Source organism: Microtus oregoni, unplaced genomic scaffold (genome assembly GCF_018167655.1).
Source record: "Microtus oregoni isolate MIOR12 unplaced genomic scaffold, Mior012 000059F_ref0000304, whole genome shotgun sequence".
NCBI classification, from domain to species: Eukaryota; Metazoa; Chordata; class Mammalia; order Rodentia; family Cricetidae; genus Microtus; species Microtus oregoni.
In genome coordinates this window covers 11,529,630-11,673,808 of record NW_024543835.1, presented here as the reverse complement: position 1 = coordinate 11,673,808, position 144,179 = coordinate 11,529,630, and the positions used below count along the sequence as shown (strand labels likewise).

At 41.8% G+C, this 144,179-nt stretch overlaps 1 protein-coding gene and 1 pseudogene across 1 annotated transcript; one reads left to right on the top strand and one right to left on the bottom strand.

Annotated features, from left to right (window-relative positions):
- Positions 1 to 7,985: 7,985 nt before the first annotated feature.
- On the bottom strand, positions 7,986 to 9,220 carry LOC121439021 (annotated as a pseudogene).
- Positions 9,221 to 67,964: 58,744 nt separating this feature from the next.
- On the top strand, positions 67,965 to 135,680 carry LOC121439034 (pyruvate dehydrogenase (acetyl-transferring) kinase isozyme 3, mitochondrial-like). The gene is made up of 11 exons (XM_041639526.1): positions 67,965 to 68,066; positions 100,442 to 100,583; positions 106,013 to 106,084; positions 112,194 to 112,378; positions 113,834 to 113,923; positions 124,370 to 124,447; positions 127,077 to 127,153; positions 128,519 to 128,620; positions 129,149 to 129,259; positions 133,334 to 133,447; positions 135,537 to 135,680. Exons 1-11 carry the CDS (start codon positions 67,985 to 67,987, stop codon positions 135,678 to 135,680), a joined length of 1,197 nt encoding a protein of 398 aa, XP_041495460.1. The 5' UTR covers positions 67,965 to 67,984.
- The last annotated feature ends 8,499 nt before the right edge of the window (positions 135,681 to 144,179 follow it).

Below are 144,179 nucleotides of genomic sequence, written 5' to 3'. Positions count from 1 at the left end.
TAACTATTATGATTTGCTTATTTAAAGGGCTATTACCAGTAATTGGCTGGAGAGTGGTTGCCAGATCAGGTGAGGTAAGAGGAAACATCTGAGGGTCACTTTGCCCCTTTCCCAGGGACTGAGTCAAAACATCAGTAACTGAGTCAACACCTAAGCGTTATCTTGCCCCTATTCAATAACTGAGTTCTATTTGGGGAAGATTCACAAGGACTCAGGGAGATGAAAAGTTCCCAACATTTCAGTACGTGCATGTGTAGTTGTTAGATCTTTGGTTCCCAGAGAGTGGGGGAGCAGTACTGCTGAGACTGAGAGGGCTCAGAATTGTCTTAAAGTTTTACAAGAGGAGAGGGAGCAGATGGAGGTGAAAAGAGAGGGGTGTGCAAGCACTTGTCTGTATGTGATGTGTGTGTGTGTGTGTGTGTGTGTGTGTGGCTTCTTTTATTAGCTGATATAGAGGTCAAGCTATTTCCTCAAAAACAAGAGCCTGTAGAATCCAGTACTTCCTAAAACCCCCTGATATTGAAGTATTTTTGGCAAAGAGAAGGAAGAGTTAGGTAACATACTGTCTTCATTTAATTTCCCCCTTCCTTTAGATAGGGCCCCTCCTAAGGATTTGACTGGTTGTTGGAACAATTGGACTTTCTTTTCTGATAACTTGTGGTCTCTATCAGGTGAGAATTGACAAGTGTTTTAGTTTTTTCTTGGATTTGTTTCCCCCTATGAGTGCACAAAAGATGAGGTCATTTACATATTGGAGAACTTTGCCTTGAGGGCTAGAGAAGGGAGCAGGTCCCTAGGTAGGGCCTGGCCAAACAGATGAAGAGTGTACCTGAATCCCTTGGGTAGGACTATCCAGGTGAATTGGGTAACCTGGGAGGCTAGGCCTTCAAAACCAAACAGATATTTGGACTCGGGGTGTAAAAGAATACAGGAAAAAAGACATCATTTAGGCGTGATAGTGGCACTTATGTCCTGGGGAATGACCCACAGCTACTAATTGGACTTATGCTTACCCAGCGAGGGTTAGTCTTGCCTAGTATTGGAAACTTAGCCAACTACTCATGACTGATGAGGCCATGGAATGTAGAGAACATGCTGTTACCACTTTCCTAACCCATAATTCCTTGCTACTGTCTAAATACTGGTCTTTGTATCCAGAGATAAGCTCCCCCCTCCTCAAAGAAGCAAAAAACCAATTGTTGGAACATGATCCAAGTTCTTGTGACAAAACTCCAAGAAAACAAAACAAGAATTTATGACCTCGATTTCTTTAAAAATATGAAGTTATTCTTGGACTGTGCTTTTGTGCCTCTCCCAGGTGTAAAGGGTAGGAGTGAGTTTACTTCAGATTATTCATTACAGCTGATTTATTGCCATTTGTTTATGCATCTCTATGGAATAAACAAGCCATGTGGTTTTGCTTCTTTAAACAAGTGTGATTATCCCAATGGTCCAAGGTGTATTCTTGCTCACACATAGGCAGAAGGTACGTAGGCAGGAAGTATGCTTGCCTTCAATCCGATGAAGGCAAAAAGTATGTAGCCTTGTGGGTTTTGTCTTTATAAGCTTCTGACTAATGTAATTTGGTGCCATATTCTGAGCATGGGTCTTGGGTATAGACCTGACCAATATCCCTAGTCCTGGCCAGGAGTTAATAAAACTTCTTTCAAATTTGGCTCCAAAATTGTAGGGTGTTCTTCTTCTTGCCTTGTGGGATTGAAATATTTGGGAGGCCCCAGAGATCAGACCACCCACCCAAATTCCAAAGTGTGACCTTCACTTCAGGACTCTGGGACTGAGGGGACACCTCAGGAGGTGCACACCTTGGAGGTGTTCTTGTGTTTCAGGTGTGCTTTCGGTTTCCCACATTATCAGAGGGAGCTGCCTTACTGAGAAAAGCAGCAAGCATCTGTGGAGGCCTCCACTGGTAGGTCATAGTAATTTTCTGTGACATCTGGTTCTGTCCAGACCCTGACCTGGGATGAAGAGGGTTCTGACAAGACTTAGTACTCTCCCATCCAAGGCAAAGAGCAAGGCATTACACTGCTCCCCTGTGGTTCTTGGTCTAGTTTTGTGTCTTACTTGCTTCATATATGTATGTGAAATTACCTGGCACAAGTGAGAAGGAACCACAAAACACACAACAAACCCACTTAGGAGTTTACTAGAGGGGGCCTGTATAGGCCTGGGGAATCCGTGTGCAGAGAGAAAGAAAGATGGCGTGTCCAGCTTTTTAAAAGCTGCCTAGAGCATTCTAGGGGGTTGATGTGGCTATGTCATATGCAGATGACAGGGCTCACGCATGAGCAAAAGGGCTTAACTGAGTCATAGTGGATGTAACCACGCACGCGTGCACATAGGTTGTGCTGGGGGGGGGGTCCTTTAACATTCAGGCACTTCTGCCTGAGGGCTTGTCTGCACATACATGGCTCTAGAACCTGGAAGTGCAGCCTTGTTTGTGGCTGAATAATTACAGAATGTCTTGTCTTTAGTTTAATTTTTACTGTTTGTGTTCTTTTTATTGGTTTTATTTTTGCTGTCTCTGCCACCGCCAGCAATTGCCACTGCTGCCACTGCTTGCCATCGTTGCTTTGATAGCCAGGGCTCAGAATTTCTTATCTCTGAGATTTCTGGTCATTGTATTCAGTTTAGCAGGGATTCAAATGTCTTTTGGATGAGGATAATATTAAAATTGTTTTATATTGTTCTACTATATTGAAAAGTTGGTTCTGGATTTGGGTTATTGTTCTTCATTCTCTAGAGCCAAACTGGCTTATTTAAAAGTTTCCTCTCTGTCCCATGCTAGGTGACCTACCCAATTTTGTGGCAGGGAAGAGAGAGCAAAGCAAAACAGCAAGAAAAAATTAGACTATTCATTTCATTTAACTGCCTAAAAATTTTGCTAAGTTAGAAATCTTATAAATCAAACTTGGTAAGTCTATTATGTAAACTTTCTATGCCTAAAGACTTGTAAGTTTATTGAGTTCAGATAGAAATCTGTATAACCTGCATCAAAACAGTTAACTTAAAACTTGTAACACGGGTTTGATTGTTAAAAAATCTATGCATAGGTAATCTTAAAGGAACCATTCATGCTACATGTTGGCATCTTAGGATATAAGCAACATGTGGCTTGCCACCATCTTAGCTGATGGCCCCCATTGGGACAGAGGCAAACATGTGGCTGGCAGCCATATTTACTAAGATTAGAGAGGAAAAAATGTCATGAATTTCCACCATAATCTTGATTAGAGGTTGTTATGGTTTTGGCCCCTGGTCCCTTTAAGAGACAAGCCATGCCCACTCCCTCCCCCATCCACTGAGGCAGGCTGATCTTCAGCTTCCAGCCTGAGCTCGCTCTCTTTTCCATCTTCCTCTCGGAGAGGCAACTTCACTTCTGCCTCTCTCCCCACTTCTCTGCTTCCTGCCTTCTCTGTCTTTTTCTCCTTTTCTCTTTCTCCTTCTTCCTCTCTCTCTCTCTCTCTCTCTCTCTCTCTCTCTCTCTCCCTCCCTTCCTTCTCCCTTCCCCCTTCATAACCCCCTGAATAAATATTCAACCTCACTCTGCATGTCATGTCTATCCATGTCTCTGTCTTCTGCCCGCCTGCCATGTGTCTCCCTGCCTGGGACCAGCCACTGCTCGGGAACCAGCAGCCATCTCTGCCTGGGACTGGCTGCTCCCAGAGCCTGCTGCCTCCTGCCACATGGCCCACCACCACCACTTGGGCCACCGCTCTGGGACCAGCAGCCTGCTGTTGGGAACTTGCAGCCGCTTGGCTCTCGCTGCAGCTGCCAGCACCTTGGGACCCATGTGGCTCTGCGTGGCTCCTCCAGCATGCCTGGGACACTCCATATTAAAAAAAAACAGCAGAGGTGACTACATGGTATAAGCTAATTAAGGAAACAACACCAGGTCTCCAAGATACTTTGGGTTAGGAGGGATTTTTGTATAACTCTTGTCCTGAAAGCAAAGTCCTAAAAGCAAGGTTTATGAAAGATAGGGTTTAAAAACAATGTTTGTTTTATAAGGTATTAAAGCTGCACCTTCATGAGTTTATATACGAGGATATACCTCATGCTGGCAGCCAAACTTGGTAATGTAATAGTCACCCAGGTAGTATTAGTTTTAGAGGCATGGGGTGGGGGGTGGTCACGGAGAACAGTTGAAACTTAGCATTGTGTGGCAGGGCTGGAGTTCCTGAAGAAAGCTCAGGAGAGGGATCCCAGCAGATTTTTAGATGTCAGTGCCAAAAATAGCCTCCAGAAACAACAGACACAAGGAAATGGGTGCTTTCGAGGGCTGAGTTGGAGAGGTGAGATAGGCCCTTTTGGGGAGGCTGGAGAATATGATGCATGAATCCTGGATACTGAACATCAGATTGTTCGCACTGTTCCCGTTGGTTTTGCCTTGTGTAGATTATCTTTCCTCCTTGCTTCTTCCCTCTTAAAGTAAAAATATGTACTCAGTTTCTGTTCTGACATTGCAGGAGCCCACAACTGGGAGAGTTTGAAACCTCTTAAAGAGAAAAATGTTGGAGTTTTTAAAAACTTTAATTTAAGCAGCATATTTTTTAAGGAACAACTTAAAATCTTTAAATTTATAAGGCTATGAAACATTTAAGCTTATAAAATGTTTTATGATGCCTTTATTAATATGTCATCATAGAAAATAAATAAAAGCTTAAAGATTTAGGGCCACAGCTATGAGCACCAAACACTAAACACTAGAAGCTGAGGTATTCCTATCTTTTGTTTGTTTTTTGGGTTTTTTGAGACAGGATTTCTCTGTGTAGATTTGGAGCCTGTCCTGGAACTCACTCTGTAGACCAGGATGGCCTCGAACTCACAGAGATCCACCTGCCTCTGCCTCCCAAGTGCTGGGATTAAAGGTGTGCGCCGTCACTGCCCGGCCAATTCGAGCTGGAGGTGACCCTAAGGTCTCCAAAGAAGAGAAGTGGGTCACAGACCTGAATTGTGGTGTTGCTAACCACTGGACAACACCTGCTGCCAGGGCCTGCATAAATCATGGACACTGTTGGGTTGACTACCCTATTCTGCCTCCTCAAAATGAGGTCAGTTTTCCCAGGTCCCCCATCCACAGGAAAATATCTATCTCTTTGACCTTCGAGGTCTGGCAGCCAAAGGCCTCTGCTGTCCTGTGCAGCACCTGAAGATATAATGTTGTCCTACATGATAGCCAAAAACCTACGACCTCTGCCCCTCAGAGAAGCCATCAAGACCATAGGAGCCTATAAGTCATTGCCCAGGTGGCTGATAAGCCTCTGTCATTTTAATCAATACAGAGGCCATTTGGTCTCTACTTTCTGCTCTGATTTATTCTTCTCAGATCTCTGATGGTGTTGATGGCTAACTGTGGCTTTGTCAGATTGGCAGCAGCAGGCACCTAACTCCTTCCCCAAAGCTGCAGCTACCTTGTTATTTCATTTCATATGTAAAAATCAGGTCTCACTTTTTCTAGAGCTTCTAGGTCTGCTGTTGAGAAAGGCGGACTGGTTTTCCTCCCTAACAGGCTTCATATTAAAGGATAACGGGCTTCAGATGGAACTTTCTGCTATTGCTTTCTTTGAAAGAACTTGCTTTGCAATGACTGCTCTCAGTAATCATCCACTTGTGTCTAGTGATAAATAATTGGATTTTAAACGTTTAGAGTATATATAAATTGTAAAGGCCTAAAAAGGTTTAAGATATATAAATGCGAGTTGCAATCATCTGAGGATGGGAACGCTTAAGAAAATGACTTAGGGTGTGTAAATACAAGTTATAAAGGTGTACGAAAATGATGGAGAATGAAAAGTGCTTCGGATGGCTTTCCCCCTAAGCTATTGTTATACTAAGATTTCAAAACTTTCGAGTTGGAACATTGATCAATGGGTTCTGATAAGCTGGTAAAGCACTGTTGTCAGTCACAAGCTCACAATTTTAAATTCCTTTGGTTGACATCTGAGTATATGCTTCAAGGTGCTTTTTATTGAGCTAAAAACAGTTTTTGCCTAATCCATATATCCAGCCTTCTGGACAGAGGAAAGAATGTTCATACTTTAAACCCAAAGTCTTATCTTTTGCTATGACTCAAAGGTGTGGGTCTACTCCAGGCTTTTTCTACAGTGTGGATTTTAGGACAGATTACGGGGGTAATGTTAAATTTCAACAACTTTTATCTCTTTTGGTAAACTTAAAAATTCATGTAAGCTTCAGGGAGTCAAGGGAGTTGTAAGACTTGAATCCACCTCTCACAGGTCAAAAGGACTCCAGATAAGGACTCTGTCGATCAAAAGTCTTAAGTTTCCCCACCTGCCTATTCCTGAGGGCAGAATCTCTCTCTCATCTCTGGTCTTGGGAATCCTCCCCTCTCCCAGCTACCATGACAATAGGACTGGAAGTTCCAAATGTAAGATTTTCCTTTCAGTTCCTAAACTGTAACTTTTGTCCCTATTCTAGATCTGTTCTGGCAGCTTCCTTTCAGCTGGTAGATGGCATCCAGAAATCAGTAGCAGCTTACAAACTGCTCCAAATGTGATCTAGGTTGTTCCAGTTCCGGGCAGTCCTACAAATCCAGACAGCCCTAGCCTTGCTGAAAGCTGATTGGAACCAGATCTGTCAACAGGTAGATTCATTAGCTGAAATAGTTCTATAATATGACAGGGCACTCTACCTACTCAGTGTAAAAGAGGAGGTTATTGTGTGGCTTTAAGAGAAGACTGTAATTAGAGATAATTCAGCCATACTCATAAAAAGGCGGTGGCGGAGGGGTGGAGGTGGGGAATTGAGATGAAATAAATGACCGATTCCCAATCTCATTTTTGGTCTCTTCCTAGATAGTGACTCTGATGCTAACTACTGTTGGCTCTTACAATGTTAATACCTTAACTAAATACATAAATTTCTGTCTGGGTGCCATTCATTAGATTGATTCATTAGATCCCAGTGTAAACAGGTACCCACCACAGAGTCAAGGATTTGATTCAGGATATAGCTCAAAGGGGGAACGGCTAACATTATGTTTTAACTTTAAATTACCGTGCTTAAGAGATCTATAAAAGAAAAATACTAACCTGTGTTGGACTCTAGCGTCCAAACACCAAGGAGGAGTCGCCCCCAGAGACCACCTCACACACCACAGCTGATGCAAAAGCATGAGGATTTTATTAATTCTGTCATGACAGGGTTCCTCAGCATTCGGAAAGCCGAAAGACCTCGAATAGCTGGCACAGTCTACTTTTAAAAGAGAAGGCCACAGAAACAAGGGGGGTTCCTTGACTATTATGATTGGCTTATTCGAAAGGGCTACTACCAATAATTGGCTGGAGAGCTGTTGCCAGATCAGATGAGGTAAGAGGTCATTTTGACCCCGTTTCCTAGGGGACCAAATCAAAACATACATGTATGGGTAATGGTAATTGTTCAAGAACTGAGTACGTGCATGTGTAGGTGTTAGGTCCTTGGTTCCCAGGGGAGGAGGAGAAGCACTATGGCACAGAGGCTGAGAGGATTCAGAATTGTCATAAATGGCTTCAGGATTGTCTTAAAGTCTTACACCTGTAAGTTCCACTTTCCCAGGCACAGATGATTTCCTGAAATGCTGGGGGCTGTTGTTCATGTAAGATAAGAAGCTACATGTTTTTGCCTCTGTAAACAAGCTTGGTTGCCCCAGTGCCACGGGATGGGTGCTTAATCACATGTAGGTAGGAGGTATGAAGGCAGGAAGTACGTCAGGATGCATGTTTGCCTTTGATTGGACACTGGTGGGAAGTAAGTAGCCTTGTGGGTTTTGTCTTTTATAAGCTTCTGACTAGTGTAATTTAGGGCTGTATTCTGAGCATGGGTCTTGGGTATGGACCTGGCCAGTGTCCATAGTCATGGCCAGTATTTAATAAAGCTTGTTTCAGATTTGGCTCAACAATTGTAGTAGTTGCAGTAGTGGTCTTCATTTTTTTTCCAGTGACCTCTCAACTTTTATTGATCCCTCAGTCCCCAGGGGTAGCCTCCTTCTCAGCCTCAGTGCCCCTGGACACCACTTTGCCATCACGACCTTGGGTGGTTGTCCTCTGGACGGTTTGCATGGAGTTACTGGAGTCCATCTGGAGCATCACTGAGACTGAAGTGTGCCCCATCTTCCAGCAAGCAGCGGTAGGTGGCCATCTCAGACTCAAACTTGGCCTTGATGTTCAGCAGGACTTCACATTCCTGGGTCTGGTGCTGCCCCTCTGCCCGGGTTTGTGCCAGCTCTGACTCCAGGTACAGAAGGACCCCACTGAGCTGCTCCATCTGTGTGTCATATCCGGCCTCCACGTCCCTAAGGCTGTTCTCCAAGCTGATCTTCTGATTTTTCATGGCATCTAGGTCAATCTCCAAGGCCTGGAGGGTGTGCCTCAGGTCCGTGAGTGTGGTCTGAGCATCTCTGATTTTGGCAGACTGGGTAGTGACCACCGTGGTGCTCTCTTCAATCTGCTGGGACCAGTACTTGTCTAGTTCCTCACGGTTCTTCTGAGCCAGCTACTTATTCTGGGCCTGGATATCAGCCATGATCTTGCTGAGGTCCTGAGAACTGGCAATCTGGGCTTCTAGTCCTTTTACTCCCTCCTCACGGTTCTTCTTCATGAACCTTCTTTAGTTCCTCCTAGAGGGCTTCGATTTCTGTCTCCAGCTGCAGCCTCGTGATGTTGGTGTCATCCACCACCTTTGAGTCCATGGATGTCGCGCTCCACAGACTGGCGCATATCCAGTTCTGTCTCGTACTTGACTCTGAAGTCATTGGCAGCAATATGGGCATTGTCTATCTGCAGGACGATGCAGGCATTGTCCACAGAATTGGCAAAGATCTGAGCCCTCAGGTCCTTGATGGTCTTGAGATAGTAGCCCCAGTCTCTGACACCCTGGGACCCCTTCTTCTCCAGATATTCCCGATTTTGCTCTCCAGTCTCCTGTTCTTGGTCTCCGTGCTCTGCACCCTGTCCAGGCGGTCGTCCAGGTCTTGCAAGGTCTCCTCAGTCTGGATGCCACCTTTTCCAACCAGGCCTGCAGAGCCCATGAAGCCACCCTAGATGCTTGAGGAAATCCGGGAACCAGAGCCCCCCCAGCACCTGCATAGACGCTGGCTGCACTGCTGGCAGGCCGGACCTGCTGGCTGGGCGTCCGCACAGATTCCAGGGACTGGTAGGTAGTTGGTGGAAAACGTGGTGGAGCGGGTGGTGAAGCTCATGTTGTCTGGAGAGGAGAGCAAATCGAGGGACCGGGACAGGAGTTCCGAGGGTTAGGTTCCGGGTTAGAGGGGTTAGAGGGAAGGTGGCAGCCCTTGAGCTGTTATATCGCTGAGGGAAGCGTGGGACTAACAGTTGACTATGAGACTTTAGTCTGCCTCCCAGGTCCCAGCACCTAAGAGTAGTAAACAACCAATAAGGCAAAAAAGAAAAAGCCCAAACAACACAAAATGAGACAAAAATCCCATTGAGGTCCTTTTGTGTTGGTCATCTACGGCTGGGCATGGGGTCTGCCCTTAAGTGTATGTAGCTAATATAGCCAATGAGACTCCATTTGACAAAACTATTTTTTTTCCTTTGCAAATGGGTGAAAATTGCTGGTAGCTTCTTGGTTAGGAGTGGTAAACTGTGTCCATCCCCCTCTCTCAGCACCGGGACCTCATCTGGCTTGAACCTGCACGGGCCTTGTGTGTGCTGCCACATTTTCCATGGTTTCATCAGTTCCGTTGTGCCTGGAAGACACTGTTTCCTTGGTGTTTTAAAGGAGAGCATCACTGTGGGGGAAATAAAGGAGTTTTTTAGGTGGATTTTAGAAGGGAAGATTTGTTATTTTTTTTCCTTAAGGGTGGAATATTCCGGCAGGAGAAGTCACCCAGGTAGATCTGAAAATTAGCATCTCTGTCAAGTCTCAGGTGTTGATTGTGCTCTGATGCTGTTACTGGATGAGAGATCCCCAATCTCCAGGCTGGGTGCCAGTCACAGGGGAGCCCCTCCAGGGCAAGTGGTCTGTTCCTGAGTGAACCCCGAGTTATTCTAGGAGTCTGTTCACATGCTTGCATTTTCTGTGCAGCATTATCAGCTGTCTTCTCCTTAGCACAGTGGTAGAAAAGGGGAAGCGGGGAGGGGTGCTAATAATGTCTTGCTGGAGACCCATTGCTTGCTAAGTCAGCAGCTTTGTGAAGCTAAATATATATCAGTGAGTATTTTAGGAAATTGAGAAAATGGGAAGTTTTCAAAGGTGATGGTCTAGACACAATGTTATTAAGATTTATTTTAAAAATCTGCTGGCTGTGTGTTATGCTGCAACTTTTCTTTGAAAAAAAAAAAAGAACCACAAACTATTATTCCAAAATCTAACAGTTCTCAGAAACAAGAGGGTCTAGAACCATTCTGCCTCCTAGAACATTATTTGTTTTTTTTTTTTTTAAAAAATGCCATGTTTGTTTTTCTTTGCTATTCCTGGGAAGGAAGGGCTAATTTCAAAATACCTTCCTCTAGTTAAAAGTGGTGTTGTTAGGTCTGAAGAGATGGCTCATCAGTTAAGAGCACTGTTTGCTCTTCCAGAGGACCCAGGTTCCGTTCCCAGAACCCATGTGCAACTCTGGCATCCACAGGTACCAGGCATGCATGCAGGCAAAACACCCATACACTTCAAGTAAAAGCCAATGAGTCTTTTTAAAATGATGCTTTCAAAGGTGAATGTGGTCATGGCGCACACTTGTAAACCCAGCACTGAGAAGGCTGAGGCAGGAGAAACTTGGATCTGAGCAACATTTCGAGTTCCAGGCCAGCCTAGAATATATAATGAGACATTGTCTAAAAATAAAATAAAAAGAAAGAAAAGAAAAATCCCACATGATCACAAAACGATGCTATTAGATATTCACTTAATATGCAGTTGTAAAATAATACCTTCTTTATTATATCAACGATGAGCTCAGAGGCACCAAGAACTAGTTCCTTTTCTGTCCTCAAAGAAGAGGGAATTATGGCACCTCTATCTGAGCACAGCTGGAAATTATAGGATTGTCTAAAACCGTTATTAAGTCTTCTAGAGAACTAGCAATATTCTTCTAGTTGCCATATGTTTTTTGTTTTGTTTTTGAAGCAAAGCAAAGCCATAAATATAGTCATAAGAAATGAATCTCGGCCTTCTGTTTAAATTCTCACAATGACTTTAATATGGTAGCCAGCCATCGAGGTGACGAGGGGACTGAGTACAGAAGGAGGGAAGGTCTGCATGGCAATCGATAGCATGCATGGCCCCCAGATACCATGCCCAGTACCTAGGACCACACTCTAAGCTCAGCATCATCTTGGATGAAGTTAGCTTCTTGGGCACTGCCTCCCATTTTCTGCTACAACTTGTCTGTGGAGGATGGAGTCAGTGGTTGAGAAGTAAGTATAACCACGTGAATGCCACATGAGTGTCTTTTTAGATAAGTCCTCTGTTCTCGGACTACATCTCCAATCAAATTTGTCTTTTTACTCATTGTTTATATTGCTTTTCTCAGCCATTATTCCTCTTAAAACTGTCTTCAAAAGAGACCAATCAGTCTCGTACCTTTATCTGGCCAAAGAGAGCTCAGATCTGTTTCCTTTGGTTATGAGCCTCCTTTCTTCTGAGACAGGGATGAAAGGGACCACTGTGGGAAACGGGGAAGGAAGCTGCCATCCAGGAGTCAGCTTGAAGCCTCTCATTACCTGTAACACAATTATAACATTTCCTTAAGGTCTCTCTCCCTTCACAGATATAAACCTACAATATTCTAGTCTTCTCTCCCACACACTGTAAGAGACATGTTCTAAACCCCTTGTGCAATCATAATGGTTCCCGGTTTGCCCTTACTAGAGTATAATCCCATTTAAGACAACTCTTGAAATGTCCTGTATGTATAATCACACGGACCCAAAGCAGAGAGAAAAGACAGAAAGTTCTTTAACAACACTGACATATAACTTGAGAGGTACCAAAATGGTACATGGAGCTCGTGCTAAGACGCTTAACTGCACTCTCCACTGAGAAGCACATGCTCATGTTTAACTATGCTGTAATCTTTCTCGAAGCGTCTTAACTACCATGCTGAAGTCCTAATTTTGAAATGGGTTGGGAAGATGGCTCAGTCAGTAAAATGCTTCCCATGAGTGCATGAAGAGCTGAGTTTAGTCCCTCAGCACTCACATGGAAAAAAACCCCAGGCATGAAGCTAGCCCAGTCTACCTCAATCAACAAGCTCCAGGCTCAGCGACAGACTCTATCTCAAATATTAAAGCAGAAAGCGACTGAAGAAACACCTAACATCAGTTTGTGGCCTCTGTGTGCACATGTGCATGCAGGTGCGCACACACACACACACAGACACCTGTCGGGGTGTTTTGTTTTTTATTTTTGGTTTTTCGAGATAGGGTTTCTCTGTGGCTTTGGAGCCTGTCCTGGAACTAGCTCTTGTAGACCAGACTGGCCTTGAACTCACAGAGATCCACCTGCCTCTGCCTCCCAAGTGCTGAGATTAAAGGGGTGTGCCACCACCACCCGGCACCACACGAATGTCTTTAAATACAGCAAACACTTCTTTGAGAAACCCACACCCACGCACTCAGCTGCGCTCTAGTCTTTCTCCCAAATCATGTCTATTTTAATGAATTCCAGCTCTCTTTTACACTTACTTGTCCAAAATGTTTTTTCTGTCCCAAAGCCACGGATCCAGTCTCACCTGAGCAGAAGTTCCTAGAAAATTAAGGGGACTCCTCAGGCTGCTGAGAGCAGCGGTATGGAGCTGTGCCTCTGTCCTTGTAGCTGATGACAAACCCTCCATTCTCCCTTTCTCCTTGCCCTCCCTTCCTTTCTCCTGCTCTTTGTCCTCCTTGTATGACTTCTCGTCTCACTGTATAGATTATATTCGCCTCAGCCTCCCAGTGATACTTGATCTTCTGCTTCCTTGGCGCTGCGATTGCAGGTGGGCACCACATGCTAACCAGAGAACTTTTCAATCGAACCTCCCAAGAGACAGGTCAGTGTCACTCATTCTGTCTAACTATGGTAGCCAGATTTAGCAAATAGCAATATAAGTTGCTCACAACATGTGAATTTCAGACAATTTTTCTCAGCACATATTAAGTATATAAAATAACAGTGTTTATTATGACATTGTCGTACATGTATGCAGCATTCTCTGATGCAAGCAGTATAACTCTGACCTACGTGTGGCTCTCAAATTTAAATTACTTAAGATTGTGTGAGATTTTAAACGCATTCCTTCAATTCTGATAGACATACTATTATGTGCTTCTTGTGGCCAGTGGTTCACATATCAGGTGGCACAGTTTGATGATGCTGCTTATCAAATATTTTCATCATTACAGAATGTTCCATCAGGCAGTGCTCCTTAGAACATACTAGGAAAGTGTTCCTGGAGCCAGAGACCCAGGTACACAGTCAAAACGATCAGGCTTTTAAGAAGCCATCCCTTCACCCTTCACAAAAAATATGAGACCCCAAAGCCTACAAGTGTGGTGGTGCCCATGTGTAATCGTGGTATTTCAGTGGTGGAGATGGGAGGACTAAAGTTTAATACCAGCCTGCGCTACATAGCAAGACACTGGACATGTAGCTCAGTAGTATAGCACTTGCTTAACAAATCCCCGGTGCTTAACTAGTACCCAAGATAGATAGATAGATAGATAGATAGATAGATAGATAGATAGATAGATGGAGGCATGGCTGGAGGGATGGGTGGATGGATAGATAAAATAAATGATTCATGGGATCCCTGAAGACCACAAGAGAAATCCAGTCCTGTACCAACTCATGAGGCAAATTGATCAGTATCATGCAGAACTATCTGTTCAATTCATCAGCGTTTCTCTTGAGAGACATTCTTCTGGTTTGCACGTAGCTTTGTCCATAATGGACAGTTTCTAAGGGAACACAGGGTTTTACCCTCACAATAACCCTGGGTCTTAGCAAGTCCATGAAAAAAAAACAAGAATGTGAAATTTATTCCAAAAAGAATAATCTACGCTATGGTGCAGGTTCTGGCATTCAAGTGTGCATCAGAATTCGCTGAGGGTCTGTGGGTTCTTCACTGTGTCTGACAAGATTTTTCTTTTGCTTTCATATTGGATGAATGTCTTAGGTTCTAGCTGGGTGTGGTAGGGTGTGCTCGCAATTTCAATACACAGTAGACAGAGAAGCTAGGATTCAGAGTTCAACTCGAGCTACATAACAAAACCCAGAGAGAGAGAGAGAGAGAGAGAGAGAGAGAGAGAGAGAGAGAGAGAGGAGGGAGGAGAGAATTTTAAGTTCTAACATTTTTTTTCTCCATCTTTGAAGACATTGCTTCAAAAGTTTAACACTTGGTGCTGGAAAAAAAATCGGAATCCATTAGATTCTGGGTAGTCTGGGAATGCCACAGATTTTCATGAGCCTCAGCAGGGTTTCTTAAAATGAAAATTGTTCCACCACAGTTCCAAAGTTTCTGATTCCTCAGGCCTGAGCTGAGTTTCATCCTGTTTCTAGAATACTCAAGTCAATAATGCGGGTCTGGAGAAGCACCCTGGGAAATCTCTACCCCATACCTGCCTCCGCCTAATGATGTTATGAAAATGAAGCTTTTGTTCCTGACAGGTGAACCCCTCCTTCTGTTAGAGCCACTTTGATGAGCGGCATCTGGTCCCCGTTTAGATCATTATCACTTTTTCTTCTGCACACAGCTTTCGCCCATCTGCTGGCTTGCTAATACACTGACGTGAAAATAGCCAAAGCCAAGTCCAAGGTGACCTTCCCCCTGCTCTGCAGCTGATGGTGCTGTACCCACACTGTGGCCTGGCCAAGCTTGCTGGGTAAATCATTTTAATTCCTTGTTCATACATAAACAGCATTAGCAAAAGAGAAGGGAAATAAGAAGTTGCTACAGGTCACCGAGCTAGGAACCAGTCTGTGAGTTCAGAATGTTCAACTCCAGTTTGGGTATGAAGAGTATTCAGGAGTTCGTTAAGATGTGAAATTCATGATTTTGATAAAATAATCGTGGAACATCATTTAATTCCAACTGTTGTGATGGTTAAAACGAACTGTCAATTTGACAGACTCTCCTCAGAGCTAAACCTCTGGCCATGCCCTTGAGGAAGTTCCTAGATTGGGTTACTTGATGTGGGAAGATGTACCCTAGATGTGGGCAACACCACTCCCTGGGCTGCAGTCCTGGTCGGTTGGGAGAAGGAACTTTTATGTCTTTCCATTTGCTGACTGTGGATGGACCGCGGCCAGCTGCCTGACACTCCTGCAGCCCTAGCTTCCACACCATCATGATGACAGTGCCCTCAAAGTGAGCCCAGATCAATTGTCCCTTAAGTCACTTCTGTCAAATGTTTTGTCACAGCAATGAGAAAAATAACCACTACAACCATAAATGCCTCCAGATGTTGATGAGGTCTTTGAGGTCCATTCCCTCTGCCACTGGCTGCTAGCTCACTGGGCCATTGTGCCTGTGGTTGTGGTCTTGACCCCCTTATAGCTTTCAATTATTTTTATTCAGTTGTTAGATTTATTCTCAAATGGAAAACTTGGGAAAGAGAGATGGCATCAGTGAGACTGACTTAAAAATAGAATGAGTTACTGACTTGTCCCTCAAAATGGTTCAGATGACTACAAACCTAGAGTTTTGGATTTTGACCTCAGACTTATAAGTACCTCTTAGTACATCACGAGAGCTCTGGTTCTTCAAAACACATGTTAAAAGGGGAAATTTTTTTTATTCAATTTGGCTTTTTCCTTTATTGGAAATAAAATCATCCAAGTCCACAGTGTGTTATTTCTGGAGAGCATCTGCAAATAGCAGCCAGAAAGTGCTCATGTCTCCTTTTTTAGAAACAAAACATGAAAATTATAATAATAAAGTAATTGATTTTTTTTAAAGAGAGAAATTTAAGAATTCCAAATATCAGGTCATGGAAGCAGTTTGGAGGGCTCCAACACATAGTTAAATTTCAATCTACATATTAATACACATTTGGTCCCCAAACACAAAATTAAAATGTCATTTTGAATTTGTAGATAAGCCATACTCTTTTGTGCATACTTAATTTGAAACAAATTAAGCAGCATGCATCACTTGTTAAATGGAAGAAAGTCAAACCTTGTCCTTATATATTATGAATATTATTAAAGAATAGATTAAAATGAAAATTATAACATGATCTTTAATAACATACTTACCTAAATTCATTTTTTAAAACAAAGTTTCTTGATGTGATATACCACACTAAAATAGTACACTGACTTATTTCTATGGGAGTTGGTGAGATGACAGAGTTCCATAAATGACCTTCAGAAGAGTGGAGACCAGAAAGGAGTGGGGGAGGGAGGAGGGGGCGTGATTGCAGTAGAGAGGGAGGGTAGGTTGTGTTAGTCAAGGTTTTGTGCTGTACCATTTCTGCTATGGGTAACAGAAATCCACATCAATGGAGTTTAAGGAAATGGGGATTTATTGACTCAGGAAATTGGCAAGACCAGAGACAAAACTTATTCTGGGGACTATATCAAATGACACCATAAAGCCTCTCTGTCACAGGTCTGTCTTTTGGCACTTTTTCTCTTAACATGTTGGCCTTTTTCTCACCTGGATATTCTTCCACATGGTGAGGAGAGGGCAGTTCACGGCATTCTGGCTTAGTTGATCTAGGAGAAAAGATAATGAAAACAAAACAAGCAGGACAGAACAAAAGAAAATTCCAGGGACAGACCCTATTTGTCTCTACTTTGCTTTAGAACTCCAGTGTCTGGGAGAATGGCGTGATGAAGAACTCCTGTTAGCAAAAGAAGGCGGGTTGAGGTCTCACAGTGATGCTGTTGAGTACATATATCTTCAAAGACTCCAGGAACCTCTCATGCTCAGTGAAAGACAGTTTGAGCCTCTTGGCTGGCTAGTCTCTATTTGCCTTTCAGGCTCCAGTCTGGGAAGTGGGTAATTCTGGCTGGGTACAGCCAGAGGGGACACTAGCAGGAGCTCTGAGTCAGGAACAGAGGAAACTTGAGGTCATTGTTCTTCTAGCCCCTTCATTCCAAGCTGGTGGGACAGTCGCTGTTTCCCACAAGAGCACAGCTGCAGGCGGGCAGCCCTGGTTGATGTGGGAGTATCATATATCAATCTGTTGATTTCATTGGTTAAGTAATAAACAAATTGCTTGGCCTCATAGCTTAAAACATAGGTGGGAGGAGTAAACAGAACAGAACGCTGGGAGGAAGAGGAAGTGAGCTCAGAGACACCATGCTCCCCGCTCCCGGGCAGTCACACACGATGAAGCTCCGACCCAGGATGGACATAGGCTAGAATCTCCCTGGTAAGCCACCTCGTGGGCTACACAGATTATAAGAAATGGGCTAGTCCAGGTGCGAGAGTTAGCCGAGAAGAGGCTAGATAGAAATGGGCCAAGCAGTGTTTAAATGAATACAGTTTGTGTGTTGTTATTTCGGGCATAAGCTAGCAGGCGGCCGGGGTGCTGGGGACGCAGCCCCGCCACTCATATTACTACACCTGGTCCAGAGCTACAGTGCCCACCAGTTTGGGTGACTGCATCCTCTACTTACCCTTCAGGCCTTGGTATGTGGATGACTTCCATGTTGCTCCCGCTGGGGTGTTTCTCCATTTCTCAGGGATTTCCATGAGTTCTGTTACTGTTTTGTGTGGTTTCTTTTTTGTTTGTTTGGTTTTTGGTGGTAATAGTGGTAGTGGTATATGGAGAGAGAGAGAGAGAGAGAGAGAGAGAGAGAGAGAGAGAGAGAGAGGAGTTCAAGGTCATGCTCAATAACACAGTGAATTTGAGGTAAGTATGGACTGACTCTGTGTGTGTGTGTGTGTGTGTGTGTGTGTGTGGTACAGGCATATATATATGTATGTATGGAGAGCCTATAAGTGCATTCTGCATGTCTTTCTCAAATGTCATTCACCTTATTCACCTTTTGACACACGGTCTCATTGAACCTGAAACACTGATTAGCTAGACTGGCTCAGCAGCAAGCCCCCAGGATGTATTCCTGCAACGTCTCCAGTGCTGAGGTTCCAGACATGTGCTATTGCACCTGACTTTTACAAGACTGCTGGGAATCTACGAGCATATCCTCACGCCTGCACAGTAAGCTCTTACCCTCTGAGCCATCTCTCCAGCACCAACCTCAAACCCTTGATCCTCCTGCCTCCACCTCCAAGTGCCAGGATTACAGGCATGCACATTCATGTTCATATTTGTGTATTGTTTCTTTACTGACTTCTCCCAAGTTCCTCTTTTAGTCTGCCATCTGTTTCCTGCAGAGTCTTCCCCGGGACACTTCCTCATTCTGTTCCCCACTGCCATTATGGTCCTCTTGGATTCCTGCTCTCATAGCCAACTACCTTAACTGTTTTTAAGTGTACAGTCTACACTATAAAGTATAGTCTATGGTTATGAGACACCTTCGTGACTTATTTCCAGGGTTCTTAGAACGTTTTCATTGTGCAAAACTGAAGCGTTTAACCCAACTTAGAACTTCCCATTTCTTTCTTTCTCACCTCTGGCAGCCACCTTTCTACTTTCGTCTCTGTGAATCTGAGCACCCAATGTTGCAACAGGGCCCCAGATCTTAGTAGACCCTGAGACAACTGACTCCATGAAGGAAGTGCCATTCAGGCTGTAAAACTCTGCACACAGACAGCACCACCTGCCAAAACTAAAACAAAGACCTAATCCACCAAAGCCTCTGGGAAAGTCTGTAAATGTACTAACCTTGCGTTTTGGCTTCTGTAGTTTCTCTTCTGGCTGACTGTTCTTGTCAACTGAAGAATGTCAACCCAGGACATGGTTTTTGTGCTTAAAAGCTCACCCTGAGAAAGGTCCAGAGCTACACTGAGATCCTGAGCTCCCAGTGTAATTGCCAGCCAGTTAATAGAGACTTCCTATTGGCTTTTTTGTTTTGTTTTGTTTTAATTTTTTATTGAGAAAAAGAAAAATAAGTTTTCGCCTCCCCCAGCCTCCCATTTCCCTCTCCCTCCTCCCACCCTTCTCCCCCTCCCCCCACTCCTCTTCCCCTCCCTCTCCAGTCCAAAGAGTAGTCAGGGTTCCCTGCCCTGTGGAAAGTCCAAGGTCCTCCCCCCTCCGTCCATGTCTAGGAACGTGAACATCCAAACTGGCTAGGCTCCCACAAAGCCAGAACATGAAGTAGGATCAAAACCCCGTGCCTAGACCAGCCTGGTCTACAGAGCTAGTTCCAGGACAAGCTCCAAAGCCACAAAGAAACCCTGTCTCGAAAAAACCAAAAAAAAAAAAAAACCCGTGCCATTATCCTTGGCTTCTCAGTCAGCCCTCATTGTCTGCCATGTTCAGAGAGTCCAGTTTTATCCCATGCTTTTTCAGTCACAGTCCAGCTGGCCTTGGTGAGCTCCCAATAGATCAGCCCCACTGTCTCGGTGGGTGGGTGCACCCCTTGTGGTCCTGACTTCCTTGCTCATGTTCTCCCTCCTTCTGCTCCTCATTGGGACCTTGGGAGCTCAGTCCGGTGCTCCAGTGTGGGTCTCTGTCTCTATCTCCATCCATCACCAGATGAAGGTTCTATGGTGATATGCAAGATATTCATCAGTATTGCTATAGGACAGGGTCATTTCAGGTTCCCTATTCAGCTGCCCAAGGAACTAACTGGGGACCTCGCCTTGGCTCTTGCCAACCCTAAGGTGGCTCCCTTAACTAAGATTTGTGCTTTCCTGCTCCCCTATCCAACCTTCCTTTATCCCAATCATCCCGTTTCCCCAAGTTCCCCCCATCATAAAAGAAACATTACTAAAACTCAAGGCAGCCATCAAACCGCACACACTAATAGTAGGAGACTTCCTATTGGCTTTAACCCATGTCCGAGAGCAGTCTTCTCTGTTGGATTCCTCATGACAGTAGAAGTGGAATCGTGTAGCATTTGTCTTTAGAAGCTGGCTTATTTCACTTAGCATAGTTCATCAACGCAGCAGCACACGCCAGCCAGGCTGTTTAGGATTCTTTTTCATACACACACTTTCAAGACCAGGCTGTGTCCTGCTCCAGCTTACTCCATGTTTCATGAAACAATGGGTCTTCAGGCTGTGAACTGCCCTATTCTACAAGCAGCTTTTGATTTCATTTTGAGGGAGAGAAGGATGATTGTGACCCTTAAATGGATCCATAAGCAGCACCATCTGTCCCGTTGTCCCTATCCAGTCCAGACTGACAAATGACTTATTCCTGGGACTAGAAAGAGAGCCAACCTATACCTTTCTTAGGGATAAGTGAAACTGTGGGAGCATGTGGGCATATTAGATCATAGCCTAAAAGCTAGGCCTAAGAACTTATCAGACACATCAGGAAGGAAAAGAGGTATGACTCTCTTGCCTGGACCCTGAAGTGATGGACACAAAACACTGCTGTGTTGTGAGCCCAAACCAACCTATTATCTGACACATGTTGTGTGTGTCAAGAAGGAGGACTTCCTGGCTTGCCCCCACCCACACACCTACTTTGATGGAGCCTACTGGACTGCCTGCCTGTTGGTCTGTTTTCCAGTCTGGACCTGGACCTGACCTATTGATTCCTGCTTCTGACAGTTTGTTTGTTTGTTCCTCCTTGAAGCTGAGTTCTGTAGCTTCATGTTCAAACCTGACTAGAGCAGCTCCCTCCCAGCATTGATTTGATTTGTTATCTATACAGACTCTTTCTCAGCAGGCTTCTGAGGTCTCTTCAACTCTATTTCAGCCTCTTTACCTTGTATTCATTCTGTAACACACACACGCACACACGCACGCACGTATGCATGCATGCACTCAAATACACACACAGATTTACTATGTGTGGTGTGCTGTGTGATATAAGAAATAACATTAGAGCCGGGCGATGGTGACGCACGCCTTTAATCCCAGCACTCGGGAGGCAGAGGCAGGCGGATCTCTGTGAGTTTGAGACCAGCCTGGTCTACAAGAGCTAGTTCCAGGACAGGCTCCAAAGCTACAGAGAAACCTTGTCTCGGAAAAACCAAAAAAAAAAAAAAATAACATTACTACTGGGTGATGGTGGTACACACGTTTAATCCTAACACTTGGGAGGTAGAGGCAGGCAGATCTCCATGAGTTTGGGGCCAGTCTGGTCTACAGAGCAAGTTACAGGACAGCTAGAACCACACAAAAGAAACTCTGTCTCAAAAAATAAACAAACAAACATAAAAGGAAAAAAAGAACATTTGTAATTAAGATTGGAATAAAAAACTTGCATTCACCTAAGCTAAACTACCAAAGTAGGCAGGCTTTGTGACAAGTTGATGTCATTGAAGCCACTAAACCATGTGACTTTATTCTCCTTCAGTAAATTTTGACGTTGTGGAAAGAGATAGCATGCTTGTGTGTGTTTCAGGGATAGTATGCTCACAGAACATACTGCGTGCTGTTTGTTCTCAGTTGTGTCTTGGAGGATGTCTGTGCTGGTCTTGGCTATGTGAACAAGGCTGTAGAGAAACAAGGTCTGTTTCCAGCTCCTTATTCTCTCTCTCTCTCTCTCTCTCTCTCTCTCTTTCTCCCTTCCCATCTCTTTCTCCCTCCCTCCTTTTCTCCAAAGTGAGATTGCTGATAACTTCATTTTAATTTCCAAGGAAAACCCCATACTATCTTTTATAATGGAGTTCTTTGCTTGTTTGTTTGTTTTTTAAGACAGGGTTTCTCTTTAGCTTTGGTGCCTGTCCTGGAACTTGTTCTGTAGACCAGGCTGGCCTCGAACTCCCAGAGATCTGCCTGCCTCTGCCTCCCGAGTGCTGGGATTAAAGGTGCAGACTACCACCACTCAGGCTTTTGCATTTCTTTTTTCTTTATTATTTGAGACAGGGTCAGCCTAGGCTGACTTCCGACTTCTGAATGAATAGGCGTGTGTCACCATATCTGGTCCCGTTCTCATTTCAACCAGCAATATATAAGGGTTTCAATTTCTTCACATTTTTGTCCATATGGTTGTTTTCTATTTTATTATTTCCTTTGTGTTAGCTACCTTACTAAATGTGAGGGTGTGTGTGTTGGAAAGTTGTATGTCAACTTGACATAACCTTAAACCATCGGAGAGGAGGAAACCTCAATTCAGAAAATGTCTCCATAATACTGGACTACAGGTAAGTCAATAGGCTATTTCCTTAATTAGTGATTAATGGAGGAGGGCCCAGCCTATTCTGGGTGATGACATCTATGGGATGGGTGGTCCTGGGTTCTGTAAGAAAGCAGGCTGAGTAAGCCATAGTGAGCAAGTCAGTGAGCATCACTCTTGGTTTTTGTATCAGCTCCTGACTCCAGGTTCCTGCCCTGTTTGACCTCCTTTGATGATGAACGGTGATATGGAAGTGTAAGCCTAATAAACCCTTTTCTCATGGCATTTCATCACAACAATGAAAACCCTAAGACAGTATATATGTATGTATGTATGCATGCATGCATGCACGTATTATAGTTTTACTATGTAGCCCAGGCTAGGAACTGAGAAATCTGCCTGCCTCTGCCTCCCAAGTGCTGGGACTAAGCCTAAGTGCCATTATGGTTTTTATTTTATTTTTGGAAAATGTCTATTTAAGTCCTTCGCCTATTTTTTTATTAGCTTGCTTGATTTTTTTAATGGTTGAACGCTCTATTTTGATTTTAACTAGTAAGAGCAATAACAAGAGAGAAAACCTGCATCATTTACTTTTGCCGCAAAATCGAGCGTAATTCCCATGTCCTTTAAGAACTGGGAATTCCAAGAGAGCATGTGTGCTAGCAAATGAGGGAGTGTCCTTCACGTTCTAGAACAGTGATTATTAACCTCTGGGTCACAACCCCTCTAAGGCCCACCTAGGACCATCAGAAAACACAAATATATCCATTGTGATTCTTAACAGTAGCAAAATTACAGTTAGGAAGTAGCAATGAAACTAATTTTATGGTTGGGGCTCACCACAACATGAGGAACTGTATTAAAGTATTGAAACATTAGGAAGGTTAAGAATTAATGGCCTAGAAAATTTTCAAAAATAAGCTGGAAAACCAGCAGAACTCCAACACCCTCTGGGACTACTGGGGTGGGGAAAAGGATTGCCTTCAAGTTCATCTTCCATCTGTATCCCAAGTCACAGATTAGCATCCTTGTATAGGAAGGAGGACAAGAATGAGACCCCTGTGTAGGAGAGAGGATATGCTTGTGACATTAGTGGTAATTGGTAGAAGTCCATGGAAACCGGAAAGTGATAGCTTCATTTAGTCTTTAAGAGAAAACTCGGCTGTGACTGGCCTCTGAAAGATCTCTAAGAGGACTTCGCATGATGGAAGTCTTCTATTCTGTTGTCTGTACTATCTGTTAGCCATGTGCAGCTACTGTGTGTGTAAATATGGTCTATGTGGCTGAAGGACTGTATTTTTTAGGTTAACTTAAATATGAAATAGCCACATGTTGTTGGTAGCTAGAAGACTGGAAAACACAAGTATGCAAAGCATGTATTGATTTGGGTCTGGAGACTAGAAGATTTATGTAGGTTTAAGTTTTACTACTATTCATGAATTTTGCTACCCATGTGTCTTAGTTTGGGTTTTATTGCTGTGAAGAGACACCATAACCATGACAACTCTTATAAAGGCAAAAACTTTAATTGGGGCTTGCTTACAGTCCAGAGGTTTAGTCCATTATCACGGGGAGGGGGGCATGGTGGCATGGAGGCAGATGTGCTAGATGGTGCTAGAGAAGGACCCGAGAGTTCTACATCCAGATTGGCAGGCAGCAGGAAGAGAAGGCCACACTGGGCCTGGCTTGAACATCTGAGACATCAAGGTCCACCCCCTCAGGGACACACCTCCTCCAACAAAGCCACACCTACTCCAACAATGCCATATCTCCTAATAGTGCCACTCCTTATGGACCCATAGAGACCCATACTGACTATACAGTATCTAAAAATTTACACACTCTATGGCCATGGCACGAGATGGTGACAAACAAGAAGGAATAGGAGGATGTCAGGACCTGTACCTAGAGGAGATGACTGAAGACAGAACAACAAGGCCAGCAGGAGAAACTGATAAATAGGCATCTAAGTACGTAAAGGACACATCTTGCCCCCGGAAAAGCTATAAATAGTGTAGAGTTGTGTCTGCTGTCAAAGGCCTTACTGTCTTTGGGGTGAGACACAATAACCATCTAAAATGCATGGTATACAAGACAGGCCACAATGTCAAAGTTAGGCCAAGTAAGTAAATGCCCTGTGGCTCCCGGAAGGGAGTGATCCATGTCAGCCTCAACTATAAGAACCAAATCACCTGTCTTAATGGCCAATTCTGCCATACACGAGTTATGAGCTTGAACAAGTCACTTACTCTCCGCTTCCTCATCCCAAAATGACACAACAAAAGTGCCAATGCCAAGCTGGGCGATGCTTCAGAGAAGTGACAAACATTTAAAACACAAACATAACTTGTCAAGCATGGTGGCACATGGCACATGCCTTTAATCCCAGCATGTAAGAGGCAGAGCCAGGGGGAGGGATCTCTGTGAGTTCAAGGCCAGCCTGGTCTCCAGAGTGAGTTCCAGGACAGCCAGGGCCACACAGAGAAATCCTGTCTCAAAAGGAAACAAAAAGAGAAAAGAAAAAGCGTCAATGCCACAGAGTTGTAAAGATTAAATGACACACACACACACATGCGCAGTACCTAGATACTAAATGCTAAATATCAGAGCTAACTAAATATTAGTTGTTGTGGAAAGGAAGGAGGAAAATGATCGAGTATGGAAAGCGGGAGCTCTGCTGCACTCCTTAAACACGACGTGTGCTCCTCCTCCTCTCTGGACCGAATCAGAGCCTATGGAGAGGGTGGGGCAAGCCCTGAGCCACCGACTCTTGTTCTTTGTGAAAAATTTGATACTCAGTTGTTATTTACAGTGTAATTAACTACTTTCAAGTCAGCAAAAGTCAAGAAAAATGAAGCGAACTAATTTTTAGATGAATTTTCGCAGAAGCAGGCCCTGAGAGGAGGGCCATTGTGCAAATGATTTTTAAGGATGTGTTCCCAGAAGAAGTGGGGGAAGGAATGGAGCTGCAGAACAGAGAGGGGAGGAAACCAGGCAAACTCCCTTCCTCAGCTTGATCCTGCAAGGAGGGCTTTGTTTGTTTATGAGACTGGATCATAAGCAACTCGGGGTGACCTAGAACTCACTATGTAGTCCAGGCTGGCCTTGAACTCTTGATCGTACTGCTTACAGCTCCCAAGTGGTGGGAGCTCGCTCTTGAGGGTCAGTCCCATTCCAGACAAGGAAGTTGTTCCTTCAGATGCTCGTACCTGTCTCTCACGGGCTAAATTCCATTCCTAGCTGCAGGCATTCATGCCCTCTGTACAGCTAAAGAAATCAGTGTCAGAGGTTGGAGAAGACGGCGAATTCCCCAAACTAAAGGAAGGCAATATAGAAACAGAAAAAGGGAACCATTGGATGAGACACGCAGCACTGAATTTTGTGAGTTAGACTGAATGTATCTGGGCATGTAACTAACCGGCTCAATTGCTACTGCTGCTTGCTGACTGTCCAAACTCTGAACAGTGCATCACAAAGTCAGACTAAGTAAGATCCCCGGAGAAACTGTTTAAAATATCTATTCCTCATGTCCAGCATGCCTGGGGCTTGACCCCCAGCATTGAAATTTGTAAAATAAATTAAAAATTTGCCCCCCTTGGCTTCATTTCCGGAGCTTCAGGACCAGTTGGCAAGTCCGAATTGATCTTATTGTCAACACACATCCCAGGTAACTTGGAATGTGGTGACCCTCGAACCATAGCCTGAGAACCAATGCTTAGGGAGCTTGTGGAAGCTGGCAGGGAGGTGGTGGAAATGAGGAGTCAGGGTACTTTGGAGGTAGGGCCCTACAAAAGCTTTGTGCAGTCAGGAGTCTATTCCTGAGTCAATGTAAAAAAATGGAAAGGTGTCATGCTTGCCCCCCAACTCCTGGAAAGGCACAAAGTGAGCTAGCTGGTCAGTTTGGGGTAGAGTACAGAATGACAGCTTCCCTGGAGTGGTCGCTGTGTGACCATCTTCCAGGAAAGAACGTGCAAGGAACAGAACCTAGCGTTATAATCACAAGAGTATTTTACACCGAGCCTCCTTCCCCATCTCCCCATGGCCCTGAGTGCAAGCAGATTATTAGTGGTCATGCACGCAGCAAGCATGGATGCAGGGGAGTCAGGATCAGGCCAGATGTCAACCATACCGAGCGCTTCTGGCATCTGTGAACAGTGCTGCTGGCATCTGTGAACAGTGCTGCTGGCATCTGTGAACAGTGCCGCTGGCATCTGTGAGTGACTTAGCACATGGGGCAGCAGGGGCTCAGTCCTGATGAGCTCCTTTGGGAGGATGCAGAGCCCATGCCTCCAAGTCATTCCCCTAGTGGATATTTTGGCATCCAATCACTTTCACTAGCGGCCCAAGGCTACTTTCCTACCCTGGGTCCACAGTAAGTCCTAGGCAGAGCTGTGGTTGTCTGCAAATAGCTGTCAGCGTGGGGGGGGGGGTGAAGTGTGGCTAGGGCATCAGCAATGCTTGCCAGGTGAGTGGAGTTGTTCATTTGGCAAACAAAGACGGTGCTGACTGAGGGGCTGTGTTAGGCTGCAGCTCTGCTCAGGCCTTCAGCTGATGCCTTCAGTCTCCACGTTCAGTCTGGTTCATTTTGTGAACAGTCATGGCCAAGGAATTGTGCAAGGTCCAGTGTATGAAGTCCCAGAAGACACGTGGTGCCGCTGGCCCAGGAATTAGTATACACAAGGTTAAGAGCCAGGCAAGACTTTCCACCCAGTCTTACCTCAGACGTTTCTGTTCACTCTATTGGACTTGGCCTGAGCCCAAGAGAAAAATCCTGAGCCGCCGTCAGACCTCCTGGGGTGCCCCTTGCATCTGCTTTACGAATTTCTTCCTAGCCTCATCTCTGGCTTTAATCATTTGCCTCCTCTCTTTTGTTTATCTCTCATCACCTCGCAGTGTTGTTAAAGCCCAGAGGCGAGCTGATAGACCAGTCATAATTATCGTCCAGGAGGTGACAGGCATGGGTGGGGAGAAATAGGAGGACAACGATAGGCATTATTGGACAAGGCTAAGAAAAGAATCCCCAGGAATGTGTGCGGAGTTTAGTAAAGATTTCAAAAATGCACCAGCAATACAGGCAAGAGCCACGGAATTCAAAAAATAGATATAAGCGAAAGAAAATGGTGGCTTTGAGAGGAAGCTGGGAAGAGAGGGAAGGGTGGGGCTAAGACACCACAAAGCCAGCAGCTCTTCAATAGCTCTGTTTCTTAAAAGGCAGAAACCCAGGGTCAGTAAAGGCTAGACACAAGCGTGCTCCACACGATCAGAAGGGAAGCTGCAAGGCTAGAAAAGGCTTGGGCTTAAGGCAAATTCAATTTAGCCACGAGAAGTCATTTGTGTTACCTTTGAATCAGAAATGCAAAAGGCATAGGTGTGCTTGAAGATGAAGGACGGGGTGGAGGTGAGACCTATACAGTTCCAATTGTGCTTGCTCCCTTTTCTTATTGTTGGCTGTTGCGCTTTAAACTGGAAAAGTTGAGTCTGAGTTAAACGAGAGAGAGGCAGACAAGTGTCTGTGTGTTTTGAACAAGTTCAAGTGAGGCAATCTGTAGGTGGAAGGGGCTGCCATTGGGGAAAGTGCATTCGGTTTTGTGTGTCAGGTTTTCAAAGAAGCATTGTCTCAAAGGGTGGGAGGGGAACCTGGGAACAAAGGTTCTAAACACTACGACAAAAGAAAGCTGTTGGAGCCAGATAAGCTTGGGCCTCAGGAGGTTTGGAAGGGGGGCCTTGAGCTAGTGTGGAAGATTAAACAAGGAAGACCCGGGGAAGAAGATAAGTCATGCTGTGCTGGGGAAAGCATAGACATTCTGCAGAAGCCCAGTCCAGTTCAGTCGGAACTTCTGTATGCTTAGAAACAGACTGATGAACTTCAGTGTGGTTGGTACCTTCACTAAAGAAAAGGCCAGACTCAGAGGAACCGAATCTGCCAAGGCTACTGGAGACAGAGTTCTTATACAGGGTATGAAGATCTTGAACAGGATCTTAGCCTAACTAAGATTCTCTCCATAGAAAATACGTGTATTGGTATGTAAATTGTGCTAGTACACTATTTTAAATAGTACACCATTTTAAAATATTTTTATTTCTCTCTCTCTCTCTCTCTCTCTCTCTCTCTCTCTCTGTGTGTGTGTGTGTGTGTGTGTGTGTGTGCATGCTCACACACAGATTCTAAGTCCTTTCCATAGAAGTTACACTTGGTAGTCTTTTGTAAATCTTTTCATGGCTTGATACAGAAGAAAATGAATAAAGGGAAAAAGGCCTGGATATGTTACTTCATAAAACCAGCCAAATGTTCAAGCCGACCTTAAAGACTGGTTTCCCAATGTGTGGTTTCTGCCCTGTAGACTCATCCTAACATTTTAATGTCTTGACACCTATGTGTTTGACACACACCACACACCATTCCAATGCCGAGTCCCAAAGGTTCAGCTTTGTAAATCATGAAGGGACTTGACCCCTAGTTACTTGCTTTTCGTGGTTTCTTTAAATCTGCAACAAGGCCAAGCTATGCTGCAATACACAAAACGACCACAAGGTAACACCCTTGGGAAAGCCTTGCTTCTGCGACTTGGTTTCGGGGCTCTGACGTCTATTCTAAACATAGCCTTGTAAACTGCTTGAGGAAGAGAGAAGAGGCTCTATTATGGGGGAGGAGAAACAGCAGTGACAATACAGCCCTGGCTCTTTCCTGTGCTTTGGTACACAGAGTCAAGCCTTGATTGCTTTCTTCCACTTCTTAATTATCGGCTTTTGGAGGCAGACGCATAGCTCTGCATAATACGTCAGCACATTTTTTATACACGCACATCCATTTTCTGCCTTTGCTGATGCTCCGTGTGATTTAGAAGCTGCTCCTGATTTGGAGGAGGAGCCTGTCCTTTTGGGCTATGAGCGTGCACACTCATTCCTGCATTGCTTCTGTCCCCTGCCTCACTTCCAGTAAGCGTCCTGGGTTAGCAGGGAGAGACTGCAAACCGCCTTTCTAGAAAGGGAAGAGTTTGGCTGGCCCAGTGCTTGCTGCTGCGAAACTCAGGCCAACTGGAAAGGAGATCAAAGGGAAAGGCAGGGCAGCAGAGTAGCTAGGCTGAAAATGGGCTTAGCCACGGAAGTGGACACGTCTGGTCAGTCTTCTCTCTTGCTTCCTCCGCTTTTCGTTTTCTTAAAAATACAATTTAGAAATGGCATTTCATGTGACAGGAAGCCCCACGTTGCCACTTTTCATTTTTGTTTACTTGGCTATCACTTGGTATATGCTTCCCGGAGAGAGAGAGGAACGCGTGTCAATCAGGGTACTGTTGTGTGTGTTGAAAAAGAATCCTCCACTGGCTTGTGGGTTTTGGCAGGCAGTTACCAAAATTAATAAACTGAGAGCAGATGCCACGTTTTCATGGGGCGCAACTCTGGCCAGCCCTCTTCGTTTTGGTACCTGTGAGTGGAAAATCACTGCCTTAATGAGCCATGCACCCCGTGGTAAAAATGTTTGAAGTTACTGAACGGATGAAAGCAGCCAAAAAAAAAAAAAACTCCGCTGGACGATTCTTGTCTCCTTATATTTATTCCAACTGTCATTTGTGAGCAGAGGGCATTGAAACAGAGTCACAAACTGCTGAACTGCAGCCAGCCAGGCCCATAGCTGCTCAGAGCGTCTGGCGTGGTCTGGCTTAGTGCTGTTGCCTCCTGACGACGCCCAAATAGGAGCGACGGTTTCTCTCCTCTGGGAAAGTCCCCTGCAGAGAGAAAGACGTACCACAGAGAACAGAGGCCCAGTGTCGTGCCTGGAATTACGGTTGAGTATTAAGAACACAATAAAAATCCAAGTCTAGCCTGCCGGGGCTGCTCATGGCTGCGGGGCTGCTCATGGCTGCAGTAATCCAAAATGTGTTCAAATGTTTCTTGAGCAAAGTCAAATTATCTTTTGTCCTGGAAATGTAAGTAACTGGCTGGATGTTGTTGTTGTTGGTGGTGGTGGTGGCGGTGGTGGTGGTGGTGGTGGTGTGTGTGTGTGTGTGTGTGTTTTAATAGACTTTTCTTTGTAAATTTTCTAAAATAAGCATTTTTTGTTTTTTTTTTGCCCTCATTATAAAAGCAAGTGTGAGTCTGAAGAGGAAAATGTATACTTTTTTGGCAACAGTCATAACAATGTTAACAAAGCAAACATTTCCGTAGTGGTAATCATGGTGCAGATACTCCCATTCTTTACAATGCTATTTAATTATGTTTATCTTTCCTTTGATATTTAGACAGTTTAAAAATATGATGCCCCAACTGGGCGGTGGTGGCACACACCTTTAATCCCAGCACTCAGGAGACAGAGGCAGAGGCAGGCAGATCTCTGTGAGTTCGAGGCCAGCCTGGTCTACAGAGGGAGTTCTAGGACAGTCAAGGCTGTAACACAGAGAAACCCTGTCTCAAAAAAACAAAAATAAAAATGTCCCCTTTGTTTATTTTGGTGCTATTGCCTTTATTCTTGGTGTTACAGCTAAATAATTAACACATTCAATGTCACGATATCTGTCTACTGTCTAGGAGTTTTACAGACTGGGGCCTTTTTGAGTTCCTTTTGCTGTAGTTGCATGTATTTTGTTCTTAACAGTATCTGAGGAGTTTTTGGCATTATTTTAGTCCCCAATTCATCATCAATGCTTCGACTGCAGTAACTAGAGATGAGGGACAGGGGAACCCCCTGAAGGAGACACATGCAAGGAGGAGAAGCCTTTCAACCAAATCACTCTCAGGCTTCACGGAGGCGCTAAGAGACCTTCTCATGGGCGTTGTGAGGGCGAAATGAAGGAAGATGTAGACCATGCTGAGCACAGACTGGAGCATTGGAAGGTCTCAGTGCCCGATGGCTCTTGTTTCATGCAGAGAGCTAACAGCTCCAAGCAGCTAAGAAGGAACAGCCTCTTGGCTGGTCCTAAATGTTGAGCTCGTTTTTAATGACATAAAATAATCTTCCAGCTTTCTTCCTTTCCATGGAGACACCTATCTTCCAAACACCATTTATTGATGAGAATATTCTTTGCCAGTTGAGTTTGTCTTAGCATTTTTTTTGAAAGTCATTAGATTCTGTATGCATGAGTTTATTCCTAGGCTCTCGATTTTACTTGTCCATATGTCTGTCTGTATGCTAGCACCATTGTTTGGATTGTAGCTGTGTAATGTTTTGAAACCACGAAGTGGGGGAAATCATATATATTTGTTATTTTTCAAATTTGTTTTGGCTACCTAAGGTTCCTTCAGATTTCATACAAATTTGATGATATTTTTCTATTTCTTCAAAAAAATGCCACTGGGGTTTGAACTGAGCGGCACTGACATTTTACCAGCATTGAATGTTTTAATACATAAACAGAAGAATAATATGTCTTTCCATTTATTTATATCTTTCTGAATTTCTTTCTTCAGTGCCTTGTATTTTCTATGTAAAAGTCTTTCATCTTTTTGATTGGGTTGATGCCTTAGTATTTTTTCATAATTCCATTACAAATAGAATTGTTCTCTTTGTTTCCTTTTCAGGTACTTTATTGTTAGTGTATATGAACACAACAAAACTTGAGTATTTACTTTTTATCCTACAAACTTGCTGAATTAATATTTATGATTAGGATTTTTTTTGGTGTGCTGCTCTTAGAGTTGGGAGGCACAGCTTCAATGAAGAGCAAAGCCATGTTGACTGGAATTTGGAGTCTCTTAGGAATACTTGGAAAAGTAGGCCAAAACTTGACTAAGAGGGAATTTGTATAAGTTTCAGGAACCCTGAAATTCATGGTATAATCTCTTTTTCCCTTAAATTAAAAAAGGAAGTGTTGATGTATAAGAGCTTCCATTTTCTATTGTGTAATAGAAGGAAGCAGGCAACCTTGTCAGTCAATTTTGTTGTGATACTCATGCATGAGACATTTTTTGCTTTCAGTGACATTTCTATTCCTTTAAACTTCTAGGAAGATTTCTGGTAACCATACATAGTCCTCCCCGTGCTGCTAGGAGATATGATCTACCACGTCAGGATTTCTGCCTGCAGTGGGCAGACCGTACATGGTGTTCCAGTCTCACAATTACTAAGTTCACAGTAAGAGAGGATGACACAGGACAAGAGCGGGAACAACCTTAAGGTTCCTCTCACAGATCAACGCCAGACATCTAATGAACTACGGAAACACGTAGAAGAAACGGCTGGAAATGTCTTTGCAAAATAGCATTGCAAACTAGGAATCTATTTCAGCCCATTTCTTGCCCCTGTATTCTTTTTTAAATATATTTTTATTTTTCCATTCAAAAATTTCCACTTCCTTCCCTCCTCCCATTCCCCTCCCGCTTCCCCACTCCCCCTCCTTCCTTCCCATCCCTCCTTAAGAGAGGGCAGGGTAGCCTGCCCTGTGGGAAGTCCAAGGCCCTCCCCCTCCATCCAGGTCTAGGAAGCTTTGCATCCAAATAGACTAGGGTCCACAAAAGCCAGTACTTGCAGTAGAAACAAGTCCCAGTGCCTTTATCAATGGCTTCTCAGTCAGCCCCCATTGTCAGCCACATTCAGAGAGACAGAGACCCACATCAGAGCACTGGACTGAGCTCCCAAGGTCCAGTTGAAGAGCAGAAGAAGGGAGAATATGAGCAAGGAAGTTAGGACCGCGAGGGCTTGGTCCACCCACCGAGACAGTGTGCCTGATCTAATGGGAGCTCAGCAAATCCAGCTGGACTGGGACTGAACGAGCATGGGGTCAAACCGGCCCCTGTATTCTTTAGCTTGGAGATAGCTGGCATTTCTGGAAGTAAGTGTACGTGTGAAAGAACCAATGGCATTCTTATTTTTTCTTATTTTTAGTTAAACTTTGAAAAAATATTCTGAGATTGATTCTCACTCAGTCTTTGGGGAATTGTGGCAACATTATTGGATTACTTTAAAATGTATCCTCTTCTGAATCCATTAGAGTTTCTTAAGATGTTTGAATGCAAAATATGTCCCCACGGGCCCCTGTGTTCGAAAAGGTGGTCCGCAGTTGACAGCTGTTTGGGGATAATGTAGAACCCTTAGGAGATGGAGCCTTGCTGGTGGAAGTCGGTCTGTGGCAATAGAGACATCCATGCCCAATACAGAGTTCCTGTCTTGGGCAATCCTTGCTCCCCTGCTCCTGGGGCTCTGCCTATAACTGTGATGGAGAAGCATCACAGTTTGAAGCTCTCCTTGCCTGGTCCTGCTTTTCACATGCCATGCCCACATTTCTGTTGACAGACGTCAGAGCTCCATGGTGGTCCGAGGTTCTCTCTTCATGGTTCAGCTTCTTCTCCTTTTTAATTTTTCCTTTGTTTTACAGTCACAGAATTTCACAACCACAGAGATCTGAGAGGTTTTAGTAGTAGTAGTAGTAGTAGTAGTAGTAGTAGTAGTAGTAATTTTGACTTCCTTTGGGTTTTAGAACACATAATGAAAGCCACAGACCCCACCCTTGACAGGCTACATTCTAGACAAACCAAGCTGTCATTGTGGGGAAGAAGAGTCAAGAGCTCATAGGATGGGATGACTGAGGCGATGGCTCAGTGTGGAGGAGTGTTGGAAAGAAGGGATGCTCCAGTGGACCAAGGCAAGTAGAAGAAGAAAGGTATTGTTGGATGGCATGAATAGCATTGCTGAGCTTTCTTTGCTAATTTGTTGCTGGAAGGATGAAGTTTACCTTGTTTCCCGGTACCTTCACCCGACACTCACTCACTTGGGAACCCGGGACAAACTGCAAGGCCTCCATGGCACCAGCTGGCCTTGTTTCTAAAATCCCCAGGGAAATGGGTATGAGTCTCATAGCAAATGTACAGATGGCCCTCTGTGTCTGCAGGGTCTGCATATGGAAAATATATTTTTTTAAATGCACCTTCAGTGAACATGTACAGCCCCCCTTTTCTTGTCCTTTTGTGTAGTAATAAGAGCGGTGGGGCTGCTTCCCCAGCACCCCGGCTGCCTGGCTAGCTTATGCCCGAAATAACAACACACAAACTGTATTCATTTAATCACTGCTTGGCCCATTTCTATCTAGCCTCTTCTAGGCTAATTCTCACATATTAATTTAGCCCATTTCTAATCATCTGTGTAGCGCCCCTAGGTGCGCTTACCGGGAAGATTCTAGCCTATGTCCATCCTGGGTTGGAGCTTCATCGCGTGCGTCTGCCTGGGAGCTGGGAGCATGGCATCTCTCTGAGGCGTCTGCTCCCGAGAGGAGAGCTGTGGAGTCTGAGCTCACTTACTCTTCCTCCCAGCGTTCTGTTCTGTTTACTCCTCCCACCTATCTTCTAACCAATGAGGGCCAAGCAGTTTCTTTTTATTTAACCAATGACCTTCCTCCATCACTTATGCCCTGTAATACAGCACATTATTTCCGTAGCATTTCTAATTCTTTTATTTTAAATGATCTAAAGATGATTTCAAATATGCAAGAGGGTTAAACAGCTTCAGTGGAAATTCTATGCCGCCTAATTCCGTCCAATTATTCTAACGCCACTTATTTCTGTGCATATATGTCCTTGCAGCTCAGAGAACAGCTTGTGGGAATCAGCTCTCTTCTTCCACTAAGTGGGTCTTGGGATTGAATGCAGGTCTCCTTACCTGCTGAGTTTTTTTTCCATTTTATATAAGGTACTTGAGAAGCCTCAGATGTTGGTACCCCAGCAGGTGCTGGGTTCAATCCCCTGCAGGTACTGAAGGACAGCTGTATTCAGTGTCCCTTTAAGGGCTTCTTATGAACTAACTAGGTCAAGCAGATACCATTATTAACTCCTTCTTTTTAAAAATTATTTTTTTATAAGCCAATCCCAGTTCTCCCCCGACACCCCGATCCGTATTAGCTCTGTTTTGTAGGGGAGGAAACTGGGCCTAAGAACTTCAGTTCCATGCCCAAGGGGGATACAAATCATGCCTCCCATCTGAGCGGAACCCCGGCCAACTCGGCAGCACTTGCTCTGAAGGCCCGCCTTGACAGAACATTCCAGTGTGAATACGCTGTATTAATCCGCGATCCAACCTTGACACTTCAGGGGGAATTGAGTGCCCATGTGCTCTGGCGAGACCTATAATTGCCCACTGGACTGCATTCTGTCGCTTTGAGTCCAGTGTGGTGTAATGACACTTGTCCCTGTTTAATAGAGTGGGAGAATGAAGGGGGTGATGACTGCTAAGGGTTTGGAATCTGTCTAATAAAAAGCTTTGTCTCACAGACTCCCACGCGGGAAAAGAAGGACTTTTAATAGGAGTGAGAAACCGAGGAGCCCTCAGGAGCAAGAAGCACTTTGTTTTTCGATGGTGATCTCTTCAACTAAGAGCTATCATTTTGTTTAATGATTTCCAACCTGAATAAGCAGTACCACAAGTGAGCCTCAAAATCAGTTAGTCAACCAAAAGGCAAACATTTTGTAACCAGGAGATAGGGGAGCTTTATAACCTCTAAACAGTGTAATCTTCGAGCATCCCCTGCCATCTTCCCTGCCGGCAGCACAAACAGGTGGGTTTTAATCACTGTACCTGCCATAGCTGGAAGAGCCAGCTGATAGGAAGATTAGACCCAGTTTGTTCCTGGGGGAGCAGGTGACCTTAGAACCATGCCATGTGCTTATTTTATTTGTATGTTTTCAAACCGACTGCAAGGGATTAAGAATGCAAACACTGTAAAGATGGCAGTCAATACTCCTCCTGATTAAAATGATAGGCTAAGGCCACTGGAGTATATAAACACTGCCCTTGGAAGAGAAGTCCAGGGAGGGGGCCTGTTCGCAGCAGCGCCATGCTTTCGGTCTATAACTCCAGTGCCACCCTCCTTGGGATACTTGTTGCTTCCGCTATTTTGATACTTTTCCTTATACATTTCTCCATAATTTTTCATGATTATTAACTTAACTTGGGCTTCTCCTAGCATGCACTTACCTCTGGAGCCATCTTGGCAGCCTGATTTTGACTTTTGATTTTAGAAATCCATGTTGTAGGAGTCTGCGCAGTCTACAGAGAAAGTTCAAAACCTTCGTCAAGGCTGTACTTCTTGGCAAGAAGCCTTTAGTGTGAAATTTGTAAAGCTTGTCTTCTCCAAACCATAGATCAGTAACGAACTGGGATTTAGAATCAGGAAGAGCCCAGTTCAAATTCTACTCCAACTCCATTTATTATTCTTGTGATTTCAGTCGCTTATGACAGCCTCAATCGTGTGTCACTCAGACCTCTTGCTTGAGAGTGCTCCTGTGAGCTCGTTTGGTTGAGGTCACATCCTGAGATGCTCTCTTCCTGACCCCATTTCCTTCCTTGTCTTCTTCACGGGGGTGATTGGCATTCCACATAGATGGCAGCACTATCTATAGGCTTTCCCTGCATTCCCCTGCCCTCGTTAAAGACTCTGAGCCCTCCAAGGACCTTTCCGCTGAATATCCTTCCAGTCTTTGCTTCACTGGGGGGCGGGGGTGTCTGATGAATTAGCACAGCCAGCCTCTTAAATTCTGTGTGACCCAGGATCCTCACCTGTAAAATGAGGCTATGGTAATCTGTCTCTTGATTGCAGTAAAAAAAAATGATGCAAATAACTTCAGAAAAAAATGTCTGGCCCCTGTCACACATAAGCTATCATTAATTTCCATCTTTTGCTTCCACATTGCCTATTCTTGCCCCTTCCCACTAACACTGTCTCTCTTGAAATATTCTGTATCTGCTCTCTTCAAGTCCCAAGGCATTAATTAATTAGTGAGACTCCCCCATCTTGCCTATTAGCCAGTGTTAATATACTAATGCCAGCAGAGTTTTGACGTAGGTCCTCTGAGAAATAATCCATAAGGCATTCAGACAGTGGAAGAAATTAAGTAAATCAGGAAATGGTGCTGCCTTTTGGCGCCCACACCATTTTTTAGTTATCCTAGGAGGCCCACAGTGGCAACCTGCTGAATGACATGCCCTATACTGCTTTTCTTTCCTGTTTCACCTCTTCCCTTCTCTTCTGGTGTAGGAGGTCCTTCTGTCTTTGTGTTGCTTTCGTTGGTTAATAAAGAAACTGCCTTGGCCTAGTTGATAGGGCAGAACTTAGATAGGCAGGGAAGACCGAACTGAATGCTGGGAAGAAGAAAGGCAGAGTGGGAGAGAGACACCATGGAGCCACCAGAGACAGATATGTTGAATCTTTCCTAGTAAGCCACTGCCACATGGAGATATGTAGATTAATAGAAATGGGTTAAATCAAAATGTGAGCGTTAGCCAATAAGAGACTAGAGCAAATGGGCCAAGCAGTGTTTTAATTAATACAGTTTCCATGTGGTTATTTCGGGACTAATATAGCCGGGTGGCCAGGACAAACAATCAGCCTCTCCCTACAACACTCTTCTAGTACTTGCTCACCCAGCTCTCAGACTACTTCTACTCGAGTCTACTGACTAAGCTTGACAGGCCACCCTGCTGAAGGCAGTCCATATTCTTCCCCTATCTAACCCTTTGATCCCCATTCCTGATATATGTCCCCATTTCATTTTCATCCATATTTTGTTCATACTTCCTTTCACAGGGGTCATTTTCAGGCTACTCCATTCCTAAATGGTCTTACCCATCACCGAATCCTTTCAGCATGTCTAACCTTTGGACAACCAACTAGATAAATTGAATTGCATCAAACTTAAAAACTTAGGGCTAGGGCTATAGCTCAGTAGAAAGAGCACTTGCCTAGTCTGCACATACTCAGAGTTCAATTTATAGTACTATATACAATTTTTTTAAAAAAAATCCTCCTTCAAGCCAGATGGTGGTGGCACACACCTTTAATCCCAGCACTCGGGAGGCAGAGGCAGGTGGATCTCTGTGAGTTTGAGGCCAGCTGGTCTACAGAGCAGTATCAGGCCAGGCTCCAAAGCTACAGAGAAACCCTGTCTCAAACAACCAAAAAAAAATCCTTCTTCAAAGAACCTTATCAAGAATATGAAGGATAAGTCACAGTTAGGAGAACATATTTACAAGTCATAGAAAAGATTTATGTCTAGCATATACAAAGAATTTTATAACAATAATAAAAAGATGAATAACCCAACTAAAAGAGATGGTGGATCTGTATAGGTATTTCTAAAAAATACAGAAATGGCCAATAAAGACATGAAAATATACTCATATCAGTAGTTACCAGGAAAATGCGAACCAAAACATGAGGACTTAAAGACAGATTGTATTGTGTATTGAATTTGCCAAGATTTTAAGTATTCTTACCACACATACAGTAAGTTTGTGATGGATATGTTGATTTCATTGGCTACTAATTTCACTATGTATGCACATGTTATAACATTATTGTAGACCTGATGTCGTGACACATACCTTTAATCCTAGTACTCAGGAGGCAGAGGCAGGTCTGGTTTACATAATGTGTTCCAGACCAGCCTAGGCTACATAGTGAGACCCTGTCTCAAAAGAGGGGGAGGCAGAGAGATGGCTTAGTAGTTAAGAGTACTTACTTCTTTGCTTCTCTTAGGTCAGGTTTCTACTGCTGTTATGAAACACCATGACCAAAATCAAGGTGGAGAGAAAAGGGTTTATTTGTCTTACATTTTCATATCACAGTTCATCATTTAAGGAAGTCAGGACAGGAACTCAAACAGGACAGGAATCTGAAGGCAGGAGCTGATGCAGAGGCCATGGAGGGGTACTGTTTAACTGGCTTGCTTCCCATGGCTTGCTGAGCCTGCTTTCTTATAGAGCCCAGGACCACCTGCCCATGGATGGCCCCACCTACAATGGGCTGGACTTTTCCCAATTGTTCATTAATTAAGAAAGTGCATTGCAGTGGATCTTATGGAGGCATTTTCTCAATTGAGGTTCCCTCCACTCTGATGACTCTAGCTTGTGTCAAGTCGACATAAAACTAGCCAATACCATGTTCCTGCAAAAGACTCAAGTTCAATTCCCAGCACCCACATCATGTGATTCATAACCACCTGTAATTCCAGCTCCAGGGAATCTTACACTTCTGGTCTCTGTGGCCACCTGCACTTCTGTGCACATGTCCCAGTCCAATTAAAAACAATAAAAAAAATTTGAAAAGAAATACCATATGAATCAAAGAACTGTTCAAATTAAATTGTGTCACAACCACTTCAAAAGCAACATATTGTTGTATACCTTAAATATAGGCAATAAATAAGATCATGCATAGAAAAGAGAAATATATTTCAAAATAAAAACCACAGTGAGGCATTTTACACCAATTAGAATAACAATAATAAAATACAAAGAGTAGCACGTACTGCTGAGGGTGGGGAGAAAGTGGAACTCAAGGAGAGTGGATGTAAAAATAGTACAGCTGCTTGGGGAAACAGCCTGACCATTCATCAAAAAGTCAAACATAGTATTACATGATCCAGCTATTCTGCTCTTAGGTATATACCAAAGATGCACCAAAACAGGCATCTGTACAAAAATTCATGTGTGGGGCTGGAGAGGTGGCTCAGAGGTTAAGAGCATTGCCTGCTCTTCCAAAGGTCCTGAGTTTAATTCCCAGCAACCACATGGTGGCTCACAACCATCTGTAATGGGGTCTGGTGCCCTCTTCTGGCCTGTAGGCATACACACAGACAGAATATTGTATACATAATAAATAAATAAATAAAATTTAAAACAAAAAAAACAAAATTCATGTGTGAATGTTGATACTAGCATTTTTCATAAGGGCCTCAAAGTGGGGACAACCCAAATGTCCATTAACATTTGCATGGATAAGCAAAATATTCTGCATGCACACAAGCAGGTATTACTTGATGTTAATACACATTATGGTGTAGGTGGCTTTGAAAACTTTATGCTAGGGGAAAGACTCTAGACACATAAAACAATATTGTATTTATAAGAACTATCTAGATGACATAGCCATTGTTCTCATGAACTCCCTGCAGCTGTGATTACCGGTTACCTGCATAAGACCTGCACAACTTTGGACCTATCAAGTTTCTGTCCTGGAAGGCGCAGTTGGGGGGGATGATCCTGAGGCCACATCCATCCCTGTGGAACAACTGCCAAAGGTTGGTAGGAGAGAGTGTGTTTTCTTTCTTTTTTAAAAAATTTGATTCATGAGCTCATATGTATGGGTGTTTTGTCTGCATGAATGTCCATATACCATGTTCACGAAGTCCTCTTAGAGGTCAGAAGAGGGGGTCAGATATCCTGGAACTGGAGTTATAGACAGTTATGAGCCATCATGTGGGTGATGGTGTTAGAACTTGGGTCCGTTAGAATAATATTCAGTGCTCTTAACCACTGAGTCATCTCTCTAGCCCCACAACTTACTTTAAAAAACAAATATGTAATTATACCATTTCCCCTTCCCCCTCTTACCTCCCACTGCTCCCACATCCTTCCCACTTCCTTTCAATTTCATGACCTCTTTTTAAAAACTTATTGATTATATATATTCATATATGCATATATGCATGAATATATAAATATAATGTAGTAAGGAGCTGCTTATTCGTCCCAGCCACCTAGACTTGAAATAATCACACAGAAACTGTATTAATCAAATCATTGCTTGGCCCCTTAGCTCTAGCTTCTTATTGGCTAACACTTATATATTAATTCAACCCATCTCCATTAATCTGTGTATCACCATGTGGCAGTGGCTTACTGGGTAAAGTTCTAGTGTCTGTCTCCAGCAGGGCTTCATGGCTTCTCTCTAACTCCCCCTTCTTTCTCCCAGCATTCAGCTTAGTTTTCCCTACCCACCTCTATTCCCTGCACAGGCCCAAGACAATATCTTTATTAACCAATGGTATTCACAGCATACAGAGGGGAATCCCACAGCAATACAACGTGCTGAGTCCATTTAGCATTGTGTGTTTTCAGGGATGACATCTTGCTGCTGGTTAACCAATTAGGCAGTCTCACAGAAGACTTCTGGCTCTTATAATCTTTTTGTCTCCTCTTCTGCAATGTTCCTTGAGCTGTGGGTGTAGGAGCTGTGTTGTAGATGTATCAATTGGGGCATGGGTATCTTGTGTTCCAAGCAATAGTCCCTCACTCATACTCATGTGAGAAGCTGTAATTCAATTAGTGGAGCACAAAGATGTCAAAGTAGGAGGGTAACATCTTGGAAAGGATTTCGGTAGGGGAGGAAATGGAATAAGAGAACCACAATGAGAGTAAATAAGATTACAATAGGTAGCCAGACAGTGGTGGTGCATGCCTTTAATCCCAGCACTCGGGAGGAAGAGGCAGGTGGATCTCTGTGAGTTTGAGGCCAGCCTGGTCCATAGTGGGAGTTCCAGGACAGCCAGGGCTACACAGAGAAACCCTGTCTTGAAAAAAAAGAGTATAATAGGTTATGTGCATGTACGAAATTGTCAGAGAATTTTCTTAAAGGAATGTCCAGATTAGACAGAGACAGAAAGTAAATTAGTGGTCACCAGGGGCTGGAATGTTGGGAGAACGAGGTGACTAATAATGAACACAGAGATTGTCTTTGCAGTGATGAAAATGTTCTAAAACTTGATTGTGGTGATGGTGGCTCAACTCTACGATGACACTAAAAAAAGAACAAGTTGTGTACTTTAAGGAGGGAAATGGTGTGGCTTATGATATATCTCAGCAAAACTATTTTTACTATTTTTGGCTATTAGCCATGGGCAAACAAGTATTAGCAAATACTTGAGGTCTGATTTGCCACTCTGTTTATTTTCCACCTAAAATGATTAGTATATTTATTTAAAAAAACAATGTATTTGGGGATATGCAATACACAGCTATATTATTTTAAAGTTTGAAACCGAATTGTGAGCAACCTTCCACCTCATAGCACAGGCTTCAACAACATAAAAAGTTTAAAGATATTTTGCATTGCATTGTGTGTCTGAACCTGTATTTATTTAACTGAGCCGTCTTCATTTGGATGGCCTAACATGGACCTATTATCAATCTCGTTGTTAAATAGGCCAGTGGGTGAATTTCTTGTTTTTAACAGCAACTGCATTCTGTGGCCCTCTTACAGTGGTCAATTGTAGTAATCAATCTTGGGGGCCCACCACCCAGCTCCCAAATAAATACACAGAGACTTATTCTTCCTTATGATTGCCTGGTCTTAGCTTGGTTTGTTTCTAGTCAACTTTTCTTAAATTATAACGTCTACCTTTTGCCTCTGGGCTTTCACCTTTCTCTATTCTATGTACCTTTCTTTCCTTCTTACTCCATGGCTGACTGGGTGACTGGGTGGCTGGCCCCTAGCATTCTCCTCTCCTCCTTTTCTTGCTCCTCCCTCTTTCCTTTTTCTCCTTCTATTTATTTTGTCTGCCTGCCAGCCCCGCCTATCCCTCTCCTACCTTGCTACTGGCCGTTCAGCTCTTTATTAGACCAATCAGGTGTTTTAGACAGACAAAGTAACACAGACAGCTTCATGAAGTTAAACACATGAAACATAAAAGAATACAACACATCTTTGCATCATTAAACAAATATTTCACAGCACAAACAAATGTAACTCTTCTTAAGCTAATATTCTACAACAGTCAATGTGAAGTCTCTCTGTTAAAAACTTTACTAAAGGGACTAGAGAGATGGTTCAGTGGTTAATAGTAGTGACTGCTCTCTCAAAGATTTCTTTTTTTCTAAAAATAAATTCTTTACATGTATTACATCCTGACCATACTTACCCTCTTTCAGAGATTCTATTCCCAGCATCCATAGAGCAGTTTACTGTCATCTGTAACCAGTTCCAGAAGAGCCACCACCCTCTTCTGGTCTCCATGAGCACTACATGCACATGGATCACAGACATAAATGCAAACACACACACACACACACACACACACACACAAAATAAAAGGAAAAAAATCTTTTAATTAAAACACGTGGGAAACTGCATCCTTCCTAAATGTGTAGGTGGCCACACCTCATAAAATAGCCAGACCATGTAACCTGCAGCCAGCTCCAGGAGCAGCAGCCCTAGCAGTTCAGGCGCTCCCTGCTTACCAGGATTTTTTTTTCTCTTTCATTTGATCAGTCGACAGTGCATTCAGCTAGTGAACCTACCATTTGCCATCTTCGGAGCATTTAATGCTACCTGAGATCTCTCTGCTCCCTGTGCCTGGACTCTCCCGCTTTCCGTGCTCTGATACGTGGTAATCTGACCCTTCACCTGAGTCTCAAGCCTATGTCACACGCAGTTGCCATGACTGAGAGACAGTGTAAAGGCAGGATTGGGTTGGGCTGGTTGAGGGGTAGCTTCAGGCGTGTGGTGGTCTTCCTGGCCCTACACATCTGACAGCGGTTGGCATGGAGGGCCTACCTATGCAGTTACAAACAAGGGCCAGGTGTTCTAAACTGGTCATTCTAAGTTTAGTGGCATGTTGAAATCCAGAGGTCCCTGAAAATGTAGGGATGCCCGGGATCCAACTCTAGAAATTTTAATTTAGTTGCCCTTGGATATGACAATGGGCATGGAGATTTTTTTTAAGTACCTAAGTGATTCCATATTAAACTCCTCCTTGTTTTTTGTGAGGATGTTGCTCAGTGTCAACATTAGCTGAATGTTAGATGCCATGTCTCAGTGCCTCCATAATGTCTGTATGACCCATGCATTTATTTTGTTTTCCTTCAAAGGCTTGCATAGCACTGTTGTGACCACATCCCAGTTCTTCCACAGACTGAGATGACAATCTCTAAGATGACTGTGGACATAGTGAGTCACTTGGCTTACTAAGAATTAAGGTAGTTTAGAACAATAGTGAGTCATGAAAGTCACTTATTAAGTTTTTTTTTGAGGTGCTTTCCTAACTCTCCTGCAGATAGCATGCCTTGATCAAATGTAGTTGGTGTATAAGGATGGTTTCAGATGCATCAGTTACACGAGAGATATGCAGAGCCACCATGTCTGACCTGTCTGAATTGGTCCCTCAACACAAGCCTGGAAGGGTGTCCAGGATGTGAGGCTAACACCTGAAAGAGAAAATAGTCAGTTACTATACCTGTGCAGCAGTTAGCTTGCATAAGCAGAGCCTCTTTGGGCATCGAGACACGGGAAATATGTGCTAGATAGAGTAATACACAGTGAAAACAGAGACGTGAGGCATTACTTCCTGATTACCAGGAAATTAGCACGGACCCCCCAATGTTGTTCTCCTACATGTTCTCATAGGAATTCTGATGCAAGAATGGAGTTTCCAGAAACCCCATTTTCCCCAAGGCAGGCCAGTGGATCCTGGCCAGCGGGTCTGCTCCTGCAGAGTTCAGAGCTGATGATACATTTTCCCATGTGCTATCAAAGCAGTGGTGAGTTCTGTCTTATATTTATATAACCAACAGAAAGAACCTAGTTTAGAGAAAACAGGCAAAGAAGGGAGCCGAGAGTAGCAATTTCTTAGCCTGCTCTGTAATTTAGTATATTATTCTCTGTGGAAGGAGAAAATCATCCATCCACGTATTAACAGACAGGAGAGGATGAGAGAAGGAAAAAAATCAGTTTGGGCCCTGGTCCCAGAATTCTCAATGTGTTAGGTAGGAAGAAAAGCCTTTGATTTTTTTTTTCATTTTAGCATCATACAAAGTTATTGGTTATTTATGGAAACAGCAGATGCACAATTAAAATATAAATCAACAGGTGGATAGACGGATGAAAGGATAGAGCGACAAGCAGTGTGGTAACAAGGTGAGGAGAAAGGAGAGATCGCAGTTGGGAAAGCGTATTGGGCTGCTTTCAGTTGGCATAACAAAATACCTGACACTGGATAATTTATAAAGCAAAGAAGTTGCTATGGCTCCCACTTTTAGAGGTCTAAGACCTTTGAGTGTGCTCTAAGACTCCCCCAGGCTGTATCATAGCATAGTGGATAGTATCATGGTGGGAACACATGTGAAGGAGGGATCACAGGAAGCCAGAGAGTGATCCAGGCTTTCCTTCTTTTCATTTAAAATAAAACTAACTTTCCCCAGACTAACTTACTCCATACGACTAGCGTTAGCTCCTTCTAGGAGCAGCACCCCGATGATCTAATCACTTCCAGCAGCCCTTATCTCTAGAGCTTCCCCCGCTTCAACGCTACCCCCTTCAGGAACACGCTTCCCGAGCATGAATGTTTGGGTGTTGCCAGGAAACTAAGCAGCCCCACATTGAGTGAGATATGGTAACAGGAAAGTTGGAGTTCCCTCTTTTGGATCTCAGTCTCATAAATAAAAGAATGTAAAAGCTGACTCCGAAGGAAGGCCAAGGGCATTTTTCTTAGTTTAGTAGAAGAACAACAGGCCAGGCAAGCTGTAGATCTTGGAAGAGAGGAAGCCAACCCCCTTTGGTTTTTTGTTTTGTTTTATTTTGTTTTGTTTTTTGGTGTTTCAAGACAGGGTTTCTCTGTAGCTTTGGAGCCTGTCCTGGTACTAGCTCTTATAGACCAGGCTGGGCTCAAACTCACAGAGATCTGCCTGCCTCTGCCTCCCGAGTGCTGGGATTAAAGGCGCGCGCCACCACTGCCCAAGCCCCTCTGTGAGCAGCCCCACGGTCAAAAGGAGGGGCAGCTTCAGAGGAAAAGTGAGGAAAATAAGAGTATGTCCACGGGGTGGTGGCGCACGTCTTTAATCCCAGCACTCAGGAGGCAGAGGCAGGCGGACCTCTGTGAGTTCGAGACCAGCCTGGTCTACAAGAGCTAGTTCCAGGACAGGCTCCAAAGCTTCACAGAGAAACCCTGTCTCAAACAAAGAAAACACAAGAAATGAATATGTCTCTGCATCTGTTTCCATCAATTTGCTGGGTGAAGCCTTTCTGATGACAGCTGGGCTGGGCATTGATTAATGTGTACAGCAGAATGTCCTTAGGAATCATTTCATTGACTTTTTTTGGAAGTCACATTTGGGTCTATCCTAGGTCTCTAGGCCCTGCTCCTCAGGGGTGAGCTCCCGCTCATGGTATGGGTCCCAAGCTGGACCAGTTACTGCTTAGTTACTCTCACAATTCCTGCACCTTCTTTGCCCCAGCACATCTTGTAAGCAGGAAAAATTGTAGATCAAAGGGTTTGTGGCTGGGTTGGTGTCCCAATTAGGTGGAGCTTGGAGAATCCTTTGGGAAAGGGGGAGAAAGGATTGTAAGAACCAGTGGGCAAGGGCACCACAAGAAAACCCACCGAATCAACTAACCTGGGCTCAGGGAGCTCACAGAGACTGGACTGACAACCAGGGACCCTGGATGGGACTGACCTGGGCCCTGTGCATATGTGTGACATTTGTGTGGCTTGGTGCTCCTGTGGGACACTTAACAGTCTCTAATTCTGTTGCCTGCTTTTGGGGCCCTACTCCTCATTTGAGGTGGGACCCTATTCCTCATATGAGGTAGCCCCGCCTTAATATGACGGGAGGTGCCTAGTCTATCTACAACTTGATATAGGATGGTTTGTCAATATCCAAGGAAGGCTGCCCTTTTCTGAAGACAAACAGAGGAGTGGGTGGTGGGAGGAAAAGAGGAGGTTGGAGGTGGTACTGGGAGGAGAGGAAGGAGGGGAAACTTTGGGCAGGATGTAAAAAACAACAACAAAAAAAAAAACCCAAGAAATGAATAGAAAGTAAAGTAAATGTTCTACTCCTTTTAGGAAGCAGGTAGGTGCTTCAGGGCTACACAACGGGGAGCTCCAGAAGTGCCTGCACCGAGGGTGGGGCTTCTGGGGGAGATGTATAGTACCTCACTAAAGACATAATTATTCCTCCCATCTCCTTAGCATGGCAGCCTTCCTGAGGTACTCTAGTGGCCAGACAACTGACAGTCTCAGAAGGATTAACACTTAAGGGAAAAGACAACAATTTGTCATGTTTTAATCTTTGGAGCCAATCGAAATGTCATGTATATCTCTACACAGTCAGAGGTGGATTCCACATTAGGGAGTGAGTTATCAGATACAGTTTGTAGTAGGAGGAGAGCCTGCTTGTTTGTCCCAGATGCCCAGAACCAAAATAGCCACACAGAAACTGTATTAATTAAATCTCTGCTTGACCCATTAGTTCTAGCTTCTTATTGGCTAAATCTTATATCTTAATTTAGCCCATTTCTATTAATCTGTATATCACCACATGGGCTTACCAGGAAAGTTTCAGCAGGTCTGTCTCTGGCGGCTCCATGGCGGCTGTACTGTTGGGGCATCCATCTTCAACCTACAGGCCCTTATATCCAGCAGACTTTTTCCATGAAGCAGGAAATTTCAAAGACAGTTCAGTCACTTTCTTCTGTGTCCTACAGAATGTCTCGCAGACTCTTTTATTAAGCAGGAACCCTGAAGGATCATCTCGCCTTTAGACAAGTTCAACAGTCATTTCTCTGTGGATTCTCTATGTCCAGTTCATCTAACAAACTCCATAAGGAGCCTCTTCGATGCTTGAAGAAGCCTCTTGAAGTAGATTGGTACTGCCAGGAGCAGATGTGTCTCACTGTCATGAAAAGTCCTAACTTCTTAAAACATTTTAAATGCCATATTCTGAAGGTCTCTGAAAGATTTGAAGAATATCTAACTAACTGAAATATATCTCTATATAATCTAAAAAATCTAACTAACATGACTACAATGTTGACTATTATAGATAACAATATATTAACCTATATTTCTTAATTATACATTATATTTTCAAATGAGCTAGACAATCACAATATCCTAATCAAGAGCAGAAATATATATACACAGTATAACAAAATTGACCTTAAACTTGTATCAACAAACCAAGATCCATACCAATGCAAATCTCTATAGCATATTCCCTTTAAATGTAAAAGAGCATTTATAAACAATATTTGGGAATATGGGCATAGTTCTGTCCATCCTACTTCCTGCTGTTAGGGGGTGCTGTTAATCAGGTCTTTCATGATGTATCCTGTGTGCTAGGTTCATCTTAGTCATAAGTTGGGTGAAGTATTTTCTTTATGGGGGTGTTCACAGCCACCTTTCAGGGGGTCTTGTTCCATGAAACCATATTGGTCTAGAAGCAATCCACAGGTTCTCATTTCTGTGAAAACAAAAATGAACCATTTTTCCAAAGCACCATATCCTTAGACCCAAGGTACGTTTACAATATACATGCTGGTTTAGCTTAGCAACCCATATAATAAAATGTCTCTCTGTACTTAGCTCCTTCACAGTTAAAAAATTCAAAGAAAACACAATAATATACTTAGTCCAGACTCTTTGTGAATTTTCCATATTTACGTGTCTTATTTTTCTTTACTTCTTTTAATCTATGACTATCTGTTTCTTTAAATACTTTACCCCTGTTTTAAGCATTAACTTTATTTTATGGCTCTCTATACTCTTTTTCTTCTTTCTTACAAGCCTTGAAAAGGAATTCTAGACAAAAAAATATAGAATTTAACACAGCTTCTTGTTGCTTGCTGGCAGCTTGCTGCAGCTCCTTTGAGAGAGATTTTCCTAATTCAGACCTTTTCCTTCAGCAGTGCTATCCAGAGGGATAGTCACCTACAGATTTCTAACTGGCACCCTGATATAAATGGCTATTCAGTACCTATTCCTACCCCTTTACTTGTGCTTTGATGTATTTAGTAGAGTCCAGAAATAGAAAAACTATATTTCCCAGACTCCCTTGCAGCTGTGTAATTTACATTCCACCAATTAAATATGGTCATGTGAGACAAATTCAGAACCTGTTTATTGAAGTGGGCAAAGAGTCATGGTAAGAAGCTTCCATGTGTAGGTACAGGTTGCAACAGGTCCTGAGTAATTCCAAAGCCAGTGGTTACAGCAGTTTCTTCCCTGCCCCCAGATTACATCTGCAGGCAGTAATGCTGGAACCAGATGATGATAGGTCACCTTCCTGATTTGCTTACACAACTCCTACCTGAGGGAGGAGAAGATTTACTATTAGGAGTTGGCATATGTGTGGTGTGGGCTATATGCTAGGCCCAGATGGGCTGGCTTTTTCTCAACAGCTCTACCCAGCACAGGGGTCATCCTCACTTTCCCTGAGGCTTTTCACCTCGTCTATAGCTCTCTATTAGTTAGCTGAATTCCTGAGCTGAATTGCAGACTAGGATTCTGTTTTACCTTCTTCTCAGAAGGTACCTGGGCTTTCCATGCAATCCCTGTAGCTCCTCTGTACTTCTGCAGATCTGACCATCCTTCTGCCTTTAAGCTTTATTTTTAGTTATGTGCACGTATGTAGGAGGGCAGGGGGCTGGGATGTGCATGTAAGTGCAATTTGTCTGCAGAAGGCAGAAGTGTGGGATCCCCCAAGGACCTGGGATTACAGGTGATTGTGAGCAGCGTGATGAGGGTGCTGAGAATTGAGCCCAGGTCCTCTGGAAGTGCAGTATATGTGCTTACCGCGGATTTATTTATCTGGAGAATTTACTTCCCCAGATGTCTCTGTATATAGCTGTGACCTGCACACAGACACTAGAAATCCATCTTATGTCTACTTGCCAGCCTAGGTGCCATGGCACTGGGATCTATGTGTATGTTCCTGGGGGGTGGGGTATCTATGAAATCCTCTATAAGGCCAAGCATGGTGGTATATGCCTGGAGAAGTTGAGACAGGAAGATCACGAAGCTGAGGCTAACCTGGACTGTCCAGTGCCCAGTGACAATTTTCACAAAATCGCTATTTTGTCTTTGTTTTTACAAGAAGGACGAGTCCTCATTAAGAATTCCCAGGAAAGACCTACTTCGTGATGGGACAGAGGCGAGAGGTTGGAAAGCAGCCAGTGTCAAAGTCTGGCACCCAGATGGGTGCGCCTTCCAACTGCCTCCAAGCCACCGAGGGCACAGATGTGTGTAGAGCTGCTGGCCCAAGCTCTCCCAGCTCAGCATGAGACAGCCGTCTGACTTCTTATTATCAGCCCGCACAGAAAGGCAAAGATGGCCGCAGCCAAGCATTTGCATGCTGTGAACTGTGCGAAACGAACTCTGCAATTGTCTCTTGGACTTTGAAAGCTGCTTAGGAAAGAATACCTCATCTCAAAAGAGGATGTGGGGTGAGAAGAGGAGGGGGACAAAAGGAGGAGACAAAGTCCTGTGGGAACACAAACCACGAGTCTCCCTTCCAGAGTGACTAACAGCAGTTTGTCTTTTGACCCTTGCCCTAGAAACATGTTGAACAAGTCTAAAACTGGACCAGGTTGTTTGTAGAAATATCCTCAGGGCTCAGGTCCTCCTGCTACTGTAATGACAGCCCAGCCTATGTTTTCTTTTTTCCTGATCACCACCCCCAATGAACAGATACCATTAAAACAAGAGGCAGTGATACAGACCAGAATCCCAGCATTCAGGAGGTGAAGGCAGGAGGAAAAAAGTTCGAGATGAAATTCTGTTATATAGTGAGTTCAGGTTCAACGTTAGTTTAAAGCCATGTAAGATTCCACCTCAACAAATACACAGACGTGCAGACAACAGCTAACATGTCAAGTCAGAAGCAGCTTCTTGGGCACGGCAGGCCTCACCCTGCTACTGACCGTACATAACCTGCAGGGGAGAGGTTAAGAGGAGTGTGTGTCTCCAACAACACAGGCCTAGCCTCTGTGCGTACTGAGGCAAGAACAGTGAATACACACCTAAGAAGAGACGGGAGGTAAAAAGGCAGCTTTGGGTTTAGTTTGCTTTTTTGAGACACGGTGTCACTTTGAAGTCCAGAAAGGAAGGAAGAAAAAAGTAGGGCATCAAAAGAAACTCAAGCCTGCACCCTCAAACTAAAACCTTTAGTACCATGTTGGTGCAGCCTAGGTCATGCTTCAACAGTGAATGAACCACATTTTTTGGCCTTAAGGTACTGTAGATGCTACAAATCAGGCCTCATATGACACCCTTCTTATGTAGGTCTCTAACTTGTCACCTGAAGCTTCCCGGCAGGAGTGACTGCACTTGACCACAGTGATAGTTTGCAAGACAACATACCCCTAAGTGGCTTCTTTCTCTTCTCTTCCTTGTCTCACTTTCTTACTGCCTGCCAATATTTCCAAAAATCTCCCAAATAAACTACTCAACCTCAGATGTTTGTATCACCTCCTACTTCCAGGAGAACTCGAGCTGAGACATCCTCCAATATTTATCCATTTTAGTAAAACCTCTTCTCTTCCCTAGTCTGCAGCTCTTGGGGCACATGCTACTAAGGATATAGCCCAGCACAAAAGTTGTATAAACGTATTTAAGCATTGTAAGATTTTTTTGTAGCTCGATTGTATGGTTCATAAGCATAAACTTTGTAGACATCAACATTACATCATGTTAGCAAAAACATCGGACATGCCCACTAGACCTTTCCATATACCCAAGGCATTCGATACAAAGTGTATTTAAGTTTTGAGAATCATTTTGGATCTTAAGGACCTTTCCCAAATCTTTGAATTTATCATATTAGATATTTTCTCTGGTACTGGCATCATACCCGGGTCATGGCAAGCATCTTCATCACTTTTCTGTCGCTAAGATAGAACAGCATGACCAAGGCAACTTATAGGAGGGAGTGTTTAATTTGGGCTTGCAGTTCCAGAGGCCTAAGGTCTATCATGGTCTGGAAGCATGACAGCAGGTGACTACTGCAGGTGGTCAGAGCAGGCAGCGGAGAGCTCACACACTGAACTGCGAGCACAGAGCAGAGAAAAGGAGGTGTAGATGGCATGAGGCTTTTGACCTCAAAGCCTGCCCCCTTCCTCGAGCAAATCTGTGCCCCTCCCCCCAGACAGGGCTACCAACTGAGAACCAAGTGCTCAAATGCCCAAGAGTGTGGAGATGTTTCTCATCACCCCCCCCCCCAACACCCAGCAGGCTTTTGTTTGGTAAATGTATTTTCTGACAAGTTAAGTATCAGTAGGGAGGTAGTTTAAACATATTAGGAGAGATTCTAATTTGGACTCTGGTGATCTTTTATGATACGTGCCTACAGATCAGGGTGGCCTCAGATCTGTGATCTCACTGTCCCATCCTCCTGAGTACTGGAATTACAGGAGTACACCATGACCAGCTGTAATTTTCTTCCTTCCTTCTTCTCTCTAGCTCCTCCTGTCCCTCTTCCCTCATTTCCCCCCTGTGTTTTCTTTTGAGACAGTATCTTGCTCTGTAACCTGGCAGGCCTGGTATGTAGTATGTAGCCCAGGCTGTCCTCAAACAAGTGATGGGATTATAGGTATGTGCTTGGCTGTACTTTGCTTTCTTAAATTGTACTATACTCATATTGCTATTTATTGTTAAACTTCATATTTAAATGAGACGTCACCTGTAACCCTCCACTTTAAATATTATTCTACTACTGTCATTTTAGCTTGTATTACCAAAGGCCTGATACAGAACTATTGCACTGAAGTGCAATATTGATAGTTATACAGCCTACAAAACCTTGTTAATATTTGAAGTTTATGGCTGGGCAGTGGTGGCACACGCCTTTAATCCCAGCACTCGGGAGGCAGAAGCAGGTGAATTTAAGTGAGTTCTAGGCCAGCCTTGTCTACAGAGTGAGTTCCAGGACAGTCTCCAAAGTTACACAGAGAAACCCTCTCTCAAAATAAATAAATAAATAAATAAATAAAGTTTATGATATAAGGAAGGAATGCAGTTATGTACACTTTAAAGAAATGAAATATCAGAGTTCATTCCAGTATAAATCAATGTATAAACAAGTAATTTTATTTTATTTTCTAATGTATAAAGGTTTATATTTTCACTGTCAGCTATAGTCACTCCTGTTAGACATCATTATCTTTTTGCTTTTGAGGCAAAGTCTCAGTATATAGTCGAGACTTGAAATCTGCCTGCTTCAGCCTGCTGAGTGTTGGGATTACAGGTATATACCACTATGCCCAACTAGATATCATGGTCTTTTAAAAATATTTTAGATTTACTTATTTTATTATATGTATGACTGTTTTGCCTGCATGTTTATTCATGGAAGAGAGAGATATACTGTATGTGTATATATATTACATACATAATTGATTAGCTTCCGTATTGATGCTTGCCCTGTGCAGTGTGAGGAGCTAAGGATGCAACGTTACAGCAATAGGAGAAAGGTAGTTCAGTCATAGAGCAATTGCCTAGCATGTGCAAGCTCCAGGTCCCTTAACCATAACTCACATTACAACAAAAAAGTTCCCGATCATTAAACATGTTTGAACAATATAACTAAATAGAGTAGGTGCAAATTTGAAACAAATCTATAGTGACAGCATCTATCCCTGTGTGACACCTTCTTTCATTAAATTACTTTTCTTGATGAAACAGGCAGGGTTTTGTTCTCTCCTTTTTTTAATCTAAACTCTTAATGCTCAAAATATTAAGAATTCTATCATGAAAAAATGTTACATAATTTTGTTTATTGTCCACATGATTTTACTGAATTGGATAGTGGGGAATTCCTTCTTTGTGTGACAATAGCATCAAAGATTCTCTTAAATGTAAAGAATGGTTTTGGAGGGCTGGAGAGATGGCTCAGAGGTTAAGAGCATTGCCTGCTCTTCCAAAGGTCCTGAGTTTGATTCCCAGCAACAACATGGTGGCTCACAACCATCTGGAAAGAGGTCTGGCGCCCTCTTCTGGCCTTCAGGCATATAGGCAGAATATTGTATACATAATAAATAAATAAATTTTTTTTAAAAAAGAATGGTTTTGGAAAGATGGCTCAATGGTTAAGCGCACTGTTGCTCTGGCAGAGGATCCAGGTTCAAGGCCTAGCACTCACGTGGCAGCTCTTTTGGCCTCTGCAGGCATCAGGCAGTCACATGGTGCACAGATGTGCATGCAGGCAAAACACCCATAGGTAGAAAATGAAAAGCTTAAAATGCAAACGGATGTTAGTCACAAATAGGAAATTTTTATCAATGATATGTTTTAAGATTTTACAAAAATTATCTGTACTACAGTGTTGGAATGATAGCTCACAGTACTTCTAGAGGACTGGAGTTCTGTTCCCAGCATGCATCAGGAAGGCTTAATAACTTCCCATAATTCCTGCTCCAAATAGATCTGAACCCTCTGACCTCTGCCACTTCTCATTCATGTGGACATGCCTCCCCCACCTACACATAGTTAAAAATAAAATAAATCTTTAAAAAAATTGCTGTAGCCAGGCAGTGGTGGCACACACCTTTAATCCCAGCAGAAGCGCGTGGAAGCAGGCAGATTTCTGAGTTCGAGGCCATCCTGTTCTAGAGTGAGTTCCAAGAGAGCCAGAGCTACACAGAGAGACCCTGTCTCAAAAAAACAAAAACAAGGCAAAAATCCTTTCAATTTTTGCTTTCATTGCTGGGTTACATAGGGCCATTTTCATGCAAGTAATTTATCTTGAGCACCTCCCCTCCCATGCCCTGCTATCTTCCCCCTTTTTTCCTTTTCCTCCTCCGTTATTCTTTTGTTCCCCCACGCGTTTGCACTTCTACATTCACGTCGTCTGCACACGACTTTATGTATCCCCAAATGAGAGACAAGGACTTACTATGTAGCCCAGGCTGGCTTCTATCTCCCAAATGCTGGACTTACAGACCTGGTCACCCCATCCGTCTGCAATCTCTTTTCTAACTTTAAATCATAGATTCAAAATGAGAGGCGATACCAATCACGGTTGAGAGAATTTTAGAAATTTATGAAGGCATTAAAAAGAATGGAAAGATTTTGGCATTTAAAGTGTGAGGTCTCGAACTGGACCTCGCCCTGTGTTCTGAATGACCTCTAACTATCCTACTAAACCTTCATACAGGTGACAAGAAGCACCAGTATCCTACCAACACAGGCAGCATATAAATTGAAGGATACTTGGACTTCCTGGGTTAGGGTTTTGCAAGAGTTGCTCAGCATGTCAAGAAATCTCAGTAACACGGGCAGTAGTGTTTTTGTTACCAGGTTTGCCACCGCGGGCCGCCTACATCAGTCTGCATCTTTAGCCGTGACTTACAACATCTGAATACTTCATTATGTTTTCTGGGGTTGCCGTGCCAGCAGGTTTGCACTGTGAAAGGCATGTGATTTTATTAGACATTTCTTTTATTTCTGCTTTCAGCTAAGCATTTTACCATTTATTGCAACTATGTGCAGAGGTATATGGTATCATCTGTACATTTCATTTCAGCCTAGTGGAGGAGGCTACTAACTGCATTGTAAGGAGATTGTCGGCTCTGAGATCGCTGTTCTAAATCACTAACCCTTAGCATATGATAATACCTTTCCCTGTCCCAAAGCACTTAGCCTGTCTGCCTACTATGTGTCACGAGAATGATCAGCATGTTCACGTGGCTTCAACACTAAAACAATTGCTCAGCCCTGCCTTAGTCTCGACCATCTGTGGTCTACAATAACAATTTCCTCCATTTTCTTGATAACAATGCTGACAGCTTGGTTGTTTGTTCTCTGGAATATTTTATGCCCTCTTAGAAAAGAACATAATCCAAAAGGCCAGTGAATCAAATCTCGAAGGGAACTTCACAATGAAGTGCATCCATGTTGCCTTGAGTTTAGAATTTTCCCTGGAGGAACATTACCAAGCACAGCTACTTAGTCTTATGCTATACAGCACACTGGCGACAAACACCTCAGTAGGAAAATAAGCAGTTAGCGAGAGGCACACAGGAACAAGAAATAAATATATAGTTTGGGCTGGATTCAAACATAAACCTGCAGATCATGTCATTGTCAACACAGTCAAAAAGCAAAAAAATGTGTCATCAGTGAGAAAGCCTGTAATAAACGTGCAGCAAGGCTGACCTTTGGCAGGACTGCAGAGTAGCTGGTGTTTGTTCCCAACTCTTCCATCCTTCCCTGGTGGCCTTTTACCCACAGCTGTAAGCCAGAGGCCCTCAGTCAACACGGAATTAGCAAGCAGTTTCAAGATGAGAGGCAGAGATAGGAGAATGGCCTAGAAGCTTGCAGGGCAGCAAGCCTATACTACACAGCTTCAGAAATGAGAGCCTCCCTCCCAAACAAGCAGGAGATAAACGACTCCTGAAAAGTTTCCACACAAACATCATAGACAGACAGACAGACGGACACACACACACACACACACACACACACGCACGCACACTACATAAAACAAAAACTCCAACATGAGTTCTTGTTTGTGGAAACAAAGTTCTAAACCACTTGCCTTTCTCATTAATCAAAGCAAAAATCCCCAAGATTCATGAGAGGCCACGGAGGGCTCTGGCAGTCACCCCTCATCACACGATTACTGACTATTCTGGAAGCCCTCCAGTTAACTCTGAGTTGCTATAAGGCATGATCAGTTCAGAACAATGAAAAGTCTGAGGTTATTTTTTTAAATAACAAATTTAACTGAAAGTATATAATCAGGATTAAGTAATTAGCAAGATGGTTCTAGATTAGCCTTGATAATATCTATTTTAAGAGTTTATTTCAAAATCAGAAGAAGAATGCCAGCTGTGGTAGAGCAGGCCTATAATCTTAGTCTCCATAAGGGTGAGGCAGGATGATTGCTGAGCGTTTGCGGTGAGTGTGGGCTGCATAGGGAATCACAGGCCTCCCTAGGCTACATAGCAAGGTCCCACCACAAAAAAAGAATCAGAATGGTTACATTTAAAGGCAAATGACCTTTAAACATTTTCCTTTTAGAACAGATTTAAAACATGGAGAAATTGTACCAATTATTTATCTCTGTGTTATTTGTGGCAAAATTCCTGACAAGCGCAACCCAAGGCAAGAAAGCTTTCTTTTGATTGGCAGAGCAAGGGACACGGTCTACTATGGCAGGAACAGGAGGCGCCTGGGACGTTGTCTGTGCAGTGCCCACAGGGGCTAGAAGGGGGGCAGAATCCCTGGGAGTGGAATTACAGGGCCTCTGTGGGTGCTGGGGATCAAGCCTGGCTTCCATGGAAGAGCTCTTAACCACCAAATCAACTTTCTAGCCCCTTGTTTTATTATTATTATTATTGTAATTCAATCATGTGGTCCTTGAGCCTAAAGTTTCTTTTTACAACAGCGTTTGACAAACTTGTCTTTCATGGAGGGTTTCAAATGAACTTTAGTTAGCTCAGGCCAAATAGTCATGGAACCTTAAAACAGTGAAGAATAATTTTTTTTCTGTGCAAACATGTTCATTGTTTCTGGTTAGAGAGTAACATGTATAATTGTTACTGGCTGAATAGGCTGACTCCTTTTAAAAATTTTTTATTTATAAGTTTTTCTTCAGCTTGTATACCAACCACAGTTCCCCTTCCTTCCCCTCCTCCCGCTAGGCAGACCCTTGATTAATACTGTCTCTGATCCACCTAGGCTGACAGAAAATCCCTTGTGCATGCAGCGGTGTAGGCTTCTACTTCATTATGTACGAAGTATGAAGGCAGACCAGCTGATCTCCTTCCAAGGTCTAAGATGCCAAAAGTAGATTATAATTATAGGTGCGCCCCTCACTCTGTATTAGAGGACTCAAAATAACATTCCTAGAGTTTTCCTTGAGTGTAAAGTTTTTACTTTAATAATCAGAGCTGGGAAGGGTGTAGAAAGTGTTTCAGTTTTTTGTTTTCCCCTTATGAATTTTCTGTGGGTAAATATTCACCAGGTAGATGAAGCCCAGAATACCCGTCAATTGACAGCCTCCTGGGGGAGAGCAAAGGTTAAAGAATTGAGAGTTGGTTACTGAAGGCAGCGCATATGCAGTGAAGGCCACATTTGTCTCTGTCTCCACAGGTATCTAGGTTGTGTCTGTTGGGAACAAGAGTCATTCCCAGTTACTCTATTCAGTGCTATCAGAAGCAGTAGCTGTCAGGGCCACTCATAATGGCGATTGTAACATAAAATGAGCGCCTTCCCAGGGCTGACTCTCCCCATTCATGCTAATTTAGGTGGATGCTCATTGTGGCCCATAGGTAGCACTTTGGGGATCACAGTGCTTTAATAGTCAGGTGCATGAAATGAAGTTTTTTCAAGTGCAAATTATTCTCACAGTGAACTCCCTTTGGCTAAAGAGGTAGGAGCGCTTTCTGGACATTGCCCAACAAATTATAAATGCATCCTCTAAAATGGTTCAACTACAGTTTCTAGATAAAAACTCTCCAGCCTAAGACACTCTGTGACCACTCCCCTAGCAGCTCCTCCAGAGAGTGGCAGCTCTGACAGGAGACTTGGGGCTCCACAGGTGCACAGGGAGGCCACTTCAGCTGTGACTTTTCTGTCGCAGTGCATTTTCTGTCGCTATGACCAGATCCCCAAGGCTAGGTAAATGAGGAAGAATGGAAGTCTCCTCCGCCTACGGTTCTGGAGGCTGGGAAGTCCAAGAAAATGGTGTTGGCATCTGTTCCGCATCTGGCATGCTGTCCAAAGACTATGGAAGGTGGAAGAACAAGTGGGCATGTATACCTGCAGAAGAAGCAAAACATGGAGGAGAGCCTTGGTCCATAAGAACTCACGCTCCAGGTCATTAATCTAGCTCTTCCAAGATGAGAACTCACTCCCGTAAGAATCAAGCCAGCCAGAGGGCCAAGCAGCAGATAGGGACTCACAAGCCGCCTGGAGTTGTTTGTCCTGGGTGGTTAGGAAGAAGCTAAGGGCCAGCATTGGCGCCTTGTGGCACCTGGCATTCAGGCGCCATTATAGTGAGCAAATGTATGAAGGGCTACGGGAGGAAGAATGAGAGGCAGAGCAGATCATGTTCTGTGCAGAGAGGCAAATCTGTTGTTGCTTGTCTTTTACTCTTAATACTCCTCGCTCTTTAGGTCTTTTGGGGGGCCTGCCACCCAACTCCCAAATAAATCACACACTGAGGGTCTGTGTTGATGTCCAAGAGTGCCTGTTGCCACTGAGGATTGGGTGGGTGCTCAGGGTGTGTGCCCCCACCTGGGGACATTTTGGTGTCCAAGGGCCTCCCTGTAGCCAGAGTGATATCTGTAGTAATTAGGGGCGGCGGGGCTGCGTCCCTGGCACCCCAGCCGCCTGGCTAGCTTATGCTCCGAAAGAACAACACACAAGCTGTATTCATTTAAACACTGCTTGGCCCTTTAACTCTAGCCCTTACTGGCTAATTCTCACATCCCAATCAACCCATCTCTAATAATCTGTGAGCACCGGTCTTACTGGGAAAGGTTCAGCATGTCTAACCTGGCGGCTTGCTTCATCGCGTGCATCTGCCCAGGAGAGCGGAGCATGGCATCTCTCTGAGGCGTCTGCTCCCGAGAGGAGAGCTGTGGAGTCTGAGTTCACTTCCTCTTCCTCCCAGCGTTCTGTTCTGTTTACTCCTCCCACCTATCTTCTAACCAATAAAATGGGCCAAGGCAGTTCCTTTATTAGCCAATGACCTTCCTCCATCAGATATCCATCAGCGTGGCCTTTGCTGCTAACTGGAGCCAAGGTGCCATCTGGACCCAGGCTGCTGCTAAGGACCATGCCTAGGTCTGTGGTCCTACTGCAGTTGGGGTTTGTGTTGATGTCCATGGCCAATGTTGCCACCAAAGGTCACATGGATGCCCTAGTTCTGGGCTGCCACCTGTGGCCACGTTGGTGACCAAGGGATGTTCCATGGCGAGGGCCATGCCAATCTGAGTGGACTGTAATGCCACCTGTGGCCAGAGTGTCGCCTAGGCCCAAGCTACTGCTAGTTACCATGTCCGGGTCTGTGGTCCTACCACAGTCAGGGTCTATGTCAATGTCAGTGACTCCTGTTACCCCTGAAGGCCATGTAGATGCCAGGGATATGGGCCAACACTGGAGACCATATTGGTGCCCTAGGGTCATCCTGCCACTGAGGTCATACAGATTGGGGTGGACAGCACTGCCACCCAGGGCCATGGTGGTGTCTGGGTTCAGGCTAGGGCCCATGTTTTGGTCCTTGGTCCTACTACAGCCAGGGGCTGGACTGATATCCACGGCTTCTGGTACCACTGAAGGCCAAGCAGATGCGCAAGATCTGTTATGCCACCTGGGGCCATGCTGACCTGAGAGGCCTGCACAGTCACCCCGGGCCATGGTGGCATCTGGGCCTGGTCTCTTGCCAAGAGCCACGTCTGGGTTCATAGTCCTACTACAGCTGACATCTTTGACCTAAGTTCGCACCAAAGGCCATAAAGATGCCTTACTTCCAGTTGCCACCTGTGACCATGTTGGGGTCTGAGGGACATGTAGCTGCCAGGGACATGCCTAGCCCAGGCTGCTGCTGAGGGCCATGCCTGGCTCTAGAGCCCCACCACAGCTAGGGTACATAAGATGTCCATGGCTCAGGTTGTTCATATTAACCACAGGGGCCCCTGTGAACCATTGTTGAACCATGAGTTGAAGTATAGGGGCCTTGCTGAGTTGGCCTGGAACTCACTAGCCTGTAGAAAGTCACCCCCTCTTCACCAGAGAGCTAACCCCATTCCTTGTCAGCCATGATATAACGGACTCCTATGACCCTAGCGTGAGAAAGTTAGCCCCTTCCCTAATAGGAGAGTTGGCCCTCCCATACTTGGGAAAGACAGCCCCACCCCTCACCCTGGGTGTGGGAAAGCTGACTCTGCCCTTCATCTGAGAGGAGTGGTCCTAAGTGGCCCCAACTGACCAACTCAGCAGCCACTCAGGACTTTGAGCTGGCACACCTCAACATCCATGACCTGCTGGAGTGTGTGAAGGGACTGGTCCTGCAGAGCCATGGCCACATATGACTCGAGGCGACAGTGAAAAGTTGGGGGAGTTTCCTGGGGGTCCAGAGTTGGTGGTGTACTGGAGGCCAGAAGCCCTGAATATGACCAACAACACATTACACAACAAACATTCATGAAGAAAGCCACTTGGACAAAAGGTCCAGATGTCAGCATGGCCCCGGGTGACTGTGCAGGCCTCTCAGGTCAGCATGGCCCCAGCTGCAAGATGTCCCTCAGATAATAACATAGCCCCAGGTGGCATACCAGATCTTGCACATCTGCTTGGCCTTCAGTGGTACCAGAAGCCGTGGATATCAGCCCAGCCCCTGGGTGTAGTGTTGAAGCCAACAGCATGAGTTTTGAAGCCAACAGGACACAGCAAATCTATAGTACTCCCTTGGCAAGAGGGCAGGAGTCTGGAAGGATGTTCTAAATATAACTGAAGGCTGTATTTATGTGGCCACTGTGGAATACACACACACACACACACACACACACACACACACACACACACACAATATTCCACAGCTTCAAAACTCATGCTGAAATGTGGTCCCCAGTGTAATAAGTGCTGAGAGGTGGTAGGTTGATATATACATACATATGTATATGTGGATCTGTATGGAAGGACTAATGGAAACAATGTACAAGAGAGCCTGAGATACAGTTATAAATCAGTACCACCAAGCATATGAAGTGGCACATGGTAGCCAAATTCAGAATTTATTCCAAAAAAACTGAAAAGAATTTATCCTCTGCAGTATGGGGGATGTCATAGACTGAATAATGTCCCTTCTCCATCTTACTCTATTTTGTGTTGTTGTAATAAAATATGTGGGGCTGGGTTAGGGTTTCTGTTGCTGTGAAGAGACACCATGACCACAGCAAGTCTTTTAAAGGAAAGCACTTAATTGGGGGGTATAGTCCATTACCATCATGGCAGGGAGCGTGGCAGCATGTGAGCAGACTGTCGTGGACTATCAGTTAAAGATGAATGCATTTGTTTGTGCTGTGGAACATTTGTTCAATGATGCAAAGATGTATTGCATTCTTTTATGTTGCATTTGTTTAACTCTGTGAAGCTATGATACTAATTGGTCTAATAAAGAGCTGAACGGCCAATAGCTAGGCAGGAGGAAGGGCAGGCAGGGCTGGTGGGCAGAGAGGATAAATAGAAGAATGAGAAGAGAGGGAGGAGTGCGAAAAGAAGGAGAGGAGGACTCCAGGGGCCGGCCAGCCAGCCAGCCACACAGCAAGTCATGAAGTAAGAAGTAAAGAAGATTATATAGAGTAGAGAAAGATAAAAGCCCAGAGGCAAAAGATAAATGGGATAATTAGTTAAGAAAAGCTGGCTAGAAACAAGCCAAGCTAAGGCCAGGCATTGATAAAAAAAGAATAAGCCTCTGTATATTTATTTGGGAGCTGGGTGGTGGGCCACCAAAGACCAAAGAGCCAAAAGAGTAAAATAAACACCAGCTACAGAAGACATGGTGCTAGAGAAGAAGCTGAGAGTTCTGTATCTGGATAGGCAGGCAGCAGGGAAAGAACTGGCTTGAGCACACGTGAGACCCCAAAGTCTGCCCCCACAGTGACACACTTCCTCCAACAAGACCACACCTCCTAATAGTACCTCCCTATGGACCAAGTAGTCAAACACATGAGTCTATGGGGGTCATACCTGTTCAAACCACCACAGCTGGATATGTAAAAAGAATGGAAATTTATTCCATATAGTTCCTGGAGACTGAAAAGTCCAAGATTAAAGCCCTGGCATCTGGTTCCCAGTGGAAGTCTTTACATCACTGAGACAAGGCTGAAACATCATCACAGAGACAGCTACTCACATTGTGGCATTTAGGCAGCAGAGAGCCTGAATGAGGTACCTGAGATGAGATCTAGTCCCTAAGACACTCCCCCAGTGGGCTCACCTCCTGGTTTCCATGCTCTCCCAGCAATGCCATCAAGTTAAGAATTCATCTATCAATTGATCCACTGACGAAGGCAGAGTCTATGATGGTGCCAATGATTTGGGTTTATTAACCTAGGAACCATGTCTTCAACATCTGAGTCTTTGGGGAGACAGTTCTTGTGCAAGCTACAAGGAACAGTGTAGTGATGTGGAAGAAGAGCAGAAGAAAGGACATCCACTTCCCCTTTTATGATGACATCATTAGTCCATTTATAAGACTGGAGGAAAGAATCCCCAGGAGCCCATACTTTGCAGTATCATTGTACTGAAGATTAAGTTTCCAACCCAGGATCTGGGGTGTAGAGTGTGGGGGGACATTCAGACCATAGCAGTTCTCCCAGATATCCATCTTTTAATGCCACAAACCTGTAAATGTATTCTCTTAAGGTCCTAGAAGCCGGGTGGTGGTGGCACATGCCTTTAATCCCAGCACTTGGGAGGCAGAAGCTGGTTGGTCTCCATGAGTTCGAGGCCAGCCTGGTCTACAGAGTTTAGAACAGCCAGGGCTATTATACAGAGAAACCCTGTCTCAAACCCCCGCTCTCCCAAAAGATAATAAGAGACCTTGCAGATATTATTAAGTTGATGTTCTTGAGATGGGAAGATTTTTCCTGGTTTACATGAATGGATTGAAATCCCCTAAAAGAGGGAGACAGGATAGTAAGGATGAGGGGACAGGTGACAGTGGAGGTAGCTGCTGGAGGGATGCAGGTTTGGAAGTCGAGAAGCCTGCAGTTTTGGGGTTCTGCTGCCTTCTTTAGCAACATTTGATGGAGGAACTTTTATACATTTATAATAGATAGAAGCCGGGCGATGGTGGCACACGCCTTTAATCCCAGCACTCGGGAGGCAGAGGCAGGTGGATCTCTGTGAGTTCGAGACCAGCCTGGTCTACAGAGCTAGTTCCAGGACAGGCTCAAAAGCCACAGAGAAACCCTGTCTCGAAAAACCAAAAAAAAAAAATAGATAGAAGTAAATCAGGTAAACCAGACTTTATTTTGAGACAAGATTTCTCTGTGTAACAGCCCTAGTTGTCCTGTAACTCACTCTGTAGAGCAGACTGGCCTCAAACTCACAGCGATCCGCCTACTTCTGTGCCGCCATCACCCAGATCAGCCTGCTTATTGAAACTGCAAACCATGTACCAAGTTTCTGGCCGAAATTGTGTAGAATAAGTTAAACATAACTGCATTCTATTATTATCTGAGACTATTTCTTATGCATATTATATAGAAATAAAGTTTTTAAAGTAGAAACAAAACCAAACAAAAAGAAGACCGCAGTCACGATGGTGAGCTCTCCCTGTGCTGGTTTAGTTTCTGACTTGACACGAGCTAGAACCATCTGAGAGGAGACAATCTAAGCTGAGAAAAATGCCTCCATCAAATTGGCCTACAGGCAAGCCTGTGAGACACTTTCTAGATTGAGTAGTGATGCAGAAGGGCCTAGCCCACTGTGGGTGATACTATCCTTGGGCACGTGGTCCTGGGGTCTATAAGAAAGCAGGCTGGGCAAGCCAAAGGGAACAGGTCAGTAAGCAGCACTCCTCCATGGCTTCTGCGTCAGCTCCTGCCTTTAGGTTCCTGCCCTGTTTGAGGTCCTGTCCTGACTTCCCTCAGTGATGGGGGGGGGGGGTGACCTGAGAATTGTAAGATGAAATCAACCCTTCCCTTCCCAGGTTGCTTTTGGTCGTGGTGTTTATCACAGCAGTAGAAACCCTAACCAGTCAGTCCCTGTTGGGGTCCAGCCTCAACTAAACTCACACATTCCAGGGTAGGGACATGAGGATTAGAATTTTTAAGCCAAAGGACCAGAGATATGAGAGAAATAATAGGCAAAAACACAGAACACCATCGGGAGGGAAATTCAGTGACTACTGAACTGCCCACGTTCGTTTTCCACATGCTTATTATACTTCACTCCCAAAGGGAAGTGGGGAAGCAACAGACTTCACTGACATGGTATAAGGAATAGAGTTGAATTCTCCGACCTTTGGTCCAGGTGGAGCACATCCACCTGTATACTCAAAATACTAATTAACCAGACCCTAGGTCAGGATCACTTGTTTGGTCCAGGTGGAGCACATCCACCTGTATACTCAAAATACTAATTAACCAGACCCTAGGTCAGGATCACTTGTTTGGTCCAGGTGGAGCACATCCACCTGTATACTCAAAATACTAATTAACCAGACCCTAGGTCAGGATCACTTGTTTGATCCAGGTGGAGCAGATCCACCTGTATACTCAAAATACTAATTAACCAGACCCTAGGTCGGGATCACTTGTTTGTAGCCATGCCTGCTGTCAACAACTGAGAGCAAGAACAAGCTCAAACTCTCTGACCCTTAGTCAAGGTGGAACAGACTCACATCTGTGAGGCCCACAAGACCCCAGAGCTTCTAGAATGAATACCATCCTTTCTATTCCTTGATCTATTTTTAAGGTTTATTTTGCTTTTACTTAATGGCAGTTTTGTGCACTATAGGTATGGTATGATGTCTTGATATACGTATGCATCATGAAATGATCAAATCAGACATTTGACATTTTTTTCTAGTTAAAACATTCAAAATCTTCTCTTTTAGCTATTTTGACCTGCTCCATTTCTGACCGGGGCTAGTTTACAACCTCTTTAGAAAAGCTGGCGGTCTCCCACTCCCAGGATCAACGGAATGCGCTGCAGCCTAGAACTTCTGGACTCAAGTGATCCTCTTGCCTCAGCCTCCCAAGTAGCTGGGATTGCAGGCATGTACCACTATACCTGTCCCCTTTAATTCGTTTGAAATGTAAAATGCATTATTTTTTAGCCATACGCGCTGTGCCATGCAGTAGAACAGCAGAATATAGCCGCACTATGTAACTGACCCTTTGTACCAATTGACCATTTGCCCTTCGCTTGCTCATGGACTTTGATTTTAGGTTTCCTGACTTCTGAACCACGAGACAATAAATGTCTTGCTTTAAGCCACAATGTTTGTGGCAATGTCGTTGTCGGAAACGAATACATGAAGAGTAAAGTGACTCCAACCCGACAGGCATGGCTTGGTGAACCCTGGTGGATAATGACTGGTTGACGTGCGCGAAGAGGCAGCCACCTTAAAGACATTCCTACTGGAAGCAATCCTAGGCATGGAGACCCAGTGGTGAGCAAACGGGCATGGGCTCTTCCAATATGGAACTTACAGGCAGAGAGGAAGACTGACGTTAACTCCAAATTATCTTCCCTTGAAGGGCTCGATGTGCCAGCGAGGAGGAATGTATAGTGCTATGGAAGGAACTAGAAGGCGATTCCAAGGGTGAGTGGGGATTCTAAGGATGAGTATAGATTAGCTACTTTGTGGTTGAAGGTGGAAAGAATATATTGGACAGAATGAGGATCATGGTCAAAGGTTGCAGGTGGGAAAAGATATTGCATTTTAAGGTATCAATGTGAATCTAGTATTGTTAGAGCGGAGAAAATAAGAGCCAGAGTTGTACAAAGGAGGGAGTGGAACACAGTGGCTAGACCAAGCAAGGTCTTGTGGGCCCCAAAGGAGAGTGACATGATGAGATGCAGAAACTTTTACAAAAATCACTCAGGCCGCAATGGATGAAAGAATAGGTTAGATGCAAGAGAGCATGTAGGGGGAGCCAAGTATAATTGGAGTAACCAGATGAGAAGTAATTGTAGCCATGAGCAGGCTAATGACCGTAGGGATGAAGTGAAGCGAGAACTCAAGAGATGGAGAGGACAGAGCATTGGCACGTAGGGCTTAAGGGAATCACTGAGACACTGGCATGGAAGTGGAAGTGTAGGAATCAGCACTGAAGTGGCCAAATGAAGCCAGAGGGGGAGCGGGGCTTGTCTAATAGACAGAATCAAGAAAGGGGCCACAGATCGAGCTCCAAGGCACTTCTAGAAGCAGCAGAAGAGCAGCAACCATTCAGAGACCCAACTGTGACCAGAAGACAGTAGGAGAAAAAAAAGGTGGACCTGAACTAAGCGAAGAGGAAGGCTTTTCATATGGGAGGGCTGCTGATGAGATCAGACGTCATAGGGCTCAAAAGAATCTCTTGGCCATACAGTCAGTGGCAGCTTAGCAGACATCTGCCGCCATACTGGATAATAGGGGCTGTGAGGGTTCATTTGCACTGTCAAGGTAACCAAGTTTGGAATCACCTAGGAGATACAATTTGGGGCGTATCTGTGAGGACATTTCCAGAGAGGTTGAATTGAGACCAGCTCTTAAACCGGGTGGCACTATCCCACAGCCTAGAGTCCAAGACTAAATAAAAAGGAAAAGTAAAGGAGAAAGCAGTTGGGTGCTAGTATTCATTTATTTTTGCTTCTTGACTGTGGGAGCAATGGGATCAGCTGCGCTAAATTCCTGCCATATTGGGTTGATTACATGCCCTCACACCTATGCTGTTCAACCTTCCTCATGTTGTGACCCTTTAGTACAGTCCCTCGTGTTGTGGTGACCTCAACCATAAAGTTATTTTTGTTGCTACTTTGTAACTGTATATGTGATAGTTATGAATTGTAATGTAAATATCTGTGTTTTCCAATGGTCTTAGTTGACCACTGTGAAAAGGTCTTTTGACCCCCAGGTTGAGAACTGCTGCCTCAGACTGTGAGTCAAAATAAACCTTTCTTCCTTTATGTTGATTTTGTCAGGGATTGTCACAGCAGTGGGAAAAGTAAATACAACAGGAGCACATCTGGCAGACACTAGCGACGATGGTGTCTTCAGGAAAAGCAGCACAGCTGGGGAAGTGCGCGCATGTGCACTAACCCCTTTAAGAACATGTACACACACACACACACACACACACACACACACACACACACTCACTCACTCCATTTGGGCTACTCTAACGGGATACTATTGACTGCATGACTTACAAACAACAGAAATTCACTTCTCATAGTTCTGGCGGTAACAAGGCCAAGATCAAGGTGCCAAGCAGATGTGGTGTTTTAGGAGGTCCTGCTTTTTCACAGACAGAATCTTCTTGCAGGGACTACTCATAGTGAAAGGAAAATCGCAGCTGTCTGGAGTCTCTTTTACATGAGTACTAATCCCAGTCACGAGATTCCAGACTCTCTGCAGTGCACTGCAGGTAGATATGTCAGCATATGTCCTGAGGGCAGCATGCTAACATTCAGACCACAGCAGAGCATCTCTTACAGATGCTCTGGCCTTTCCAGACCATCCCACCGCGGATTTTTCTGAGCTCTCTACTCCTTGCTTGCTACCATGTCCACCAGGTCCTGAATATTCTAACTTGAATTGTGAATTCACTTGGTCTTTTGCCGGCTTCTTCTCATCCTCTTGGTATTGGTGGAGAGACTTTGGATCTCCAGGGAGTCTGAGTTAAGAAAAAGTTCACTGCCATTCCTCTACCCTGAGAACACAGCAGCCATTCGCTGGAGACATGGCCACACCCGGACAGATAAAGGACAATAGGATGATAGTTCGGCAGGCACGTTCCCAGAGAAGTGTAATAAAGGTAACAGGTAAGTCTTCTGCCTGGGAGAGGCCAGGAAGGCTGCCAGAAAAAGCACTGGGTTAAAGTTCAAGGGAAATAGACAACGTTGATTTTATTTTTCTACTGAAATTCAGCTTGTACTTGGTCCAAAAGGAATTTCTTCCCTATGCTTATGAAATACACACGGGAGTGAAACTTCTATGCTGGAGGTGGCATGACGTCAGAATGGGAGCAGGTTCAGCTTGGGATGTGCTGCCAAACCAAACTTACCTGAGAAAGAAGTGACTTTCCTCACTGGAACCAGTGACAGCGGAAGTGCTCAGAAGAAAAAACAAACAAAAACAAGAAAAATACAGTGAGCAAATGAAGCCTTTCTGAGGGAAAGCGAGAAAGGGTCTGTATGACAGGCTGTGCAAGGAGAAACAGACTCCAAGCCTGACTTGTATCCTACGACTGCTTTCTGGCCTGGTGGTGGTGGCACACGCCTTTAATCCCAGCACTTGGGAGGCAGAGGCAGGCAGATCTCTGTGAGTTCGAGACCAACCTGGTCTACAAGAGGTAGTTCAAGGATAGGCTTCAAAAGCTACAGAGAAACCCTGTCACAAAAAAAAGACTGCTTTCTGTTGGGGAATAAGAGCTGGAATAATTGCGGAGCAATTTCAGAGCTCTAAACTCGGCTTTGAATAGCATCTTCAGTACAGACATTGCTTTTATTTGTACATTTTGCCGCAGACCCCTAACCCTTTCCTTACTATTTTTTTCTCCTTTGCCTTTGGAAATTAGTCCCTCAAATAAAATAAAATGATTCTTATTCCCTGGGACGTTACTTGTCCTAACTCTTCCATTAGGATCTGCTGACTAAGTTAGTGAGCGCCTAAGGCACAATAGCCTCAGGTGACAATGCTGGCATTGGTAAATAATTTATTAGAGCAGCCAATGTTCCTCTAATCGACCCACAGTCTCCTTTTCCAGGGTTAGCTCAAGTCCACCCTCCTTACTTTACAGGTGAGGAAAGATGAAGCAACTGTCCCACACTCAGCCAGTGTGGAAGATCTGATAGGGACACTTCAAGGTCAGATGTTTGCCTGCACTATGACAGCTGTTTGGATGTGAAACAGCAGCAGTGACCCCCCTCAAACAACTGAAGTATGATTGACAGCTGGAGAGGACTCTCTTCAGTTCTCACACTAAACCCACAAGAACAGCTTCATGACTCCACTCTCCCATTTGCAGATCAGGAAGTCGAGGCTCCAAGAAGTTAGACAACTCATCTATTACCATAGCGTCAGAAAATGATAGAACTTCCTAATCTTGCAGGAGGACCACGTAGGGCTATGTGTATCTAGGGTTGGTCCTACTCCCTAGCTGGGACAGGTGATAGTTTACTGGTGGCCTATGGCATGGCTGAAGGTCCATCCAGCCAAAATTATCAATCTGACTGCGCTGACATTGCTAGCAAAGGACAAAGCTGTTATCAAAGCAAGTTCCAGGAGAGCCAAGGCTACACAAAGAAACCCTGTCTCAAAAAACCAAAACCAGAACCAAAACCAAAACCAGAATCAAAAACAAAAACTATCTTTGTCTCCTTCTCTTCCTATGCCTCCTCCTCTTTCTTGTTTTTTAAAGATTGGTTTAATAGCCCAGGCTAGCCTTAAACTTGTTATATATCTAAGGTTGGCCATGAACTCTTGGTCTGCCTACCTTCACCTCCCAAGTGCAGGGATTATAGGGTCATCCCTGCTCCTAGCTCAGGAATCTTTCTTGAGTGGGGGAGAGTCCAGATTTCAACGGCAAGCACTATAAAACCATCAGTGCATTAGAGCAAAGGAAAGTAGTGTTTGTCACTTGCCACTGGCATCATCTCCCATCCTTACATAAGACTTCAGATCAATCACGGCAGAGAGAAAAGCCTTGGCAACTGAATGAGACCTTGACCCCGATGGAAATCTTAACAACTTGGAAATTCATCTAGGTCAAGTTCGATTTCTTTCTTTCTTTCTTTCTTTCTTTCTTTCTTTCTCTTTTGAGACAGAATTTCTCTGTGTAGCCCTGGCTGTCCTGGAACTCACTCTGTAGACCAGGCTGGCCTCGAACTCAGATGCTGTGGGATATTTTGATCATACTCTGGCACTCCTGAGGCTGTCAATAAAGTTTACTTTCAACCAGAGGATAGAGCTACTACTAGTTGACCAGAATCAGTCATAGAGGTTTTAGAGGACCCAGGACATATAGAGAGACACAGGAAGTAGTAGGGAGGGGTTTGAAAGATTTGTGGTATTTGGATCAAAGAAGGAGAGAGAGGGGGGAGGTCACTGCTTGATCTTTTGCCGTTTCTCTGAGCTGCCAGGTTTTAACCCCATATCCGACTCCTGAGTTTTTATTAATAATATAATAATCTATATAATCATTACACTCAGAGATCTGCCTGCCTGTGCCTCCCAAGTGCTGGGATCAAAGATGTGCCTCCCCCACATCCTGCCCCAGTGTCAAGTTCAGTTTCAATATTTGTCGGGATAGGAGGGGAGGTAGCACCTTATCAAACAAATTGGATGTATAAAGATATCATTAGCCTTGCTAGTGTAAGAAATGCCAAGTTTTCCAAGTAGCAGTGACAGAAGCACCTATTTGCTCATAAGAAAACAGGCTCAAAAAGGTAAGGACGTGAGTCATTGGCATTTTGCTTTGTATCTTTCCTATACTTTATTCTATGCAAAGCTTATGTGTTTTCTTTATAGATGAGTTCAAGTGAAAATTAGTGCATAATTTTATATCTTGCTTTTCCTTTCTTAAAGCAGATGAATTTTTAATGTTCCTATGTGGATTTTCATACAATGAATTTTTAAGATATTTAAAAAATTATGTGTATATGTGTATGTGAATATAAGTCTGTACACACTAGTGTGGTGTCTGTGGAGGCCAGAAGAGGGTGTAGAATCCCCTAGAGTTGGCCTTACAGATGCTTGTGAGCCACCTAACATGGATGCTAAGAACCAAACTCCAGTTCTCTATAAGATCAGTATGTAATCTTAACTGTGACACCACCTCTCCAGCCCTTACAACAAATCCTTAGTAGCAAGAAAACTAGCCATTGAATGTATGTGTCATAATTTATTTAATTAATCTCTTTAAAAATTATTTGTTTATTTTTATTTTATGTGCACGAGTGTTTTGCCTTTATGTATGTAAGAGTACTACCACTTGTGTGCAGTACTTGCAGAGGCCAGAATAGGGTGGAGGATCCCCTGAAAATGGAGTTACAGGTTGTTGTGAGCCCTTATATGAAGGCTGGGAGTTAAACCAGGGTCCACTACAAGAGCAAGCAGTGAGCAGCTTGACCACTGAGCAATCTCTTCGGCCCCCTCCCTTATTGTTTTTCTTTTCGTGGATATTACATGATATGATTTTGTTTTATACCTTGGGCACAAGAAGCATTATAATACTTTATTTTAAAAAACTCTTAAATTCTCATGTGCAGAGCTAGCAAGATATCTAATGTTGTTGAATATTAGTTTAAAATGTGTTGCAATCATTTATTGCATTTGTTTAATTCTGTAAAGGTATGCTACTTTGCCTGCCTAAAACACCTCATTGGTCTAAGAAAGAGCTGAATTGCCAACAGCTAGAAAGGAGAGGGATAGGTGGGGCTGCCAGGCAGAGAGAATAGGAGAAGGAGAGGGAGGAGCAAGAAAAGGAGAAGAGGAGGTCACCAGGGACCATCCATGGAGTAAGAAGGAAAGAAAAATATATACAATAAAGAAGAGAAAAAAAACCCAGAGACAAAACATAGTTAAAGACAGATAGGATAATTTAAGTTAGAAAAACTGGCTAGAAGCCGGGCGGTGGTGGTGCACGCCTTTAATCCCAGCACTCGGGAGGCAGAGGCAGGCGGATCTCTGTGAGTTCGAGACCAGCCTGGTCTAGGAGAGCTAGTTCCAGGACAGGCTCCAAAGCCACAGAGAAACCCTTTCTCGAAAAACAAACAAACAAACAAACAAAAAAGAAAAACTGGCTAGAAACAAACCAAGATAAGGCTGAGCTTTCATAAGTAAGACTAAATCTTCATGTGTTTATTTTGGAGCTGGGTTGTGGGCTCTCAAAGAAGAAAAAAGAAAACCTATATTTTGGTGATCCAACGTTAAACCCTAATTTCCACATAGGGTCTGAGAAAGCTGAGAAAAAAAAAACAGATACAGCTTCTTTAAGAGTCTCAGCCTCACAGTAAGCCCTTGAGCAACCAGTATGTTAAATAGAAAAAAAAGAGCCAACCAAAAATGCCTGTTGCAGTGCCATCATAGGGGAGGGGGGATTTAAAATGCAGTTCCTGGTCAAATGCATCTCTGGCTGCCTCTCAAAGAGGTGGGTGGAACCAGCCACTAAAACTGCAGTGGAGGTCCTAGCCATCCCACTTAGCAGTTCTTTGCTCATGCAGACAAAAAAAAGACTAGAGATATACACTAAAGATAGACCCAGAAAGAAAAACCTCTAAGCTACAGTGTGTTTAACAATGTGCAAAGGCTTAAGAAAAAAATGGGTATAGACAGTCATAGAAAGAAATAGTTTAAAATAATAAAGTCTTTAAAGAGAGAAATAAAGTAATATTTAAAAAAGAATAAGAATAAGTCAGGCCGGGCAGTGGTGGCGCACTTAGGAGGCAGAGGCGGGCGGATCTCTGTGAGTTCAAGGCCAGCCTGGTCTACAAAGGGAGTTCCAGGACGGGCTCCAAAGCTACAGAGAAACCCTGTCTCGAAAAACAAAACAAAACAAAACAAAAAAACCAGTAAGTCACATAGAGATGGGAAATACACAAGGAATCTGGATCCTGTATGCCATTGTGGTTTTTTTTTAAATTTTTTGAATGCTGATAAGCAAAAGACAGTTGCTGGGAAACATGGGATTGAAAGAGTGACTGCTGAAATAAACCAGTTTAGATATTTTAAGAATGTTTTAACTTTAAAATGGAAGTAAAAGAATCTACTTGTCAAATGGAAATTAAAAATGCTTTAGGGGAAGAGTTTATGCTTTTGTTTCCACAGGAAACAAGAGGCTATGGGTTATTTCAGAATTAATATGGATCTGGTTTGATCAGGGGCAACCTCCTGAATCTTGACAGGTGATGTATATCAAGAAAGGTATTCCTAGGACTTGGCCATTATCTCAATTTTCTCACGGACCCCTAAAGGTGCCTTCACCATGGATTATTTTCTCTGAATTTGAAATGGACTGAATATTGTAAATGTTATTCTTACTTGATAACTTTTTGTTGTATATAGTTTTACTATATTAAATTAAAAACCTTTCATTTTTATTTAGACAAGAATGGGAAAATATTGTGGAATACTAGTTGAAGATGTGTTCTATTTGTTTATGCTGTGGAACATTTGTTTAATGATGCAAAGATGTGTTACATTCTTTCATGTTGCATTTGCTTAACTCTGTGAAGCTATGTTACTTTGCTGGCCTAAAATACCCGATTGGTCTAATAAAGAGCTGAACTGCCAATAGCTAGGTAGGAGATGGATATGTGGGGCTGCTGGGCAGAGAGAATAAATAGGAGAAGAAGAGGAGGAGTGAGAAAAGGAGAAGGAGAGGAGAATGTCAGGGGCTAGCCATGGAGGAAAGAAAGACATATAAAGTAAAGAAAGGGAAAACTGGGCAGTGGTGGTACAGGCCTTTAATTCCAGCACTTGGGAGACAGAGGCAGGCAGATCTCTGTGAGTTTGAGGCCAGCCTGGTTTATAAGAGCTAGTTCTAGGACAGGCTCCAAAGCTACAGAGAAACCCTACCTTGAAAAAAAGAAAGAAAGGTAGAAAGGTAAAAAGTCCAGAGGCAAAATGTAGTTACAAATAGACATAATTTAAGGATAATTTAAGTTAGAAAAGCTAGCTAGAAAGCCAAACTAAGGCCAGGCATTCATAAGTAAGAATAATTCTCCATGTATTTATTTGGGAGCTGGGTGGTGAGACCACAAAGAGTTAAAAAAAAAACCCTACAACCTAATATTAACCATTAGTGAAAGATTTCTAACATCTTGAGACTTCTTGGCATGAAGGCCAGTACAGTTTTGAAGTAATATAAATCTACTCAAGATTGTCTAAATCCTAAGGATATGTACTGGCCTATAGAGCCTGAAGTTTAGAGAAGGCATAGGGGTTGCTTTGATAATAGCTTAATACCACCATTGAGGACCTATTTTCTTCCTGTTTCTGCTCTACATTCTGCAATGCCAGCTTCCTCCTACTCTCAAGATGTTGCAAACTGTTACTACTTTCTTCTTTGTTCGCACTCACCGATAAGAAGAAGGTAGAGAGAAGGAAAACTGTTGGAGGTTAAGAGGACTGTTTCAGAAGCTTCAAGGCCCTACAAAATGTTTCCTCCTTTCCCATCGGCTTAACTTTTATCAGGTGTTGTGACAGGTCAAGAGAGTACAGCGTTTCCTCCGCCACTTCTGTTCTTGCTAAAGGCACATTAGGTTTGACTAGAATTTAATCCCCTTGATTGGGAAGCCCTGTGAAAAATTATCCAACCTGAGGTCAAGATGCCCCAGTTAACTTAGTTTAGCTTCTGTTAAATCACTTGTTTGTGCAGAAACCCCCCTCCCTCCACCTGTTTATCTTAGCTTCTGCTAATCTGCTTGCTTGCACAAAACCTCCCCTGCAACTGCCAAGCAAGATACTAGGAGTTTTTTTGCCTTTATGTAGCCCTTACTCTAGCTGGGTGTGGTGGCAAGCCTTATTTCCCAGTAGTCAAGAGGCAAAGGCAGGTGGATTTCTGAGTTAAAGGACAACTTGGTCTACACCTTGAGTCCCAAGACAGCCAGGGCTGTACAGAGAAACCTGGTCTTAAAAAATAAACAAACAAAACAAAACAAGATAAAATAAAAACACAATTGTTAAGATTCTGTCTATGTGTTCATTTCTTATGGGCACCTCATAACAGCATCTTGTCTTGAACCAAGAACTAAAGCAACGAATCAGAATTAAGCTCATTAGTTTTCAGGTTAGCCCATATTTCTCATTATTGCAACTAACATGGTCTATTTTTTATCCAAAGCATAAATACAGTTCATGGAGATGTGAACAAGAGCGAGAGTAGTTACCAATGAAAGTGATGATGAGTTTTATAGAGATTATTAAAATGTGTCTGCAGCTACTAACAGAGGTCAGAAGAGGACATCTGGTCTTCTAGAGCTGGAGTTACAGGTGGGACATATGATGTGGGTACTGGGAACAGAACCTGGGTCCTTGGGAAGATCAAAAAGTACAAGGTCTCCAGGTCCAGTTTTGTGCATTTTTATTTGATTGATGTGGGATTCCCCTCTGTATGCTGTGAATACAATTGGTTAATAAAGAAACTGTCTTGGGCCTGTGCAGAGCAGAATAGATGTAGGCAGGGAGTACTAACCTGAATACTGGGAGAAGAAAGGCAGAGTCAGAAAAGCCATGTAGCCCTGCTAGAGACAGACGCTGGAACTTTACCCAGTAAGCCACAACCTCATGGCGATACACAGATTAATAGAGATGGGTTAATTTAAGATATGAGTTAGCCAGAAATATGCTTAAACTATTGGCCAAACATTTTTGCAAATAATATGGTTTCTGAGTGATTATTTTGGGGCTGAGCAGCTGGGGACAAACAAGGGGCCTCTAACAACATTTGATGAATATTTTTGTGACTTTAAATAATGCTAGGTACTTATGCAGAACACTAGTATGAAAGGGAGCATTAATAATGGTATAGCACATTGTTGGGAAGGTTAGAATGGGAAGTATTATTTATTAGGAAACCATGTAGTGGGGGGAGGGATGGACTTCTCAGATAGGGAAGGCTTCCCTTCCTGTTTAAGTGATTAACTGCAATCTGAGGCATTTGATAGGAGAGACGTAGATTTAGGGTGGAGAGTGGCTCACACATCAGAATCCTGGAGGATTGCACATGGGTTCATTCTTTTTGCATCACAAATCGTCACCAGCTTAGCAGCTGGAAACAAGCATTTATGGCCACAAACTCTGGAAATTTGGGTTTTAAGTGTCCCAGGGTATCTCCCTTGGCTAAGGGTTTCAACACAGAGTCAGAGATTGTATTAGGGTATGAATCAAGGCCTCAGGCCAGAGCTATGCTGTCTCCAGGCTATTCAGTGGGAGCATCTGCTTCCAAACTGTGAGGAAGAGGAGAAAGAAGGGGAGTGAGAGTAGGAAAAATGAGAGAAAGAGGAGAGAAGGGAAGGAGGAGGGGAGGGAAGGGGAGGGGAGGGAAGGGGGAGAGGAGAAAAAAAGAGGGAAAGGAAATGGATGCTAGGCATGCTGGTACATTTATTATAACTCATGAACCAATATATATAATTATTAAAAACATTTGGTCCAGAGTCCAGGACCTTAGTTTTTAAACAACCTCCTCCTCCTCCTCCTCCTCCTCCTCCTCCTCCTCCTCCTCCTCCTCCTCCTCTTCTTCTTCTTCTTACCCCAGAATTCCATTCAGGAGAGTCCATTGCATTTAGTTGTCATAATCTCTTTGGGTTCCTCTCTGCCATGCCACCTTCTCCAATTTTCCTTGCTTTTAATGACATTGATAGTTTTGAGGCTGATGGTCAGGTATTTTGTGGGACCCAGTAGTTTTCTGACCTAATTGCTGAGTGCAATCTCATTATGTCTATCCCTAATCTATTTGTTAAAAGCTACTGCCAAACCTAGCCACCCACATTCGGGGTGAGGGGAAGATTAAGCTGTACCTATTGAAGATAGGAATCTAGAAGAATTTGTGGTTAAGTCCCTGGGCCTCACCTCCCAGGTGTTCCTTTCACTGGGACTGTGATGGAGTCCAAGGATTTGCATTTCTAACTAGCTTCCAGGTGCTGCTGCTGTGAACAGGCTTGGCATTTCACAGAGAGGCCTGTGTAACACCTTACAGTGCTCAACAAGCTGGGAAATCCTTGTGATGGTTGGAGCTCAAGAAATCTAATGATAATTACCACCGGAATCAAACTGGCTTGAGTTTCTAGATGAACTGTTATCATGTACTAAAGAGGGCCCAAAGTGTCTTATAGTTGCATTAGATAAGATTTATTTTATTTAATCGTCACAAATGTAAGGGAGAGAAGTTGTCCATCTCCACCCAGCATTAAAATAACAGCCACAGAAAGGCTAGGAGCCTAGTCTTAGGTCACACAGCATGCTAATGATGGGATCAAGTTTAGGGTTGAGTCAGTCGTGTGAGCCATGGACCAGCCCAGGTTTCCATTATCCAGGCCTCTTTCACATGTTCTCAACTTTTAGGACCGTGACACTCTTTAGAGAAGTATTAAATTAGGCACCTTGATTTTGAGTAATTAAAACATGAGAATAAATCTTTTTAAAGTAGCAGTTAGTACGACAGAAGAGGAAATTATGAAAAAGCTGATGGGTGAGTTCAGAAAGATGCCACATAGGTGGAAAACCTCTCTCCCCACCAACACCCAGTTATGGTGATCTTAACTGCTACCACTAAAACTCCATCTGCAGGCAGCACCCATGAAAGTGAGTGGACAAGCACCCGCCCTGCCTTCTTTTTGTCTGCCCATGCGCTCTAACCGCAGCCAGTGCTCTGCCCTGTTGGTAAACTGCCCTTTAGGAAGGCTGGCACTAAGTCCCCTTAGGCTTTCCTTTGAATGGAGAAGACAGCGTAATTCTTCTATTATCAATCATAGTTCTACTTGGAAACGCGGAAATACGGGAAGACCACAGGAGGTTTCTGCATGCATGTGCTATTTTTCTTTAAATTCAGGTAGAGTTGCAACAACAACTTTATAAAGCAAAGAAGTGGGTACATAAGGATCCAAATGAAGGCATAAAAGCTTTACCCTAATAATCGGGTAAAGAAGAATGGTTTTACCTTTCTTTGTAGTTGATGTTTGCACATTATCAGAAATTAAGTCAGTGTATGGCGGTATTGGCTAAAGCAAGCAGTATTTCATCTAGCCACATTTGGAAATACCGATTTTATATATCGAGCCATGTATTCAAGTTCACTCTCATGCAAAGCAAATTCAGCACAGTGTAAACATAGATGGATACCTGCTCTCAAATAGTGGTGAAACTGAGTCAGGGTTCTATGGTGGTGAGGTGTGGTGAGATAATGGTCACTGGCTCGAATTTGAGCCTTTCCAGTGGATGTGTATGTGAGGGCGTGAGGAGGGCAATGAAATATCTATGATGAATCCCATCCAACTGTTTTGGAACGCGGGGATCCAGGACGCATGGCTAGCAAGTGTTAATGACCTTTATTTCTAATGGACCCCTCCAATGTGGTAGCAGTGAGAGGTAGCAGTGAAATACAGTAAGTGATCTAAGGATCTTGGGCAGTGATTGGCTCAGGTGGTAACTGGAGGTTACCTAGCCTAGGGCCGGTGATGTAACAATCCTTTTTTAGTAACAAACGGCCCAAAGGTATTCACCAGAGTGAAGGCAGGCAGACAGGAAGCCGAGCTCCTGAGGTGAGGTTAACTGAATTCTGTCCAGTGGCCGGGGTTAGGGGGAGAGGTGGGAAAGCCAGTAGCTTTTATGGAATTCTGTGCTAAGGTACTAGTATTGTTGGAGGGGATGAAACAAACCACATAGTTAAGGGGCAAAGAATTTGAAAAAGCATAGGACTGCGAGGAACAATTTGAAGCAGTCAGCTGATCTGAGGAGGGCCTTCCGGAAGAGGGGCCCGGGGTTGGAAAGGTTTAGGGCAGCGCTAAAGATCGTGTTTCAGGAAGTGGGCTCCCGGCGTCCTCCACGTCTCCAAGCACCTTTTGGTCTTGGAAGACCTGATCTGGGGAGGGACCGGCCACAGCCAGGCTCCTGGGTACCAGGGTGAGAGCCACGAGCTAGGGCGGGAGGTTTGGGTGTGTTACCGGGGCTTTAAGAAAGCTTTGGAGGCGGCGGCAGCCAATCAGCAGTGCGCGCGTGCCGCCGCGTGCCCCTCGCTCCCCTCACATCCCACGCGCGCCGCGTATGTGCGGCGGCAGACCCCCGCCCAGAGGCGGGGTTTACGAACTCGCGGGCAGCAGGCCACGGCCTCCTTCCCTGCCCTTGGTGCTTGTTTAGGTGCTGCTGCAGCCACAGCGCTGGTGGTGCCAAGACCGAGCCCCAGGTGGAGGTAAAGCCCCGCTGGCGCTGCCTCCGCTTGCGGTTCGGCGTCGGCGGCCCCTGCGGCTGTCCGGGACGTCTTGGCGGATGTGCGCAGTGCCCGAGTGAGGATGAGGCTCTTCTACCAGCTGCTCAAGCAGCCGGTGCCCCAGCAGATCGAACGCTACTCCCGCTTCTCTCCGTCACCGCTCTCAATCAAACAGTTCCTGGACTTCGGTGAGTGCGACGCTGTAGGGCCACTCCCCAGGGCCCCAAGGGAGTGCGGGAGCGGCCATCCCCCCCCCCCCCCCCCCCCGCTTGCTGCAGGGGCTCTTTAGCCTCAAGGCAAAGACCGTGGGAACCGCCTGGGCGGGATGCTGGGGGATACAAGCCTGGGGCTCTCCTGGGGCTGAGGTTTCGGGTTTCAGGAGGTGGAGAGGCAGGGCCTGACACCCCCACGCTCAGCTACGTCCAGGGACCTTCATTCCAGTCGGAACTCCCAACCCTTACTTCAGATCTACTTGACTCAGACCGCTCTGTCCTTAAAACTTGAGAAAGATCTCTTAAACGTTTTTATTTTTAGAGTTTTTAATGGTTGTGTAAGACGTGTTTAGAAACACCTTGAGGTTGAGTAAATCCTGCAGTGGCATTTTGTTCCTTTTCTACTGTTAAGGTAGCCTGTAGTGAGTGGCCTGACCTGAACGTCTTCATTATGATACCGTAAACAGTCACAATCGTGGGCTGCAGATGCCTTAGATGTTGGGCAAGAGTTGACTTGTGGGCTCCTGGCTACAGAGCAGGGCTTCTAGGATTGCTCCAGCCTGAGTGTGAGCAAGTACCTTTCCTTGGTGTCCCTTGCACTCTGTTGGCAGCTGAGTTAGTACTTGGTTTACATGGATTGGGGTGGGAAGGGAGAGGACCCCAATAAAGCCTGTGGCCTAATTTAGCTGGGAATAGATTCTATCATCTTCCATTAACTGATCAATCGTTCCCCCAGAGGATGTCATTCCAACTCCAGCAGGCGGAATGCGGTTGTGAAACACCTGAAAACAAAACAAAAATGGAATTCAGCATTGCCGAAGGAAAATCAAGATGACGGGCTCTCCAAGCCTAGAACGGTTTAATTCTTTTGATTTAAAAATGACATGTGATGGTGTCAGTTGGGTATAAAAAGTGCAAAATTGATAGAACCTTCTGGGAAGACCAGATATGCAAAATGTGATGTTGTCTGTACTTGGGGGGGGGGTATACAGGATGGAAAGAGGGTGTATAGGTTAAAGGTTTAAGCTGATGCCAAACTGTTTAGAAATCAAGCTGCCAAAGACAAATGATAAAAATCTAAGACAAGTGAGCAACTGGCCTTTTCATCTTGAGTTTCATTATCAAAAGCTTTTTCAGTAGTTGGACCCTATTATCTCTCCCTCCAACCCTCCCTCCCTCCCTCTCTCGCTCGCCACTTGTAAAATTTATTTTAAACATTTTATTTATGTATGTTTTTGTGGTTGTTTGGGCACACGTGTCATGGTGCCTGGTGCCTCTATAGAGGTCAGAGGACACCTTGTGGGAGTTCTTTCCTTCTATCATGTGGGTCCCAGAGATCAAACTCTGGTGGCCAGGCTTGGCACCAAATGCCTTTACTCACTGCGCTTTCTTGCCCCACCCTACTTGCAGAGTTTTAGAGGTTTGAGGCGGATCCTGATCACACAGCTTATAATGAAAACCTTGCTATAGCTATAAGTAGGCATGTTTTTCTAACTTATTATGAACATAGAAAACTTTTGTTAAATAAAGTGAGACAAATTGATTCTGAGTAAAAAGAACAAAGGGAATCATGGTCACTCCCACATTCAGAGTTTGTGATCATTCTAGTAGTGTACTTGAAATTTTTGTTAATTTACATCTCTGGCAGCAAGTATCTCCGGTGTTAATAGGCATCTTGGCAAGGACGTTATTTGAGTAGGAAAGTTGCAGGAGGGAATAGATAGTGTGGTGGTGGATAATTTATGGGGCAAGTATCTAGAAACAAATGCTCGCTATTTTGAAAGTGTTGAGATCAGTGGTTTGGGGCAGGGCCTCATGTTCTGAATTTTTGGTGTTAGTAGTGTAGGGGTGGAATATAGGGGACTGGTATTTTTAGGAGCCCCCAGGGTCATTCTAAAGTATCATCAGGGTTAAAAAACCATTAACTAGATGTACTTCTGGCTCATCTGCTGTTCCTCTTACATCTATGTGGAGTATTTGTTTAAGCCTTTAAAATAAGAATTTCTTGAATTATATCTTTACTAGATTTGGTCTGCAAGAATAACAAGTATTCTAAGTGATCATTTCCAAGTGCAAGATTAAGAAAAAAAATCAATGTAATTATATGTTCTTTTTTGGCTCAAAGTGACAGTTCCATGGTTTTAACTTCAAAAGATGCCAAAGAAACTGGGCAGAAAAGGTCTTTTTTCTAGTTCTGTTGACTAGTTTTGCAATTTTTGCATAAGTTTCACTTAATTCGCATCTTGCTTTTTAAACTTAACACAAAAGAACTTTCTTTATATGTACCTGTAAGCTTCCTTTTCATTTCTATGACTTTTGAGAGTTCGTACGGGTGTAGTGTAGTTAGACAGCCCATAATTGATGGCTTGTGGGATGTTTCTAGTCTTTGCTAAGACAAGTACTACAGTGAATTATTGTGTACATTGTAATTTCACGCATGGCTAGTATAGATAGAATACAAATTCCTAAAGGTGACCTTACTGCATCAGGAAGGATGCCCATTTGTAGTTTTGATAATTCTGAACAAATTCCTTTCCATAGGAGTTGTCTGTTTATCCTGGAAGTTTCCAGGACAGAGTACCTGTTTTCCTGTACTTTTGATAGGTGAAAAGTCATGTTTACACAGAAATGGTTTTTCTTCAAGTAATGTTGACTTTTCATTGTGGACGATTGTAACATATGGAAGGGCTAGTAGACTGTGCTATCTGAATATGTCTGCATGTGCAGGCTGTTAGGGTTTCTTATCAAAGTTTGGTTTATTTCAGAAAGACAATTTTTACTTTTTACCCAGTACTCTAATTTTTTTCTTTTGAGTTAACTTTTCTCTAGAGATTTGGTATATTCCTGTGAAACCTTCTATGGAAATCTGTGGCATTGGTCTGTATAGGTATTCTGTGTCATATGGAATCTCTTTGGATAGATTTTTCTAGAAAATAATTTGGCCAGTTTGGATAGATGAGATAAGCACAACTCCCTTCATTCCCTTTCCATTTAAAAGCCCATTTTTAATTTTGTGCTTTTAAAAAATTTCAGTTTGTATTTTGACAAGTTTACAAGTGTATATAATATTCTTATTACTTTCTCCCATCACTGTCAACTCCCATCCCACAGTCCCTTTCCTAGGTTCATGACTTTTGGGTTGGTTTTATGATCCATTTAATTGAACCAGAGCTGTCTGTGTGACCGTTGGGTTGGAACTTGGTAGGGCCGTGTTTATTTATTGAGGTAGGTTCTGACATCCCTGAATAGACCAGTCCTCAAATTCAGATTTGCCTACCTTTGCCTCCTGAGTGCTATGATTAAAGATATGTGCCACCATGCCTAGCTATATTTAGGAGCAGTCTTACTTTCTAGTCCAGGCTAATCCTGAACTCAGAGTCCCTCTCGATGGTCTTCTGAGTGCTGGGATTACAGTTGCGCACCACTATATGCAGCTTGATAGTAGTTTCTTGATGGTTTCCCTTTCTTTCTTGGTTTACATCTTTATTCACCATCCTTCTCCCAACCTCTAGTTTAGGTAGAATTTCATTTTACTAGAACTCACCTTGTAGAACAAACTGGCCTTGAACTCTTAGTGATTCCTCTGTTGGTTTCAACGTTTTGAGTGCTGGAGTTACAGGCAGGAGGCACCAGACCTGACTTTCACCCTCTTCTTTTTTTTTTTTTTTTTTTTTTTAATTTTCGAGACAGGGTTTCTCCATAGCTTTTGGTTCCTGTCCTGGAACTAGCTCTTGTAGACCAGGCTGGCCTCGAACTCACAGAGATCCACCTGCCTCTGCCTCACGAGTGCTGGGATTAAAGGCATGCCACCACCGCCCGGCCCCACCCTCTTCTTGATTCAGTTAGCAGGTAGTTTATTTGGTCAAGTTTATTTCTTAGTTTTATGGCTTTGATCTTTCAGTTCATGTGACATTCTTAGATCAATTTTGTTCTTTTTTTCTTTTTAAAAACAAGCAGAATACAATTTTCTTTTTGGTCATTGCCTTTTATTTAAGGTCTTTTCAATTGTTTTAAATTTTATCTTAATTTTATATATATGTATATAGGTGCTTGGCCTGCATACATGCTTGTTCACCCCTTGCTTACCTGGTGCATGTAGAGACCAGAAGAGGAAGCCAGATCACCTGGACAGACCGTTACAGACTGTTGTGAGTCGCTGTGTAGGTACTGGGAATTGACCCCAGGTTCTCTGGAAGAGCAGTCAGTGCTCTTAACTCTGAGCTATCTTTATTTCAGTTCCTGAGGCTTAAGAGTGGTTGATCAGTGCTTTAGCTGGTGATAAGTGTATTTGACTCTTACCCCAGTCTTTTCTGTATCCTGGAAGATGTTTATTCTTTTATGAGTCAAGGTTAGCTTGAAAGAGTTGAAACTTCCATTGTAGGTTTATTATATATATTATCTTCAGTTATATTGAATGATTGCAGAATGTTCTCTAGGTTCTTTGACTTATTGATGTTTGTTGTTGTATGTGTCATTTTGTGTGAGAATTCCTTGAACAGCAGAAAGAAGGCTATTCTCTCTTCTCAGGTTACATAATTATATATACCATATTATTATTTAGGCTTTTTATACCTTGTTAAATTTTCACTTGATTTATTGTTGACCAAGTGAGAAAAGTTAGTCTTATTTTTTGTTTTGTTTTTGTTTAGTTGTTGTTGTTGTTGTTTTTCGAGACAGGGTTTCTCTGTAGCTTTGGAGCCTGTCCTGGCACTAGCTCTGTAGACCAGGCTGGCCTCGAACTCACAGAGATCCGCCTGCCTCTGCCTCCCAAGTGCTGGGATTAAAGGCATGCACCACCACCGCCTAGCGAAAAGTTGGTCTTCTAGTTTGATTCTATTTTTCCATATATCTCTTAGTTTCTGTCATATGGTTGTTAATATGATCCTTGATGCTTGTTAACTGTCATGTCCTCGTGGTGAGTTGTAGCTTTTAGTTTCATGCTTTTTGGTCTGGATTCAGCCTTATTTGATGTTGAGATCTTCTTGTTGTCATTATTATTTTCAGTTTTTTTGAATTACTTTGCTTTAAATATTTTTCTAAATGTAAAGTTGGTTTTACTTTGTAACAATTGTTTTTATTTATATAGCAGTTTTAGCCTGAATGTATATATTGGTAGAAATCAGTGTATTGGTCATACATAATGGTCAGCATCTGCAAATTTTCCCTTTTGTTTTTAATGCCTTAATTTTTCCCTGTCACATAATTTATTTCTTTATTTTACCTTATTTTTATTAAAATTTAAGTTTGAATTTTTATTTCATTTGTTATAATTATTTTATTTCCATAACTTTTAAAGATTATTTTATGTAAGTATTTTGCTTGCATGCACTCTGCTTGATGCCCTCAGAGGTCAGATGAGGGTGTCAGATCCTTTGAAACTGGAGTTAAGGATGGTTGTAAGTCTCTTTGTGAGTGCTAGAAATAGAACTCAGGTCCTTTGCAAGAGCAACACGTATTCTTAACTGCTAAGTCATCCAGCCCCCACTTCATTTCTTTAGACTAAATCTCCCTTTGTTCAGTTATGATCACTGCTTCTAGCCACATGGCCTTCTTGAGCAGTTGACATGTGGCTAGAGTGGCTGAGAAACTTAATTTAGTCGAAATTTAAAACAAACTTGATTGAATTCACTTTAAAATTCCGATGTGTGTGGGTGTTCAGATGCACGTGTGTATATGGTGTGGAGGCCCAAGGACCATCTTGGCTCTCCTTCCTTGGGAATTACCTACTTTGTTTTTGAGACCTGCAGCTCACCAGGTTCACAGTAAGTTCAGCCAGTGATCTTACTGTCTCTGACCCTGCAGCAAGAGAATTGTAAGTCTAAGCCACCATGCTTGACTTTGTTGTTATTGTTGTTTTGTTTTTCAAGACAGGGCTTTTCTGTGTAACCCTGGGTGTCCTTGAGCTTTCTCTGTAGACCAGGCTGGCCTCAAACTCACAGGGCCTGCTTCTACCTCCCAAGTGCTGGGATTAAAGGCATGCACCACCAACCGCCCAGTTGCCTGACATTTTTAGGTGTCTTCCTGGGGACGGAACTCAGGTTCTCATATTTGTGAGGCAAGTTTTTTACTGACTGACTTATCTCTTCAGCCCTCAGTTAATTTCATGTTTAGAATAATTTGGAAAGAAGAATTTACCTTAACAAGTATAAACTCTATGGAATCTAATTATAGGCCAGTTCTTTGTGAAATATAGCCTCTAAATTGTGATGTACTGTACATGTATGATACATAACAGAGAGCAGGTAATTAATATAAAACCACTAAGATATTTCTTAACTTTATTGATGCGCTGAGGATTAAATCTATATTCTACATCTTCCATATTGATTATGTATTAAAATATTTTACATGTGTCAGGATAAACAAAATATTAAAAATACAATATATTTTATGTTAATATAGCTGCTAAGAAATTTCAAATTGTATGTGTAGTTCATATTCTGTTGGACAGTGTGTGGTTTCAAATAGTATGTTAATTTCTTAGTGGGAACACTATAATACCACATTTTATATACAAAATAAACTTCTATTCGTTTTACTTTTTAATATAGATTTCTTGCAGGAGGGGGAGTCCTGAGACAGGGTTTCTCTGTGTCACAGGTCTGGCTGTCCTGGAACTTACTTTATAGACCAGGCTGGGCTTGAATGCACAAAGATTCCCCTGCCTCTGCCTCCCAAATGCTGGGATTAAAGGCGTGCGCCACCACACCTGGCTTAATATAGCTCTTACGTGTTTTGTTCTGTTTTCCTTTTTCTTTTTGTAAAGTCTCTGTATTTTGAACTAATGAATTGTTTGAATGGCCCTTAATATTATGGTGGTTCTTATACCATTTGTACAACCCTTTATTTCTGTCCCTTAAGATTGTTTGAGTCAATAATTCTCTTTATGATTTTGCCTTATGATTTTTTTTTGTCTTCTGATTAAGAAAAGGCCAACTTGGACTATTATGCAGTAATTAGAGAAACATTCTTGTGACTGTGGAGTGAGTCGGTAGGTAACAGTTTACACCTTCATTGGTTTTCATTTTTAGCCTCACTGTTTCTGGTCCTCTCGTTAGCAACTTTTGTCTCCTCCCTGCACACTTCCTTCCCATTTGTTTATTTTTCAGTTACGTTTACACAGTCTCACTTGTAATGAAGATATTCCTGTTCTTTGCTCTCGATTTTGTCTTAACTCCTCCCTTTCCAGTGTGTGGATGCCTGCCCCTTTGTAGCTTCTCGGCTTCCTCAGCTCAGGTTTCTCTGCACAGCAAGCGCTGGAACTCCTTAAATGACATGGGGTCATTACATCACTTGCCTATAGCCTCTCCACATAACAATACAGCGTCTCCTAAGTTAAACCACCAGAAAGCAAACTATTGGACAAACCTCCTCTAGCTTTTCACAGACCTACATGCTTTGCTATCTACCCTAAACACCAGCTCTGTGAATCCTATAGGCTAGAGCCAGTTCCATTGTTCTTGCTATTCTTGAGGTTTAAGAGCCCAGCTGCCTTTGGCTTTGCTTTTGAAAGTATTTTAAGACTCTGTTACCCACAGAGATGTTGACTTCGATGCCAAATGCCTGCTCTCTGTAAAGTCTCAGGTTTTTAAGTCATCTTGCTCTTCAAAGCTTGGTTACCAGTGCACAGAACAACAATTTCATTCCTGGAAAATTGAAAGGGTGTATTCAAAGATTGTGCTAGGAAAGGGGGAAGCCATCTCATCCTTCTTTCTCAATGTGTTTATTTTGCTTCTTTACATGTGCCCTACAGATCTTTCCTGTAAGTGTAAAAGGTCTGATGCTGTGAGGGACTGCCAAGAATTAGACCAACCTGTTTAGAGACAGAAACCGACTATTTAGAATTAAAAGAGAAGGGAGCAACTTAGGGTCTGGATATTGTACTTAGCTTGTTGTACCTTGGTCATTGTTTAAAAAACTGGCCTTAGCCAAGCAGTAGTGGTGCACACCTTTAATCCCAGCACTCAGGAGGCAGAGGCCAGTGGATCTCTGTGAGATCGAGGCCAGCCTGGTCTATAATCGAGTTCCAGAACAGCCACCAAAGCTACACAGAAAAACCCTGTCTCCAAAAACAAACAAACAAACATCGAACAACAAAAAAAAAGTTAATCTTTAGGCCTTTATGATCTGATAGGGCTGGATTTCCATGGAACCTCATTTATTAGACTGTGGGACATCTTTTTTTTTTAATTTTTTATTGAGAAAAAGAAAAAAAAAGTTTCCGCCTCCCCCAGCCTCCCATTTCCCTCCCCCTCCTCCCACCCTTCTCCCCCTCCTCCCACTCCTCTCCCCCCTCCCTCTCCAGTCTAAAGAGCAGTCAGGGTTTCCTGCCCTGTGGAAAGTGCAAGGATCTCGCCCCTCCGTCCATGTCTAGGAAGGTGAACATCCAAACTGGCTAGGCTCCCACCAAGCCAGAACATTAAGTAGGAACAAAACCCAGGGCCATTGTCCTTGGCTTCTCAGCAGCCCTCATTGTTCGCCATGTTCAGAGAGTCCGGTTTTATCCCATGCTTTTTCAGTGACTGTGGGACATCTTAAAGCATCTAAATTTGAAGTTCTGACTTTGTTCCTTTTACAGCACTTGAGTATCTTTCATGTACTTGATTAGCCTTTTATTATTATCACAGAAGGTAGAAAATTTCATATGTCTCCTGCCATGTTGATCTTCCTCTTCCCACTGCCCTGCTGCTGCTAGCCCACCCCCTCTCCCTGTCTGCTTTCATGTCACATGTGTTGTTGCCCATATTTTCTCTCCTTCTAGTTTCGTGACTTACACACACCCCTAGCATCTGCATACAGAGAAAACATTACTTTTTGTTTAATATAATTTCTAGTTCTGTCTCATTTCCTACAAATATCATGATCTCATTTTTCTTTATGGCTGATTAAAATTCATTTGAGTATGTGTACATTTATCCATTCATTTATTGATAGCTGTTTTCATTCTTTTTGCCGTTGTTAGCAATGCAGCAGTATATGTGTGTGTGCAGGGATCTCTGTGGACTTGAGGTTCTTTGACTACCCAGGAGTGGACTAGCTAGGTTGTGTGTTTATTCACTTTTTGAGGCACGTTCGTACTGATTATCATACTGGTTGCTCTCCTTTGAACTCCCACTAGCAGTGAGTTAGGGTTCTTTGAAGAGGACATAGCTTCACTTACTGACCTTGTTGATGTCTGGGTGGTTTCCTTCTATTAAGCTTTTAGGAAATTGATCAGACTGTTGGCAAGATTTAGGAAAACTTACCTTTGTTGCTGGATGCAAGTACAAAATATAACCACTTTCCATTTTTTTTATATTGCATTAAATTATTTTGCTTTGGTGATAATTCTGTCTCAAGAGTTGGGTAAATTTTTTTTGGAATATATTTGTCTAGGAATGTCTCTGATCAGAACCTGTTTTTTCTCATTGTTTTTTATTAGTAGATGTTTAAGAGTATCTTTAAATTCACAGCAAAATTCTGGAAATGCAGAAAGTCAAGAGTTCTTTTGTACCTCCCAAACACACAGCCTCTGCTGCTTTCAAAGTTCTGTACCAGTGTGGGACCTAAAGGAGCTGCCAATAGCAGCTAATAAAACAATAAATAACAACTAATAAACAATCATCATCACCAAAAGCCAGTTGTTTACACTAGAAATTGTTCTTTGTGTTTATTCTGAGTTTTGACACCTCCCGTTTTTCTAAATAAAGCTTTACTGGAGCATAGATATGCTCATTCGTTAAATTCTGTAACTTTGATTTCCTCCACAACAGCAGAGTTGAGTTGTTGCCAGAGAATGTGTATTATGGTTTACAAAGCTGAAAGTGCATATTGTCTGGTCCTTTAAAACAAGTTTGACAGCCCCTGGTCTAAGGCAATTCAGTTCTTTCTTTAAAGAGTAAGCAGTGTTGCTCTTAAGGTGCATTTAAGTGATAAAGCTGTTTGTCCTGAATCCCGCTAACACTCAGCCTTCCTTATCTGGAATGTGTTTTTGGGTGGCCCAGACTTTTCCAGATAATCTAGTAGTTTACTTATGGAGTGTCTTGTTTCTGAATAGGATTTCCATATGAATGGCTTTGAAAGATTTTATAGGTTTAATTTACAAAACTGTCAGTAAAATTTAAGTATACTTGTTTCCCTACAGGGTTGCCAAAATGAGTTTTTTTTTTAAATTTTAATTGTAATGCCTAACATAGGAACTACAAGGTTTTTCTTTCTTTCTTTTTTTTTGCCTGATTGCTGTATTACCTGCATTTTTGTTCTGCCTAAAGTATGTGGTAACTTTAATCTGGGTTTTCAATTATTTGCATGAATTCCTTGTTTTTGTGTTGGTAGTCAGTGAAGAATGTGTTGACTAGCACAGCAGCAAATTATGCAAAGAGACTATGGGTGGCTCACCTGGTATTCACAAGTTTTCCGTCTTTGACATGTAAATTGGCATTGAAATTAGCATTGAAATATCCTTTTTATATTATATGCTTTTAGGGCTAATTTCTCTTGGTATTTCTTTTCCTGGCAGAACTAAGTTTGGTCATGGCTCATTTTAGGTTAGGTATCCTGCTTATCTCTTGTTTTTCCAAGACAGGTTTTCTCTGTGTAACAGCCCTGGCTGTCCTGGAACTCACTCTATAGACCAGGCTGGCTTCAAACTCATAGAAATTTTCCTGCCCCTGCCTTCTGAGTGCTGGAATTAAAGGTGGGTGTGCCACCACGCCAGGCTTTAATATGTCTTATTGAAAACCCTGGTCCTGATCATTGGTTCATCTTCTAAGGTTGTACCTTGTGCCGTAATGAATGACATAAAATTGTATTAGACATAAAATTACGTTATGTAGGTGGATATTGATATATGCTCTCTCTAATTGAACACTTTGGATTCTAATCTAGTGGTTCTCTATTTCTGGCAGCAATGATTTTATTTTCATTCTTAGGCTTGATCTGGGATTCTGTCCTAACATTTGCTTTACACCTGTAATGTTTTGTTTGTTATTCCTGCTCAGAGGTCAGTATACAATAGTCTCACTGTTGGGAATAAATGACCAACTCTTCTACATTTTCCCACACCATCAAGTTTGATACTGTCTCGTCTGGTGCTAGTCAGAAAACAGTAAGGCCTTTTGAAATTTGTGGCACACTCCAATGTTATATTTTGGTAGATCTGAGCATGTGCGAGCTTCTGTGTGAGTGTAGGAATTACAGGGGTGTGCCACCATACCCCCGGCTTCTATCTAGTAACAGAATGTTTCCTTAAGTTTGGTAGCAGTTATTTCTTGATAACCCGACTGATTTTATACTGACTGTGTTACTTTTTTCCTGATTCTGCCACTTCAATAGAAAGTGAAGTGGTCATTGTTGTGTTTCCGTCCCTGTACTTGTCACACAGTGCTCTGAAGGAGTAACCCCTTCCGGAGAATGCTGCTTGCCACACGCTGAATCCCTTCTCTAGAAATTGTACTTCCCTGACGCTACCCATCTTTGGCTAGTGCTGTTTACACATTGTAGCTAGATGTCTCTGGCTGATGTACTCAATTGTCTTTCTGTTTTAAGTCTGAGCTTGGCTTCACTGAAACTATTCCAGGAGGAAATTAGACTTTATATGGCCGCTGGAAAAGATTGACTAGATGCCACTGCCACTAGAATTTATAGAGAATGGGTACCCAAACTTGGTGTAAAATGTGGTACCTTTTGATTCTCAGCACAGCTGTACCCATTTTACAAATCAGGAAACTGCAGTTCTGAGCAGGCGAGACTATCATGTGCAGTGGGGCAGAGCTGGTTTCTGTTCCTAGTCCTCCTCCCATTTCTTTCTAGCTTAGAATGGTGCTGCTGGACTGGGCATGTGTGAAAGTGGAGGCAAACCTCAACAAATGCATCGTCATCACTTGTCACAGATTAAGAACATCAGCCGGACTCATTTTCAAGTACGGCTAGTTTTCTTAACGGATTTGTTGAGCTTGTATCCTCTATATTCGGAATCATCTGAAAGAGAAGGAGAAAAGAGAGGCATGCAGACTGAAGGTTTCTGTGATTAGTTTCCTACGAGGCTGGACAAAAAGCTCAAACATGAACATAAAGACTAAAGTGTATAGGGTAGTTAGGATAAGTTTTAATGCTTAATGGCCACCATTTGATCCTGAGGAATTCTTTGATTTGCTTTTCCTCGTTTAGTTGTATGTGATTAGATGCTACTCTATGGTTCATGGTTATCAGTCACAGCTGCTCAGAAGAACCAACTTGGGAGTGCCTGTAAACTACAAGCCTAAGCCACCTAACGCAGTCTCTGAGAATAGTGTCTAGGTGCTCATACATGGGTGATTACATTGTGCTTCAGGAGGTAAAAAAACCACAGTGTCACATCCAGTAAGTTTTTGCTCAAGCCCAGGATTTTAAAAATTAACTCTAGGGACAGAACCCATGGAATGCTGAAGATTACCACTTAAGTCACTGTAGAGTATTGTCAGCATAGTTGATTATTCGTGGTTTGGAATAAAACAGGAATTGGAAAGCATTAGAAAATTGCTAGGGATAGTCACGTCCTTTGAGATGTTCATATATAAATGAGAAGTTATCTAGGAATGTGTGAGGTAGTCATCAAATTGCCTTTTATTTAAAGTCATCAGGAATGTTCTGGATGGAGAGACACAGAAGAGCACATACGGGAGCAGATGCTTTCAGCATTCACACCTTCCTTCTTTGACTGTTTACTTTCTTTCCGGGTTTGTCTCAGAATTTCCATTACTAGGCAAGCTGAGCGTGTGCTATAATTGGAAACTGTAAGGAAACAAACTTAAATCTTCCCCTTTTAGAGTCAGTGGAAACTTGAGCTGAACTACCATTTATAGCAGCGCTTCTCAACCTAACGACGGCTGTAACCCTCCAATACAGCTCCTCATGCTCTGGTGACCCCAACCATACAATTATTTTCAATGCTACTTCATAACTGTAATTTTACTACTGTTAATGAATCGTAATGTAAATATCTGTGTTTTCTGATGGTCTTAGATGACCCCAGTGAAAGGGTTGAGTGACTCCAAAGGAGTTGTGACCCACAGGTTGAGAAACACTGACCTATTATAGCCTCTCCTGTGTTATACATGAGACAGTAGAAGCTCTGGGTAATGAAGGGATTGTCCCCATCTTCAACCAGTGATTGACATAGCATCTTGGCCACCTCTTTCAAAGAAAACCAGTATTTTTTTTTCTGGGAGGCTAAGTGAAATTATATTTCTGTACATGTCAGACACCATAGTGGATAGGTTTAGCTGTGATTTCACCATCATATGAAGTAGATACTCTCATTCCTGTATGAAGCCTAGATGGTTTATATCTCTTACCTAGGCAAACTTAGGGGCAAATCCATGGATAAAATGGCGCTAGATTGAACTTTTTTATGCCGGGCAGTAGTGGTGCACACACAGAGGCAAGCGGATCTACAGAGTGAGTTCCAGGACAACCAAGGCTACAGAGAAACCTTGACTTGAAAAAAACCTGACAAAACAACAACAAACCTGGTTCAGTTGAACATAAATGTGCCCTTTCTCCCAGGGTAATTATAGCAAACATTGTCTATAGATATTTAGTTTTCTCTGAATTTATTCTCATAAATAATCAGAAAATGGAATAATTTTAAAAGTTTTTTGTTTTATCATTTCAGGACTGTCAGTTTAGTACCTACTCCATTTTCTTATATTGAAATAGTTATTCTGATCCCAAAGACTATTACTTGCTAATTTGTTGGGTTTTCTATGGAAATAGGAACAGTATGTAGATTTACACCCAGGCCTTAATTTTTGGTATCTGTCAGCAGTGTAGACTTGGGAGAACTGCTTAATCCTATCACATTTAATGCCCTTTTCTACAAAATAGAAATGATAGCATATAACCATTAGATTGCTTTATTGACGATCTCGATTGTGCCACACTAGGCATGACATATGGTAGGTACTCGGCAGGCATTGCTTATGGCTCTATCATAAATTGGCGGCACAGCATTGTCTACATGAAGCTAGTTTCTAGCTAAGAATAAGAGGTACATAGGAAGCTCTTGACCTTGAATGTTATTTTGTTTCAAGTTTGTGAACTGACAGTCTCTGCTATACCAACTGATCATTTCCCAAGGAATAGGTAGCACGTTCACGTTATTTGTGCTATCAATTATGACTTTGAACTTCCTTTATTCACTATGGTCATTCACTAAATATTTTTCCTCAGTGAAATTCAGAAATGGGTATCATGTAGCCTTTACCTAACTATTCCTGCTTCCATGACAACAATACTCACCAATTTGCTGTTAGGACTATAGATCTATAATCTTCCAGAATTAGATTTCTGTGTGTGTGTAGTGACATTGGCTACCTAATGATTGTTACATGACTCTAGCACAGTGGTTCTCAACCTGTGGGTCACTATGCCTTAGGGGAGGGTTTGAATGACCCTTTCACAGGGGTCACCTACGACCATCAAAAAGCAGATATTTACATGATGATTTATAGCAGTAACAAAATTACAGGTATGAAGTAGCAACAAAAATAATTTTATGGTTGGGGTTATCACCACATGAGGAACTGTATTAAAGGTCACAGTGTTAGGGAGGTTGAGAACCACTAGAGTCTAAGTGATCCCAGCTCTGGTAAGTTCTGTATACATCTGTATTTCTTCCTACTCTGATCTGATGCACCATGTTGCCTTATTTCTACTGTGTTATTCGGAAGTGGGGTTACTAGGTCATGTGATAGTTCTGTGTTTGTGCATGTGTGTCCATGGATGTGGAGGCCAGAAAGCCAGAAGACACCCTTTGATGCCCCTGCCTCCCTATTGCTTAGATTGAAAGTATGTGTTACTATGTTTGATTTAAAGTCTTATAAATACAGCTAGAGAAAAATCAAAGAGCTACTCTAAATTATGTCCTGTTAAAATTTATTCAATTTAACATGATTAATGGAAAATATACATCCCAAACGCCAACATTACTTGCCAGTGTTATTAAAAAGCAACATGTACATGAGCAGGACCATTTTGTTGGATTTCATTCCTCGCTAGTGCTTTTTCCTTTCATTGTTCTCCTTTTCCACCTACTCCCTCCCACTGCTAGTTTCCAATCAGCCACACCAAGTGTTATGGCTGAAAGTTGGGGATGAAGATAACCATCAATAATCCACACAGGAAACTATTAGAGGGTTGTATTCACAACAAGACAGATCATGGAAGATGTCCTTAACTGTCTTTCATTATAAAACATTACTAGGCCACTTCATTAACAGACACAATAATTATTTTTCTTTTCTTTCCTTCCTTTCTTTTTCTTTTTTTCTTTTTGGTTTTCCAAGACAGGGTTCTCTGTAGCTTTGGAGCATGTGCTGGAACTAGCTCTTGTAGACCAGGCTGGCCTCAAACTCACAGAGATCCGCCTGCCTCTGCCTCCCAAGTGCTGGGATTAAAGGTGTGCGCCACCGCTGCCGGGCAATGGTTATTTTTCTGTCTCCTATAAATCAATTGAAAAGAGGGTTCAAGGTAACAACTATTATGGAAAAATCTAGTGTGTGAACTCTTGCTCTCAGGTGACTAGACAAATACTTCTGGTTGCCTCTTGATTTCTCCACGAGGAGGAATCCCCAAATTAAATTGAAAGTCATTGTAATTTCTCTGCCTAGTCTTCACATGTCTTGGTAAATATAAAGCTGTGTAGAACCAGGCAAACTGTAGGGCTCTGGACATGAATAGTTATCTCCAACTTTCAGTGAAAGAACAGAGTATAAAAAGCAAAGGGACAGGGAAAAACTGAGCGGGAGAGTGCATGCGGAAGCCTAGATTTAAATCCCCAGCACTGAAAGCAGACAGAAACAAGAGAGTCAGGATCCTGAAGCCAGGGAGGAAAACAAGCCCTGTGAATGTGAGCTAGTGCCTCACGTGTATTTGAGGAGTCAGAATTTTCCTCCTCACTGTTTCCTCTTTGTTGTCTTCTAAATAGATGTTAGGAAAAAGTTTAACTGGTAATATCAAACAAGAGGAAGCATATAGATAAAAGTAGAATAAAGTAGAAAATAAGAATTAAGGAATGTAGAGAAGTCAAGTAAGTGGGAGAGGGAGGGATGAGTCAAATAATTGGAAAGAATAGCTGGAAAAGATATGTAAAAACAACACTTTTGAGAAGACTTATTGAAAACTAAGGGTTGGGGGCTGGAGAGATGGCTCAGTGGTTAAGAGCATCGCCTGCTCTTCCAAAGGTCCTGAGTTCAATTCCCAGCTACCACATGGTGGCTCACAATCATCTGTAAAGAGGTCTGGTGCCCTCTTCTGGCCTTCAGGCATACAGACAGAATATTGTATACATAATAAATAAATAAATAAATAGATATTTAAAAAACAATTTAAAAACTAAGGGTTTTGATACATTCATTATAAAAATGGTTGCTAGAACCCTTGATTTAAGCTAAGTATTCAACATCTAGGATAAGATACCTTTAACGTATATGAGGAAAGCCACAGAAAAGTTGTAAAAATCAGACATTTATTTTTAGGTTCACTAATTAGTGAACTAATGAAAAAGACTTATGCTCCTATTTAAGCTGATGTATAATTAAGGTAGCTAAGTACAAAGAATTTGTTCTTGAAGCTAAATTAGAATGTAGGAGGGAAAACTTAGAATTTTTAAGCTATTCTGCATTAAAAATATAAACCTCTCAGAGCATGATTACATCTTCCAAAGCGTCATTGAGAAGCTATAATGGGCAAGGTGCTGTGCTAAGTGCTATGGGGGATGTCAAGACAAGTCTCTCTACGGGTTTGTAACAGTCTGATAGCCCAGTTCCACCAGAGTCAAACACTTGCTGAAACTGATTCTCTTAGATCGTGCCTAAAGGCTAAGTCTTCTAGATAGTACAGATTTGACAGGTAAACCATTTAGGACTTTTAATTTAAACTCGTAAATGGTAGGAATACTGAGCACATCCTTATGATTTTGAATGTGATGTGGAGTCGTCTGATGGCCTGAGGCTCACAGAAGCCTAGAATACAGTCATGCTCTGAGAACTGATAGTACAAATAACAGACAATTTAACCTTGCTGGCCATGGCTTTAAAATGTTCTGCTTGATCATCACCAGGTATTACTGTTTGCTATTTAATGAAGCCTACTTCTAAGATTAAGAGTATATCTATGCTCAGTGTTGAACACTAGTCTCCACTAAACCTCTGCGAAGGAGGTGCCATGATTTTATGGATGGTTAAAATGAGATATAGAAGGGTGAAAAAGTCTGTGAGTGCTTAAAGATTCAGACCGAAATCTGGCTGCAGCACCAGATCTTACTGCTGTCCTGTCGAGTCATATACTTTTATCTGAATCATGAGGTTCAAAACTTCTGAAAGTAGATTTAAGTTTTGGCACCCAGCTTATTTGACAGAATATGGTTTGGGCTGACTTGAAACAATAGACTTTATTTTACTTAATGTAAATGTTCATGTATTTCACTGTAGCTGTATTGTATCTGTATAGTATTTGATGTCTATTGCTTAAGTATAGCATATGCTCTTTTGAAAAATGGGGAGAACTTTTGATTCTGGAACCATCTAGTCCCATGGGTTTCAGAGGAGAGGCATGGACCTATTGGTTAGCTCTTGATTATTATAGCCATTTCTTCATCCTAACCCCGTACTTCTGATCTCTTGCTTCTAACCAGCTATAGACTGGGAAGTTTATGCTTGTAAACTTTTATTAGCTACCCCTGCCCAAACCCTTAGGTTTTTGAAGTTTTTAGTTCATACTCATAATCCCAGTTCCAGTTTATCGGGGGTCTTTTGCTTCTTCTCCATTCCAGAACTTTTTTTTCCCTGCTAAGAAATTCTTAGTAATCTTCGCTAAAGATGGTGTGGTGGTTTGAATAAGAAGGGCTCTTGTTGGAGGTGGTGTGTCACTGGGGGCAGGCTTTGAAGTTTGAAAAGCCCATGCTATTCCAGTGGCTCTCTCATTCTGCTGTGGGTTTATGGATCAAGATGTGAGCTCTCAGCTATTGCCCCAGAGCACATCTGCCTGCCCGCCTGCTGCCATACTCACTGCCCTGATGTTATTCAAGAGTCTTCTTTGTAGTGGTTTTATAGTAGAGGGGGAAGATTGGGCTCAGCTCTCGGCACCATGGACAAGTGGAGAGTTCTAGCTCAGGAACAATGTATGGAAGTATGTGTGGGCAAAGGGTCAGTGGGCAGAAAATCACTAAGAGTGATCTGTAGCACAATTAATAAAAACCCAGAGACAGAAATTGGGGTTCAACCTGAAAGTGAGAAAAGCAAAACAGCCAGCCAACACTCTACCTCGCTCAGAAATGGCGATCTTGCCCCCAGGAATGAGACTGTGTGAGACCTGCCTCCTCCTGTTTTATATTCTCTAGTGCTGGGATTAAAGGCATGCACCACTACCGTCCGGTTTCTTTGGCAAACTAACATGGCTACTGGGATTAAAGGTGTGTGTCCCTACTGACTGCCTGGTCTGTAAGGCTGATCAGAACAGCTGTTTTATTCTCTGAGCTTCAGGCAAGCTTTATTTGTTAAAATCCAAATGAAATTTCACTACAGGGATCAGTGTTTGGGGAGATTCTTACTAGGTCAACTAGACTCATGTTTAGAACTGTCTGGAATATTTAGATACCTAAAATGGGGGTAAGGAATCTAGTCATTACCAAGGAAGGCCAGATATCAAGGTCAGAGGATTTTTGCTAAAATGGCATAGCAAGGTTCTTACTTCAACTGTTCTAAGCAGGTCAGCATAAAGTGTAGAGTCTGGGCTGTTGAGAGATAGGTTTCAGAAGAAGCTTGATTGAAAGCTGGTCTTTGTCAGCCCACAGTGACATTTTCTGTATACTTTAACAAGTGCTTTTCTCAATGTATTTTTCACCAGAATCTAGAGTTAATTTCTTTTGGGCTGTAAAGATCCAGATTTATATTTTAACTTAGATAATAGCTCCAATGAGATTAACTATGGCAATATCAGCATTTTAGTGCATTTAAAATTAAAATTATATGGATCAATAGGAATAATATATATTTGAAGCAAAACTACCAGATTCACCTCTAGAAAATAGTTGTTTGGATGCTCATTTCTGGAGTATTTTACCCCTTCCCCTCTTATTTGGGGGTGGTATTTAGGACTAACATATGCATCAGAGTGCTAAGGGGAAAGTGAAAGAATTGCCCATTAAAGATTTACCTACCAAGGACCTTCAATATTGGCACTTTAGAAGGAAGGAAATAATGATTTAAGACCAATCTTCATTCTAACCTGTTTAAATATGGAAATGGGATTCAGATTGGTGAGGAAGGAAAGATCCACAGATGACTCTCAAGAGTTGGGTACGTTTGTTTCCAGCTTTATTTTGTAGAAAGAAAAGGGAGAAACTAGAAAGTGAGGGAAAGGATTAGAGAATACTGTGTGGCCGGGCAGTGGTGATTCACACCTTTAATTTCAGCACTTGGGAGGCAGAGGCAGATGGGCCTCTTAGTTCGAGGCCAGTGTGGTCTACAGAGCATATTCCACGACAGCCAGCACTGTTACACAGAGAAGCCCTGTTTCAAAAAACCACAAAAAAAGAAAATATTGTGTGTGGAGCCCCTCGGGTGCTGCCTTTTTATATAGGGGATTAGCCTGGTTCATTCCAAAACAGCTTCCACAGAGTGCGGAGCATCGAGGAGGCCCAGCAGTGCCAGGGAGATGGGATAGACTCGTAAGTATACAGAGCGGAGGACCAGGGTTATGTGTTATTATATGTTGCCTTTACAAAGTCTGAGCCCTGCTTTACAGATTCGGACAGCTGAAGTTCAGCAGCATGGTAAAGCTTAGCAAATGTTTCACAACCACAAGATGGCTGACTTGGGGCCAGAGGGTATTTGTGTTCCCCCAAACTCATATCCTTTATTTCACACCTATCCCCCAGCCAGAAGTTTGTAACAGCTTTAGGGGACTTCTCTGGCCACAAGCAGTAGGGAAAAGACAGGTTTCCTCTTTTAGGTGGCCAGACGCCTTTTCTTTCACCCTACCCTGTTTATGTGAATGCACAACCAGCTTCTGAAGATTCCCTGACCATGTCTTTCCTGTTATTTTTTAATTTTTATCTGATATATAATAATCTGTGCATATTGATCATATTAATGGAATAGCATATAATGTTCAGTGTGCATATTGTTAACATCAGCTTAGACGTATTTGTCTCCTTAAACATCTGGTCTTTTCTCCTGACCAGCTTTCAAAATCCTTCTAGTTTTTTTAAATATGTGGTGCATAATTGTTAGCCATATTGTGCGGCATTAAACCAGAACTTATTTCTTCTAACTTGAGCTTAGTAGCTATTGATGGAATCCCACTCCATCCCTACTATCTCCAACCTCTAGGAGCCCTCGTTCTACTCTCAATTTCTGCTATTCTACATGGGAGGAGTCACATGTTACTCAACTGCCATGCCTGCCTTGGCTCACTGACCTTCCGTATGATGTGTTTTGCCTTCTTGAACTTGTCATAGTGGATCATTACCCTGGGAGTACATTGTAAACTATTTCTTTGGGACATAATAGTCCTGTGGCTTAGAGCCCTTTACTTGGAATCACAGAGTGTCTGCTTCCAGGGTGGCAGAGGAGTGTTTCCTAAAGAAACATTGGAAGAAAAATTTTCCCAAACGGTTGGCACACATTAGGAACCTTTACAGAATGAATGGAGCGGAGCATGTTGCCGCCCAGCAAACCACTATGAGCAGGAGTGGATTTACATGTTGTACTATTTCTATACTTGGCAATTGCCCCACAGTGTTTATTTGAAAACAAACTCAAATTATATCCCAGGTCACTTTTATATTATGACTGGTAACACTAGGTACATATTTGTGTTAAGAAAAGATCGCTTTCCAAGTTGCCTCTTGGAATAAATGTTCTTTTTCTCTTCTAATTAAGTGGTTTCCTTAAACTTGCTATTTCAGAGAAGAAAATTTTAGCCTGACATTGTTATGTTACTTAATTTTCTTTTCCTGACCAGTAATAATTCTGCTAACATGAGAACATCTTATGTCTCTGGATGTTAATTTTATGGAATTGTTTTCATCTCTTAATAGGTAGAGATAATGCATGTGAAAAAACTTCATATATGTTTCTGCGTAAGGAGCTTCCTGTTCGACTGGCTAACACAATGAGAGAGGTTAACCTTTTGCCGGATAACTTGTTGAACCGCCCTTCAGTGGGATTAGTTCAGAGTTGGTAAGTAAATGTTCTGATCACGCTACAATGCTTGGAACAGTTTGGCATTGGCACCATTTTCCACAGAAAATGTCTTTCTGGGACTGAGTCATTCAGGATAGCTGGGCTTTCCTTGCATTTAAATGCTTTTCTTCTAACTATTCATTTAAAAACTGTCTGAGCTGTGGTGGCACACACCTACAATCTCATACTTGGGAGGCAGAGGCCAGCCTGGTCTACAAAACAAATTCCAGGAAAGCCAGAGCTGTTACACAGAGAAGCTCTGTTTAAAAAAAAAAACATAAAAATGTTTCATCTTAAAACTGTATAATGGAAGTATCTTTGAAAAAAAAGATAATTTCTTAACTTCATTTTTTTCTCTTGTTATACACATGGTTGCTTCATTGAAAAAAAATAAAGAATAGCCAGGTGGTGGTGACGCACACCTTTAATCCCAGCACTCGGGAGGCAGGGGCAGGTGGATCTCTGTGAGTTCGAGACCAGCCTGCTCTACAAAGCGAGTTCCAGGACAGTCAGTGTGGTTACATAGAGAAATCCTGTTTTAAAAACCAAAAAAATAATTAGAGAATAATATAAAGGAATGCAGTGCAGTGGCCAGGCATCAGTGGACCTATTTTCATTTTAAAAAGTGAGGCAGTGTCTCAGGTATCCCTGACTGGCCTTGAATTCAGTTTGTTGCTTAGGTGACCTTGCATTTTTGATCCTCTTCCCTCCCGAGTATTGGGATTCCACACGTGAAGGAAGTGATTGAACAGTCAAATCATTGCAGTAGCAGTTCCATGCCTTGCTGCATCTGCACATACAAAAACTTTTAAAACCAAGTTAAGTCAGTTGTACCGCTGATTGTAAAGCATGCATTCCCTCACAGAGGGAATGGAGTTTGTGATGACTTTCCTCCCTAGGTGAGATCACTGAGTGGGAGGCTGTAAGAAAAGGTGGTGTGTTTTTAGACAGGTTTGCATGTTTGCTCTACTCTGCTAGAAGCATTATGGGAGTGTCTGGAGAAAGGAGGAGGACAGTAGGGACTAGGTGGCATACACGTTGCTAATCAGGAACAGTGTTGTAAGAACAAAAGGGGCAGAAAATGCTGGCTTTGGTCTTGTACTGTTCCTTGATGGGTGGGTGGAACTGAGTGGTACAGAGGAGCAGGAGAACATCATGGAAAAGTAGCTTGAATTCAGAGAGTTTGTGGTCTGGCTTCTGATAGAGAATGTACATTCAACAACATTCCCAAGAATGTGAAGTTCTTCTGAGAAGCACTATTTTATGCTCTGACCATGCATGGCCTAGGGATCGACCTAACTCAGGTGATGAGGAATGAAGAAAATGATAGATACATACAGAAAAGCCAGAGTCGAGTCACACATTCTCATGGAGTTGCATCAACATCATCCCTGAATTGATGAGGTGGATTTCTTGTATAGAGCCAAATAGGAGTTTAGCTCAAGTTTAGCTGTTCTAGGTAGGGGATCTCTGTAGGGGAGCAGTCTTGAGGTGTAAATATCTGGGAGGAAGAAATTTCAGTGGACAATTTCTGTACACACTGTCAACATCCATACATGGACCAGGGGATGGCTCTGCCATTCCCATGGGTCCGAGGCATTGGTGTCCTCGACATGGCCGTGCTCATGTCAACACCATGCATTCACTCAGGACTTCATCTGATACTTACATGTTCACTAGGAACTTCCTCCACTACCCACAATTTTAGATGATCTTACAGGTTCACTGTCTAGCCTCCTTTCCAGAAAAGCAGAAACTCCTATGAGGTGCATAGTCCTTAGGTTGTGGGAAAGATCACAGAAATGATGAATATGCATTTGATACCATAGTTACATTGTGCTTTGGACTCATGGCTTGTTTTAGAAGGAAGAAGCAACAAATAGTTATTTGTGTGAGAGTTCTTTATTGCTTCAAGACCATCATTGGAAATATTGCTGTAGAAAGTATAAGTCATTGTCAGGGACAATGTTGAGGATTCTAGGTAGGCAAGGTTAAGTCCTTTGATCCAGTAAATCCAGTAAGTGATAGCAATTAGATTATTTCCATTGCTTATGTAGCAGTTACTTCAGGAACTTCCAAGTGAATTACTGTCTCTGAGTTGTTTTCCAACATTAACCAATTTCCCAAACAGCAGCAACTCTGTTCAATCCCAATACTAGGTAAGTGAAGTCAGCACAGAGCCCATACTTTAAGGGCTATGTTCCCCGAGACTGATACTATACCTCAGATGCCCTAACTATGCGTTAGACTAATTGGCTGGACATTGAGTTTCCATGCCCCTTTTCTGAAGTTCATAATTTGCTCAAGTGGATTACAGAACTCAGGAAGTCACTATGTTTATATTTAAAGGTAGATTTTTAAAGATATAATTCAGAAATAGCAACAGTGGTAGAAATATATCAGACAAAATGTTGCTGTAGCTATATAGCATCCATGCCCTCTTTGAGTGTGCTCTGTTGGCGCCTCCAGGTGTTCAACACAAAGATCTCAGAATCTCCTAATTCAGGAGTTTATATATATATATAGAGTTTCATTTTCACACCTTGTACCTCCACAGAGTCTGGGGATTAGAACAAAAGTTACAGCTCCCCAGTCACTTGTAGCATTGTTCTGATTGTGTTGACACTGTCTAAAGTCCCCACCCTAAGCAAAATCGCTAGAATAACTCAAATGTGAGCAATAGATGCTTCTTATGAGTAACAAAAGATACACCTGTCATTCTGTAAATTTGAAGGTTTAGAAACTGTATCAGGAGCCAGGAGTAAATACCAAATTTCCTTTTGATATATATATATATATATATATATATATATATATATATATCAAATATGTATATATAAAATATATGTATATATATCAAATATATATGATATTGTATAATATATATCAAAAGGATACATACACATACATACATACATGCATACACACACATACTGGCAAAGTGAAATAGGACTTTCACTTTGTACTTGGTAAATGTTAAATCTTTGTACCCCATTGCCCATTTCTACTTAAAAGACTATCTGCATGTCATTTTTTTGTTCTTACATATTCTGTTTTGAAAAATAATTTCCTACTTAAGAATTGCAAGAATAGTAGAAAGAATTGCCATATACCTTTATCCAGCTTCACTGATAACATTTGGTTATATTTTCTCTTTCATAATTCATGTTTATGTTCTCTTTCCTACCTTGAATGGGAAGAGAGATATGATTACATTTGTGCATGTGTATGTGTATATGAGATACACATGCATAAAAGAAATGTGAAAGTTGTCAGGATGAAAATGGAGTTGCTAGAACTAGGGAGTTACTAAGGAAGATTTCTTTTGCATGGTTGCCTGTTAGTGACTAGCACAAGAGTCTGGGTCTACAATCTTGTACAGAGGCCCCTGCAGCCTTATAAAGATAGTCCTTCTGAAGGCCAACTGAGCAGCAACTGTTCAGCCTCCAGTACATTCCATCCTTCTTATTAATCGTTAGAACCAACAGTTACTGTTTCCAAATATCTGATGTGACCATTTTTTCTTTAAAAGTCCTCTTGTCTGGACAGTTTTTCTTTTTTCTATCATGTATTGCTGTGCCTTAGGTATTAAAGAGATGAATACAATAACATCCGTGTTTAACAGTGTGCCATTACAGAAGAAAGGGAAAGCTGGGAAAGAGAGTGGGAAAAGAAGCAGGTCAACATAGGAGGGATTTTAGAAGTGCAGTCAAGGAAGGAGTCTCCAAGGAGGTGCCATTTGAACATACCCATGACTCCTGTAGTGTGTGATTTCTCATTGGAATGCTCTTCCCAAATATCAGTGTTTTTGTGACATTCTTTCAGATTGTCCCTTTTTTAGATTAACATCACACAAACATTCATTACTGTTCCTGGAACATTGGATTGAAGTTGCCATTATGTTCCTTTGTCCCCAAATACTTTAACATGTATCTCTGGTCATAACTCGTAGAAAACCGTGATATAATTGTCACATCTAGAAGATTATCATCAATATAGCAATACTTCCTAATAGGTAACACTTGTAATTATTTTAGTAGTTATCTTAATAATGCTCCTGTTTTTTAAATGCTGTCTTGATGTAAGAATCCAGTTTAGGATCATGTATTTGTGTGTTTCTGGCATTGGCTTTATGTGGAGCAGCAACTCTGCCACTGTCCCCTCGGCTACCCTGTACACTTCCCACTTCCTTTCATGCTGTGACTCTTACTGGAATCTTGGCTCCTTTTGCATTTGTAACTTTCCTCTCTGAAGGATTGTTCCCTTTGGAAAGGGCTAGAGCTTGCCTAGCTTTGCTCATATGTGGCACATGTTATTAAGGCTCAAGAATTATAATGCTGTACACTTTTTTTGTATTGGCTTTTATTGAGAAATACCAAGATCAATCCAGAATTTTTTCCTGAGGGCCTAACATGCATTTCTCTAATACATATTGATGAAGTTAATTTTACTCAGAGAAGGAGCCTTCTTTATTCTGAGGCATTTACTAAAATTTCATGTTCTTTTTGCCAGGTGTGGTGGTGCAGGCCTTTAATTCCTGAATCCAGAAGGCAGTTAGCAGGTCTATTTCTATGAGGTCAAGGTCAATCTTGTCTAAATATCAAGTTCTAGGTCAGCCAAGGCTACGTAGTGAGACCCTGTCTTAAAAAAATTTTTTTGAGGGGCTAGAGAGATGGCTCAGCAGTTAAGAACACTGACTGCTCTTCCAAAGGACTGGATTCAATTCCCAGCACCCACATGGCAACTCATAACTGTCTGTAACTCCAAGATCTGACACCCTCACACAGAGATCCATGCAGGCAAAACACCAATTCTCATAAAATAAAAAATAAATAAATTTTAAAAACTATATGTACTTTTTGAGTAACCAAACTGTACACTGGAGTTAGGATGCATTTATAATAGCAGACAGTACTGCTGAACCTGGCTTGTACAGCTTCAAGGGCCAGTCAGAGGATGAGCTTTTCTTGTTAGTTGAATTAGAAACCATGAAGATATTAAATCTGTTTTTATAGTGTTGGCTTTGTTTTCAGATGAGCTTCCTTCTAGGTGGCATACTGCCTTCAACAGTTGCAGATTTCCTGTTCGTACAGCACATTGTACAGGAGCAGAGAAGCCAGTTTCTTCCTCAGAGACCTCCAGCAAGCCTTCTGTGTACTTCTTTCAGCCTGACTGGAAGCTTTAGGACCTATTCCTAACTCAGTCCATGTGTTCAGGGATGCACCCAATTCACAGGACCATGGGACTGATGAGTAATTCCTGACAAGAGAAAGATGGAGCTACCTGCGTGCTTTGGGGGACTCAAGTTAGCCTGAAGTACTTGAGCTGTGTATGGGAATGGGTAAAACCTGAATGAAAACTTGGGATTCTCTTATAAAAGGGAAAAGATGTTAGGCAGGCAGCTAATGGTGCTTTTCCTTTTTTAGGTACATGCAGAGCTTCCTTGAACTTTTAGAATATGAAAACAAGAGCCCAGAAGACCCACGGGTTTTAGATAAGTAAGTATGATACAATTTACGTGAAAGTAAAAATATCTAGGCAAAAGAATATTTTCATAAATGGAACCCATGCTATTGGGTCTCAAGAATTGTAACTCACGGCTGGGGAGATGGCTCATTTGTTAAACTGCTTAATATAATGTGCATAAGTGAGGACCTGAATTTGGATCTGCAGTAGTCAGATGGACATTGGGCAGGTATGGCAACCTGCCTGTAATCCTAGTACTCGGGAGTCCCCAGGGAAGCTGGGAGCCAAACTGCTACAAAATGTGAGCTCTTAAGTTTAGCTGCCTAGCTAAACTACCCAAATAAGCGAGTTCTAGGTTCAGAGAGACCCTGTTTTGACAAATAACGAAGAGAGCGAATAAGGAAGACAACCTGGCCTCCATATATATGTGCGTGAGAATTATGTACTCATGTAACATGCACACATACTACACACACATCTGAGAATGTTGTAGGAGGCCGTTCGTTCATTTCCCAACCGCCCTGACTAGAAATAATCACTCAGAAATCGTATTATTTAAATCACTCTTGGCCAATCACTTAACGGTGTTGCTAGCTAGCTCTTACATCTAGAATTAACCCATTTCCACTATTTTATCTTTTACCATGAGGCTTGTGGCCTACCAGCAAGGTTCCAACTGGCAGCTCGTGTCTTTCCCTTTGGTGGCTACAAGGCTTCTCTCTGACTCCACCTACTCTCTCTGTATATATATCTCTTCCAGCCTGGCTATGTTCTGTTAAGCCACTGGCCAAAAGCAGCGTCTTTATTCATTAACCAATAAAAGCAACAGATAGACAGAAGGACTTCCCATACCACGAGAACACAAAAAACTAGAATTCAGACCAAAGTTTTAATTTTTTTTGTGGACAGTGACATTATTGAATTTTTTAATTTAGGAATTTAGTACAGCACACAAATAATAATGAAACTTCATTTAGTACTGCATGATATAATTCTTAATATATTTAGTCAGGGTGAACTGGACATCAGCTTAATATAAGCATTGTAGTGAATGTTCCATCTAGTGGTAGTTTTAAGAATGCAGTAGCCTCCATATATACATGAAATAAATATACATGAATTATCTACCTAGTCCATCGACTTAAAACATATTTTCCAATGGAGTATTACAGTTGATCTTAGAAAACCATAGTGATTTTCTTTTAGAGAAGCATAAAAGGTGTGTGTGTGTGGTGTTTATACAAAACTCAAATTGCTATCACAATGTAGAAAGACTACTGAATTTTCATGTTACTGGAAAGTATTTCTATTTTCCATTTTTGTTCTCCAGCAAAACATAGATAGCTGTGAGTGGGGGTGTTTCCCCAAGAAAATTCTCTCCACCCTAATTTCTCCATTTTGGGTATAAAAAAATGAATGCTCATGGTAGTCTGTTGTGCCGAGAACTAACTTTAATTGTAAGTATAGACATAATCCATATAATTGTGAGATAAACACTTGACTCGGAGTGTTCCATGAAAGAATTAGGGAAGTATGATACTACACAAACAACCTTGGAGCATTTTCCCACCCAGCCGTGAATTGACAAACGAGGACCTATGGAGGTCAGAAGCGTGAAGAATGCTCTCAACATTGTGACACTGCATAGCTGAGCACCTATGAGTCATGGTTCCTTTTCGTTAGTGTTCTGGTTCTTTGCATTATACCATACTGCCTAATGGCTGCTTCCAGCCAGGAGAAGCTCAGGTTCAGTTGTATTTTCTCTTATGGATCTGGGAAATATGAAAAGTGCAAGCATTGGGTGAGAGCCACAGTTGCTTCCTTGATTCTAGTCACTGTTGTCACTTAAGGCATTGACATTAAATGGATCGAATCCAGGAACTTTGTTTCTTTAAATCATTAGTTGGGGACATTTTGAACTCCTCAAAGTGAAGCTGGCCTCTAGCTCTATATTTGAAGATACAGATTTGGAGAAGTACACAATTATTCATTGCTGTGGTTTTTTCTGGAGTCCTGTCTCTGTAACAAAATTCCCATCAGTGACAATTTATTGAAATGGATTATACTGAATCCAGCGTGTGCTAGATCTTCATGGCAGTAGTTCTTTCTCAGTGAGTTTTGAGAACTTAAAGGCTTTATGCAACTAGTTTGGAAAGTTGAGACTTGAGAAGCCCCATGCGTTAGTAAAGGAAGAGGTGAATGGTGAGCTAGTGTCCTGGTGACAGCCTTCCTTTTCAGCTGGGGGTCATCTATGTATATCACATTGATAATCATGAGGGATATAGAAAAGCCCATGTGGTAGGGAGGTGTTCTGAGAATCCGCTAAAATAAGCCTGTGCAAGCAAAGACGTTTCTGCACTCTAAAGCATTATTTCATTTTACAGATACTTAATTTATAAATACATTGGAAGGAGGTAATTAAGGAAAAATTATCCATTGTAAAATTTCTTGTGAATAATTGTGAACTTGGGCTTTTTTGTTTTGTTTTGTTTTTGAGACAGGGTCTCACTGTTGCAGTGATCAGGTTGGTTTTGCACTCAGAGATTTGCCTTTTTTATGCTTCCTGAGTGCTGAGAAAAAAGATGTGTGCCACCAAGCCTGGCTAATTGTGAACTTTTAATTTAGAGTTTTTCATCTTTGCTGTCATTGTTTGTATATATTTCTTACAGAAATATTTCATTGAGATAAAAATAAGACTTAAGTAAAAAACTTATCCCAAGTTTCCATTCCTAGTGGACAACCGCACCTAACATTTTCTTATACCCTTATTACCCTAAACATTCATATTGCATGAGTGTAGGGTTTTTTGATTTTGTTTGTTTATTTGTTTTGGTTTTTGAAGATAAGATTTCTCTGTGTAGCCCTGGCTGTCCTGGAATTCACTCTTTAGACCAGGCTGGCCTCCAATTCACAGAGTTTTACCTGCCTCTGTCTCCCAAGTGCTGGGAAATAATCATGTGCCACCACCACTTGGCAAATTTTATAAAAATAAGTATCTGTAATAGTTCTTGGCCATTATTAATAGTTTCACAATATAATCATGCATCTCTTAATGACTGATACCTTTCGAGAAATGCATCATGAGAAATTTGTGTGAATACTGTGGAGTATTCTCGTACAAACTTAAGATGACTACAGCCTTACCAGGGGACATAGTCTTTTGGGGACACTGCTGTGTACAGAGTCTGTCATTGTTATGATGTAACACGTAGTTGTCACTTATATATACACTCACACACACACACTTGGCATTTTGAGACAGGTTTTTTTTTTTCCGGTGTAGCAGCCCTGGCTGTCCTGGAACTCACACCAGACTGGTCTCAGAATTCAGAGATCCGCCTGCCTCTGCCTCCTGAGTGCTGGGATTAAAGGCGTGCACCACCACTGCCCAGCATATATTATTAATTCTTCTACTTATAGGTCATGTAATTTGCCCCACTAGTATTGAATTTTAGACTGGTTTGTAGTTTTTAAAAATTATTTGTTTGTATGTATGAGTATATGATACATGTGCATAGGTGTTTGTCATCTTATGCATATAGATCAGAGGATAGGCTTGGGTGTTAGTCTTTGCCTTTGCCTTTCTTTTCTATGGGTTCTAGGGATCCAAACTCAGGTCACCGGGCTTAAGCAGCAAGTGCAATTATCCCCTGAGTCATCTTGCTGGCTCAAAACAGCATCTCTCCAAACAGCTTTTGTTTTCTTTCTCTCATGTCTCCCCCACTCCTGTTCTCTATGTATGAGTATGCATGCATGTGTGTGAAAGCAGTTTTTGAAAACAACTATTAACGTTGTTCAGCTATTTCTCCAGCCTTGATCCTGGAAGTGGAATTAGCGTCTTTGGACCTGAGCTATATTTGGTTAAGTTGCCCTTAGAAAATGTTCCATTTAGCACCCACACGCAACCTACACTGCTTATTATTTGCCATCCTCATAAAGAACAGTTTCACATTGTGTTATTTTACTTTGCTTTTGTGCCGGAAAATTGATTGGTGTTTGTGCTTGCTTTTTCCTAGATTTCCCCACTAATACAGATCCTTTTCCTAGTTTCTCAGTAAGATGTTCATCTTCACCAAGTCTGAGGACTCTTGTGGTTCTTCATTCATCCACGTGCTTCTGAAATTCAGTCATCTCTTTTCTTTGTGTCATGTGTTTCTCCTGTTCCTAATAAGCTTAGAACAGCCCTCTTCATTTCAGCTGCACACTTGATTCAGTGGATTTTCTTTATTGTTTGTGATTTCACTCAACATTTTTATCTTTAAAAAATTAATTTTTGTGTATGGTTTATGCATATACATGTGTATGTGTGCATTTTCATGTGGTGATCAGAGGTTGGCATCAAGTGTCTTCCTTGATCATGCTCACTTCATTTTTCCAGACAGGCTCTCTCACTGAACAGGAATTTGATGTTTTGACTAGACTAGCTGGAATCCAGCTTTCTCTGCTCCTCTGGCTGTTGGGTTACTGAGATGTGCTGCCACACCTGGCTTTCATGTGGGTACAGGTCCTCATGACATTGTTCCTAAGCCATCTCCCCAGTCTCACTCTTAAGTTTATGACTTGAAATTGGTATATGATTAGCCCTCTGACCTAATCAGTTTAATCATTTCCTTACTGAGTTACATTGTTACATTCTTTTTAAAAATTTATTCTTATTCCTTGTGCATTGATGCTTTTCTCTGCATGCGTATCTGTGTGAGGGTGTCAGATCCCCTGGAACTGGAACCACACACAGTTGTGAGCTGCCATGTGGGTGCTGGGAATCGAACTTGGATCCTCTGGAAGAGCCATCAATGCTCTTTAACTGCTGAGCTATCTCTCTAGACCCCACATTGTTATATTCTTAATATGCTAAATTCTGGGGCACAGCTACTCACTCAGCCTTAGAGCCTGATGTCATTGCTTGACTTACTTTCCTGTCCTTAAAGTCGTGGTATTTCATATTTTTATACGTGTTTTTAAAGTTTTTATTTTTTATTTTATTTGTATGGGTGTTTTGTCTACAAAATGTGTACCGCATGAGTGTCTGGTGCCCGTGGAGTCCAGAACAGGGTGTTACTCCCCGGGACTGGACTTAAAAATGGTTGTGAGCCAGTGTGTATCTGCTGTGAATTTCACCATTACCGCAGCAACTCTTAGAGAGGAAAACATTTAGTTGGCATTTGCTTAGAGTTTCAGAGGTCTAGTCCAATATTATCACGGGAGGAAGCATGACGGCATGCAGGCAGACATGGTGCTGGAGAAGGAACTGAAAGATCTCCATCTGGGTCTACAGGCAGCAGCAGGTAAAGAGAGAGACACTGGGCCTGACATGAGCATCTGAAACCCTAAAGCCCCCAGTGACACACTTCTCCAGCAAGGCCACATCTCCTAATAGTGCCACTCCCTAAGCATTGAAATATGAGTCTTTGGGGGCCATTTTTATTCAAGCCACCACAATATGTAAACCAGTTCCTCTGGAAAAGCAGCCAGTGCTCTTGACTACCGAGCCATCTCTTCAGCCCCTTCCCTATATATCTTGGCAATAATGTGCCAGAATACTTGAAAATGATTGGTGTGTTTGATTTTGAGATGGGTGTCTTCCTATATTGTCTAGGCTAGTTTTAAACCCTCCTGCTTTGGCCTCCTGAGTATCTGGAACGATGGGTATGTGCCACTGCTCCCAACAAATAAGTTTATTAACATTGAGGTTTTATATCTACATTTTAACATGTTTTACTACTGGAAGGAGATTATTTCAAATTTTTGCTCATAAAATGTTTGGCATTCTTTATTCAGAGAAGAAGCTCTTGCTTTAAGATTTCCATTTCTAAGTCCTTAGAAGAAACATTGATATATTCTGTAATTCTTTAGTCAAAAAATATTTATAGAATTCCAAAATGTAAGTGCATTCCTAAGAAATTATTTCAACTTATTTTTAAACTTGACTAGACTACTTTGTGTAGCTCTAAAGGAATTTTGGTAGTAAATTTCAAACCAAAGCTTGTGTTAGGTTTTAATATTTTGACTACTTCCCTTTACTATCTAGTAAACATAATGTTTATAGTTATAAGGAATACCAGAAGGTAACTAGTCAGAGGTGGGAAATGTGTTCGGCCTGGGAAATCCAGACTTACCACTTTTTGTTTCCTTCCCACACAGCTTTCTCCATGTTTTGATTAACATCAGAAACAGACACAATGATGTTGTTCCTACCATGGCCCAAGGCGTGATTGAGTACAAGGAAAAGTTCGGTTTTGATCCATTTATTAGCAGTAACATCCAATATTTCCTGGATCGTTTTTATACCAACCGAATTTCTTTCCGCATGCTTATTAACCAACACAGTAAGTTGGGTTATGTTGGGTCCAGCTTTAAAAAGGTAACCAAATTGATTTTTCTGAAAAGTCTTGGTTTTGCATCACTTTTAATCTACTGATTTAGACTTTTGACTGTAGAAATCTCATTTCTAGTTCAGTTTTTCATAAGTGAATCCTTCCTATTGTAAACATCTGTTAATCAGTGTTCTTAATTAACATCTGTGATACTTACATTAGAGGCAGGAGCACTGCCTCTCTCTCGGGCTCTGCTGCTGCTTTGCTGTGGAGGCAAAGGACTGGTTTTAATGACAGCCATGTTCATTTCTCCATAATTTGATGTACCTGGTAGTATTTTTTCTTAAGCCATACATGCATTTTCTTTTTTAATTTTAAAACCATCAAAACTGTGACTGTTGAATGGCATGTTGGGCATATAAACAATTCCTTTTTTCCGCAGTGGTAGGAAAAATCCAAGGAAGCGTGATCATCAGTCCGTGATGCCATGTTGAGAGCTTTAGTCTGTTCCCCATGCTAATAGACAGGGCTATAATCTAAAATTCTTCTTAACACAAAGAACTTCTTGATTGATTTCTAGTGTTGTCACCTTGGTTCATTTTTTTTTTTAATTCTGAGGAAAAAGCATCCACGTATTTGGAGTCATCCTTGCTGAATCAGAGCATGGACAAAGCATGTTTTGTTTGCTTTACTCATTTTTTTTTGGTTTTTAAAACTCATTTGATTTATTTAGACAAATTTAATGGAACTCTTAAGTATGTATTTATGCGTTTTTAGAAACAAACTATATGACAGTTTATAGAAAAAAGGAACCTAAATACTAGTCAGCTAATGTACTGAGTCACTGGCTATTTTCCAAGTGTTGAATAATTTAATATAAAGTATACCTATAAAAATTTGGCTTGAGTTCCTTTTTTTGTTTTCAGGTTCTTTAGGTTTTTATTTAGGAATAAAAGTTTGCAACTATTGTGTAGAGTAAAATAAAGTATTTTTCTAACAAAGTTTTTTGTGTACACAGAATTGAAAAAGAACCTCCAGGATGGAGGCATTTGCAGTGTTGCCAGTGAAGGTTCTTCACAAATGGCCCAAACTGCATGTTGTGAATATTTAATGATTTGGATAAATGACTGCAGTAGGCTTGAGCAGGGAGATTAGCTGCCGAGCATGGAAATGTCTTGATCTAGCTTCCGCCAGCTGAGGGAGAAAGGACTAGACACCGGACATGCGCTGCTGCTTTAGGGTCGGTCTACTGACTGCAACTAATGGACTTGAAGCACTTCTTCCCCCCCTTTTTGGCTGATGTATTTGCTCACCCATCAGCTGTTTTACATTGCTCTAAGTCATTGTGGATGCTAAAATGATTCTTAAAATTAAAGATCCTTTTAGAGAATTGGAATTTCTTTCTGTGCCTGAGCACCCCAGCTTGCTGTGCTTCAATCCCCTTTCTTCTCTTTTGTGTTCATTTAGCACTTCTGTTTGGCGGTGACACTAATCCTGCTCATCCTAAACACATAGGGAGTATTGATCCCACCTGTAATGTCGCTGATGTGGTGAAAGGTAAGGATACCAACCCAGTGTCACTGGCCATGGCAGAAATAGCACTGTGGTTTATTTGAGGCAGCTCAGCTGTAGGGTTATGTTGCTGTGTAGTCTGTGATTCATCAGACCATGTTAGGTCTAAATCACTTAGTCCAAATATGAAATATTTCTAGATCAGAAAAGGACAAATAATTTCCAATGCTCAAATACCAGTTTCTACTTTATTGCTCAGGGTTAGAGTTGTAGTTCTTTCTTAAACACTAAACATTCCAGGAAGTTCTAAATTTTGACTTGCTATCATTTTTAACTATTTCCTTGTTATAAAATGGAACTAAGTTCACATTTTCCAAATCTACATGTCTTTCTGTTGTATACTCATGGTGTTAAAAGCTATACAGCAAGTGGGCTTAGCTGGATGGACACTATGCCAATAGTCCCAGGGTAGAACAGTCCAGGTACTCATAAATCCCGATTAACTGAGGACTTTGAGTTTGAGCAACAGGTTCCCCATTATTCATTTAAAATAAATGCTTTATCCCGAATGGCTGAAACCCACCAGGTTCCAGTTTTTCCTTTGGGCAGATTCATGTTCCCAACCCATCTCCTTCCCCAGATTGCATTTCCTCTTCTGCTTCGCATCTCACTGGAAACACTCGGCTGATAGTTTATGACTCTGACTCTTCCTGGTTTCCATCAAGGGCTCTGGCTGCTCTTGAGAAGCCACTGCTGAGGACGACCTGTACAGTGCGTTTTCCTGGGGCCGCCTAGGTCACTCTTGGGTCAGAAGACATTTGCTCACATTATTTCAGTTCTAAAGTGACTAGCTCCAGCCAGCACATGACACTTCTGCCTATTCTCTTGAACTGTACTTGATGTAAGGTCGAGGGATGCTTCTGTACTTGTTCAATAAGTTATATAGAACCTTAGAGTGCCCATAGAGATAGATGCTCTATAAATATTCTGTGGTTTGATAAATTTTAGGCACTTAAAATTGTTAAATAAATTTTATTACTAAAAATATGCTCTGGAAAGATAGCTCAACTGTTAAGAGCACTGACTTTTAAGTTGCTTAAAGAGGTCCCAGATGCTCTTCCCGGCACTCACAGCATCTTAGAGCTGTGTATGTTACAGCTGTCCATAACTCCAGCTTCAGCATCCTCTTCTGACCATGGGGGGCACCAGGTACACAGGCATACATACTTGCAAAACACTCATACACATAGAATAACAATTTTTAAGAAACTACAAATAAATAAATAGCACACACTGGAATTAACTAGTCCCAAAGTCTAGTTTTTAGGTGTGATACTGATATAGTGGGGATGTTTTTAGTCATAGCTTTAGAGCTAAAGCTTCAGGAGATAGTAAATGTCTGTACATGGTTTGAAATAACGGATTTGCTTCAAAATTAGAGAGATAATGGGGAATGAAAAAAGACTAGGCCTCTGTGCAGAATAGTTGAGGCTTTTGTGATTACATGGGTTTTAAAATACTGTGGTTTACACTTTGGCACGTGTTTGAAATTCTTCGTGGTAAAGTTGGGTAAACACTCATTTTTATTAGCTCACAGTTTCTTTACAAAATCAAGTCTGACTAATTTTTAGGGGAGGTTATAGCTAAGAATCTGTGGAATTTGATAAAAGTTAACAGCTTTTATAGTACAAAGAGGTTGGGAAATGCTACAGCACATCCTTTGAATTCAAGGAGGAATTCCCCAATGACTTGGCTCTTAAGGTTGAAAGAACTTAAGTTTTATGACAGTTACTGCCAGCAGTATTCTGTTATTTAGTTTGTATTAACTACTGATGATGTTATGTTGATCTCTAACCTGTGCATAAAAATTTCAAGGTATGCCAGAAACTTTTGCATTTTTTGTGGCGAATTTTATGCCAAAAGCTAAGTGCAGATTATTTAGAATAGTCCAACACATATTTGAAATAAGCCAGAAAGTGTCAGTCAGCTCTCTATTGTTGTGACAGGATACCCGAAGAAATCAACTTATGAGAAAATATTATGTTGGTACAGTGCGCTGTCACTGGCCCATCATTGCGGGCCTGTCACAATGTAGACTATTGTGGCGGTGTGTGCCAGAGCAGAGCTACTCATTTGATGACGGTATCTGGGAAACAAAAAGAGAAAGGAGCCAGAATCCCAGAATCTCCTTCAAGATCAGTGATCTGACTTCCCCACCCTTATACCCCATCCCCCAAGGTCCTGTCATCTTGCAGTAACACCACAAGCTGGAGGCTGTTCAACTCATGACCTTTAAGGCACTTAAGCACAAAGCATAAAGCATCAGTTTCTTTGTTCATTTTACTCACAGTTCCAGTCTCTTCCTTTCTCCTCATGCTCCCAATACTCACAGCTTATTGTTGCTGTGCTGGGACTGAGCTTTGGGCTTTAGACATGGTGGGCAAGCACTTTACCATTGGGCTTGATTCCTAGCCTTCTCTTTATTTTGAGACAGGCTTTTGCCACGTCTATCAGGCTGGCCTTGAACTCGCTCTGTGGCCCATGTAGGCTTTGAACTTGTGATCCTTCTGTCGTGGCCTCAGTAGCTAGGATTATAGGCCTACATCACCAGCCATAGCCCACTCACAGATTTATCTTTACTCTTTTGCCTTTTTTAATCTTCTGCTTAGTGTATTGCAAATACAGTTTACTATATTTTATTGTGTGATTTTGGGGGAACACAACTAGAACCTAGATTCTTGGTGAAGCTCTAAGCAGTGAAGCAATGACTCACTCCCCATACTCCATTTGACTTCTCCCAACACACACACACACACACACACACACACACACACGCACGCACGCACACATCCTGCCAGGATCCTGATGAGGTGAGGAGGGAGAACTGATCACTCTGTTCCTCTGTGAATCTTTCTGTAGTTTCCATCTCTCGGTAGCCTCTTTCCTTAAGTTCAGAAGAATTGGAGGGTGCTTTCAGATATGTGCTGCTGCAAAGCCACACCCTCATGATCCACTTTGTGGTGCCCTTCTCTCACGTCCAGGAGCTTTACAAGTAGCTTTCCTTTTTAACACTGGTCTTCGAACCTAGGGTCTCTCACGTCCTGAGGAAATACTGCGCAACTGAAGTGTATTTTGAACCCCTTTTCATTTTTTTTTATTTTGAGACAGGATTTTATTAAGTTGCCATGCTTTCTCTGAACTCAGCTCTGTAGCCCAGACAGGCCTTGAACTTGTCCTTTTGCATGATTCCCCCAGAGCACTGCTAATATAGTTCTGTACCTCTGGAACTTTTTTTTGTTTCCTTAGCTGTGAAGAGCTTCCATGGTTTAAGCATAATTAAATGTCTACTCCAGATGACCATATATGTATGTAATGTGCATTCCTGTGCTGGTGTGTGCACATGTGTTTTACAGCCTTCACAAGTTCTAATGAACTAAAACTGATTACCTACTTAGGCTTTTAGAGACAGACTACAGAAAACTTACGTAGAGGGTAAAAGTGCTGTTTTTATTTTTGACTAGATAGTTGTATAAAGGTGTACAAATAGGGTATATCCAGTATAGCAGTAACTGAACGCTCTTGAGCACACCTCCTTGTGGCTTATTCTGCACATTAGTTTTTCCTTTTATACATCTGTGAATTATAGACTCCGGAGTGATTGCTAGAATTAGTGCTGTAAAGTGAGTCCTATTATCCTTGGGAGGAGCCTTCCATGGTGACCCTTTCACTCCTTTCTTTGTAAAAGGAGGCAGACAATCAAATGGAAAATTCTGATGAGAGTGTTTCAAAGATACAAACTTAAATCTTTGCTTTGTTACAAAAGTTGACTTCCTCAGCCATGCTAACTTCTCCATGCCATTTTTATGTTATTATTGCTTAGCATGATAGCATACAAATGGCCTCCTGAGTGCATGGTATTATTTCAGCTCAGAAATAATATCTTATGCTTTCAATTTTGTCTCCTCAGGTTGCAAGTACCAGACCCACTCTAGCTCCAGAAATAGATTTATTAAAATAACTGTGTAGGTCCTAAGTCATGAAACAGTTTACAGTCAGAGCTATGGATACTGGAGTTGGCAAACAAAAACACCAGCTTGTGTTCTGGGTGGCTTGCAATTGGAATTGCCAAGTTACGGCCTCTCTACTTGCCTTTTTTTTTCTTTTTTGGTATTCCTGGTTAACTTGACTGATGCCCACTTAAGACAATGCCAAGCACTGCAGGCCTTGCTACATCATGATACTCTTCAGTACTCTTTTTGATTCATGGTCATCTTGAATGTCTAAGAGGTAGACTGTATCACTTCATTTCATTTTGTTTTTACCTGTGACTATAAATTTTAATAGTCTGGCTCTGCCTAGCCTGGAGATTCTTCGTTTTTATGGTAGATGTTTTGTGTGCACTTCTCCAGTTGGCTGTGTTTTATGAGGTCGGAAAACTAATGGATTCCACTTGGGATGGATTTTGGGTAGGGAGGCTAATAATATATATTGCATTATATTTCTTTGCAACTTAAAGGGTTTCTAAAAAGTGGCATATTGGTTCTGGAAATTTCTTTCTAAGGGAGCACATGGGTCTGAATGATCTTTGTTAAACAATCACCTTAGGTGGCTAGGGTCAAAAAAGTGCAGAAGGTGAAGGTATGGATAACCTATCAGTCTTGTCCTCAGATACTTGGAAAATAGGTACCCAACTCAGGTGTGGCTCAGTGAGCAAGTGCATATGCAGCGGGGCAGGGGAGGGGAGGTGTTCTCGTTTGTTCTTTGTTTAGGTTTGTCAAGACAGGTCCTCATGTGGCCCACACTGGACTCAAACTTGGTATAGCCAGGGATAATATTGAACTAGGGATTCCCTTCATTTTCTAAGTACTTCAGGTGTATTCTACCACTCCCAACTCTGACTGATAGGCTCAAATGGAATGATACAGGACAAATTCATTTTGAATCTGTAACATTACTATTATTTCATTTTATGTCATGGGTGTTTGTCTGTATATATTCCTGTGCACCGCTCTGGTGCCTGCAGAGTCCAGAAAAGGGTGTTGTCCTGGAACTGGAAGTACCGTTGGTGATGATCTGCTATGTGGGTGCTGGGAATTGAACCTGGATCCTCTGGAGGAACAGCCAGGGTGCCTACTACTAAGCCATCTTTCCAGTCCAAGATTCATTTTAAAACAGCTATTTGCTGTTTTAAGGAAACAGCTATTTGCATTATGCTAACAGGAGATAATATTGCTCTGCTACCAAGTATATCCAGCTGAAACAAGTGATAAAATGGTGAGTTTAAAGAAGGCAAGAATTGGAGGTTTTGGCAAGGTAGTTTGAAAACACCTATTTATGTTGTTTTGATTAGCCTTATGTTATTACCACATGAAAATAATGGTGTGGTGCTGTTTTATTAAAAATAATAAAAATATAAGAATTTTGAGACTGGAGAGAGGGCTCAGCAGTTTAAAGCACTGACTGCTCTTCCAGAGGACCTGAGTTCAATTCCCTGTACTCACATGGGCTACCAACTCTCTGTACTTCCACTTTCAGGAGGATCTGATGCCCCCTTCTGGCCTGTGGGGGCACTGCATGCACTCAGTATGCAAGACATATATGCAAAACACCATTCACATAGAATAAAAAATAAATTCTCAGAGCTGGAGAGATTGCTCAGTGGATAAAAGTGCTTTCCATGCAAGTATGAAGACATGAGTACAGGTTCCCAGAACCTACAAAAAGCTTCTGTCTCAGACGAACTAGAAGGCAAGGACTGCCCTTGTCCTTACAATTCCCTGTGAGCCCTGTGAGCCGAGGCATGCGTGTACTTACACTCTGCTGCAAGAACCTGCACATACACACAGACAAACCCACATAAGAGATAAATAAAAATGATGTTGTGTCTTTGAAATATTTTATGGCTATTTATGTATGCTTTGTTCTGACAGGAATTTTAAACTTGAGTTTATAAGATTTTTCTTTCTTCTGTTAGATTTAAAATTATTGTTTATGACATATTTATTTAAAAATTTTCAGTACTCAAAGTCTCACTCCTTATGTCATAAACAAGTGATCCAGTGGATTAAGTATAAAATCTGATAGTTGATGGAAGAGTAGATTTGGAGCAGAATTATGATCAGATAAGCTCCATAATCTGTTAAAGTTTCCCATGTGATATTTCTGAAAATGATTTATGGCTAAAGATGGATCTGCTGGAAATACTACCACTGCAAGCATTATTAGTGCAATGACTATCACTTACATTTACTGACAATGATAATAATTCCCCATGTTTCCTTTTCAAGATTAGTAGTAAATTCTAGCTGAAATATAGTACAGGTAAAAAATAGTTTGGCAATATTTTTTTCAAAAAATGCGATTTCTAATTTTAAAATAGTAATTTTTATTTAGAGAATTTATTGTAAGGAGAGTTTACAGAAACTGTAGGTATAAAGGAAAATTCCATACCAGTAGCTGAATTTTAATTCTTGAGATTTTTTTTTTTTTTTTTTTTGGTTTTTCGAGACAGGGTTTCTCTGTGGCTTTGGAGCCTGTCCTGGAACTAGCTCTGTAGACCAGGCTGGTCTCGAACTCACAGAGATCCGCCTGCCTCTGCCTCCCGAGTGCTGGGATTAAAGGCGTGTGCCACCATCGCCCGGCAGTTCTTGAGATTTTTTAAAATGGTTTTAATTTTTATGTTAAATTACGTAAGAATACCCTGTTTGAGTGCTGCCGAACACCCAGTAACCATGTGACCATTTATGGCATGGGAGAGCCAGTGTGGAAATGTGTGACATTGCCTTGACTTTTCAAGCAAGTGGTCACTTAATCTAGATTCTCTCCAGAACTACTTGGCTAGCCTGGAACTCTCTGTGTAGACTAAGCTGGCCTCAGATTCAGAGTTCTACCTGCTTCTGCCTGCTTGCTGATTTTGTTTTAAAAATGTTTGTCCTTAGGCTTCAAAACAGAGATAGTGCCTCAGAAATTCCATTTCCTAATCTGAACTCTTTATACTCGCCCTTACCCCAAAGGCGAATTAGTAAGTAATAATCTACACTCTTTAAATTTGCTACTCCTTTGTTACTGCTCTGGACTCTCACCTCCAGTATAACTAAAAGGAACACTTGTTAGTGTAGTTGAATAGTGAAAACTTTATCATTGGCAAAGGATTGTTATTTAGCAAATGTTTATTTTTTGTTTTTATAGTGTTTGGGATTAAACCCAACCTTTCATAAACTAGGCTAGTACTTATTACATCCCCAACCCTTAATCAGATGCTTATTATGTATTTTATCCAAAGAATTTTATTATCCTATGAGCATATTAGTGTAAATTTTTGTTAATAATACTCTCCGCATTCTATTGACTGGCTGGTGTGTGAAACTCTACATTGTAATGTTTTGAGATTTTTCAAGAATAATGAAGTAATTCTTAATTGTTTATCATTGATCCACTACAATGTATAATGATACTAAAAATATTTTTATTTATATGTGGTTTTAGGAGCCATACTGAGTTTGAAGTTGGCTGTTTTTATTTGGATTTCACTGTCTTCCAGACATTGTATATGTCTAGCATGTTTCCAGTGTTATCATATTCATAAGTAATGGCAAAGCTAATGCCGTGGATAATTAGAACATTTAGCAGGTTTGGGTTCTGTTACTATTTTATAGTGAAAGGTTGTTCAGTATTAAAATTATTATATGCCCAGAGGAGTTAAGGTAAATTGATTTTGTAGAGAGTGAAACATTGTAAATTTCTATATTTGAGGTCTTAAAAGTTCATGGTCAGCTTTTGTGCTATCACGTCACTAGGTGGAGATGTAGCATTGTTTAGTAGACTAGCCAAAGCTAAAGAACTGCTTCTTGATTTCTCTCCCTCCCTCCCGTTCTCCCTCTCTGTTCCCCCCTTTTAAAACAGAAACATTTTACATGTAATTGATGAGGTTTGTTATGTCCTAGGGAAAAAATTGCAAATTTAGTGTAGTTTAATATTCTAACCTTTTTCAGGGTAAAAATTCAACCCCACTTGAATGTCTATTTTCACACTTCAAATTCTCTTAAAAAAATTTTCTGTTCTTATTGCTATTTACTTTTTGTTTTCTGTTTTATTATATCTTGTCATAATTGGTCTGATGTCTCTGTCTTTGGTGCTTAATTCTGAAAGTTTAATCCGATATGAATTTTTAATGTGGCTACAAATAAAATTTGATAATTAGAATACAAAATTCTAATTTGGTAGCAACACAAGGTAAATGAATTTATAGTCTGAACATACCCTGTTCTTATCTTTGTATCATTTTAAGATGGTAATGTCAAATTTTAACATTTCAATTTTCTAGAGCCTATTCTCTCCCTTCCTTTTCTTCCTTTTTTCTCTCATCTCTTGAATCTTAATTAAGCAAGTATATTCTCTATGCACAATGTTGGTTTGTCTCCAGGAAGTTGGTATGTAGCTGAGAACATTGTAAAATCTGACTTTTGGAAACTGTAGAGGAAAACTAAAAGTCTTGTTCTGATAGCCTGACAGTTCCCACGTGTTTCTAATGAGTTGTCATAGAGTTCATCACTTTCCTGTTCCTAGGCACATGAGAACCAAAAGCATCAACATGAATATTCCCAGCAGTATTTATTCACAATAGCAAAGCAGTGTAAAGAACTCGAATGTCTGTCAGCTGACAAATGGATGAAGAAAATGTGATTTAGTTGTACAATGCCTATTACTGAAAATATTTTTATGCTGTGAAGTTTAATTACATGGAATGGACTACTGGTTCATGTTATAGCATAGATGACCCTTGAATACATTGTCTTAGTTTCTTTTTCTTTTTGCTACAATAAAATGCCCTAATAAGAGCAACTTAAGGGAGAAAGGGTTTATTTGGCTCTAAATTTCAGGTTACATTCCATCATGACAGGGAATTCATAGTAGAATGTAGTCACATTACACCCACAATCAGCATCAAAGAACGGTGAACTAATGCTTGCATGCTAATGTTTAGCTTGCTTTCCCTACTCCTAGGGAATGGTGCTACTCACATTGGGCAGGTCTTCCTGCCTTAGTTAATATAATCAAGATAATCCCCCCCCAAGCCATTCCTATAGACCAGTGTCCCTCATTGAGACTCCTTTTCCAGGTGATCCTAGATTATGTCAAGTTTACAGAACTAACATCACAAACACTATGCTGAGAGAAACCAGTCACCAAAGACCCGTAACACAGGATTCAGTTACTTGATCTGTCCAGAATGGTAAATCAGAAGAAGTAGGAAGGTGGTTGCTAAGGGCTGGGCAGAGAGGAATGACCGCTGACAGCGTGGGGCATCTTTTGCAGTGATAAAAATGTTAATTGTGATCAGGAGTGCTCAACTTGGCCGATAAAACTAAATACCACTGAATTCCATGTTCACTATAAATGGATGAATTGTATGAGAATTATGTGGAAAGGGAGTTAACAAAAAGGTGTGATACCGAGCCAAGAAAAAGCGATTGATCATCTAAACAGGCACTAGATTAAGTTTTGTGTAACAGTGTAAAGAAGTGAAGACCCAAATCTTCCTCTCAGATTGGTTTTTGCTTTTTTTTAATGGTTTACGGTTCAAGAGAGGTTAATACATATGTCATAAAGCACTTTACTTTCTTAATTTATTCCTTACCTTTTAAACTTTCTACAACCCGTCTTCTAGTCATTTTTGCCCCTCTTGGAAAGCAGATTCTTGCACCTTAGGGTTTATATCAGCTCTAAGCTCTTATCCTTAACCAATTAAGGAACGTTTTAAAGACAGCAGGTGGTTCTGATAACTTAAATTCTGTGTTTCATGAAAATCTGTTCACTCAATAAGTTCTTATTGATGTTTCATTTGCCAGTAACTGGAAAATCATGGCTGTTGGCATTTTTTAAGATTTATTTTATGTGTATGAAATGTTTTGCCTCCATACATGTATGTATGTGTATCATGCACATACCTGGTGCCTACAGAGGCCTTAGAGGGCATCAGATCCCCTGGAACTTGAGTTATGGATGGCTGTGAGCAACCATGTGAGTAGAAAGTGTACTGGGGCCCTCCATAAGAGCAGAAAGTGCTCTAAACTGGAGCCACGTCAGCAGCAGCGCACAGGTCTCTCCAGGTCTGACTGTTGCCAGTTTTTTAAATTACAGAAAGTATTATTTTGCTACAACTTATTCAGATTCTGTGATGTTCAGAAGTATAGTCCTAGGTTTATAAATTTTCATGAAAAATCTTTTAGCAGTGTGTTTAAAAGTTAAATACTTGTGTGTTTAGCATAAACCTAGCTTTATTGTTACTAATCTATGGTTTTGATATGGCTGTGGTTGTTAACATTTAGTAAAGATAAATGCTTTAGTCATAGTAATGTGTTGAAGCCAAAAGACTGCTTTAAAAGATGGCATTTGACTCATTTAAAGTCAGTGTAGACAAATTGACTTTATTTCTGTATATACACCACATGCTTATATCTATGGAATTCAACAATTAAATTTCTCTTACAGATGCGTATGAAACAGCAAAGCTGCTCTGTGAACAGTATTACCTGGTTGCTCCAGAGCTGGAAGTAGAAGAATTCAATGGTAAAAGACAAAACATTTTAGATGTGATCTGACGGGGTCAGGGTGGTATGGCATAGACAAGAAAAGTATTTTAATGTTAAGTACAAAGAAGGTGACTTAAATGCTGATCTTATACGAGCTTTTTTTCCCCCAAGAGATCCTAAAATGGTGTGTGTTTTCATCTTCATGTCCCTTCAGTGTGGTTCCTATCCCTTCAGTCATCTGGGATATTACTGTAAGTCAGTTTTGGATAGGAACGTGCAGCATGGCTTGTGTTCAGAAGCCTTTTCCGTTCACCTTGGGGCTTAATCTTGTGCTGCCACCTCTCCTTTTATATTCATTTTTTTCTGCTTAGCCTCCAGTTCCCACTTTTCATTCTTACAGGGAAAGCTGTCTCAAAGGAAAATTCCTGATGTCCATATAGAGTTCTGTTGACATTTGTTAAGTGCTGCTTCAACTAATGGTGTTTCAGGCAACGACTGCAAAACAGACTTTATTATTTCTTGAGACTCAAACATAAAAACCTCAGACCACATTTTTCTGTGACTTTTAAAAGTGTACTATTAGAGGGAGTATTCATATTCCGTTCATCTTATTTTAGAAAGCCGACAGACCTCTATTACCACCCACTAAGGCCGTGAGGCCCAGGATAAGGGAAGACTCATAGCCAAAACATTTAACATGATTTTAAAAGGGAGAAAAGAAATGTCAACTGTAATATTTCCAAAGAATACACATAATTGAGCAAGCCTTTAGATGACTCCTAAAGAATGTTGTTTAAACTTAAAAACAAACTGTAAAATGTTTTTCATTTCCTTGAGACTTGGACTGAAAAGGTTGAATTGAATTCTGAGGCTGTTTATACTAAGCACTCAGCTTGCTTCTCAGGCCCCATTACAGCCAAAATAAAAGAATCTCATAAAAACAGTGAAAGAAGCCAAGGAGGCTTATAAGTGGACCTCTGTATTAGTCCCTTCAGACTACTAAACACAATCATCAGACTGGGCGGATTAAATAACACATTTGTTTCTCATGTGTCTAGAACCTGAGAAGTACAAGATTGTAGTGCAAACAAATTTGGTATATGGCAAAGGCCTATTTTCTGACTTGCGGGTGATTTCTTGCTGTGCCTTTACATGTAGAAAGGGGCAAAGAGCTCCCTGGGGTCTTTTTTGGAAGAACAGTAATCTCATTTGTGAGGTTCCACTCATGAATAGTCAACTCCCAAAGGGCCCACCTCTGAGTACCATCACTTTAGGAACTAAGTTTTCATTTGTGAATGGAGAGAGATATAGACACTGAATTCTGGAAACCCATAGTGCTAACTCCTGGGAGAATCCAGCTGGCTAAAAGTATGCTGGCTGGTAGGACAGGGCAGGACCAACCAGAAAGGAGTAGACTGCTGCCCAGATGGCAACCAGTTTTTCCAGTTAAGCGAAGAGGGACTGTGGGAGCAGAGCTGAGTGATGCAAACAACTAGAACAGAAAGGAAGCCGAAGGCTAGAGATTAGCTAGCTGAAAGCTGACCTAAGAGGAGTCTGGAGAGGTGACAGAAATAGCTTACTCCGTCTAGGCTCTGCCACCAACAGCAAAATGAGTGCATGTTGTTCAGAAACAACTTACAGGTCAGGTTATGTGAATAATAGCGCTCCAAAGTAAAGCCTTCATTTTAGCATTTGAAGGCCTCTCTGGTCGTAGGATACCTTACACAGCTTATTCTAAAACCAGTGAAATCTTGATCAGGTTTTAAAAACTCCAAAAAGACTTCTTGGTATGGACGATCTCCAAAGGGAAAGGAACACTAGCTACCTCAAGTGATGAATTCAGTTTAACTAAACAAAATCACAACCATGGTATGTCAGACTTTGGCAAAAGCCAATAATGTGAACAATACCTAACTAGTGTTGAGTTTCTCTGATGTACTTTTACTGCCAGAATATGTCCCTCTTTACCAAATTCTGAGAAAGAATTATTTTAAACCCCAAATTCTATGTCTAGGTAAACCTTCAACTGAGGCAGGGTTATCAGGGCATGCCCCAGGAACCTACTTCTAACTAGGTCCCACCTCCTGTTTTCCACCCTCTTCCAGTCATTAAATTACGAATCTGTCAGTGGATTAAGCATTCGTTGTGTCAGAGCCTTCTTGATAAATTCATTCACTTTGCTAGAGCCTGTCATCTGGCAGCTAGTCAAGCCTTTCTCTGAGTCTTTGAGCGAATCGTTGAGATTGAAAGCATGGCACTGCAGTTGAGTCTCGTTTACCACCCTTCTCAGTTGGTTCATATTCTTACAGATGCCTCCTGGAATTGATGGCGGATTTGTTTCCCCCAATTTGAAAAATTTCAAGTAATGTTTGTATGTTCATGTGTAATTTTCAGAATACCATGACACAAATGATACTATTCCCGTTTTGCTGAACAAAGTTGGGAAGAATTTGACTGATTTGCTCAAGGTCACTAAGCCACAGTGAATGAAGTTGACTGTATGTTTATTTTATTCTGAAGCATGTTTTTGCTCGGTTATGTCACTAAATATGGAACTCTTTTTAATGAAGGTTTGTTTTATGAACTTGAAAAATAGAATATAAGCATCATTTTTTATTTTCTCCCACCTTGGGTCTTTATTCATCGATGGTTTGTCTCTGTTTCAGCCAAAGCACCAAACAAACCCATTCAGGTAGTTTATGTGCCCTCACATCTGTTCCACATGCTGTTTGAGCTGTTCAAGGTAAGTGGGCTTTTAAAGCATGGGAAGAAGTCTTCATTTGAAATGGCTTTGATTCTGGGCATAATGGATTCATTAGATTAGCATAAGAAAAAGATTTTGCATAACCATTTTAAAAGTCTATTTCTGATATCCTGTGGGCTTTCTAATCTGTAAACTGTGAGATAAAAATTGCTGTGTACAGTATGGTTTTGTGAATACTAGTACATAGTGATTTTGAAGCTTAATTGCACTTTGGTAACTTCACATCAAATCCATACTGTTTTTCTTTCAGTTAGGAGATTAGAGATGCTTTTTGGGTTTTCAGGTCTGGCAAAGGTTTTATTGTTTATTACCATACCCAAATAAACACACATTTCTATATATCTATGCTTCTGAAGCATTAACTGTGTTAATGCATAGTTGTTTCAGTTCTGAGAGATCCTGTAACTGTTTCATAATTTGAATAAATTCAGAAGACCTGATAGAGGCAGGAGAGGAAGAGTGTGGAGCCTGGGCTAAAAAGGAAAGAAAACCTTTTTTATTTTTTAGACTCTATGGCCCAAGCTGTTGCTTTTGGTTACAAAGTATCCAGTGATATTTGTGGTAGCAGTGTTATTTGTACAGGATATTTGAGCTAGCATTTCATCACTTTTAATGGATAAAACACTAAAGGATCAGTTGTGCTGTTGTCTTCCCAAGAGCAAGACTGCTTCTGGTATGTCACTAATGTAGCCATTCGATTGGGAGCGCTCTCTTCATTTGTGACCTTTCAGACTTTCTTTTAATGGATATTTTATCCTTTTTTTTTCAATCCAGTGGTTAATTTTTGTGGGAAGTATGGATCTCTTCACTTTCTAAGTGATAAGTAGGGCTTCAAGTGCAGCCTCAGTACATGTCAGTCATACAAACATTCTTTGTGGTTGAACTGAATAATTTTAAAACCCTAAAGCCACCAGGCTTGGAAGCATGTGCCTTTAATTCCATTACTGGACAGATAAAGACAAGTGTATCTCTCTGAATTCAAGGCCAGGCTAGTCTACATAGTGAGGTCTGTTCTCAGCTACTCCCCTCCCCCCAAAAAATCTGTAGAGCCAAACAGAAGGCAAGAAGAATGTTTAACAATTAAGTGCAAAATAGAACATCAGGAAAATTTTCTGATAGAAAAAAAATTCATGTAAATCTTATTAATAATAGCTCCACAAAATAATCATCACATGCACGTAAGCATGTGCTTCTTTCTGTTTTGAAATTGTGGTTTTTCATGACTAGGGCTAGCTCAGTGGTGGAGTACATGCTTAATGTGCACCAAAAGTAATGAATACACTTAACTTAATTGTGCTCCATGAATCAGAAGCATGGTTTCTCAAGAAGAGCTTATTGTTTCAGAACTCAATGAGAGCAACAGTTGAGCTACATGAAAATAGAAAAGAGGGCTATCCAGCTGTTAAAACTCTCGTCACTCTGGGTAAAGAAGACTTGTCCATTAAGGTAAGCTTTTGTTTCCATTTTACTTTAATCATCAGTTGATTTAATAGTATGTATTTAATATTATGAGAGGGAAGGAAAGAAAATTGACATTTCTTGGGTGTGCTATTTGTGAGTAAAGTCATGTATCAGTGCTTTCTTAGCAATGAACTGAACACATACATAGTGGTAGTCCCATAGTTGCTGTTGTTTAGTGACTTTGTAGTCATTGTGTATAAGCCTTCGAAGATAATTGCCTGATGGCATTGACTAATGGCACATTTCTCAGTGTGTCCCTGTCATTTATGGAAATGTGACTATTTAGTGCTGGATTCTTGGCTTTGGTTACCTTGCTGACTGTACTTGAGCAGGACCTCAGTCCCAAGCCTATCAGATTTGCTGCATTGCTGTCTCCTTTGTTTACATTGTCCCCAAAGGAGCCACTTTCTCACTTTAGAACCTTCTAGCATGTGCTTTATTTAATGAACTCTCCTACCCTCCTTAAGCACAGATTTGACTCCCCTTTTGTTTTTAACATTTTGTGCACTGCAGATAAGTGACCTAGGTGGTGGAGTCCCACTTCGGAAAATAGACCGTCTTTTTAACTACATGTATTCAACTGCCCCTCGACCCAGCCTGGAGCCTACAAGAGCTGCTCCCTTGGTAAGCATGACAAACTGCTGCAGAAAGAAAGGTCTTTAACATAGGGCTAGAGAGTTTGCCATCTTCTTAGGTGGTTGTACTAGCTTTACTTAAACGGGGCTGTTTCTGGTATAGGTGGGAGCATAGGCATCTTTTTGCCTTACTGTTTAGTTTGTAAGTTCTTTGGACAAAGTGCTTTTCTAATTTTTCTAAGAAACACTCCAGGCTGGAGAGATGGCCCAGTGGTTAAGAGCACTGCTTGCTTTCCTAATGGTCCTGAGTTCAATTCCCAGCAACTAGATGCTAGCTTACATCCACCCATAATGAGATCTGGTTGCTCCCTTCTGGCCTGTAGGCTTGTATGTTAAAAAAAAGAAACACTCCAAGCTGAGTGTTACACTTCCAAATACAGTGTGTAAAAGCTTTTCCCTGTGGTAAGATTGCTGCAGGAGGGCAACTTGTTATCATGCAGCACCCTCGGGGAGGTGGCCATTACCCATGGGTGAGCAGAGAAGACTGGGGAGAGTGTTTGGCTACAGTTTAGTAGGCGATGCTTTAGTGCTGCGTACCTTACAGCCTTTGGGTCACCACTGTCAAATTTGTTTATATAATTAAAATATTTATATAACATTAACATTTCATAATCTAAGCATAAAACATATAGGTGATGTATGTATTTTCAGAGGTCTCTGTGTAGCACTCTAGAAATAACCTTCAGCCTTATTCACTCAGTGAGAAAAGCCTCTGGTTACCATGGTAGCATTTATTCCTGGTAGGGCCACACTCTCTTCCCCTGCTGAGTGTTTCTAATTGACAAACAACAATTGAACCCTTTGTCATTAAACACAGCAATGTATCTATCAGTCTGCAGAATGGCTCAGGGTATAAATTAAGTTTCATTTTAAAGTCCTACCTGAGTGATAAGCACATAAGATTATATTTTATTTGTATGAATAAAATCAAACACCTTGCATTGTTATTTGAGGCAGAGTTTGTTAACTCAGCATGTGGAAAACTGAGGAAGTCATTTATACAGAATTCAAGAAAATTCATAAAGATCAATTTGAAGTAGTATTATGTTGACCAGGGTCTGGTACAAATTTTGCATTTTTCCAGTTGTTTAAAAATAATATGGATTATCTATTCCAGTTTTTAAAATAGCGTCCTGTAGATAGCTTTATGCCATATTTGTTTGTTTGTTCTGGGAAACAGAGGACTCTCAGAGACCATTATTTATCCAATCCACCTTCCCATTACATAAATTTGGAAAAGGATCAAAGCAAATTAATGCTAGAGCTGGTACTGGCTGCCTGTGAACTTCTAGCATACTGTTGTGGCTGCTCTTGAAGAAATGCTTCCATCAGCATCTCTCCCAGTTAATAAACTATCCTCACCTCTGAAGTGGGCACATGGCTGTGTCGTACTAGAAAAGAGTTTCCTTTCCAGGTGGCTTACTTTTACCCATCTGTATCGTCCTTCATACATTTTTTAATTGAACAAATTTTAAACTGTTTTCATGTATAAGTGTTTGCCTGCATATTTGTATGTATGTGTACCTCATGCATGCCTAGTACCAGAGAGCATCAGATCCTCTGGAACTGAAGTTATGGATGGTTGTGATCAACCATGTGGGTGGTGGGAAGGGTCTTCTGCAAGAGCAGCAAGTGCACATAACTGCTGAGCTATCTCTGGAGCCCTAAATCCAGACTTTTCAAATTTTATCTGTTGTATGTGTGTGTGGAAGGCACAGTTTAATTGAGTTGAATTCTCTCCCCTTACCTGTTTGCTGATTCCAAGGTTTGAACTCAGGTTGTCAGGGTTGTACAGCAAGTGCTCTGACCCACTGTGTCTTACCAGCACAAGAGCAGAGTCTGACGTCATCCAGGTGGGCTGAGAGCTAGCTGAAGCTAGGATGACCCTGAACTCTTGATCTTCCTGCTTGGAGGACAGACCTGTGTGCCACCTTATTTAGGAGGTGCTGGGGACTTGAATCCAGGGCCTTTGGTGTGCTAGGCTGGCACTCTACCCACTGAGCTCCAGCCCCAGGACTGAAATGATTTTAATAACACCAATGTATTCATAAGTTACCTGTTTATTTAGATAAATTTATAGGTGGTACCTTTTATTACTAGAAATGTTACTAGTCTGTGTCCTATTGATATTGCTGGGCGGGCGATGTCTATGTATACTGTAAAGTATTGAACCGTCCTGCCTCTATTTATGCAATGGAGCCAAATGATACTTTGAGAAGCAGATTTGTCCCCGACAAGGTACAGCCTGAAAGCTGTTTGGCACAGCATGAAACAGCTTAGACCATGGCACAGCGTGATCCCCCACATGTCGAAAATTTCCTGTTTTGGGAGTATCTACTCTGCCTGTTAATTCTTTGATATTTCGGGAGATCAGAGGACAACTCTGTGGAGTCAATTCACTGCTTCTATCTTTATGTGGATCCCAGGTGTTGAACTCAGGTCCTCAGGTTTGTCAGCAAAACTGAGTTTTACTGTGTGATAGATAGTACAAAGAGGTAACCTTTATTATGCCATGGAATCCTTATGAGCTCGGAGGCAAGCTTTTCATCTCAGGTGAAAAAAGTCTTAAAGAAGTTGAGTGAACTGCTCAGTCACACAGAAACAGAGATTTCAATTTAGATCTGCCAGAGTCAGAAGCCTGTGTGTCCCTAACCCTATAAGGCGCTGTTCCTGATCCAGATTTAATCCAGTGTTAAAGCTTACCTAATAGCATCTCCCCATACCCACCTGTGGCCGACTACAAAGTCACTGACTTTAGTATTGTTCTTATTCTTGCCAACATTTGTGACCTTTAGTTTAAAAAATATATTGACTGTCACTTTGATGACTTTAAAATATAGGAAGGTACTAAATTTTTTATTTCTGTAAAACTCATTTACTGTATTAACATGCTGTAGCTTTTCCAGATCCTTAAGAAGGAACCTCTAAGAAATTTTTTCAGTGGCTTAGTCTTGTTATTAACAAATTTCAACTCTTGTCAGGCATTGGAAGTGAATGCTTTTAATCCCAGCACTTCGGGTGGCAGAGGCAGGAGTTTGAGACCAGCCTAGGGTACAGAGCGAGTTCCAGGACAGCCAGGGCTATAAAGAGAGACTCTGTCTTGAAAAACCACAAAAAAGGAAAGAAAAAATTCAACTCTTGTGCTATTAGTTCTCATCTCAGACAAGAGAAATCTGATAAAGAAACTTGGAAGTAAATATGGTTTTGCGTTTTCATCAGAACAATTTCTACTTGATTGGGCATTCACTTTTTATTTAAGAATTTTGTACTTTTATCACATTCACTCCGCACCCCTCCTATCCCTACTCTCTCCACTTCGCACCTGTATCTTTTTTTTAAAGAAGGCATTATCCATCATCTTAACAATCCTCTGGCCACCTTTCCAAGATGCTCCCTGAGCCCTAAGTATAGGAATTGTGTTATAGGCTTATCATGTTGGACAAGCACCCCATGGTCAGTAGCTCTCCGCATTTTTACCAGTTGTAGCTTTCCATAATGGTGTCTGTCTCCTGCAAACAGAAGCTCCTTTGTTGAGAGGTAAGAGCTACACTTACCTGTGGATGTAAGTGTACACTTTTTTAAAGTAACCCTTGGAGCTCAGGGTTGTTCAGTTGGTGGAGTCCTTGCCTAGCATGCATGGAGCTCTGGCTTCCATCCCCAGCACTGCAGAAACCAGGCATGGTGGTTCATGGCCTAAAATCCTAGTAAGTCGGAGTTAGAGGTAAGAGGAACAGGAGCTCAAGGTCAACCTCAGATATATAATGAGTTTAAAGCCAGCCTAGGATATATGAAACCCTATTTCAAAAAAAGTTACCTTGACTTTATGCTCAGACATAGGTTAAAATTTACTTTAAAATGCTTTATAAAAAACAATCAAAAATGAATTTTTTTCTGTTACCCAAACTTAACAATTTTTTAATAAAATGGGGAATTTATTAGTCACAGATTATAGACACAGTGTTATTTATAAAGATGGAGTTACTAATTCATTTGATTTGACTTCAGGGATTCATTTTAATCTTCTGTAAATGGTCTCATTCTATTAATTTTCTTTTCTTAATAGGCTGGATTTGGTTACGGCTTGCCAATTTCTCGTCTGTATGCCAGATATTTTCAGGGAGATCTAAAACTATATTCCATGGAAGGAGTGGGTACTGATGCCGTCATTTATCTGAAGGTACTATGTTTTGTTTCTGTTAGTGACTTTTTAAAGGTGCAAGTACCCATAACTAGTTGAGAAGAGCACTGTATCGTCTCCTACCTTGAGATCAGATTTAGGAAACCATGCTATGCCTCATGCTGATATTATGCCCAAATATAACAAAATAAGAATCATAGAGGTATAAACCTCAAACTTTTTGATTTTTTTACAACCATAGGTCTAAATTAGAATTTTTCAAAAGTATATGTTCATTGAAAAACCTAGTTTAAAAGAAAGCCAATTTCCAGTAATCTGAAGTCTTCTAGTCTTTTACTTTAATTTCTCAAGTTGTAAGAATCCAGTAATGCAGCCGGGTAGTAGTGGATCATGCCTTTAATCCTAATACAGGGGAGGCAGAGATAAAGCAGACAGATCTCCTGAGTTCAAGGCCATCCTTGTCTGCAGAACAAGTTCCAGGATGGCCAGGGCTTCATAGTGGAGCCCTGTTTCACAAAACCAAAATAAAAGAATTCAGTAATGATAATATGTTTATATAAAAAGATCTGTAGATCTTTATATCAAGCGAAGTAACTCAGAAACACAAATAGTGGATGCATGCTATCATGCAGGTCTTAGCTTTTATTTTGTGTATATGTGAGTTTATGTACATATGTGGAAATGAGCATCAGAGCATCAGTATGGTCACGAAACTATAAAGAGGTCCACGAGAGAAGAGAGATTTTGAGGATGGCTGGGAGGATAGTAGAACAGCACATGGGAGCAGAAAACTACTAGAGCTGGAAGAGAAAAGGGAGATGGCAAGAGACTCAGAAAAAACAAATTACATACAGAAATTGAACTTTTACATTGTACATTGTTTTTTTAAATTAACAAAATCATAATAATGGTCATTTAAAATGTTTACCTATGAACTAAATTCTCTATAAGACAGTTTTTCTCATTTATTGGTGGCGTTAGATTTCTATTTCTGAATTCTAGAATTTTGGTATATTATTTCAATAGGCAGTAGAGGCATATAGTAACATTTAAAAGCTTGAAAGAGGGCAATGAAGTGTTTCACTGCTGGTACAAGCCACACTACTTGTCTTCAAGAGGTACTGTGTTTTTGTTTCTTACGAATCCTCCTAGAGTTGATTTTGGATTTTTAGGGACAGGGGATGTAGCTCAGTGGTGTAGATCTTCCTAGAATATACAGGCTCTGGGTTTCATTCCATTATCACAGAAGTAAAACAAATAAAAATCTGATAGAGGAGCTGGGTGTGGTAGCACACAACTCTAAGCCCAGCACGTGGAAAGCACAGGCAGGCTAGCCTGGTCTATGTAAAAACTTCCAGGCTAGGAGTACATAGTGAGACCCTGTCTCAAAAAATAGCAACATCAAAAAGCTATAATAGACTTGGTTCTGCATTTAGAAATAGATTTAAGAAATGAATCTTAAAGGCATTTCAGCAGCTTGGTTTTATCTCATAACTTTGGAATGTATCTTGCAGAACTTTCCACGTAAGTTCGCGCAGAACTGACTCATTCTTTTTAGCCATGCCCTAGTATATTACTGGACAAACTATCACAGTTTCACGCACTAGTTGGATGTCAGTGGATCTCAACATGGGCTTTGTTTGCTCTGATGCTAGGAATGGAGCCCAGAGCCTCCCACCATGCCACCACATGCTTTCTGTTGCTAAGCTCCATTCCCAGCCCCCAATGATGTGATGTTTAATATCGCTTGTTGGCAAATGTTTATGAGACTTTATTTCTTCTGGGGCTGTTTTAGGGCAGCAGTTGCCTATTAAATAAAAATGTTTGATCTAAGCTGTACTGTCAGTACTATGGAGTACTGCAAAGCAGTATTGATGGAATTACAATGTACTTTGTTCCTGTCGTATGTGTTTCAGTACTGATTTTGAGCGAGTGAGTAAGCACTTGATTTCACTCATTTAGAGAGGGCTCAGGATCTTCCTCTTAGCCAGTCTAAGTCCATCTGTAAAATAAATTTTAATATTTCTAAAACAAGAATGGTTACTTGTGTTTGAAAGAGTAAAATCTGTGAATTTTATGTGAGAAAACGAGTACCCTAGACCTTTGGTGTATATCCTTTTTCTAATAGGCCCTTTCAAGTGAATCCTTTGAGAGACTACCAGTTTTCAACAAGTCTGCGTGGCGCCATTACAAGACTACTCCTGAAGCTGATGACTGGAGCAATCCTAGCAGTGAACCGAGGGACACATCAAAATACAAGGCTAAACAGTAAGAAACCACTTTGGTTCCCATTAGAAAGTATCTGATTTGTCTCCAGAAAGTACCAAGCAGACAATTGAACAATATTTTATGCCGTACATTCTGTGTGGTTTTATCACTGGAAAAGCAAAGCGATCCTTAGAGAAAAAAGATTGGAGAAAAACTTTTATGCTGAGGAGAACAAACAAGAATTGGGTAGCTAGAGTCATCATTTAAATGGAAATTCCCACCAGCCTGGGAATTCTTGCACTTTGGAGGTATTGACAGTGAGCAGGGGCTTATTCTACTGCGGATGTTGTTTTCAAACAATTAACTTTTCAGTTTGTTGTGAGTCTTATAAATTGACAGAAAGATGTTTACAGAATTTTTGTGGGTTAAACTGAAAAAAAAAATGAAGCTGAAATGAATCAAAATGGACTCTATCCACACACTGAAGCATTATTTAGTCCTTGAAAAGAAGGGAATTCTGATACATGCTTCAACATAGATGAATTTTAAAGTCATTACTTGCTGTACAACAGGCCATACTCAAAAGCATAAATAGTACTATTCCACTTTTATGAGATGCCTAGAGTAGTCATTTCAGAGAGTCAGAAGGTAGAAGAGTGGACTCCAGGACTTCGGTGAAGTGGAATGAGGAATTGTTACTGAGTACAGATTTTCTGTGTGTGATGGTGAACAGTACTCGGCATAGGGAGTGGTGATGGTTGTGTAATAGTGTGAATATGCCCAAGCAACTAGCTGTTCACTCAAAAGTAGCAGGCAGCTCGTTCTATATTATGTGTAGTTTAACACTGTAAATGATCAAAACTGAAAAGTTGTTGCTCATACAACAGCTGTCATTGCTTTATGTTAATAAACTGTTGCTAGTTTATGTTTATAAAACAATCTAGTCTTTGGTTTCTAATTTTTCAATTTAAAATATTCTTTTATTAAATTATGTGTTATTAAAAACAAAACAACAAAAAATCTAGGAAATATTAAATGAAAAAAGAAAAGAAAATCATTGTATTTCCACAACTCAGACATTGCTATGGGTACAATTTTGTTTATATTATTTTAGATAATCTTCTATTTGTATATGTATGTATTTTCTCCACGTGAGATCATTTTTCATACTGTTGGGCAATATGCATTTGTTTCATTTAACTATGTCTACTTTTTCATGTCAGTAGCTTTCATCTCATTAGAAATTTCCTGAATTTTCCAAACTGGGATCCGTTCCAGAACTACATGACATATCTGGATATTCTCTAGTTGTTTTTAATCTAGAAAGTACTGTTGATGAAAGACCAGGTTAGCAAAACATCCCTACCTTGATGTGTTTAGTTCTTCTCTGAAGTATCATTTAATTTGTTCCTTAGTCCCATATTTGATGGAAATCAAAGTTGTTGTAAAGGTTCTTTTTGTTTTTTTCCTGCTGGAATACTCCATCAGTACTGTTACAGAATTATATGTTTACACGCATGATTTCCAGTTGATCCATTATCGGTGATGCTAAGGGTACACCATAATTTAGGTGATGGCTATCGGATCTATCTATGGCAGTGGTTGGTGCTCAACCTTCCTAATGCTGTGACCCTTTAATATGGCTCTTCACATTGTGGTGACCCCCAAACATAAAGTTATTTTTGTTGCTCTTCTATAGCAGTAATTTTGCTACTGTTATGAGTCGTAATGTTAATATTTTTTGAAGGTAGAAATTTTTCAAAGGGATCGCAATCCATAGGTTGAGAACCACTGCCCTGTAATATAATTCAGCTTTTTTTCCCACTAGAACGTAATCCATATGGGGTCTTTTTGTTGTGGTGCTGTTTGTTTTTGGAAGGAGGTACATTGCAAAAGTATACTTACCCATCAGCCATTTAGCTAATGGTTTTTATCCTAGTTAACCATCTGGGCCTGATAAGAACACCCATGCTTACAGTAAAGCAAGTCCTACCCAGAGGATTTAGGCAAGGAAATGAATAAAAGATCCCCAAATTGGAAAGGAAGGAAAGAAGTCGAATTTTCCTAACTCAATATTTTATTAGTCTTTGTAAAATGATATAGTCTTAAAAAATCATTCTTTGGTAACTATTGACTAATGTTCCTCTGTAAAGTACAGCTCATTCTCAATAACAAAGGCCATACCATGAAATACAGTTCTTCTAGTATGTGTTGAACTTTTTCCTTTAAACTTAAAGGGAAAATTCAGTTCTCTTTTACCTCTTTTTAAGGTAAGCAGTTGAATTAAGTCATCCTAAAGCAGTGCTTCTCAGTCTTCCTAATGCTGGGACCCTTTAATACAGTTCCTCATGGTGTATGACCCCAACCATACAATTGTTTTCATTGCTACTTCGTAACTAATTTTGCTAATGTTGTGAATTGTGATGCAGATATCTAATATGCAGAATATCTGCTATGTGAGTCCTATGAAAGGCTGCTTTGCCACCCATGAATTGCAAACCGCAGCTTGAGAACCACTGCCTTGAAGGTTGAGACACGATGAGTTTTTTGGCCTGTCTTTTTGTTTTGTTTTGTTTTGTTTTGGGGGGTTGTCTTTTTTTTTTTTTAAAGACAGTATTTCTCTATTCAGCCCTGGCTGTCCTGGCTGTCCTGGAACTTACTTTGTAGACCAGGTTGGCCTTGAACTCTAAGATCCTCCTACCTCTGCCTTGTGAATACTGGTATTAAAGGTGTGTGCACTACTGCCCAGCTTTTGCCTTGTCTTTTTTAGCATTGTAGATTAATAGTGTTTTATTGTTTTATACATTATACCCAGCACTTATTTTTATTGACATATGACATATAGTAGGAAAGTCTACAAATCTGAAATCTATGTCTTGACACAGATTTACATCTCCCTTTCCAACACCCTGGAAGACTCCTTTCTAGCCAGACTATTCTCTCTTTACCATAGAAGATGCTTTCTGACCATCACTGAGGGTGCATTTTTTAAACATAAAACAAAAGAAACATGTAAGCATACACCCTTGTCATCTTTGCTCCTGTGAAATCTGTCCATGATATTACATGTCACAGTCATTGTCATTTCTGCTGCTTAAGTTGGCACACTTTTGAATAATGGCAGTTATTCTGAGCTTGATTTTTTGTCTTCTGTTGACTAAAGTGCATTAATTTTTCAACATTGTCCTACTTTCTTGTCTAACGCGATATCCTAAAATCTCAACTTCCACCCTCTATGCCCCTGTCCTGGAATCAACCATTTTATAGTTCTTTTGAACAGATATTGAAGCCTAATCTTGAAGGATAGGGTGCTCATTACACCTCTTCTAAGCCCTTTTTCTGGATGGAGGTTCTCAACACACACACACATATGTAAGTTCTTATTGATAGTTTCATTCTCTTTTAACATTGATTATTTCTCCCTAATGTGTTTTTTATATATACTTCTTACCATACAAACCTTGATTCTTAACATCTTTAACATAACAGAACAGAAACATTTGTGGGCAAATATAATTTATATAGCTTTGCAATATTTTACCGTATAGTAAACGCTGGTATTTTTTTCTTTACTTTTCCCCAACATACTAAATACCCTATTGATTATTTGTGCATTTCACACTGTGTGCCTTGATCACATTGACATCCCATTCTTCCCAGGTTCACCCTCCACCTTTGAGGCCTCCCCCCTAAAAGAAAAAAAATACACCAAGTCCAGTTTGTGTTGCCCCTATAGTCATTGGAGCATGGCCAAACTCCAGTGGCCAGCCCATTAAAGATGAGTTCTTTTAGCCCCCAGCCCCACCAGAAGCCGTCAACTGTGAAGAGCTATGCTGGTGTTTTCTAATGAGTAGTGTAAAGGCTGAAACACATCTGTGCTGCTCTTTAATCTTTCCTGCAGCTCATCTCAAAACAGGAAATTTAAAAAGGATTAAGTCTTTCATCATCCATCATATGATAGTAGCAGAAAGTTAGTCCTGCTGCCCCCACAGTGGATGGTTTTTCCCAGGGAAGAGTTGTGCTCTGAGCAGCTACATTGTGATTGTGTCTCTTGGTCTATCAGATCAGTTTAGTGTCATCCATCCCATTTTCAGTCTATGTAAGCCAAATACCTTGTTGGGCATCAGTGTGGCCAAGTAATTCACACGTGGAGTAATTTGGGTAGTACCAGAGCCATCTTTCATAAGAGTCATTTGCAGTGAGGAATGGTGGTTCTGACTGAAAGCTCTTTTCAAGGCCATACTTTAGCTGGGCCCAGTGGCGCAGGCCTTTAATCCCAGCACGTGAGAGGCAGAGGCAGGCGGATCTCTGTTAGTTCAAGGCCAGCCTGATCTAAAAGAGCTAGTTCCTGGACAGGCTCCAAAACTTCAGAGAAACTCTGTCTCAGAAACAAAAAACAAAACAAACATCGTTAAGTTCTACAAATAGAATAATGGTTAAACGTGGAAAAGGATCTCAGGAGAGGAGTGGGAATGGGAAAGTCAGTTCTTACACAGAAAGAGGTCTAAAACTGTATTCTAACCTTGAGTAACCCTAACTCTAACCCCTAACCCTAACCCTAGCAGTTTTATTGAGATACAATTCCCATACGGTACAGTTTGCTCTTTTGACGTACGGTTTAGTTGTTTGGGGTAGATTCAAAATTGACAGCCTTCACCACTGTTCTAAATTCAGGCTCCCTCAGGCCAAGAGAAACCTCGCATGCATTAGCAGCAGTCATTTTATAGTTCCAATCAAATTGTTTGTTGTTTTATTTTGGTTTTGTTTGTTTTGTTTTCTGGGACAGGGTCTCTCTATAGTGAGCTCCCTGACTGTTCTGGAGCTCACTATTTGGACCAGGCTGCAGGCTGCCCTCCTACTCACAGAGATCTACCTGCCTCTGCCTTCTGATTGCTGGGATTAAAGGCAGTGCCTCTGTGCCCAGCTTCTGATCAGACTTTCAGTCGTGAGTAAAGAACTGTTGCAAAGTTTATGTAAGTAATGAAATGCCACTTTTTCTATAGTAACTATAGAAAATAATTCTGAGTTAGGGCAAAGGTTTTGGAATTATCACTATAAATGTTCTGAGTAAGTTTTTGTTAAAATAGAGGAGATTGTGTACTCACGAGCTCTCTATGGATTCTTTTCTTCATAGAGACAAGATCAAGACTAATAGAACTTTGTAGAAAACCGAGTGCTGTGGTCATCTCTGAAGATTATCTTCTGCAAGTGAACCAGACACCCTTACTCTACCAACTCTTAATCACGGCACTATTGTTATTCCCAATGCTTTGTTATGTTGCTTCCTTTATATTGACTCAGTGTTTCCACGGAGCACTTCCTCTAGTTAACCCACTGGCATCTTCCACTAAAGTTGTAACCTGAGCAGTTTGTCATGGTGTCTTTCTATGCCATCACTTGCCTCCGTCACAGTAGAGCACGGAGCCTCCTTAGCACTCTCGTACCCTATACTCTGTATCTTATCCATGGGTTTAGCGTCTAAGTCTTCCCAAGATTCTGAGCACCTTCCTCTTTCCAGGTACAGCAGATCCTTCTGTTGACTTGGTGATCTCCAGCTAGGGCTTGGGGAGTCTGGAAGGGGAAGGTGTCACTAGAGTACATCTTGCAAATTCAACCCCAGGGTTCTTCCTGTCCCATATACGCACCCCCTTCACTCTCTGAATCAGTGTTCTGCCGACTTCCATCTGACTGTATTGTCATCGTGAGGTGTGGTACTTTCCGATTAAAACCAATTCATCTGTATTATTTTTACTTTAAAGTTCGTTTGCATACTTCTCTTCCATTGATTAAAGTACTCTAAAAGTTGTTTTGGAATTTCTCACTTAACACCTTGGTTTGAAAGATTTTAAATGAAAACCTACCATCTAGTCAACATCAGACTGTAAAGAGTGGGAAGTGTAGTTGTGTGTTTCTCTGAAAGCTCCCCTGCCCTATTCCTGTTTCTTTGCCATATGAAATTCCTCTCGTAGTCCTCTTAGGGACTAGAAGCGCCTTCGGGATGCACTCGCCTCTCCATAACACAGATTGTCAGCTTATTCTAGCTTATTTTGAAAAATGTTATAGAGTGGATCATTTTCATTGTCATTACTTTTCGCCAATTTTAGAACTGTCCATTCAATCTGATTTTTGTTTCTCTCTGTAACAGCTCTGACTGTCCTGGAACTCACTATGTAGACCAGCCTGGCCTCAAACTCACAAAGGTCTGCCTGTCTCTGCCTCCCGAGTGCTGGGACTAAAAGGCTTGTGCCACTACCGCCTGGTCTTCAATCTGATTTTGTAATCATTCCTTTTGCTAAAAGTTAGAAGTAGGAATTAGCAGAGGACCTGTGGTAAGGAGAGACAAATGATATATTTGTTCTTAGTAATAAGGCTATCTCAGAGTCTGGATTCAAACTGGTACCTAGCTTATGCAGGTCCCTGTTAAGTGTTTCTCTGTCGATTATATTTTTTCTTGTGTATGACATTCACTGTGACTGCTGCTTTCATTTACTGTATATATAAATGTTTCTATCCAGTTTTTCCATACTGAATCCAGATTTAGAAGTTTTAGTTTGTAGCCAGGCATGGTGGTCCATACCTGAAACCTCAGTAATCCAGATGTTGAGGCAGGAGGATCATGATCATAGCCTGGGCTGTGTGCCAAGAGTCCCTCTCAAAGTTTTGACTTGTGTTACTCCTATATCATTACTGATGTAGCAGTGTAGTTGTCCCCACTGCCACCACACTGAAGGCTTTTGCCTCAGAGATTTGCTCTGACTTAGATGAAGTTGGCTCAGTTGTAACTTTGAAGCACACAGCATCTGATTTTCTTTCGATTCCTTGTATTATCTGAATTTCTGGTGAGTTCCTTTTTGTCTTTATAAAGACCTCATTACAGAGCAAAAAGCATGTTGGTAAATACCAAAGAGACAGGTAAGAGAGACTTATTGCACACAGCTAAGTCAGTGTCTTGGGGGGTTGAGCAGTATGACTATTTTCTTGTGAGGAAAGACTGAAAAGAATGGTCTTTTATATTTCAAGATCCTGGCTGCCTTAGAAACACCAGCTCTATGTCTCTATCTTACTGATTCTCAGTTTCCAGCCATCTTCCTTTACACTTGCGAGTTCGACTGTCGGCGAATGAAGGTGACAGTGTCACTGTGACCTCGATTGCCTTGCTTCAGCACTGTTTTTACTGTTCCAGGCTGCCTATTGCTTGCCATACTCCCACACCAAATATCACATCAGGCTTGGTTATGGCATAAAAGAACCGTGGCATTTTCTCTTAAACTCTTTTCTGCAATGCCAGTTTTGTTGAAATGTCTTGAGGATTTAATGCACAGCCCTCCCCTAACACTCTTAGACTCCCCTCGTGTCCATCTAAGCCTAGTGCACTCCAGCTGCTCCTGTCCCCGTATCATCAGTGAGTTCACCTCAGCTCTAAGCCAGCCAGAAGAATAGTTTCAGGAGCATCCTGTATCCTCACAGTTTGGTCTTCCCTCGACTGGAGTATTGATGTATCCTTTCTGCTGCTAGTGCTTGACCCTCTGAGCTTAAGCATGCCTCTCTGGCTCTGTGAATTTATATATTACAGATTGATATTGACCCATTTGCAGCTGAATTCTTCCCCATTTCTCTGGAATGCCCTCCAATTTACACTCTTATTTTAAGTATTTGGGAGCCATGTATCCTGTTTCAAACTCTACCTGGCACACAGTAGGTACTCAATGTCTTTGTTGAGCAGAAGAGGAAAACTGATAGACATTTGCAGTGGTGGCTGTGGAAACATCTTCCTAAGTTCTTAGATCCCCTAACTTCAAATTGGTAATGATTTCAGGTCAAGAACTGTGACAGTGTGCTGGATGTCTTTTTATAGTGCTAAGAGATGGCTTTCAAATGCGGAGAAGTGACAGAGATTAAACACGGATCCACATGAGCCATCTGATTCTTTGTCTCTGAATATTTGGTTTTGGATTCATAGCACAAGGGCTTCTTTCTGTCTAGCAACGTGGTTTTATAGTCTTTCTTAGAGATTCCAAAGAACTTAACATTCAGCACCCCAAGTGATCCTTAGAATGCCAGGAGGTGGAGTAAGAAGCTTTTAGTTTTCATGTGAATTCCAAAGCAGTGAAGTGGCTTGCCAAGGAGACATGGAGAGTGAGAAGCAGAACCAAAGCCAGTGCTTGGAGCTTCCTGTTCTTAGGCCAGTACTCTGAACAGTATGTCAAGTGGTTAGAATGATCTCCTCAGAGGAATCTCTTGGGCATATTAGTCCTCGAGGGTGATCTGTAAGTCAACAGTTTTCTGTAATACAAGGCAGCTCAGGAAAGGGTTTCTTTGGTGTGTTTCCATTCTGGCACAGTTAGAGGAGACAAGTGGATTAGGCAGCTTTTGCCTTGTAAAACAGACAACTTTAGACTAATATAGGTCATTATTAGAGTTTCTATTTGAATGAGAGCAGCGCTTGCTGCCAGCCCTTTTGTACAAAGATTCTACATTTGGAAGTTGATGGTTTTGTGTTTTGATAGACTCAATTACAGCTTCAATTAGATGCTCTTGCCCAGTCTTTCTATTACCAGTACTT

Bases quoted from the DNA above. Each gene is read 5' to 3' on its own strand.
- LOC121439034 (XM_041639526.1), top strand. From the start codon at position 67,985: ATGGCCACACCCGGACAGATAAAGGACAATAGGATGATAGTTCGGCAG. The intron at 112,379-113,833 runs GTAAGTTGGGTT...GTGTTCATTTAG, and splicing joins CATGCTTATTAACCAACACA to CACTTCTGTTTGGCGGTGAC. The intron at 133,448-135,536 runs GTACTATGTTTT...TTTTTCTAATAG, and splicing joins ATGCCGTCATTTATCTGAAG to GCCCTTTCAAGTGAATCCTT.